The sequence below is a fragment of the Dermochelys coriacea genome, chromosome 6, assembly GCF_009764565.3.
Source record: "Dermochelys coriacea isolate rDerCor1 chromosome 6, rDerCor1.pri.v4, whole genome shotgun sequence".
Lineage (NCBI taxonomy): Eukaryota > Metazoa > Chordata > Testudines > Dermochelyidae > Dermochelys > Dermochelys coriacea.
In genome coordinates, this window is record NC_050073.1 from 123,180,064 (window position 1) to 123,301,959 (window position 121,896).

Sequence of the window (121,896 nt, forward strand, 5' to 3'; positions counted from 1 at the left end):
GATGCTGTCTCCTGTCGAAATAGCGGTAAATCTGCAATCCCTCAAGCTTCATTTATTCTGTACCCCAGCAGATTTCTTTTCCGGTCAGTTTGCCAGTTATCATTGCTGGTAGCGTCTGTGACAAAGCCAGTCCTCATAGAGATAAGGGCATGGTGGAGGGCAGACATATCAGCCCTAGGGTGAAGGCCCTGTTCCCTAGGAGCTGGTACCTCAGCTTAACTAGAGCCCCCGGAGGCCAGTTAAGGGCTGCCAGTGACCTTTAAAAACCCCTCTTCTAGTGGGCGTAAGGTGAGGAGAGGTGCGAGACAGGCGGTGGCAAACCCAGCCCAGACGGAGCTACAAAGTGCCAAGCCTAGAAGTGCAGAGGCTCAACCCTGGCACAAATTAAGCCCTGCCCCTCCCTATAGGGAAAGAAAGTAAGGTAACTGCTCCTTGGGAAGTACTGGTAACTAGGAGCCAGCATAGCAGGGTAATGCCCCGGGGGGGGGGGAATGTTTCTGTTTGCATTGAGAGTTGGTTTTTTATTATTTTTTTTGCTTAAGAGAACTTCTTGGGCTTCCACAGAGGCCCACCGTGCAAATAAGGAAGAATAAAACCAGAGTGAAGAGAGGAACCCTCCCGCGTCGGACTGATTTACTCCAGGCTCCCTAGCCCGAGAACTACTGAGGCAAAAGAGGTATCCGGCCACGCTTCGCGGATGCCATTTTCTGCGCTGGAGATCTGAGATGTCCTGTAGGCCCCGTTTCTTCAATGGCGTCCAGTCTTTGGCCAGTGGCGTAGCAAATCCATGGCCTTGGTTTGTGGCTCTGCGAAGTGCCTGGCCGTGGGGCTAGAACTCCGAGCTGTGTGGTCCGGGAGCACTGGCCCCTGCAAGCTCGTCGGTGGAGCAGTTCTGAGTCCAGCCAGCAGAAGCCCAGAGCAGGACAGTAACTGAGCTGCTTCACTGGATGATGCTGGTGAGTTTCTTGAATGTTTCTTGGCTTCGTGAACCATCAGGGTCTCGCCAGTCACAGAGCGAAGGGAGGGGGCAGGGAGAAAGCGCTTGGCACTAGAAGAAGTTGGGACAAAATAAAGCACCAGATGGTTTCAACTTCGACATAATACTTGGTGGGGAAAGTGTTTGAACTGGGGATGAAAGAGCAACTGTGAAAAAACAACAAGTGTCAGAGCGGAGGGGGGAAAAGCTTCAGAGGAAAAATGGCAAATCTTTACAAAAAGAAATCCGCCCCCGACACAAAGCTGTCTCCACTCACATCTGTCCGGCGCAGCTCCTCGCAAAGTCACCTACCCTGGCTGTCTTCCGGGGAAGGATATGGTTCACTTCATATTTAATGGTGAACTCAAAATCAAGTGAAAGCAAGTTCAGATCCCTGCTGGGGCTGGAAATACGCCCGAGTGCAATGGCATTTAGGGCAGCAGCATTCAGGGACTAGAAAATGAAGAGCAAGTCTAGCTGCTTGCAACAATCTAAATATTTTATGAAGGACGTTAGCTCTCACTCGAAGTCCCTTTGCAGTCAGTGGGACTGCCCAGTGTTAGAATTGGCCCTTTTCTTTGCTTGCTTTTATTTTTAAATCATTTCATGGCCACAAGCACAGCTTTGCAATAAGGACCCGTTCCTGCAGGGAGCTCGTGCAGACAGGCCCTATCCCCTGATCGACTTCACTGTAGGACTGGGAGTTGAGACCTAAATATTGATTTAGGCCTTGCCTGTATTCAAAGCTGCACCAGTTTAACTAAAGATATGAAATATTCTACTGCAACTTGGAATATAGAGGGGGAAGGCCCAGTACTGCAAACACTGACGTGCGTGAGACACTTTAGGCAGGTAAGTTGTCCTGCTGAGATCACCTGCATAGTTACATGTTTGCAGGACAGGACCCTTAACTAGTTTGCAGCTGGAAGGGGTGTTCCACAAACTAATGTGCACCGTTGAAATGGATATCCAGCTCCACAGCCTAACACACTTCAACTCTCCAATGCCATCCCAGCACAGCCAGCCTAGGATCTCACTATTAACCACTTCACTGCTGACTCTTGGGCCAGGGGCCAGTGCTGGCTACTTGCCACACTGGGCCCACTACAGCCAAGCAGCCCATCACTTTTCTGGATGTTCTCTTGAAACCTGTTTCCTGCAACACACACCCAGCGGCAGACTTGTTTTTGTGGCACGTGTCGGTTCCAACTCTCCACAGCTCACGTCTACTAATGCTTGTGTCTTCACCTCATGGAGCAGCCCCAGTCACAGCTGGGCAGCCAAGGCTTGGTGGGCTTGAGTCTTTCACCCTGTGGAGTCATTTATGCCTGTGTAAATTCTGTACGTCCTGTGCACGGAGGGTAAATGACTCCAATGAGGCGCAAGGAGGGGAGAAGCAGACTCAGAGAGGGTAAGTGGCCGAGCCAGGAACAGAACCCAGGTCTCCTGCATCCCAGTTCAATGCCTTGTTTGTTCTGCCATCACCCACAATGTGCTGGACAAGACTCTGAAAGGGTCTGGGTGTTTATCTGGACATCAAGATCATCCAGATTGTTATTGACAGCAGGTTTTGTGGAGGGGATATTGCACCTCATGCTTCAGAGTTTAAGCTGATCTCTGACTAATAGAACAGGACAAGGCTGAATATTCTTACACCTTCTTCTGAAACATGAGTGGTGTGGAGAAAGTGAATAAGGAAAAGTTATTTACTTGTTCCCATAATATAAGAACTAGGGGCCACCAAATGAAATTAATGGGCAGCAGGTTTAAAACAAATAAAAGGAAGTTCTTCTTCACTCAGTGCACTCTCAACCTGTGGAACTCCCTGCCTGAGGAGGTTGTGAAGGCTAGGACTATAACAGGCTTTAAAAGAGAACTGGATAAATTCATGGCGGTTAAGTCCATAAATGACTATTAGCCAGGATGGGTAAGGAATGGTGTCCCTAGCCTCTGTTTGTCAGAGGGTGGAGATGGATGGCAGGAGAGAGATCACTAGATCATTACCTGTTAGGTTCACTCCCTATGAAGCACCTGGCATTGGCCACTGTCGATAGACAGGATACTGGGCTGGATGGACCTTTGGTCTGACCCAGTATGGTCATTCTTATGTTTATCTGGTTCTGGCGGCTGTTGGAAACTGGACGTTAGGGCAGATCCAGTCTGGTGATGCCTATGTTCCTGCACGAGGCACTTCCCAAACATATAGAAGACAAGGGTCCATATCCTTAAAGAGATTTAGGCACCAGACTCCCTGAAATCAAAGGGAGTTAGGCTCCTAAGTATCTTTGAGAAGCTGGGCCATGGTCCCTGCCCTGAGGAGCTTAGGCTGTATCTACATGGGGACACTCAGGAAAGTTGAGATGAACCAGCTCAAGGTGTGAAGTAAATGTACATAATTCAAAGCATGCTAGACCCTATGTGGATGATCTCATTCAGGAGCAAAGTGGCCTTGATGAGGATTGCGCTCCAGTGGATTAAGGCCTGGTCTATACTTAAAACTTAGCTCGACATAGCTACGTCACTCTGAGGTGAAAAATCCACACACACACTTCCCCCCCCCCCCGTGCCACAGCTATCCTGACAAACCCCCAGTGTAGACCTATCTACACCATGGGGTTACAGCAGTACCCTAGCTATGCTGCTCCAGCGCCACAATGCAGCCATGGCCTAAGGTCACTTTGCTGCAGAATGAGAGCATCCAGCTGGGGATGTAACGCACCAGAAGGCCAGGCCATCCCACCGAACAGCTGATAGGGTGATGCTGCCATTTAAATTATAACTGTGATGCCGGGCAAAAGAAAAGCAGATACTCCTCCCTTCATGGGTCCTTAGGAGCCAGAAAGACTTAGCAAGTAACAGAGGCGTGTGGATGAGGGAGCTGACAAAAGGAAACAGCTCTGAGATTGCAAAGGCATGTTCTTTGACGGGTAAGTACTTTGAGAGTTAAACAAATGGCTCAAGTACCTGGTAAATCACGCTTGGGACATCCTGCTATTCTGCCTCTGGCAAAACTCTCAGCAAAGCCAATGGGAAATCTGCTTGAGTAAAGATTGCAGGATCTAGCCCTTAGTTTGAAGATTAGTGGCCCAGCAGACTGTGGGATGGTGCTGTCTATGCTCTGCACAGCCTCTTAGCTCGCTGGGCCCTCCCACTCCATAGGAGCATGAACCTTGGACCCCCCATGGTCTCTTGGATGGGACAGGTTTCAGAGTAGCAGCCGTGTTAGTCTGTATTCGCAAAAAGAAAAGAAATACCTGTGGCACCTTAGAGACTAACAAATTTATTTGAGCATAAGCTTTTGTGAGCTACAGCTCACTTCATCGAATGCATTCCACCGAATGCAGGAAGTAAAAAATGCTTATCTCCCTGTCTGGTTGTGTGTGTTGTGTATTGTCAGCCTATGTGCAGTCTGAGCCACGTGGGAACTGAGAGACTGCAAAATCTATACGGGGAAATCAGCAGGAAGAAACAGACAGCAGAGGAGTGTCCTGTTTATGAATGAAGACAAAGGATAGGTCTGGGACAGCTTGGAGTGCAAAGAAGCACACTGGGCCAGGTCTATGCTTCAAAGTTAGGTCGATGTAAGCTGCCTTGCGTCAACCTAGTTGTGCATCTGTCCACGCTTAAAGTTGTCTCCCACTGCTGTAAGCGCCCCGTTACGCTGACATAGCAACACCACCTCCCCAAGCGGCATTGAGCCATGATTCATGTACATAGGTCGATGCAGCACGAGTGTAGGCACTGCGTTACCTATGTTGACTCAAACAGTCCTCCAGCCACTGTCCCACAATGCCTGACACTGATTGCTCTGGTCACAATTGTGAACTCCATTGCTCAGGGGACATGGAGACTGGAAGCTCCCCCACCTTAAAGCCCCCATGAATTTTTGCAATGTCTTTTCCTGATGGTCCGTCTGAGCGAGCACACCCAGCACCTCTACACTGTTGTGTGCAATTCCACAGCTGACCAAGCCAGCTATATGCTCTGGCCTGGAGTAGACAGGAGATACTGGATCTCTGGGGCCTGTGGGGAGAAGACTCTGCACAGGCATAGCTACGGACCAGCCATAGAGATGTCTGAGCAGATTGCAGGAGAAAGGGTATGATGGGACCAGCAGCAGAGCCACGGGATAGCCGGGGAGCTGCGGCAGGCACGCCAGACGACCAGGGAGGCCAACACTCAATCAGGTTCTGAGCTGCACTCCTGCCACTTTTACAAAGAGCTGCATGCTCTGCTTGGCAGAGACCAGTCCACCACCCCACGCATGCCCGTGGATATCTCTGAGGACCCCGAGAAGGACGAGTATGGGGGACATGTGAATGTGGGGTCCAGTTGTGCTGTGAGCCAGGACCTGGTTTTGTCTTCATCACAGTCCAGCCAATCCCTGCAGTTGAGCACAGGAAAATCCAAAGCAGGGGAGGAACCTCAGGTAAGTGTGTAAATAAATTTCCTATGACCGTGATGGCACTCCCAACTTAGCAGGACACAGATATAGCCTTTTCATTCATTTACTTGTACTAGAAGAGGTCCTGGTGCAGCAAAGGGAGGTAGTGTGGTTACCTGCTTTTCATTCCCCTCTAGAGTCAGGCAGGGGCATGCGGAGCCATTTGTTTACATACACGGGGATGTCCGTTGCATCCTCATGAGAGCTCAATGACACCTCCCTGGAGGGACTCTGCAATCCTCTCCAGATGGTTTCGAGAGATGGCAGCCTTATCTCTTCAGTGGCAATAGGACGCTTTCTCACGCCAGGCAGTGATAACTGAGGCAGGCACCATTGCCTTAAACAGGCAGTATATGGGCCCAGGTGACTTGGAGACACCAGCAGCATCTGTGCTCTCTTTGCCTTTGTTACCCTCAGGAGTGAGAGGCCAGCTAAAACCACTACCACTGGCGTAGGCGGTGGGTATAATAGGCCAGGAGAGGCTAAGCCTCCCCTGATGCTGCCGCCAGACGCCCTGTTGTGGGTTTTGGCCATTTGCATGGAGGAAGTTTTTGCTTATTATTATGCCCCATGACAGTTCCAGAGCAGCTGAGGAAGTGGCGCCATATCTGCTACTCAGCTTCCTGGGTTCATCAGTCACCTCCCAGGTCCAGGGAGGGGAAGTTTTGAATCTTAACTGTCCGTAGAGTATGAATGGAAAGTGACAAAGGTGCCTCTGTGTTTTGGCTGTAGCTCTGGCCGTTGTGGCCTTAAGGGGTACAGTGTCAGAAGCCAGGGAAGTAGGCATGAATATTATGGTATAGCAGTACTGTTATGGAATGGAGAATATTGCATTATGGGAAGTTGACCCCTTGCTCCCAGTCACTCCGGTGTGACTTGTTTCTGCCTCACCATGCATTGTCAAAACTACCCAAAAGACGGTGCACTGAGCTGTGATAGATGGCACACTGGGATACCTACCCATGGTGCACTGCACTCTGCATTGACACAAGCACTTCTGGGATGTGCTGTGCTGGCACAAGGAGTCAAGTATGCACACATGAGCATAGGCACCAATTCTGTGGGTGCTCCGGGGCTGGAGCACCCACAGAGAAAAATTAGTGGGTGCTCTGCACCCACCGGCAGCCAAGCTCCCCCTGTCCCACCTCCTCCTCCGAGCGTGTTGTGTCCCCACTCCTCTGCCTACCTCCCAGCACTTCCCGACAGGCTGCCGCCAAACAGCTGTTTGGTAATGTTAGCATGCTCCAGAAAAGAGGGGGAAGAGCGGGAATGTGGCGAACTCGGGGGAGGAGGCTGGGCTGGGGCAGAGATTTGGGGAAGGAGTTGGAATGGGGGCAGGGAGGGGACAGAGTTGGGGCGGGGACTTTGGGGAAGGGGTTGGAATGGGGGCGGGCCAGAAAAGGGGGTCAAGCACCCATGGGAAAGAGGGGAAGTTGGCACCTATGCAGACAAGCGATATTCTAAGTGTGGCAGCTGCATGCCAACGTAACTTGCATTGGCACAACTTTGTGTGTAGACATACCCTAAATCCTTCACCGAGGAGGCAAACTGACAGCATGAATGTCTCATGAAAGAAGGATCACGGCCTGCCTGGCCATAAAGCACTGCTGGGATTTTGGGTGAGCAATGCTTCATTAGACATGGGAGTATCTTGTTAATTAAGTCACTTGATGGTTATCTGTTCCATTCATTCCCTCTGAAGCACCTGGCATTGGCCACTATTGGAAGACAGGATACTGGGCTAGATGGACCATTGGTCGGACCCAGTGTGGCCATTCTTATGTTGTTGTGTTGTGTTCTGTTCTTAAATCTGGGCTCTAGAATGCATATTATGATTTTACATGTAATCATTTGTTTCCAGCAGTTCTACTTACTACTACTTGAATCTCTGATCTTTGTTAAATAAACTTGTACTTAATTTCACTATAAACATACCTAAGTGCTGCATGTCAAGCGCAGTGATGGTCTGAGGTAGAACTGGTAAGCTGGGCTTTACTGCTTCTTTGGAAGCATCAGCCCGGTGAATACGGTGTGTGCCCTATGGAACAGAGGCTGGATGCTTCAGGGAGACGCTTGGAGGGCTCGAGGGTTGGAGGGTGCCAATTGCTAACCTGTAGAGTAACAGCAGGGTCTGTGAGGCCTACAGGGGAGGGCTTATGTTGCCTGGGGCTGGTGGAGCTGACCCCAGCAGGCACAGACGAGGCATCCTCATGCAAAGGACCGGTGGTAGCCAGGTGCCTCACAGTGCTGGGTACCTCCCAGCTGTATCTCAGGGGGACAACCTGCAATGGGCCCCAAGTGACTTGACCAATGTTATCTGGTACTGCTTTCCTCTAAGGTTTTGGTGGTTGGGGGGGGGAGAACAAGGAGGATTGCGACTAGCCCATCCACCCACAGCACACTTGTGGAGGGGCTTCCTGAGGCTAGTAGGAAGTGAGAACATGCTTTACTTTCCCCCTTCCATGTCCCCTCCAGTCCATGAGCCATGATTTTCCATTCACCCTCTCTCCCAGGGGGCTCCAGACAGAGAGGTATCTGGCTAGGATATGCCGGTTAACACACCCACGCTTAGGAATAGACCTGGAGGCCTTTAACCGCAGGAACGCTCGTAACTCTGCTTTCAGACCCTCTCCAGTGTAAATATAATGCAGATACAAATCAAAGCAACTAATGGACGCTAGCTTAACAGACTCTAGAGAGCTAAAATCGTCCCTGCTCTCTCTACTGGCTCTGCAGCAGCATTCAGTGATGCTGGCAGACAAAGAAGGAAATCTGGACCTGAAATGCTATTCAGTTCAGGTTCTGACACTTGGCCTCTGGCACAGTGGGCTCCATCCCATTCATATTCTACCTCCCCTTCCACCCTGCTGACTCTTCAAAGCTCTGCTGGCCTCTTGGGGTGTCTACCCATGCAGGTTGCTCACTATTTATATGCCAGTTTCGTGCTGCCATTTTCCCAGCACCAGAGTAATTGCCCGGCATCTACCTCAGCTGTGATACACGCAGGGCAGTGCAATTGGAAGTCATCTGAAATCCAGATGTGGGGGTGGATGATTGTCTGTCAGCTATGGAAGAAGTCCAGGCCAGATTAAGGCACAGGCACTATTGCCCCATATCTGTGGCCTCGGCTCCTGGAGTCACATAATTACATCAAAATCTCATTTTTTTTCTGGGGGAAAAAAAAGTAAGTTGCTAATTCTCATGGTTTTAAAGAAAAGCTTGAAAACATGAACCAAGTGTAATCAGTGCAATGATGTCTGTCTGAGTTTGCAGAGAGCCTGAAACAATGGCTCTGAGATGTGCGAACTGTCCCGTACGTTTCAGTGGAGTGGTACCTCCGAAACACACTTGTCTGGGCCTCCCAGCAGGGGCTTCTATGTGTGTGGATGGAGAAGAAGAGGGCAGTGGACCCAGCCCACTGCCCAACCAGATACACCCCTGTGCTGAAGTATGTATTGGGGGGGCCCACGTCTCTGGGAGGGTAGGCAAAGAAGGCACATTCAGTGATGCTCCTGAGGGGAACAGGAACCCCTTGCTGCTACCTCTGCCTCTCTGGATGGGGATGGGGACTCCCTGCCACCACTTCTCCAGGGGTAGGGAGTGGGGACAGAATGAGGGGGCAGAGCCACAGGGTGAGGTGAGGTGGCCCTGTAGTGTCATGTGCCTCGGCCCTGGATTGGTTTAATCTGGCTCTGGGAGAAGATGAAAGGAGTTATAACCCAAAGGCCTGGGGTTCTTCTCCATCTGACAGCACCGTTTCCAAGATCGGGGAGGCACAGCAAAACAGAGGTGGTGGGACCTGAAGACTTAGAAAGATGTAAATATTGACTGGAAGAGCCACTCTATCATAAAGCCTTGAGTCGACTCCTGCAGTAAGCTGACCAGGCCAGCATCCAGGAGAATTCCTTCAGGTGGGGGCATTTAAAGCCCAGTGATTCAAGAAGAGGATAGTTACAGGAGTTCTCCTGCTCCTTGGCACCTCTGTACCTGGCTGACGTGGGGCCCAATGAACCAGTGCAAAGGGAGTGTCACACGATACCCAGTCAGAAGGGTAACACTTCACACTTCCTTTGCACAAGACATAAAGCAACCATGATTTAAGCCTGTGGCATTTGTGTGGAGGCTCTTGTGGTAGGCTGCTCCTTCTTCGGAATGGATGGCCTCAGAATAGAAGGCCTGCCAAGGAGCTAGGATCCTACCTGTTGGGTTTACCAGAGGATGACTGGAATGGATGTAAACAGCTACAAAGCCCCCAGGCTGGTGGCTGACCTCTGGCCATGTGCATGGTATTTATGACCATAGCTGGGAAGCACAGCAAGGCCATGAGCCTGCAAGCTTCTCTACATGGATGGACCACCTGGGGGCAGGTGCAGGGGCCTCCCAAGCCTGGAGAAATTTGTAGGATTGGGGCCCACACTACTTGAAGTCTCTAAGGCAGCTGCCTATTCACATAGCCTGGGGAAGCTGTTATAAACTCTTCTCAGCTAGAAATCACTTGTATAAGTTACAGGAGCCTTCCAGAGCTTGCAGAGCTGGGAAGATCATGGATGTTTTCAATGGGAACAAGCCCAAGAAGCAAAGAGAAAATGCAGGATTATAAAATCACTTGACAGCATCCTGTATTCTCTGTTTAACGGAGACTATAAACGTACATTTGGACCAAAATGTGAATTTGGTAAACAAAAGCAATTGTAAACCCTAGAGCCAATAGGAATGTTTCCACAATTGAAACGTATCCAATGAAAACAGTTTTTAAACAAATAAACCATTCCCTTACCATGTTTGAAATCCAGCACTCACTGAAAGTAAAACTGACAATGAACGAAAGTGAAACCGGCTTCAATGGTCTGTCATGATCCAAGCTGAGTGAACTGCAACAGGCAAATAAAGGCCATAAACAGAGCCAGCTAAACTGGGCACTGGCCCCTGGAAGGCGGGCTATGTTGGCAGGCTCTGTGAAGGCACGGGGCTCACCTGCATTTACTGGACTGTGGCCTTCTATTGTAAAAATCCTTTCACTTGTATTAAGATGTTACTAGTAAGAGAGGTAAAGGCCCAGTTTCGAGCATAGATACATTTGAGGATCTGGAACAAAGACATTTGCTTCACTACATAGTTAGGTCAACATAAGCCACCTTGTGTCGACCTAGTTGTGCACGTGTCTACACTTCAATTTGTCTCCCACCAATGTAAGTGACTTGTTACATGATGCAGCAACACAACCTCCCCGAGTGGCATTGAGGTCGACACAGCGCATACTTATGTGGACCATAACAGTCCTCCAGCAACTATCCCACAATGCCTGACACTGAGCACTCTGGTCACAATTGTGAACTCCACTGCCCAGGGCTCACAGAGACCAGAAGCTCCCCCCGTCCCTTTAAAGTCCTGTGAATTTTTTAAATGCTTGTTCCTGATCGTCCAGCTTGGTGAGCACTTAGCAGCTCTTCATTGCTGTGTACAGCTGCCCACAAGTACATAAGAGCGGCCATACTGGGGTAGACCAAAGGTCCATCTAGCCCAGTATCCTGTCTTCCGACAGTGCCATGCCAGCTACACGCTGGAGACGTATTCCAGCTGGGAGCAGCCGGGAGGTATTGGATCTCCTGGGCCAGCGGGGAGAAGCAGCTGTGTGTCACAGCTACAGCCCAGCCACAGAAATGGGGACATGGACGAGCGGGTTGCACAGGGGATGCAGGAGAGGGGGCACAACAGCAGTGCCACCTGAAAGCACAGGAACTGCGGCAGAAGGCCGGGGAGGTCAACAGTCAATCTGAGCCTCAGACCTGCCGCTTTTACGAAGAGCTGCACGCCATCCTTGGCCGTGACCTCACCGCCGTCCCACGCACCGCCGTGGGTACCTCGGAGGAGCCCAAGACACAGACTCGCGCCGCGAAGAGCAAGGAGGAGGAGGAGGAGCCGCCGGGGTGCGGAGAGCCATTGAACCAAACTGGAAACCCTGAATAAGATGGAAACCACTTCAAGCCGGGGCGGGGGGAGGCCGCAGCACCCCCAGCACCCGCGGGAGGAGGATGGGGTACATGCTGGTGCAAGCGGCGTTATTTTGACCCGAGGGCTTCGCCCCTCAACTTAGCCACTGCCTCTGCGGGGGGGGCGGGGGTGGAGCACCGGAGAGCCTGCACCAGGCGGTGCCGGTGTGGTGTAGACAAGCCCTGCGACTGTCACCTTGGGGCAGGGGCGGCTGGTGCAGTGCCCCGCACAGCCAGGCTCCCGGGCGAGCGCTGGGCAGACGAGAGGACCGGCAGCGATCACCAGGGGGCAGGCAGGGCTTGGCCCGGCTCTCAGCCCCCAGGTGGCTTTCTGGGGGGCCCCAGGGCAAGGGGGGGCCTTTCTAGCGGAGCCGGGCCGCTGCTGGGGGTCAGACGCGGGGCGGGGGGGGGGGGTGAAGCAGCCGCAGCTTTCCCGCGGGGCGGGGACTCCGGCTGCGGCGGCGGCTCCGGCAGCTCCGCCCCGGCGGGCGGTGCCCGGCCCGTCCCCGCCCCGCTCGGCCTGGCGCCGGCTGCTTCCCCACTGCAGCGCTCGGGGAGCCGGAGCGAGCCGCCCGGCCGGGCGCGCAGGGCTCTGAAGCGGGTACGGGGCGCCGGGAGGAGGCCTCGGTGGGTGCACGCTGAGGGGGAGGGGTGCTCTGGGGTGCATGGGGGCGGGAGCTGGTTGGGGGCAGGGGTGCACTGAGGGGGAGGGGTGCTCTGGGGTGTATTGTGGGAGAGGGAGCTGGGTGGGGTGCACGGGGAGGGATGGAGTGCACTGGGGTGCATTGTGGGAGAGGGACCCGGCTGGGTGGGGTACCCCGGGGTGCATTGAGGGGGAGGGAGCTGGGTGGGGGTGCACGGGGAGGGGTGCCCTGGGGTGCATTGAGGGGGAGGGAACTGGCTGGGTGGGGTGCACAGGGAGGGATGGAGTGCAGTGAGGTGCATTGTGGGAGAGGGACCCGGCTGGGTGGGGTACCCCGGGGTGCATTGAGGGGGAGGGAGCTGGGTGGGGGTGCACAGGGGAGGGGTGCCCTGGGGTGCATTGAGGGAGAGGGAGCTGACTGGGTGAGGTGTGGGCTAGGGTACACTGGGGTGCATTGAGGGGGAGGAAGCTGGCTGGGTGGGGTGCACTGGGAAGGATGGAGTGCAGTGGGGTGCATTGTGGGAGAGGGACCCGGCTGGGTGGGGTACCCTGGGGTGCATTGAGGGAGAGGGAACTGTCTGGGTGGGGTGCACAGGGAGGGATGGAGTGCAGTGAGGTGCATTGTGGGAGAGGGACCCGGCTGGGTGGGGTACCCCGGGGTGCATTGAGGGGGAGGGAGCTGGGTGGGGGTGCACAGGGGAGGGGTGCCCTGGGGTGCATTGAGGGAGAGGGAGCTGACTGGGTGAGGTGTGGGCTAGGGTACACTGGGGTGCATTGAGGGGGAGGAAGCTGGCTGGGTGGGGTGCACTGGGAAGGATGGAGTGCAGTGGGGTGCATTGTGGGAGAGGGACCCGGCTGGGTGGGGTACCCTGGGGTGCATTGAGGGAGAGGGAACTGTCTGGGTGGGGTGCACAGGGAGGAATGGAGTGCAGTGAGGTGCATTGTGGGAGAGGGACCCGGCTGGGTGGGGTACCCTGGGGTGTATTGAGAGGGAGGGAGCTGGGTGGGGGTGCACGGGGAGGGGTGCCCTGGGGTGCATTGAGGGGGAGGGAGCTGACTGGATGAGGTGTGGGCTAGGGTGCACTGGGGTGCATTGAGGGGGAGGGAGCTGGCTGGGTGGGGTGAGGTACCCTGAGGTGCATTGAAGGGGAGGGAGCTGGCTGAGTGGGGTGCACTGCGGTGTATTGAGGGGGAGGGAGCTGGCTGGGTGGGGTACCCTGGGATGCATTGAGGGGGAAGGAACTGGCTGAGTGGGGTGGACGGGGAGGGATGGAGTGCACTGGGGTGCATTGAGGAAGAGGGAGCTGGCTGGGTGGGATGCACGGGGGGGATGGAGTGCACTGGGGTGCATTGAGGAAGAGGGAGCTGGCTGGGTGGGGTACCCTGGGGTGCATTGAGGGGGAGGGAACTGGCTGGGTGGGGTGAACAGGGAGGGATGGAGTGCACTGGGGTGCATTGTGGGAGACGGAGCTGGCTGGGTGGGGTACCCTGGGGTGCATTGAGGGAGAGGGAACTGGCTGGGTGGGGTACCCTGGGGTGCATAGAGGGGGAGGAAGCTGGGTGAGGGTGCACGGGGGAGGGGTGCCCTGGGGTGCATTGAAGGGGAGGGAGCTGACTGGGTGGGGTGAACAGGGTGAATCTAGGGATGGGAGCAGCATGGGGATGGATTGGGTAGAGCGAGGGGGAGCTTGTGCAGAGGGTGTGGCAGGGGGATGCATTGAAGATGGGAGAGGTGTGCACTGAGGAGAAGGGGAGCGGAGGAAGGGAGGGGGAGCTGGTGGGTGAGCGAGGGGAGGGGAGCATTGATGAGGGGGAAGCAGAGGAAGGGGGAGGGGAGGAGAAGGGAGCAGAGGGAGGGGAAGGGGCAGGGGAGCTGGTGGGGAGGGTTGCATTCAGCTGGCAGCAGCTTGCCGCTCCCTCCCTTTTGTAAAGCTGCCTCCTTAGAGATGTTAATGCTGTGTGCGCTGTCCCCGTGCAGGCTCCTGTGAAGGACGCTAGCCCAGAACAGCGGCAGGGGCTTGGGGTGCATTGTACCCTCCTGAGGCGCTAACAAAAGCCTCCCTCTTTGCTTTGCAGTGGCACGCGGGGTGCAGGTGGCTGCTGTGCGAGAGCTTCGTTCGCAGGAAGGTGAGTGAGGGCTTGCGGGGGGAGACATGGCTCAGGGGTCTGATCCTCGTTGCTGGCCAGCTTTACAGCAGTGTAACTCCATTAACTGCAGCCGGCTTGCTCCTGGCTCAGGCTCGCGTAGGTGAGAGCACAGCTGGGACATGCCCCTGTTTGGCTGGCCGCAGTAGCTGTGTGGGTTGAGGACATTGCCCGGGTTGCTAAGGATGGACAGTGATGCTTTTTGTACTGGAAAAGAGCAAAGCCCATGCACGCAAGATTCACATAGTCACTTTTCTTTGCCGTTCGAGACCCCTTCTTGTCCCTACATGGGATTAACTTGGGGTGAGGGGGGGAAATAAGCAGCCTCTCTGGGATATTTGGCTGGAATAGATCCCAAACCTTTCTCCTTAATGCTATTAATAACGCTGTCCATCCCGAAGGAACTGGCTGTCTTTTCACCATTAACGCTGGTGTCTCTTTGCATTTCACTGGGCTTGGACAATAGAAACCGGCTAGTCAGTTTCATTGTTGTTGCTTGCCCATTGCCTGCTCTGGCTGCCCTGCCCTTGCACAGTGCTGCTAGGTTTGAGTTTGGTTGGAATCCAGATGAGCTCTGTTTTTTATTGATAGACTCAAAACCCTGAGGCTATTTCCATGAAAAGATGTTTGTTTGTTTTTTAAAAAAATATAAATTTGGGGCCTAAATTACTTGACTCTACACTTAAAGAAACAGATGGTCACTGCCCTCTAGGTTATAATAATATTGGTTGTCTAGTGATTGATCTGTTACTGAAAGCAAAGCTACTTCTGTAAGTAAGTTTACAGACAGCATCTGCTGTCTGGTAGTAAAACATGAGCTCTTTAAGATTTTGGACAATCTAGAAAGGTGTTTCGCAGAAGACAGGGCATAGAGAGGCAGCTGCAAACAAGGAGAAAATCCTGACACATCCTTGTCCCTGATTCTGCAGTTTGATCTGCTGGGGCACACCCCTGCCATTGCACAGATTGAGCTGCAGGATTGGGGCCCAGAAATGGCATGTAAGCCTGGCACCTCAGCCTAGCAGAATTGTAAAGTGAGAGAGGGAAGGCATGGGGTTTTACCTGCTGGGTGAATTAATTCTTTTTTCTTTGTTTTTAATCCTTTGAATCTTCTTGGATTTTCATTTGTCCAACTTAGAGGAAAATGGTAATAAAAAGGTTATGGTGTTAAAAAGCCTAATGCCTGCTCTTCGGTAGATGCTCAGTGTTATGGCAGTGCGTCAGCATTGATAGGCTAGGGAGAGACAAAAGACTTATCAGAGCAAGTACAGGGTTGAGAACTCCTTGCAAATTACGTAATTGCTTATTTCCCAACAAATGGGATGTTGTGGGATATATCTGCTGCTTGCTTTGTTTACTTTGAAAATAATTAGCTCTGTGTATATACCTTGGGTTTTAGCACACAAAGGGTTTCTAAAGTTCTTGCAATGTGCAAATTGCTGTAGTTCTATAATCAAAACAGATGGACACATTGTTTTTTCTTATTGATGTGAAGGCTTATTATTGAGGCTATTACAATGCAAATACAGAAGTACCGTGAATATTCAAAACAGTGCACTTCTTTCTGAGCTATTAACGTACGTTTATAGCACTTTATACACAATTTATCCTTCGCTAGTCTGTCAGGGAGTTGGCAGAGAAAGGGAATTCTGCTAACTTTAAAAGGCTTTAATAGTTTTATTGGAAATACAGGCTGCGTTGAATAATTAGATGGGGGAACATGGTGATACATGAGGGTGAGGTTCACAGTGACTAGAATCGGGCTACAAAAATTATTAGTATACTCAATGGGAAAGTGCAGGTGCCAGCTGTAGATTTGACTTTGGTAGTGAACCTTGAAGAGAGTTCAGTGTGTTGTAAAGTGACTTATTGATACTAAGGTGCCATTTGCAAAATTGTCTTTTGGGGTTCCCCCCCTTTGGCTTCTCTGCCCCTTTTGCCTTTTTACATTGTCTGACACGTCAGGGAACTGTTGCTCTCATGAGATGAAATAAGGTACTGCAAGACTGAGAGGCATGGATTTATTTTAGAAATTACTCTGAAATGCATAAAAAACAAAGAGCCTGGGGTTGCAGACTAGATATCTTGGAAGTAGGGGGTGAATCATGCCAGTGTAGACACTGCTCCGATGGATGGGAGAGAGTTCGTTAACTGGGAGAGAGAAGAACTTTAGATAAGACAACCCAATTACAGACCTTTCAGTGAGCTCAAATATCAGTCATTTCAATTGATGGTTTTTTACCTTGTGAAAAGGCCCTTTTTTTTTTAAACATGGCCATTTTTTTCTCCTCCTAGCCATATGCATGTGTAATTCCTATTGTCAAATCAGTGGAAAGAGAAGACTAAGTTACAGTTTAACCTGTCAAACTATGATCTTGCTTTTCAATGTGAGAGGAGTGCTGCAAAAATAGCTTCTTGTTTTCTGAAATTAATGTTCTTGTTTTGATGGTGGTTTAGGATACAGCACTCTAATAAGACTGTCTAACTGGCAATCATTCAAATCTGCAAAGCAGTGAAGACTAATGGCAAAACCATAGGTACCCTATCATTGCTATTTCTTGAAAGGAATTACTTTTGTGATCCTTTGGAGGATACCTTATTGATAAATATAAAAAAAATAGGGTGTTAGAGAAACATTTTTGGAGCAACATAACTTAAATGGACAGGATTAAATGTGGCCATGAAAACGAAAAATTATGGTAAATGATATTCCTTTAAAGGAAAGTGGCCCATGCACTGATTGGTTTTCCACCTATAGCAACATTGCTTTGTTGTTGTTTACAGACTTACAAGCGCAGTATTCATTTGTGCTGTGCTAATTGTATTATTCTTACCTGATCATGTTACTGATTGATCAGGTAAATCTACCTCTTCATTGGTTTTATACGAAAGCTTGAAGTTTGGTATTGATTCGAGAGCTTACCATTCTAAGTAGCTGTCATCTCTGGAGCCTGTGTTATTAAATTTAGCTTGAAATTTAGTTGTATCAGGTCTCTGCAACATATATTGTGAAGGTTATCTGGTTGTCTTGAGAAGGTAGATTTAATCTAAGAGGTCTGGAATTTAGCAGGAAGGTTGAATTAGTCTCCTCCACAATTAAAATATTTTCCTTTCATCCTCCATACAAGTGATTCTTACTGTGATGCTTCACAAAATGTATGTGTAGGGAAGGGAGATACCTTCATTATAAATATTTATTATAATATCCAACATTTTTTCCTAAGCTTATTTGTGGTTAAGAATCGCCCATAAAACTTCCCTGATGCTAACTGGAAATTTGCTACACTGTCAATTTCTGTTGGTGGATTTGTTCCTTCTAAAAGTTTCACCGTTTTCTAACTTTAGTGCTTTGCGAATACTTTTAAGGGTTGAAGCCACCTTGAGGCTCTGATGAACGAAGAGCCATCATTACGTTAAAGCATATAAATCTTCTGGTTTTCCTTACTGAACCATCTGTTCAAACTTTTAATTTTGGGAGAGTAAATACAAGGACCTCAGTGCTGTAAAACAGATACAATGAAGGGTTGAAAGTGAGGCTGAGCAAAACTATGTTATCAAAATAACCCCCCTTGATATTTTTTATTTATTTATATATATATATATATATATATATATACATATATAAAATAAATACAAACTTGGAGACTGCATCTCGCAGCTAGAGAGTGATCCCTGCAGCTTTTATTATGCACTAGTATGGGGAGCGATTGAGTGGTGAAGACAAGCCAGACATTCCATCTAGTAGCTCAGCTGCTGGGCCATCTGGAGGGGAAATAAAAGGCCTGAGTTTAACTCTGGCTTTGTATTTTTGTTTTGTTCCCCCCCTTCTAGGCCCTCTTTCCCTTGCCAATCTGCCTTCTCTCACATCTCCCCCACCGCCCCCAATGTGACCCAAAGTCAATTTGTGCACTTGAAATTGCTGGAGATCAGAGGCTTACTTCAGTACAGGGTTCTGCTACTGCTGGCTTCGTTAACTTGGCTGCTTGGTGGTGGCTCGCACACTCCTTGGCTTTTCTGGTGCTAGTTGATGTTGCCAGCTCATGAGGTAAGAGCTCTTTAAGCACTGCTGAATAAGGCAGAGAGATGAGCAGGCATCTTGACTCACTTTACAGAGTCCTGTGTTCTGGAGCCTGGATTATAAACTGGAGGGTTTGTGGGGGAGGCTGTCCCAGCCTCTCTGTTTGGCTGCAGCTGAAGATAATTATTAGATGGTTTATAGAAAGGTGAACTGCCTTCCACTTTTATTTATATATACATATACATATACATATATATTTAAAGCTGTTGAGGTATTGCAGGAAAACATGCAATTCCTCTGCCATGCTTTCCTGGTGAGTGGGGGAATGGAATACATTCTTTCTGAAGCTGGAGAGACTGCTAAGATTTCTGAGTTTTGAACTTGAAGTATTCCCAGATCTTTCCCCTACCATGGTCCCGAAATAGGACTTGTGGTGTGTCTGAAAGATGACTAAACTCTCTCCTCACCGGCCAACAGAGGCAACGATTTAGGGTTTGCTGTGCCAACAATGCCAGCCTGCATTGCCCATCGGTCTAACTTTTTTCCCCTGACACCTTTGCACTTTGTCCCGTCCCTTATGCGTAAGTGGAGCTCCCTGTAAAAATCCACAATGCGTACACAACACTGGACAATAGGTGAGCAGCTGGTGTGCTGTGACTGCTAAGTATTGCAATAAACATATTGATCTCGCTGTTCCTTTCGCCTCCACAGGACCCTACACTTCCCCCTCTCCCCCACGTCTGTCCATACCCACCTGTTATCTCATCGTATACTTGCATTATAAACTTTTTGGTGGAGGGTCCATCCTTCTGATAGATGCAGGTGCAGCGCCTAGCACAATATGTTCCTGACTGGGACCCCTAGGTTGGACCACAGTACAAATAATAACAGCCCCATTATGGAAATTCTTTTGCCACTAGCCCCCTCCTTTTTTTAAATTTTGGGCCTTTCAATGCTGCATCTGACTGCAGCTGCCATGGTGCAACACATGGGCAAAGCCCAGTCTTTAAGGGCTGGTTAAAGCAATGAGGTTTTATTGTGTCTGAGCAGTTTATTCCTGGTGGAATTCTGTGCCAAAAAATTAAAAATTCTGTGCACAATATTTTAAAACTCTGTCTATTTTAGTTGTCAAAATAACGCTATATAATCAGGCCAGTTTCAATTATTTTTGGTAATACAGACAACAACAAAAATTACCCCAGGAGTAGACCGTTAAAGAAAAATGACAACCCAGTTCCTGTTTCTCTGCCACCTTCCCCTCAGAGCCCAGCTGCACTGCCCCTCCCGGCCTAGACACCCATACCTCCTACCTCCAGAGCCCAGCCGTGGGGCACCACCCAGCCCAGACACCTGCACCCTTATCCCCCCCAGAACCCAGCTGTGGGGTGCCTCCAGCCCAGACACCCTCACCCCCCAGAGCCCAGCTATGGGGCATCCTTCCAGCCTAGACACCCGGACCCCCTATCTTCTAGAGCCCACCTGCAGGGGCCCCCCCAGCTCAGACACCTCGGCCCCTCCCCTGATCCCAGGCATCCAGAGGGAGAAACAGTCTGATGCTGGGTCTCGGGTTTGTACAGGGTTTCCTGCATGTCGCCCCCTTCCTTCAGGACATACTGGCCACTTCAGCTGCTCCCAACTTTCCAGCTCCACCTCTCTTCTCCCCTGCCACGCTCCTGGCAATACCTTCTATTTGAGAGCTGAGCTCTGGTGGGTCCAGCAGCCCCTGTTGGTAGCCAGCAGCTCTGCAGCCCATTTCTGAGAGGGGGGAAAAAGGAAATTCTGCGCAGAACATTAATTGTGCACAAATTCTGCGTTGCGCAGTATTCCCCCAGGAGTAACAGATGTCAACAGTGGTGTTAGCTGCCAAACTTCTGAACATGATTCATCTCGGGCTGTGCTGACTTCTGAACAGAGGTCAGCATCATGTCAGCTAACACGAGGGTTCAAACACAGTGTAGGCCTGGCATAAGATGGGAAGAACCCAAACCATTTAGAGTCTTGTAGTTGAAACGCATGGCCTTGTATTGCACCAAACTTGTCTACCCTTGAAATGCTACAGCGGTACAGGAGCAGCATTGCAGCTGTGCCACTGTAGCGCTTCATGTAGACGCCATCTATGCTGGCAGGAGGGTCATAAGTAATCCACCTCCTTGAGACGTTAGCACTGTCAACAAAAGGGCCTTAGGTCAGCTTAACTGGGTCACTCAGAGAGGTGGATTTTTCACACCCCTGAGCCACATAGCTGGGTCAATCTAGTTTTCTTGTGTAGAACAGCCCTATAAGGCAATGCAGACTGGAGTTCAGGTATCACATGTTCCCTGTGGGAAGTGCTCCCAAGGACTGCATTCTGCAGCTTCAGAGCTGTCTGCAGGTGTGGGTCCGTGCTGAGTGCACTCTAGTAAGTAAGTCTGAAGCTGACAGTGGCATAGGTCTGCCTCTGAAGGTAAAAGTCACAATCTCTTTGTCCAGGGGGTTTGCTTCTTTGGGGCCTTGACCCCAAAGAGAGTTGTGAAAATCTGTTCTAAGGGATCACGATCTTCTGGAGAAGCTAGGATTTCATTCTACAAGCTCCCTAGCTGTTCTGATTGCAAAGAAAACCTTCTGACTCTGTTCTGGTACAGTGGTTTGGGTTTACTGAATGGTCCAGATACTATAGAGATGGGCATATATCACTGAGGAATGTAGCATTCACAGAAATCTCTCTCTTCTGCCTCTCTCCCCCCTCCCCCCTGCATTTCCCTTTAAATTGCAGGGAACATGGTTTTGTGGCTATAGGCTAGTAGGTTGATGTAAATTTTTCCCCAAGCTCTGAACTGTATGTAAATATCTACTCCCTCAAGTGCTTTTTGTCACACCACCAAACAGGTGTTGGTTGCAGCATTTGGGTTTTTTAGTTTTGTTTTGGATTGTTTTTTTGTTGTTGTTGCTGAAACCGTGTGAAGGATTCTGGGATATGGATTCACAAAAGGAAGAACAGGTGACCTGGGGTGCTCGATGGGAAAGGTTGAGAACCCCTGCTGTAGCCACGTGTGGGTGAGAGGAGCGTGGTTTGAGCCACTGCTGTTGCCTTAAACAGCCCGAGATCTGAGAGGAGACTGTCTCACCCACCCAATTCAGTGTACCTGAGCCAGGTTTTGCCAGACCGTGTCTGCTACCCAGACAAGTTCTGCTGGTCGGGACTTTAGTCTCTATGGTGCAGGCGCAGACACCCTTCCTTTTCCCCACTAGAGCCCCAGCATAGCACTCTGGGAAACACCTTATGCTGTCATGTTTGTTCTGACTCTCTTGCAGTTTCTGCCATTGGTGCTCACTTCACCAGCCTCTTGTCTGAATACCAAAGTGAGCTGCAAAGATGATGCGAAGGGCAGGGCATATAGGAGCCACAGTGTCTCTAGCAGAGAACAAAAGGGGCCTGATTCTTCCTTGTTCTACTCCGTGTGTAGTCATTTATGCTAGTGCACAGTGGGTGTAAGTGATTACACAAGGACCAAGGCAATTCAGAAGCCAGTCCAACTGTTGAGAGCATGGCCTGTCGGCTGTCCTGTCTTCTCCCCTGGGGATTTCTGAAAGCTAATTATCAAAGGTCATCCACTTGAGGCAGCTTTATCGCTGATTAGCCCTCTGCTGCTGAATGCTTGTTAGGTCTGATTTTGCAGCTTGCTGTGCTCTTGAAGAGCATTGAGTTTCTTCAAGCTTGCTTTTTTGGGCAGTGATGTCAGTAGTGGTCAGAGTAACTTAGCGGTCCTGAATCCCTGCAGGTGTCACTAATAAAAGCAAAAGTACTCTTTGACACAACTATTTCATGGTCCCTGGCTGCAGGAGACCCACAATGAGAAGGGGAGGAGAGATCCACGCTAGCACTTTGGTCAGGGGTTCTCCCATTGTGATGTGGGTGCCGTTGAGAGTCCCAACCTGAGTATGCAAAACAAAAACTGACACAAAACCTCCCAAACTTGAGCGGCCTTGGGCTGTGATATCGGGCTGCATGTTTGCGAAGTGTCTCTTCTGGCTCAGAATGTCTGCTTGTGCCTGTCCCTCCAGGCTGCCCTCCAGCAAAGCAATTCTCCTAGCGCCCAAGACCTGTGCAGAAGGTCGTGAGTTGCATCCTTCTAATGGCCATGATGTCTGTCGGCATATGTTTCCATGCTCTGTTACATGCGTGTGACAAAAATGCAAATAAATGGTCATGTACATGTATGCAGAAAGGGTGGTTGACCAGCTAATGCCATGTAAGACCTTGCGAGCTCATCAGCAGTCATGAATAATGGCTTGTTCCAGAGTTTGAGGAAGGGGAATAAATGTACAGTGGAAGGCGCGTATACAGAAGCTGCTTTGTAGCTGTGTCTGATACCATTGCTCAGTCATCATCATTAGCAAGGCTGGAAACACCAAAAACTGGTTTAATAAAATGACGTGTGTGTGTGCTAAGTTCTTGGCAGTGTTTTTTATTTTTTCATTTCTGGCAGGAAATTTTGCTTCTATCCCATGTATAGCTGGGATTGTGTCCTTTGATTATTCATTTGCATAACCCCAGGCTGAACGAATTTAATCCCTGATTTTGAGGCAGTTGGGGGGCAAAATTGCTCATGCAGCTGTGTGTAATCCAGTAACATTTCTGGGAGTGCAGGCTGGCATATTATGCAATGTCATAGCCTTCTGTGGCTAGGTTATTTTCAGAGAGGAGTTTTGTTTAGCTCTGCTGCTCTTTCACTTAATGGCTCACCTTGCACATGTCGTGGCTTGCAGCTTTTCAGTGCTCAGCATTAATGAGCTACAAGTCAATAAGAGCCCTGCCATGGTTATAAAAATCGGAGTGCTCTTTGCATGGACTGGAGGCACTGATAAGAACTTGACCCATATGTACTGATGCCAGGACATAGCAACGTATGAGGCTTTGCTTTGTGGAGCTCCTTTCAGGAGTGCTGACCGAGTCCTGGAGCCATGCTCAACCTGGCCAAGTCATCTTAGCGTATGTGCAATGTACCTTCGGTGGCACGTGATCAGGATTCATCACCAAATTTGGTCTGTTGGTTGGATCATTGGCTTCCCCAGGCCTGGCATTGATGGGGAGCATGACATGAACGCTGATCCATGCCCCCGACCTGGCCAAGTAACTGTCCTGAGATAGGCCTCGATATACTCTGCTCCCCAGAGCTGGAGGGTTTGTACAGGATAAAGGGCCACTATGTTGAACTGTAGAGAAAAACCTCAAGTGGTCTTGCGTGCTACTGTCATGCTGATCTCCTCCGTTGCTGTGGACATCAGCACTTGAGCTACTTGTAAAGAAAAGGGGGCAAACCAGACTTTATTGTGCATGTGGAGTGGGAAGTGTGGGGTAGAAATCAGTCTCTTTTCTTCCTAGAAAAGGGAGGACACAGATACACTCAGTCTTTCCGTTGGTGAAAGTGGTTTGATTTTTTTCCCACTGGTAAACAACCCAAGAGAGGGGGCAACATGTAGGATGGAAAAGATGAAGCAAGCTAGCATGGTCAGAGTAGAAATGTGTGTTCTTGGCTAAAGAGTATGTTGTGTAGCATTGTAGGAGGGCATGATGTGGCCCTACCTACAGCCTAATAACAGAGGCAAAGGTAAAAGGTGGAGGACAGCAAAGATGTAACACGAGCCATTTCAGACGAGGGGCTCTAGAAATCTGTCCCTTAGATTTGCTTCACACTGTTGACCTACAATTAGCTCTGTTTCCGCGTGTGTTGTTTTTCTTCTTACTATTGCAGACAAAGCATTACCTAAACCACCTAGAGAATAAATGTAGCTCCTGGGAACACTCTTCTTACACCACCTCATCTGCTGGCTCCTGTGATGCTAAACAAGCTGTGTTTTGATGAAGTGCTGCAAAGCAGCTAGTACTATCATGTAGAGAGGGAAGCTCTTTGCATCAGCCTGACTCATTCAGTCTTTTGTGTGGGGAGAGGGGTCCCCTCTGTGTAGTCCAGAAATAATTATATACTGGGTCTCTGCTGAATAAAGCAGAGCTAATGAGTATTGCTAACCAGGCCTTCTGTGCTACACCAAATGACACTCCTTGCAATTCATGTTCAAATTGAAGATAACGTTCATGGTAAGTTACATGGCTCTGGTACTGGAGCAGGATGAAGTCCTTCAATCTGCTAAAATTCGCAGGTCAGGTGCAATGTTCCCTCTAATTTTTGACAGGCCGTGTGCGCAAAAAACTTTTGTGCAAATTTTTGTGCTTCTGTGCAAATTTTGTGCGTGCGGCGTTTTGCCGTGTGCATGGGGTTTAGGATCTGTGTGTGGAGGGAACAGTGGTCAGGTGACCTAAGATAGAAATAGATTCCACCTCCCTAATGTAATTGGTTCTAATGGACCTGAAAACTTGAAAAAGGCTTGCATGAGAATCGCCTTCTGCTATCCTTTCAATCACTGGGCTTCAGAGCTTCCTGAGACTCTTAATAGTGGCCAAGTAGGATTTTTTTTTTTTTTTTTAGGGCTGTCAAGTGATTACAAAAATTAATCGTGAATAATCGCACTGTTAAACAATAATAGAATACCATTTATTTAAATGTTTGGATGTTTTCTACATTTTCAAATATATTGATTTCAATTACAACACAGAATACAAAGTGTACAGTGCTCGCTTTATATTTATTTTTGATTACAAGTGTTTGCACTATAAGAAGACAAAAGAAATAGTATTTTTCAATTCACCTAATACAAGTACTGTAATGCGATTGTACTTTGCAATGCTGACTACAAAAGGGTCATGCAAATGCCTGTTCTCACTTTCTGGTGGCATTGTAAATAAGAAGAAGGCAGCATTATCTCCTGTAAATGTAACCAAACTTGTTTGTCTTAGCAATTGGCTGAACAAGAAGTAGGACTGAGTGGACTTGTAGGCTCTGAAGTTTTACATTGTTTTGTTGTTGAGTGCAGTTATGGAACAAAAAAAAATCTGTATTTGTAAGTTGCACTTTCACGATAGAGATTGCACTACAGTATTTGTATGAGGTGAATTGAAAAATACTATTTCTCTGTTTACCATTTTTACAGTGCAGATATTTGTAATCAAAATATACACTTTGATTTCAATTACAACACAGAATACAAGATCTATATGAAAATGTAGACAAACATCCAAAATATTTAATAAATTTCAATTGGTAGTCTCTTATTTCGCAGTGCGATTAAAACTGCGATTAATTGCAATTAATTTTTTTAATTGTGATTAATTTTTTTTAGTTAATCGCATGAGTTAACTGCGATTAATCAACAGCCCTAATTTTTTTCTTAATTGAAATGGGGAAAAGAGCATCTCTGAGAGAGAACAAAAATCATCACCACCTTGATGGATTCAGAATCCCAGAAGAAATCATCCAAGCAAGAAATCTCAGGACCTGACTAGTTTTTCCTAAATCTTTGTTAGAATCAGGGAGCTATCTCTGTCTTCACCCAGTTCAAAACAATAGGGAGAGTGGGTGGTAACAGCTGACTTTTGATTGTCTAAAGGCTGTTGTATTTTTCTTTCAGCATCTGCCTCTATTGATGCAGATTGAGTGTTGCTGCAGGTAACATGCATGGGTGAGAGAAAGCTCTTCTCTGTTGCTGGGCTGTGCAATTCAGTAAAGCCAAGATGTATTAGAGCTTCTGAAAAATCCTCAGTGCAGAGGCACAGAGCCATCGAAGTAGCATGTTCTTTCGTCCAGTAGGGGCAGTTGATTTGTTTCTCCTCTCTGGCATTTTAGCCTGGTTTCACATCAGTGCTTGGGTTGCTACATTTCTCACCCGGCACTGCTGGTGAAATGGTTTCTGTGCAATTGCCTGCATCACTCACTATGCTAAAGTGTGTCTGATAAAGCCCTTCATCAGTGTAACCATCCAATGTCTCTTCCCCCTGGCAGGTGAGCGAGGTGGGTGATGGGATGGATGAAGCTGAGCAGGACCAGTATGAAGCCCGCCTCAAGGAGCTCTTTGACAGCTTTGACAGCACAGGCACTGGATCCCTTGGGCAGGAGGAGCTGACCGATCTGTGTCACGTGTTACATCTGGAGGAAGTGGCTCCTGGAGCGCTGCAACAGACACTTCTGCAAGGCAACCTTCTTGGCAGGGTAAGGCTGACTGACTATGGAGAGCGTAACTGGCAGAGGCCATGGGCCCCTGCGAAAGCTGACAAGCACATCCTACCTCCATGTAACTGTCTAACAAAGGGGAATAATGGAAAAAGTGTAGCGTGCCCTGATTGCTGCCTCTCCGTGGGAGCACACGGGAACTTTTGTTTATTTAATTCAGAATCCTGGTTATTACTGTAAATTAATGGCTTCTAGTCAATAAAGCTGCTTTTTCCTGCAAACTGTATTTTGCAGAGCTTCTGTCAGTGCTCCCGGTTATAGGCTAATGGCCTAACCTAGGTTGTTTCTAGGCTAAAGAAACCCACAATGGGGTAAAGAGTTACACTGGCACCAAACCCTAAAGTAGATATGGTGCACCAGGGCACAGCAGGGCTTGCGTTGGTGTGTTACCCAACTGAGCTGCACCGATGCAGTGTATGCACATGTGGGGTTTGTGCAGATGTAACTGTGCTGATGTTGCTAGGTGAAGGTAGGAGGCTGCTTATCTCCCCTGCTGTAAAAGGTAATGATGCTTATTCAGTGACTGCCTCTCCTGTCAGCTGCTTGTAAGCAGGAGCCAAACGTGAGTCAATGCTGGCGTAATCTTTACCGTAACAAAATAGCTTTCTTTTCCCCATGGCTTTCACTTGAACTGAAACAAGTGCACAGAGCAGCTGCTGAAAGAGGAATTAGTGACAATGAGGAAGAAAACAATTGCTAATGGGTGTATTTCTCAAGACTTTAAGGAAGTCAGTCACACTGAGTCTTTGGGCCAGAGTCACTTCCTTCCCAATGCAGAGTGGAGTGACTTCTGCTTCAACTATTGCATTCAGCTAATGGGGTTTGTTTACACACAAGCTGCCTTTAACTTGAGGTGGGATGTTGCCCTGATTTATTTAAACTGATGCAGCTTTGTTTGGTGCACTCTTACGCTCTTTTAAACCTGTTTTCATCCGATGTAAGATGGTACATCGATTTAGCTTGTGCCTGTTAAATAACCAATATAAACCAGATTTAAACTGATCTAAGTGTGTCCACAAGGCAACATCAACATGTCTAATAAAATGAGTGCAACTTTTAGACCGACCCTTACAACACTCTGTCCAAATGTACACCTGGCATCAGGCTTTGAAACAAGCCATCTTTGGTTCTACAGGTGTTTGTGAACTTTCCATGCAAGTGATCTGGCTTTGTTTCAGTTTGCGGGGAGGGGGTATTCGGTCTTTGGCTAATGGCCTCAATTATTTTAGAATTCTTAAAACTGAGGCTAGTTTCAGACATGACTTTGATCTTTTACATTTACAGTCCACTGTATCCTCCCACTCTACAGAGAGCATGGGATTTCCTCAAATGTAACCAGAATACACAGCTGTGACTCCTGAGTGGGTGGACCATGTTGAGGAGCAGCTGTGGTCTGTGAATTGTTCGCCACAGCCGAGCTTCCCTCTTGATAGCTCGCAGAATCTGTATACCGTGATACTGTGTACCAGATTTGGTATCCGCTTGTCTGGATAGCTGTGGTGCAAGTGAATTCTCCTCAGGTTTTAAAGCAGCATTAGGGTGTGATGGTTGCTTTATAGACTTCAAGATCAGCATGTTGCTCAGTTTTCAGAGTAGCAGCCATGCTGAGTGTGAATCAGGTGCACCATGTGACCTTCAATCTGGAAACAAATGCCACATCTTGCTGGGCTGTATCCTGTTGCACAAGATGCCTGCCCCTGAAAATGAAGAGCTTTGGCACTGAAAGCCTTTGTTTCATAAAACTCCTGTTAAATACAATAACTACTCATTAAAATCAGGAAAACCGGGCAAGCTAGGGCCAAGTTTCCTCTGCTTCAGACTAGGGCAAGCGCAATAATTTGACCTGAATTTCTCACCAAACCTAATCCCTCTAAGACCAAATAACTTTGTCAAAAAGAAGCTTCCTCCCCCTTGGGGTCAGATGCCCTTGCTGCTGATGGGACTTGCTGGCAGGGAAGCATTAATGGATACAAGAGGAGACTTCTGACCTTTCCAAATAGCAGCATGGCATTGTCTTGAATACTAGTTACTTACTTTCCACACTGGCTTGAACTTTTTCTGTTCAAACGCAATCATCCAGCTTCGCTGCCAGAACGTTAGAGCAGACGGGGGGCAGGGGAGGGAATAAGGGGTGCCTTGAAAGCCTGGTTGCTTGAGTTGTGCCAGGGAATTTGGCCAGCTATGCTAGCTCTAAAGCTCGAACGAAGTCGCTTGTCAGATTGCACTGCCCACTTGAAGAGTAACAGGGAGAAGGTACAAATGAAATGTCGGAAAGGCTCAGCCTAAGAAAAAGAGGCTGCTATTAAAGAATGTCATGAGGCCTGAATCACTCTTGCATAGTTATAACAACTTGCTTAATCTCCCAAAGCTTTCCTGAGGTGATGATAAAGCCCAAGAATAGGTTTTTGGGGGTTGTTGTTTTTTTTTTTTTGGCTTTGGGATGTTCGGTTCTAGTCTCGTGTCTTAGTGAGAGTTCTAATAATCTGTCTTCAGCCCCTCCTCACGCCTCCCTGCTTACACTGCTAGCATCAATGATCCATGCCTGAGTGTGAGCGTGATTTAATGGTTATCAGATCCTTTGGTTTTCCTAGGGAGGTTGTCAGGAGAATGGCAGGAACATGCTGCTCCCTAATGGAGGTCTATTACATCAGCACCAATCTAGTTCCTACAGATGGTTACTCTCCACACTACGAGTGGCTTTTGTTTTGTGTATTTAAAAAGAAACCTTGTTTTAAAGAACGCTTGTGGGGTGGGGGAGAAATGAACTGACGTGTCTAAGCAGTTGCAACTCGACAGGCCATGTGCAAGCTTTTGTATTTGACGTTTGCCTATGAATAATGAATACACAAAGTCGTAGCATGTAGTATGGTATTTACCCAGTGCCCCAGTGATGAAAGTTATATAGCAATGCATACAACAAATACTGCTTCTGATGTACTTGTTGGTTATTTGGATTCATGTCAGTTTGAATTAAGCTAAAATACCCTTTCTGTGCATAAAACTCTGAGGATTAACCAATCCACTCTACCTTCACGGTATGTCTTGGTTATATAAATCCAATAGTTTGTCTTACAGTAGGACTAATGCAATTCTCGCTATCCTTTCTTATCTCCATTGTGTACTAAGGCAGTGCTCAAAACACCCTTCAAATTCCTCTGTGGGGTGCATTTCATCGTGCCTTTTGAAATACAGTAGCCAGGGTGCTTGTAGATTTCCGTCTATTTTCTGGACTTTAACAGTTAACTGTAGTTCTTGCATCATAAATGCACAGTAGTGCCCAGTGGGGAATAAAAAAATTAGTGTTAGTGTGACTTTTGCATCAGATGTGCTTCTAGTTCAGCCACACTGAAAATGTGCTTGGTGCCTCCCAAAACAAGACGTGGTCCCTGCCTTAGAGTTGAACAGTGAGGCTAGACCATGTAGCCATTGGAATGTATTTTACCTAGTTTCTTTCAGATGGCAGAAGCTTTATGCTAAATTGTAGTAGCTGAGCATTTCCTGCTTGTGAAGGATCAGTTGAGCTTTACAGCTACATAGGTTCATAAAGATCTCAGTAGCCATTCCTTATGTTTAGTCAGCATTTAATGCTGTCAATAACTTTCCTCCAGGGCCTCAATGATAAAAATAGCTCTTTGAGGAAACTTGTCTTTGGAATGATTTTCAACAAAAGGAGACAAAACCAAAGTTTCCATCCCAAGAATCTTAATTTTAAAGAACCACAAAAGAGAGTCTGTTTCTGGTAGTGCTCTATGCTGTTCCTTCATGCTGTATAAAGACAGCCTTCTAACTCTTTCCTGCTGATCCTGACGTCTCTTTGATGGGAGGACTTTGGTATTGGGAGGAATGGGTTGGTTCCATCGCAGGAGGCTAAAACCTCTGGATCTCCCAACCCTTGCTTCTGGGGAGTATTGAGGCTCAAGCAGTCCAAGGGTCCGGCATATTGTAGAGACATGTATTAAACAGCATACAGCTTACGCTGTGCCTATACCTAGTGGAGGTGAGTGGGCAGTCTGACTTGGTCTAAACTGGGGTTCGTAGCCACTGAGGTAGATACACCCATGCAACGCTTAGTGCTGATGTGCTGTACCAGTGTAAACTGTACCTGGATTTAAATTAGATTGAATCCTGTAGTGATACCAATGGCTAAAACTCTGGTGTAGACAAGGCTGAAGACTCCCTTGTGGCCTTCTTCAGGAGGGGCTGGAAGAGGTCGGGTTTCAGACTGATACGTCTGATGTAAAAAGCAAACAGGCAAACATGCACAGAGAGTACCTGCTCCATTTGTTTTCCTTTTGCAGCTCACCTTTAAAGGGCTGCCTGCTGCTTCCCTGAAATCTCTGAGCAAAGTCTGCCACGGTAACATTCAGTATCTCTCTTCCATTCTGTTGTTGGTTTTTTTGTGCATATAAAATGATCTGTTTAAGAATTCATCTATCCCCAGTTTATTCTCCACCTGAAGTCGTTCTCTGTTTGTGACAGTGTGGTTGGTTGCTGCGGGAATGAATTCACAAACAGAGGATTATGACTTCAAGTAGAGAATCTTCTATGAAGAACAAGGAAAAGGAAATATAAGAAGCTGGTACCTCTCCCATGAGAGAATCTGGTAACTTGAAGAGTGTTGATTTGGTTTGTGTTGAGGCAAATAGTGAAAATAATGAATAGTTTGACACACACACCAGCGCAGGGTCCCTTCTAGGCCTATATTGCCACAATTCTGTTTTTTCTTTCTAGTGCTAATAAGGGTGCTAGTTTATAGGAAGCGTCCTTCTAAAAATGTGTCTCAGGATTTCTAAACACTGTCAGGAAAATGCTGCAACCTGCAGTTCAGTTAGCCTCTGATTACCGTGGGGAAACTGAGCCATCCTAGCTATGTACATATTGTCTTTTGATTTACTTGTACTTGGAAAATTCTTCTCACCTGGGACAAGATGCCTTGTTCAGTGGGTGACTACAGTATAATTTAGTCTTTGCCTTCCTCTTCCTTGTTAGGACATGGTGAGTAGATGGTGTGCATGGGATAAGAAATCTGCATGATAATTTTGCAAGGTTATCGTAAATAATGCACCAATCCCAACTTTTTTTTTCCCCTGCTGCAATTTTTTTTCCCAGTAGCCTAAATCTGCTAAATAGTGGCAATAACTATAAAGCCTAGGGACTGGGACCTTTCCTCCCTGCTTGTTTGTAACAGCATCTAGCACAATGGGGCCCTGATCCTCATTTGGCCCATTGGGTTGCTAATGCCAGACAGAAATAATGTAGTGTCGTTCTACTCCATTGTATTTCCTGTTTGTTATGCATTAGGAACTTTGTAGTAAATGCTATATCAACAGTATACAGGACCTACACACTTGAGAGCTCTGCCAATTGCTAGATTCTGAAATGTTATTTGGGCTCCCTTTAATCAGTCATCAAAAGCACTTTGAAAAGAGCATTAAACTTTACATTTACTGTAACTATTCCACCCCGGTGCGCTCTGCCTTCTGGTTTGAAGGGGCTTAGGAGTTTTTTTGATCTTGAGTTTCTAAGACTGTTTTTCAGAAGTTAAGGTAAATGGAGCTACAGTAGAACCTCAGAATTGCGAAAACCTCAGGAATGGAGGTTGTTCGTAACTCTGAAATGTTTGTAATTCTGAAGAAAACGTTCTGGCTGTTCTTTCAAAAGTTTACAACTGAACATTGACTTAATACAGCTTTGAAACTTTACAATGCAGGAGAAAAATGCTGCTTTCCCTTGATTATTTTAGTGTGCTGTATTTGGGGTTTTTTGTTTTTATCTCTGCTGCTGCCTGATTATGTACTTCCAGATCCAAAGAGCTATGTGGTGGACTGGTCAGTTTATAACTCTGAGGTTCTCCTGTCTATTCAGTAGCTGTGTTAGTGTATTCGTACAGGCTTTGCTGTATCGCAGATTGATAGAACAGTACCTCCACTTCCATATCTTGACAAGCTTTTTCAAATCTCTGTGTACTGTACCTCCACTGGCCTTTAAATATGGCTGGGAAATAAACGTGTCAGTAAAGCAATAGTATGATGGCAATAACTATTGCTTGAGGATCTATGGTGTAAAGGGACAACTAGATTTTAAAACCGTAACTTTGAGTTTGAGGTGCTGTCTGCCTGGGGGTCCCCTGGTCAGTTCTTTGAGTGTGTTCCTTTTTTACTTTTAGCAATTGCATTTTCTCCAGACTTGAATGATTTTTTGTGAAAGACTCATACAAGCATAAGGTCTGTTTCATCGTTTCCTTTGGACAGCCAAGATCAAAAGTGCAGTATAAACAAAAAGCAAATAATTCCTCTCCTTCCTCCCCCCACCCCTGGTCTTTGATTTTAATGATTTTTACTGTCCGACAGAAGCAGGTTTAAAAAACAAAGCAACACTCACATGTTCACTCTTTCTGTTGACCGTTTCCCTCTAGCAGCTAAATCTTAGCGCTCAGGGGAACACATGCCAAATTATATTCTTCATTAGAGGCCTCCAAGCCCTTTTCCAATGTGATGACTTGAGTCTCCAAGTCTCAGTTTTGGGCAGGGCAAGGTAGATGTTGGGTGGAGCATCTGTAAGTTTTCTCAAGTACCTGGGGTTCTTGTTTCACTGCTAAACACACTACCGTTGTAACTTGCAGTGATGTATTGTAGGACTAATTATTTGAATGTTTAATCCCATTGCATAGCTGATTGCAGTGTTAATTTTTTAAGACTACTATCAGCTCCTTCCCTGAAGACTAATCTCCTTTGGAGTCTGCTTGAAGCAGTCATGGCGAAATTGCTTCATGTGATAAAAATGAGAGCCATCTGTCCCATGTGCAGCTGTTTGGCTAGAGTTAAACACCCAGGGAAAGGCGCTGGTTCTGCTCCCCTTCCCTGCCCTCTCCTTCCTTTTCCTTAACACTGCTTGTAAAACTCATTCAATTGCATAGCAAACTCTGACTTGGCAGGAAATATCTCTTTAAGCCTTTAGCATTGATATATCGGGCAGCAGCTTCCTTCAAAATAATGAGCACTCTGTTAGGTGAGAACAATATACTAATACTTCCCCACCCATTCGCTAGCTATACAAACCTACTGTTGAATACTTAAGGGGTTATTCTTTGCCCCACTGCTAAAAGAGGTATCTGAATAATTCCCACGAGTTATAGGTTGTATCCCTTGAACACTGATGGGAGAACAGACCCCTCCCCTCTTTTTTTTTTTTTTTAACGTGTTGCTCATCGCACATAAATGTTCGCCAGCAATTTACAAGTAGCTGGAGTTTGTTCCATATAGAATCATAGAATATCAGGGTTGGAAGGGACCTCAGGAGGTCATCTAGTCCAACCCCCTGCTCCAAACAGGACCAATCCCCAATTTTTGCCCCGATCCCTAAATGGCCCCCTCAGGGATTGAACTCACAACCCTGGGTTTAGCAGGACAATGCTCAAACCACTGAGCATATAGTACAGTAGGAATAATCCACTACCTAAATTAAGCAGCAAGCCCATGCGAGTGATGCTTAGGAGTCATGTCTAATAGTATTTTAGCACCTTTCTCAACCACTCATTAACTAAAGTAGATTATATGTAATTTACACCCCTGAATTTGCCCAGTTGGCTTTAGTCAGCCTTTTGGTGCACTGATTGATTGGTAACTTTGGCAGTCAGCTGAGTAAATCTTTATGGGTGCTAAGCTTCATAAGCACTGGTACTTCGGGCAAAGCGAGCTGGTGGCTCTGACTACTAGGACTTGCCTTCTTCATCGCACAGCGCTCTCCACCATTCTCCGATTGGAGAGAAAATTACAAGGAGTGTGATGGGGGAAGTGAAACAAAAGCAAGTGACTCCTTCGACCCTGTCCCCGGACCCAGCTACGTTGGAACGCTGGTTTAGGGCTGCCAGCTGTCAGCAGTGGGTCTCCTGAACCGGTGCTGAAAATGGTTTACCTGCTAATATATTCAGCACAGGGTTAGGGTACCCTGTTGTTGTTATTACTGGGCCAGTTTCCTAGTGCTGAATCTGAAGCCCCTCCTCCCCCCGCTCCCCCTCCAAACACACCCCAGAGAAGATGATGCAGGGTGCAACTGTTAATCTAACTCCTTCATCTTTTATTCATGCTCATTTAGTTTTAAATGTCAAGTTGTTGTTGTTGTTTTTTTTTGTTTTTTTTTAATCAGGCAAATTCTCCCATCCCTGTAAACTGCCCTTTGAAGTACACCAGCATTTTGAAACGTACGGCAAATGAATGGCATCAATTAGTGTTCAGGTGACTTCGTCTCTAACAAGTTTCTTTACTGAACATGTATCTAACTCTGTTTAATTCCTTCTTATGCATATGTTTAAAAATCTAGTGGTGATTTGCATAGCTTGGACTGTTGCCTCCAGAATTCATTTACGCTAGCAGGTGAGCAGAGAGCTGATTCCTTTCCTTAGCAGTGGTGTGCCTGTGCGGGAATCTGCATGTTGTTACTCTTGTGTAGCTGTCTGGTTGCTCTGTGATCTGCCCTGGGATAAGGAGAAATCTCTCTCTGGCCTTGTCATTCACTGCTAAGAAAGGTGTGGGATTTTTTAACCTCAGTGTAACTAATGTGTCCGCTGTCCTGAGGTTAAGAATGCAGTGCGGACAAGGCTCTGTAGTTTTTACTTCAGTGGAGCTAGATGGGGGCGTAGTGTTGACTTCAGCTAGTTTACCTCATGGTTAAACTAAAGTGCCTCATCTTCACTATTTACCCAGGGTAGGTCACATGCTTAGGTTAACCCAAGGTGGAAAAATCGCAACCCCTTTGTCAGTGAAGATGGATTATCTGGTGATGCGGGCGTGTTAATGCTGTATGAGTGTGTAGAAACTAGCAAAACCTAGCTGTAATTCACTCCCCGGACAGCCCCACCAGTGGTAGTTATCAGCTTGGTCCCGTATACTAGAGCTTGCACCAGTAGTGTATTTATGGCCCCCAAGTCTGCTAGTGTAGACGAGGCCTCGGCAGTTAGTGCCACTAGCACAGGATATTTTTCAGGAAGTAAAAAAAAAAACCAACAACCCAAATCTTGTACAATGCTGAGAATTCTATTCAGATTCATCGGGCTGAAAGGGAAATCCCTGAGGCTAGCTGTGGCTTGCAACTGAGCCACGGTAAATAGCTTCACCCCTTGTCCTGTCATTTTCTTTTTCTGGCTTGCTGTGCAAACTGGAGGCAGCTCGGCAGCCCGGGTGTCTGGAATTGGTGGCATTCAGAAATCTGATTCTACAAATGAGGCTGTGTCCCTGCCACATTACTATTAATGGCGGTAAAGCAACAGGCCATGCAGAAAGGCCAGGGCGACAGAAAGGCATGAATTCAAATCACATGTGGGAATCTGTCCTCCCACCTTCTTGTTTTACCATATTTAAAACCAAGACTTCTCGTCCTGTGGATGACCTTGAAAGCATAAACTAAGGCATTGCTGTTTCAGTCTGTGAGGATGCTGGCTCAAAACACCAGTGCCAAAAGGGGTGAAATTCCCCTATGCGTTTGAGTGGGTGTTCTGAGGCTTAATTACGGCTATTTAAAAGCATTTCTATATCACTCGTCACCATATGGCTACTATTTCACTGTGGACCATCCAACCAGAAGTCTCCTGCTAACGAAATGTTCATTCACTCAAACGTTTCACAAAACAGCTTAGCGAGAAACTTAAAACTAGCCTGGCCAGAGTACTCAAACACACCTTGGTCTGCACTGTTTGGGGGTTGGACAGGTCTCTTCTAGCTAACTCTTCTTAAGTCAGGATTATGCATGTAGATCAGTGTTCGAATTCTTTCCTTCACTGGGTAACTGAGCTGCTTTCTAGCATTCTCAGGAATCGGTGTAAAAAGGGAGTCTGTCGTTGCCACCAGCTAACTGCCATGGTGAGGGTGGTGAGTTTTCTATGAATCTTGGGTGACGGGGAGCAGGTCTCCTCTTGGGGTGATGCAGGAGCAGTGATAGTACTTCAGGCTACGTTAAACTGTGTGCTCTGAAAAAGCTCAGAGCTGTTCCAAAATGCAGCAGCTGGTTTGCTTAGCAACACCGACCTCTGGGATCGCATCAGCTCAGTGTTCTGCTCCCTGCTCTAGCTCCTCGGTGATTACAGCATCCAATTTGACGTCCCAGCCCTGGTATCGGAGCCCTCCATGGGATTGGACCTAGCTACCTGAGGTCACCCCACCTTTCCCACTAGGACCTCTGTATTTCACTGGAACTGTGTCACTCAGCCGGCAAGGGGAGGCCTCAGTGCTGCAGACAGAACGTTCACAGGAGCCGGCCCTAGACCGACGAGCTCCCTCCTCCAAGAGGAGAGACCATAAGTCTTGCCACTTTTGGAGCTCAGAGGAAAATGTTCATCTAGTGCTTAGCGCTAGAGTTCAGTGACTAGCTGGTGCTTTTGGGGTTCAGTGGCTGACCCCAAAAATCCATGGGGAAAAAAAATCAGTTTTGAACCAAAACTGACTTCTTTTTCCCCCCCTCCCCTTGCCAAAATGGAATTTTTGTTTGGGTCAATTTGAAATGAAATGTTGATTTGAAACCATTTTTATGTTTCCAACCCCCCGCCTCACCCCCGCATGTGAACAGCGCATTGTTGAAAGGAGCGCTCTCCTGCCGACCATGCACACGCCACTCGTTGGCAGGAGTGCCGACAAACAGCGGCTACCCTGCACGACTTTTAGCGGCACGGCTGTAGCAGCACAGCCGTGTTGCTAAAAACTATATAGTGTAGATGTAGCCTAAGACACTACACTTCAAATACAAAGGGAAATAAAGCCGCTGTACCAGGTACTGAGAAGTGACTGGGTTGGGCAAGGTGCTGAGGTAGAGGTTATGTCTAAAGACTCTACGTGGGGTAATCTAGCAGGCAGTGCTGGTGCTTTGACACTGCCCTATGCCTTATGTTGTGGAAGCTGCTCTGGGGGTAACTGATCTGCGAGCGGTTTGGTAGGAAGCACCATTTTGATCACTGATCTACAGAAGAATCCCCCTGATGCATCAAAATGCTTTCCCTGTAACACACAGCTGTACTCTCTGCATTGTTTGCCGTTCACATAAGTAAGGGATGTCTCTTCATGTTCTCTGTCACTCCTTTTTTACCCCGGAGCCCAGTAAACAAAGTTGAGACTCATTTGAGACTTTTGCAATAGTTTTTTGGTTTTAGACAAATCAGTCCATTTAAAGAAGTGGCCTGGGTATGTTGAGTGAGTAATGCAGTATCACTTCAGACTTTGACCCAGGATTTCCTTGCCCATGTTAAAGGCTCTGTGCTGGTTGACTTATTTATTTGTCTTTCTCTCTTTCAAGGTTCACTTTGACCAGTTTAAAGAAGCACTGATCCTTATCTTATCCCGAACCTTATCCAACGAGGACGACTTCCAAGAACCAGGTAACATTTCTCTTAATGTGCCTGAAGAAACCTTTTCCGTGCTTGAGAAAAGAGGATCCCAGCAGCAGTGAAACAGGGACATGAAGGCCAGTGCTGGGGCTGACTGAAACAGGCTTTTCTCGTGTTCCTTCAGCAGAACTTCCCTTTTAAGAACCTCCTGGAAGTGAGGGAGGGGAGAATTCTGGTCGATGGTAGAAAATGTTTGGTTTTATGCTCATTTTATTGGGTGTTTTTTATCCCACATCTCACCATGATCTAGGTGCCTGGACAGGCATGAGGAATTCTGGAATCCCTGTTTCAGAACTCAGCAAGAAATGTCGGGCTGGAAGGGACCGTGAGGTCATCTAGCCCCGCCCACTATGCTGAGGTAGGACCAAGTCTACCTATAGCCCGCCGACAGGTGTTTGTCTAACCTCTTCTTAGAAACCTCCACTGATGGGGATCCCACAACCTCCCTTAGTAGCCTCTTGTGTTCTATATGCCTCAGTGTGTTAGGAGCCTCACACAAACAAGTACAGACAAACTGATGAATCCGTAGCTGTTAAATTAAGATGGGCCTTCCAAACTCCTGAACTTTGGAGAAATACTGCCATTGCTTTTGTGTGATGGTGTGATAACTAGCACTTACTGGGTGAAAAGAGATCTGCACAGCAGTGTACCGCTGTCCTCTCCTTTTAGTGAAGGTGGGGTAGATGGTAAAGTTACTCCATTTAATAAGTTAGGGAGAAAGGATGGTCGTATGGTTTAGGCGCTGGACTGGGACCTGGGAGATGTGGATCAAAGTCACTTCATGTATTTGTGGTTCTGTTTCCCATTTGTGGAATGGGGATGATGCTTCCTTTTCCCCTCTCATTTCTGTCTCTTCTATTTAGATCGTGAGCTCTTCAGGGCAGGGACTGTGTCTTATTGCCTAGCACAGTGGGAATCTGATCTTAGTTTCAGCCTCTAGAGCAGGGGTTCTCAAACTGGGGGTCAGGACCCCTCAGGGGGTTGTGAAGCTATTCCATGGGGGGTCACGAGCTGTCAACCTCCACCCCAAACCCCGCTTGGCCTCCAGCATTTATAATGGTGTTAAATAAATTAAAAAGTGTTTTTAATTGATAAGGGGGGGAGGCTTGCTATGTGAAAGGGGTCACAAGTACAAAAGTTTGAGAACCCCTGCTCTAGAGGTTACTGTAATATTGACACTGATAATTTGAGATTTTTATAACTGAATATAACAACCTAGCTTAGCTCACATTGCAAATAGAGGCATTTCAAATCTTTGCCCCCCCTCCCCCCTTCACACACACAAAAAGCAAGCCAGTTTCTTGCATCGTTTGAGTGATCGTAAAGATGGGTGCGGGAGGGATGGAGGGAGAGTATAGCCAGCACTAATGCTTGTTGGTGGAGAGCATGAAGATGGTGCAGTTACATGGGATGCCAGCATGTAAAGACTCTATATCCTGTCTACTTCCTGCTGACCTTCAACAAGAGTTGTGTAACTTCAGTGTGATAAATGCTAGGTTCATGGTTTAGTTCTTCTCAGGAGCCTGAAAGGAAGTGACCAGGTGTGCCCAGAAAAGCTGAGATGAATTTTTAAATGAACAATAGAGATTGTCGCTCTCTATAGTCTGAGTTGGTTCTGCTCCTGCCTTCTGCACTTCATGTAAGAAATTGTATCATGAGGATTAGGCCCTTGCCCTAGGCTTGATTGATGATTGTTCCACGTGGTCTGATTGCAGCAGGAAAAGTCAAGTGTGCAAACCCAGATTGCAGCTCCATAATGTGGTTTCGTAGCTGTGCACATCGCTGGTGCAGAGAAACTGATCTCTGCTCCACACAGGAGTGTTGCTAGTTGTAATGTCTGAGTAATTAATCTAGCGAACACAAGAAAGGAATCCCAACAGTGCAGACATGGCTTAATGCTTTCTGAAGAAAACCTGTTCTATGTAACAAGTTGTAATATGCCGTTTATTTCTTAAGGTCTCGGCCTTAAATGGCACGTTTTGAGTGACAGAAATATGACTAGCTTTCCGTTTGTGTTCTCTTAGTTTGGAGGAAGGCTTCTCTTATCGCTACAGAGGCACTAGCTCTGAGTATAACAATCAGCTTGCCGGGGCAGCGGTCATTACTAGCTACGTTCTGGTGGGAGCTGGGTATCTCCCATACGTTAATGCAGTAGCTTGAATCCCTTGCGTTTTACAGCAACTTGTGAAAGACGTAAAAAATGGGTGGGAAACCCTGTTAGTTTCCTAGCATTGCAGTGGCACAGTGACTTGTTCAATTGGACTTGCAAATCCACACCTCTGGGCAATTTCTTTCCCTGAGATTCGGCTGCTACAAGTTCATTGTGACACAGAAGACCTGGGTCCAACAGACAGCTCCTGGGTGACTTGCTTCCTAGGCTCTGATGCAGAAGGCCGTTTCAGTCCTGGAATGGAATATGCATTCTTAATTTTTCCTTAACTCCTAGTGGCTGGCTAAAGAGTAGCATCACAGGCCCGGAGAAGACTTATTCCTCCTTTACCGTAAAGTTAGTGCCCCAGTCTAGTGGCAGGTGGGAGGGAGATGAGGTGGAAAATGGTAACTGGCAATAGAAGATGAGAAAATCTGGGATCCCACTTGGTTAGCTGGGAAGTTTGGACCCTCTGGCGAAGAACCAGCAGACTGTGAGAGAAGACACATATCCCTGTGTAAGGGGGCATTAGTTCCCTAGTAAACTAAACATCTGCCCATTTCGAGGTTAAGCTTGTTTGCAGAGCTTTTGTAAGTGATAATGCACAAGCTCAACAATGAGACAGGCCAGGATAGCGCTTCTAAAGGCTGAAACGCAGCAGGAGAAATCCAGAGCAGCCATCTTTGGGAGCTGTGCACCTGGGAGAGTGCTGGGGCCCAGTGACTCTCAAGGGAATTCTGTCTGAAACAGAAGCAGACATGAGGTGTCCAGGCTGCTACTGCATCTCTAGTTACTAGGTTTGACAACTCAGGCCCCTAGATGACCAATTTATTGACATAGAGGCCAAGTTAGTGGGACAGAGTGCTGACAGAACATTTAAGAAGGGACTTGAGAGCTGAAGTCTCTCTGTAACCTTCATTAAAGCAAATAACATGCTAAGCAAACTGAAGATATTGGGGAAACAAATTGGACTTAAAGCCATCAAAATAATTGATCTTCCTGAGGGAAAACAACTGGACTGTTTTTCCAGGAGCTGTGAGTTCCAAAAATATTGCATTGAAACATAGCTGAAGGTCCAGTATGCCCTGAAATCTCACATAGAGCAAAAGAAATGCTGAGCATGCTACAGGAAGAAAAATCCTATTTAGTGCAGCAGCTGTCCAAGATACAAGTGTGACAACAGCAGGAAATGCAAAGAATATATTCCAGTTTTTTAAAAAAACATAGAATTCTGTTCTGCCCAGTTCTAAGGGTGACTTGGGAGAATTCCTTTCTGTGAGGGAAATGTTTGTTTGAACCATCTCTGTTTTTCTCACCCAAGCTCCAGGTCAGTCATTTGGCACAAAGATTTCTGGACAAGCTAAGTAAAAGCCCTCACTAATGAAGCTCATTGGGGCTGACAAGACAGAGGTGTAATGCTTCAGGCCTCTCACTGCCTTTGGATCTGTTAACCATTCCTCTCCTGTTTCTCCTTTCTTTGTTTCAACCTGTCATTTCAAACTCTTGGCTAAGTAGGAAATGGATTATGGAGCAGTGCTTGGTTTATGCGTTCTTCATCCTCCCCAGAAAATAACATCCTTCCCCAGAAAGTTGCGTGGCTCAGAAGAATTTACTATTGTCAATGCCCAGACCTTTCTAGGATTAGGTGTGCAATCTGTAGAATGCTAAACATAATCTGGGGAGCCCTCCCAGCTATCTATCATAGAGGAAGATCTAAATGGTGATTTTTTTTTTTTCAGAGGTTCTGATCACCTGCAGCTCCCCCTTGACTTCAGCTGGAATTCTGGTGCTGAACAACTGAAAATTGGGCCTTTAAAATCTGTGGTTAGCATCTCCCTTTGTCACATCTGTATGTAAATCATATAATCCTTTCCCTTCTGTGCTTCTGAGCAGGGGACAGCATGAAATCCAGGAAATAAGAGATGGCTTAACAAGGGGATAACTTTAAGTCCAGTAATAATGCTGGATTCTTCTCCTAGATCTTAAATTTCTGATTGCCGTCTCTTATCTAGAGGGATCGATAGTGAAGTGAAATTTTGTACACCTGTAGAGAATTGTGTGGTTTTGTCAAACAAACAACCCTCTCCACACATACCCCAAAAAACAAAACCTTCCAAAGAACTGAGTGGAAAACTGGTCTTGGCAGATATATTTGAACAGTGAATGTGGAGAATCCCATGCCTGATAGCAAGGCGCCACGCAACAAAAATTGTAACTTTTCCCTTGAAACATTGGTCTAGAAGCTGACGAGTTTTCTCATTCTCTAAGCTTTTGAAATTGTTTAAAGGGATGCTGCCAAAGGTGGCAGGTATTGAAATTGCACCAACAAGCTGTATGGTTCACATAATTTCATGATGCAAATCAACCAGTCCCCTGTGTGAGCTGGGGGGCGGGGAGGATAGCTTATCTCTTGTAAGGGGACGAGGTTATTTGTTTAATTCCCTTCCAGCTCGTCAGCATGGAGCTGGCATGCAGAGCACCGCAGGCCATGCCCTGTGCATGCCGATGAACCAAGACTAATTTGATGCTCTGTGTTCAGTAGTGAATCATCCAGCTAAGATGCTCAGGGACTTATTTTTTCAAAATAATGGTTATAGGAAAGGCTGAATTTTGGGTTATCCCAATGAAAACGGTAACCAAACTGAAGCAGTTGGAGTATGAATGCCCTGCCATGGAACTCCAATAGAAGAGGGTAACCGGGGCCTGGCAAGGCTACCCCACTTGTGAGCTCACCTGTGGGAAGGTGAAAGGAAGCTTATAAAACATTCCAGTCACCTCTAACAAATGTTGGTGGGGAAAGGTACCTAAAGGAGACAAACCACTCGGTAAGCCTAAACAAAAAGGCCTATTGATGCAACTCAAGGACTAGTGAGACCATGTCTGGTGAACAAGAAGAGTGGGACTTGAAATCTGTGGACTAAAATTGGAGTGTTGGAAAACAGGTCTGACTGGTGAGCAGGATAATGAGAGGATAGGCTATTCTGCCTATCACCCTTTTTGTGGCCGTTAAAAAGGGTAGGGGGTGGGGAACTGGCCAAGGAATTCCTGGAGGGGTGGGGAGGGCCAGCCAGTCTTCACTTCGCTCCAGGGACTCTGTTCTTTGTGACCCTCAGGGACCATCATATCATTGAGATAGCCAGACCTCCGGGCACCAGTGGCGATATCTGACCATCAATGCTGCTCCAGTGAGGACTCACCCTGATACATGCAAGAGCCTGCTGTTTACCACCCTCTTGTGTGTTGCTTTCCATTATCTTCCTCCTGTTGTACTTCTCTTGGCTTTTCACCTGATCCCAAAACCAGCTGTACCACATGGCCAACACAACAAGATGAGAGAGTCCGTCCTGCTCTGCCCAGCATGAGAGAGACCCATAAAAGAGAGGCATCAGCCAGGTCACGTCCCAGACTGGGGAAGAGAGCCAGAGTCCAGAGCAACAGCTGTCGCGGTCGACCTGCCAGTCCATAGCATCCATCTATGACTAACTAGCTGCCTTCTATGCTGAGAACATCAACAAAAGCTGTGTTCCCCCCTGCCCGCCTCACCCCACACTTTTACTATCCTGTCTCTTCTCCCTCTTGTGTTGGTCTTGTCAAAGGAGGGGAAACTAATTCCTTTATAATTCAGGTTAATTCTGCAGCTCAGTTCTTTCTTCCCCAGCAAAAAGCGGTGCTTGACAAAATGAGATGGACATCCTCCCTCTGAAAAAGGAATTCTGATTATGATTGTTATGTATAAACACTCACTTCCAATTCCAGAATATCTTTTTTCCTTGTGTAACTTGATCAATACACTCCCAAACTTCGGCATGAATTTTCTAGTGCATCTGCCATGGTAGTAAGCAGGCCGAGGTCTCGACTGGAAACCCTGAACCACACTTACTTGTTGTGCAGTGACAGAGTCACCTTAACTCTCTGGGCCTGTGTATTCCATTGAAATTGACACAACATAATTAGAGTAATTATTTGTCATCTAGATTTTGAATGTCATGAAATCAAAAGGCTTATGTGTCAGCTAGGGAGTCCTATAGGCCGGGAAGGAACGTATATTTAATGCATTTTGACAAGCTGGCAAAATGTAGAGGTGTTCACTTTTTCTTAAAATTTAGAGCAAAACTCCTCTCTCATCTAGTATATGCTGTTGGTTTCAAATTTTCATCAAGTGTCGTAATTTCAGCACCGTCAGCCCCAAGCTTTCAAAAATTGCCCATCAGGCCCTCAGAAATAATGAGATTAAAAAAAAATTCATAGGTTTTCAGGCCATGATTCTTCCATAGGTGTGTGTGCTGCACTTGTTCTTTTGTGAAAGCCTCTGTCCGTATGCTTGGTAAGCTAACACGGCTCTACATGAGGGCGTATTTCAAATTGGGGTGTGGGATTGGTTCAGAAATGGGCTTCAGGGAACTTCATTCTCGAACTTGAAGCTGGTCTCTGCTCAGGAGGGAATGATTCACTCCAGTTGATGCATAAAGCATAGCCTATCGCAAGAGCTGTTGCGTGCAGAGCTTGTGGGTGTGGGAACGCTTGTGTGCTCACACTGAGCTTTCAATTTGGCAGGCAGCAAAGGAGCCAGTCAGCCCATCTCGATATTTTCCTTGAGAAACCTGCATGATGCTGAAACAATGTTAGAAGTAGGGAGGTCAGAAGAATCCAGCCTGTTGCTGTGACCCATGTTGGCTTCCTGGCTATTGATTTCTGCTAGAAGATAACCAATGGCGTGAGAAAGAGATGTTTGGGGAGTGCTCCCAGCATTTGGGACAGGATTTTGTGCAGGTTTTGCTCTTGGAGAAAAGTGCTGGGTCAAGGAAGCTAAACGTATTGATCTTGAGTAACAGAGGGAGCACTTGGTCTGGACACTTGGGTTGAAGCCCGTGGGTGAGTTTTCTGATTTGGAGACTGCTGGCGGTAGTAGAGGGGGTTGAGTTTCCCCAGGAAAGGCAGGTAGTAAGACGGCCTGTGTGCTTGCTGGAATAATGGAATTAGTGATGCTGCAGGGCTGTGTGTGTTTCACTGGGAAGGGGCAGATGGCAGGAGTGGCAGCAGGGGGCTTCTGCCTTGAAGCGTGCCCTGCATGTGCACAGCCGAGGATGAGAAGGCTGTTCTCTAATGGGCTCCTGCCATGCCAGCGAGCTTCCTTTGATCCAGCAGGAATCTCACATAACGAAACTCCAAGGGCTTCGTTCTGATGTGCCTGAATGTCTCGTCAGTGGCTTTCATTCAGATGCAGTCATTCTCCCTTTGGTGGGTTCTGCCTTATAGGGCACGTCATGTCCCGGGTTTCTGCTGACTTCAGAGAAGCAACGGCGCTGGATCAGAGCTCTCTCCTGGGTAACGATGCATTCAAAGGGGATGTGCCAGACTGCAATGTCGGAAGAGAAAGGAACAAGAATGGCCACTTGCTGCATAAGCACTTCCTGCAGAGGGAGCTGGCTGGGGACTTGGCCAGTGGATGGCTTGGTGGGCGTGGGGGAGGTTGCAGCTCTTCTGCTTCACAGCAGCAGCCAGTCTGGTGAAATGTGCACTTTGGGGGTTTTTCCTCTCGGGCGTGGCGGCATTCCTGGAAAGGACGTTGGATTGTGAATCGGCTGGAAGCACATCTCTCAGGAAAGACCTATTCTGTTCCATTATTAAGCAGATGTAAAGGCTGGAGGTAGCCAGAGATCCAAGTAAGCAGCTCCTCCTGCTCTGTTGAAAGTAGAGGGCAGCTCCCCGTACTTCCTCTTCCTCCGAGGCTGATTCGGGGAGTGCTCCCTGTCCTGTTTGCAGTCTGTTTTTAACCCCTGGGGGTAGCAGCTGATGTAGCAAGGAAAGACCCAGCTGGCTTCTGAACTGGAGCATCAGCATCTCAGACTAAGTGCAACAGTTGCCATCCAGAATTCCCACCTGGCTTGGAAGTGACTGCTTGTCAAACCCTCTGGCCTGAAGAAGTGCTGCATTAACTCCTGCCTAGAAAGCAGGAGGAGGATGTTGGCTGTTGAAGAGAGAAAGAAAAAGGCAGAGAGTGAAGAGTTAAAGGATCCTTGGAGTCTGGCCTCCAGTGGCTACTCTCTCAGTCCACAGAGCAAGCGATTATTGTTGAGAGATTTCAGTCACCTCAAAAGTGTGTGGGGGGTGTGTGTGTGTGTGTGTGTGAGAAAATAAATCTCTGGCAGAAAAACGGTAGCTGTGCTTCGTATACATTTGGCCTCTTAAAACTGTCTTTGCCCTGGGTGTTCAGACTTGGGCTCCCATCCTGCAATGAGCCATTTGAGCACAGCTCCATAATAACTTCAGTGGTTGTCAGTTAACATGGAGTCACTCATTGTTTCATGTTTAACCAAGCAGAATGCACCTGTTTCTCAATATAGAATTGGAGGGAAAATGGTTCATGGATAATAAAGCAGATTTTTAAAAAAATATATCTAAAATCAGTCACGTGTGTGTAAAATTAATCAGGCTTTTTTCTGTAGCAGCAAATAAGAAGTAGGGATTTGTGTGTTAGAAGTCTGGTTAGGAGTGGATTATCAGGATGGAGTTAAAGATTAAAAGAATGCCCTAAAATTAAGAGCTGCTTACTGCAGTACTCACATGCAGTTGGCTGCTGCATTCGCTCATGACACACACATGTTGGAGAGAACAGAACTGATCACCTAATGCTGCCCCCCAAAAGGCGTATTGGGAATAACTTGCTAGCACTGTGAATGTTCCTAGCCATCGTGGAACTCTCTCTGCTGGACTTGTATGGTCTGTTCCTGTTCCCTGGCTTTGCTTGTGCCCCAGTTCTGCAAGCTGATTCACATGGGAAACTTTCCGCAGTGGGGCGCCATCCATGTGGGCCTGAGAGTGCCCATGCAATCCGCTTTTGCGACTGGGGCCATCAAACAGGTGATGATTCGTTTATAGGAGGGACCTCACGCCTCCTAGAAAAAGGGTCATGTTTCTTTAAAACTCCAGCAGCCTCTGCTCTGCCAGACAAACGGCTCCAGCTGGCCTCAGTAGTTTGCTGTTTTGTGGCTGCACATTGCTAAGACTGAAGTGTGAAATAGGGCCTAAGAGGAGTTTAGACTATGCCTGGTATCTCTGGGGATTAGGATTTACTAGATTCTATCTCTCTAATGTGATTTGCACAGTGGTAGGCTGTCTGACTTTGTTTGCAATGACTAGGAGTATTTGGTCTCTTTTTAAAGAATCTTAAGCAGCAAAGAAATTAATTCCCTCTTGAAATGACTGGCTTTCAGGGTAGTGGCATCCCTCATTTTAAACCCCTTTTGTGTGGTAGCTGGCTTTTGATGCTTGGGCTAGGAAAGCAAAGACTGAGCTTAATAATAGGGGAAAATTTGCCACAAGGGTTGGAAGGACTGATTCAATCTCATCTCTTCTCTGTACTCCAAGGGTCTGAGACTAGAGTGTAGTTTTGAAGTACTCTGTTTGGTTCCAGGAGGTAGAAAATAAAGATTGATGCTTGAACCATGGAGGCCTTTACTCACTGAAACAGATAACCCGGAGATGTGGTGGATTCTCCATCACTTGTAGTTCTTACGTCAACAGTGGATGTCTCACTTTAAACTATGTTATTTCAATCCCAAGCTGCTGGGCTAGATGCTAAAGATTCCACACAGTGCCTGCCTGCGTTATACTGCAGGGCTGACTAGATTATCATAATGGTCCCTTCTGGCCTTAATCTAGGCATGTGCTACCATAAAGATCAGTCTGCCTGTCGAGTTTTATCCGATAATTAATTGCAAGCAAGGGGTAGAAGGTTAGGCACTAGGTAAGATTTTTCTAAAGTGTGGTCGGCACCTAAGTCTCACTGAAAGTCAGTGCATCCCCTACCAACCTTCATTTGGTCTTCATTCAGCATCTTCTTGGCAAGATGATAGGCGGAGGCTCCGTGGAAAGCAATGACTTGACCTGTGTCGCTGTTCACACCCTGGAATACCATAGGTCAAGAAGAGCTTTTAATATGATTGGTCTTTCCAAAAACACAGAAGAATCCACATCGTGCTAACAAACTTCTTTTAATACCCAGCACCTAAATACCATCTAGTATTCCTTTACCTAACAGCTCCTTTACGTCTGCATCGAGCACAACCTCATGTGTACCTTCATGAGCATATCACGTTGATTTTAAAGTTTCTGTGCCATTTTCTTGTGTGCTGCACACAACATGGACCCAAGAAGTCTGTCCTGGCCGTAGTGGTGTTCATAACTTAAGCTGGAACTAAGGTACATACGTCAACTCAATTAAAAACCAGCACCAAAACAATGCTTTGCTCTGGATGTGATGGTCACTTTCTTCAGCATTTTGCCAGCAAATGTATATGGAAGTTTTCCTCACTTTGAATTACATAAATATTGCTATACTAAAAATAGCTCCTGCTCCAGCTGCTATAATTTGAATGCTCATAATTTTGAAATGATGAACAGTTGGCTGTGGAGTAGGGCAACTGCATAACTGTTTGTTTGTAGAACTGCTTTTTATGCCCTCCTCTGAGAAATAATGCTTTGGGGGATGGGGTGAAACTTGAGGACTTTCACAACGTTCCTTGAGGACTTTCACAGTAGCTGGGGATGCTTCCTGTTTGCAGGAGAACTCTCTTCTTGGCTAAATAACTGTACTCTGGAACCACAGTGACTTTTAGTACTTCCTAACTATGAAGCACCTTCATGTTGAGTCTGTTTTGGTTTTTTTAATATATATATTGAAGTGTTCTCTCACCTTCATGCTAAGATCAGACTGCCCATCTGTCTGTGGATAGCCACAACAAACATGGCCACCTCAGCTTCTGATCCCACCCAGTTTAACCTTGGTCTCCTCTAGCCCCTCCATTTCCCTTCCGCATGCTCCTCTTCCTCTCACTTTGAGGTAGACTGTGCCCACACCACCACTAAAGATACCTATATGGTGCTCAGAACAGCTGGGCAGATGTTGTGGCTCAGGCTGGAGTTTGAGCTCTGCGGCCTTGGGAGGTGGATGGCCTTCAGAGGCCAAGCTGCAGTGTCTACACGGCCTTTTTTAGTGCTGTAGCACAAGCCCTGGGGGGCTGAGTCTGTAGCCCTGGGCTCTGAGACCTGCTGCTGCAGGCTGCCACTTTGCCATGTAGATGTACCCTAAGAGGGACTCTTAATTGCATGCTATATGGGGTTAGGCGGAGGGGGGAAATGTAGTGGACCTGTCTGTAGGTACATAGATGTGGTGTTCAGAGGGTAGTAGCCAGCCTGAATTTAGGGATTTAGAGGAGCAGTGTACGGTGTAGAAATAATGGTGCACCAGTGATTATGCAAATCAGAAGCCTAAAACAATTGGAGTGCCGGGAATCCTATAAATGAGAAATGTACAGTTATGGGTCAGTACTTCTCCAGCATTCCCTGAGTTTTGATTGGCTGAGACAATTTCACTTCAGGATAATTAAATGCAGGGAAGGAAGGGGGGGGGTATTACGAAATGGCCTCACAACAATGAAGCTTTGTTCTAAGCAGTGTGTTGCCCAGCAGTGCAGCTAAGGTGCACAGATCATGGCATATCATCTCTCACTCATTCCTTACTGCTTAGGGATAAGGAATTGGGATAGAAAGAAGCATTGGTCTGTCCCTGCCCTTAAGTAAAGTTTGTGGAACATCATTTTCCCTTGCAGTCTGGAGATGGATATGTCCATTTCACTTAGACTCATTGGCCAGCTGGGTTTAGGCATAATCGATGTTAGAAAGTCAGGCCTTTCCATTCCAAGCACAATTTCACTGTCCTTTTCACAAATAGCACCAGTATCAAGTTCTGTTTTCAGAGGTGGTTCTCCTGTGTCTTCAAAAGCCTTTTGTTTGCTAACAGGGCTTGTGCAAGAGCATTTAGAAAAACCAAAAGAGATGCTAGTAACAAATTCTGTGTCATCTCCCCTATGGTCTGGTTCTTGGTGTGCCTGTCAAACTGCTTTCAGAATGCAAGCCCAGCTTAAAACATGCTTGCAACTCTACACAGAAGCTATTTTAAAATATTTTGTTACAATAGCTGTGAAGCGCACAACGCTGCTAGAGGTTTCCAGCCTTACGAAACTGGATTCTGCTGGGATTTAAGGAGTCGGGGAGTAGATCTAGCAATAGCTGCATTGTTACCAAGCTATTTCTCACCTTCCCTGAAACCTTTCTAGATACAGGCCTTTCCAAAGATGTGTTTCTGCCTTTGAGAAATAAGACTGCACCATGGTAAAAGCATTTTTGGTGGGGGCTGTGGAGTAGGGCAGGAGAAAATAAATGGGCTAGTAAGCAGCCAGAAATGTTAGTAATTCAGAGAGAGCATTTCCGAGAAAGCTGTGGGATAGAGATTGCTCGGTGTTAGTTCAGCTTTAATAGCAGTGATAAGGTTTGCTTTTGTTCTCTGGGCTCTTAATCAGTCTCTCTGCACCCTTCATCACACAACTTTCATGTGCGAGCTCCCAGCTGCAGCAAATCTTGTTCAAACGTGCGCACAGATTTTGTTCCCCAGAGCTGCAATATATATGGATGGCGTGTAAGTCTGGAAAAATCAAAGCGTTCCCCGTCCTGTGTATTTTATAATTCATTGCATAGCTAAGTTGCAGAATATTTTCCCTCTAACAAGCTTGAAGATGGCATCCATATCTAAAGGAATAATATCCAAGATGACACGGGGGAGAGGGGGGTTATAAAGCCTCTATAACTTTCTTAGAGCCTTATGTATTTTTTCAATGATTGAATGGCTTTTCCGGTCTTTATTGCTGTTGCAGTCTTGTATTTATTTTGTACCAGAGCTCTTTTCAAATACAATTTTAAAAAGCTACTGCCTTCACCACTGCCTTGGTGCATTACAAATGGCTAAAAAGCCTTGTGGGACTTTTAAATACAAAAGTTAACAAACAGAGCAAAACGAAGCATTCCCTTAATTGAATCCCTGGTTAATTTGATCCTCCATTTAATTTGATCAAATTCCGGACATTGAATGACTAATGCTAAAAAAGCACAACTTCCCCTCTTTTCGATTTTGATCACTTTAAGTAACCGGTGCTGGGAAATTCACTGCCAAGTATAGAAGGCTCCCATTAGGGAGGCTTGAAATTTTGGACGTGAGAAGAGCTAAGCGACTACTCTTCTCCCCCCCCCCCCCCCATTACAAACGACTAAAAGGGGTTGCAGTTGACATTAAGATGTGCTGTGCACCCTGCTTGTCACGTAGATAAGATTGGTTGCGTATTTCAATCAAAACATCAGTGCCTTTTGGGGAAAGCCCATTCCTCAAGTGCTCATTTTCTCCCACTTGCGGGGTTGCTTTCAGACTTTTCAATTAAAAGTACCGCATCCATTGAAAGCAAAGGGAGGGTTGCACAGGTCTCGGAGGGTAGGACTCTGAAGACCACGGAGTAGTGCATGCGTAACAGAGTACATAATTAGGCATGCAGTAATCTTCATTACTAATGATGGGCAAGAAGGAAACAGCTCGTCATGACTTTCACATCCCAGGCTGAGTTTGAAAGGCTGACGGTGAAACCTATCTTTACTTCCAAACTGAGCGAATTCGGTCTGGAAGTCGGTGAGGGACAGTAAACATAGACCTCAAGATGATGCCATTTTGTAGTATCACTTTCCAGAGTACGGCCAGTTCTGTCTGGTGGCGTATTAAGACTGTTACTGGTAACTAGCTGGTGATGTTTGATTTGGTGGAGGAATGGGAACTGCTCAGAGGAGGTGGCACAAAACCCAGCGTTACATTGTTATAGAGTACGGAGTCTTTTAGATCTCCTGGCAGTTTTGTTCTACAGGAGCAATTCTTGAGACTCAACTGGAGTATTAGTTGGTGGCTCCATCACAGAACCATGAGCATGGGCGCGTACCTGGAGCAGTGCTCCACCTCCCCTGACACCAGCTGTTTCTACAGCGAGAGGGAAACCCTGGAGCACATTTACATCGAGTGCACCCGGTTTCAGCCCCTTTTCTGGCTCCTCCAGAAACTCTTCCTTAAGTTCTGACTGCACTTTTCCTTGTATCTCCTTATTTACACACACCCCATCCATAACCCCACTAAGTCGCAAGATCTCCATGTCAACCTCCTCCTGGTGCTGACCAAAATGGCCATTAACCATACCAGGAGGAGGAAGCTGGAGGGGGCATGGGATGCTCTGTGACTGTGGGGCCTATTTCCAATCCCTCCTGAAATCACGTCTCCAGGCAGAGTTGCTCTAGGCCATGTCCACTGGCTCCCTGGACACCTTTGAGGAGAAGTGGGCACTGTCCGGGATATTCTGCTCAGTGTCCTTCTCTGGAGCCTAGATTTTGGACCTGTGATCCTCATGCCTGTCCCTGTTTGTTTCATTAGTTGTCCCCTGTAATCACTTAATGCCTGGGTCCAGTGGCTCCTCTCCTTAGGTGAAGGGAAGGGGCCTTTAGGTGTGGACAGGCCCATCCCCTTGATTCAGTAGATATAGCCTTGCAGCCTACTTTTCAGACTGCTCCCAGTCTGTGTGGGTTGATAAATGGACTGTAATGTGTGGCCTGGAACAAAAGCTGCAATCTTAAGTACCTACTGCATATCTGGCATATGTTGGCACCTCTAGGGCTCTTTGCTTTTTGCAATGCTTATTTGGGATCTTTTTCTAAATTACTGTTTTGCATTTCTCTCTCTAGGGAGTTTTTGGTTTGGTTTTAGTTGTCTCTGCTGTCCAGGTGAGAGAACCCCCTACAAAAACCGCAGTCTCAAAACCACTCTCCAAGATGCTGAGAAAATCTGCCTGCAGAATTAGGGCTGCAAAGCAAGACATGCTTTGGAGACCTTCTAGCGCATGTGCAAATATTCATGGGAATGGACACCACCTAGAGATGTCCCAGACTCAGTACTGTGGACAATATAATTACCAGAGGAGCTGGTCTTTGAATTGTCACAAGTGTGAAGGAATAGCTTGTTCTTTAGTCGTATGATGATGCATCTTGCTGGGACTAAAGGCTGACCTCTGCTTCAGGAATGATGCTGTCAATGCTCTGTCTTCATTTCTGTGTTTTGTTTTAACTCAGTAGATTCTTCACCAGAAGCCCAGCCCAAATACGTCAAGGGTGGGAAACGCTATGGTAGGCGGTCCCTGCCGGAGTTTCGGGAATCCGTGGAAGAGTTTGCCGAGGTGACCGTTATTGAGCCTCACAATGAAGCAGCCCGGAGTTCACACATCGCTTCCAATGACTGTGATGAGGTAAAGTGCCCCTTTTAAATCTATAGTCGGAAAGCGACTATCCATGGGACCTATGTCGCATTGATGGGATGGGGAAAAAAGGGAGGTTTTGGGCATGACCCTTGCCTCCTTGTGACTCCCTTCCTTGTAAGGGAACACAGTTCAGTTTCTTGATGTTGTATTGGTTTCACTGCTCTCGTGCCAGAACTAAACGTTTAAACTCCACCAGGGACAGAGAGTTCAAACCATGGGGTGCCATCTGAGCTTGTGTATGTGACCATCAGGTATAGATGAACGCTCACTGACTCAGTATTTGAATCCGGCTACTTGTCTTTCAATTTCTGTTCCTCCCATCCCTCTTACACTGGCCCAAATTTAAATCTGTGCAAAAATGTGCTGACCTAGACAATACAAGGCAGAGCACTGTGTGGCATTAGGGAAGAAAGGGAATGTCACACACTGTTAAATGCGCGTGTCATAGCATGCTTTTTAAGGTTTCCTTTGGGGGAAAAAGACCTCTTCGCAGCATCTTTATGAGCATTTGGTTCTTATTTTAATGCTGAGTTAATATGTTGATTCACTAGTGAGCAGGTGAACAGTCCAGTGACACTGGAGAAATCCAACTGGATTAGCATCAGTGCCAGCAATGCAAATGTTTGCTAATGATTTTAGCCCCATTGTGTACATCCATCCCTACAGTGCTGTGTACTCCCAAAGCAAGTTAGTGTTCTGCTACCAGGAGTGTGCTGTAATAAGGGTTCTCCTTAGGTGTTGCTTTTTCCACAGTGCCCAAATTGTATTCTCACCCTCTCTCTCCTGCCAAGGTTGTGGGAAGATGTAATGAATGCTCCTTACCGTCCACCCGCCTCTCTGCTCTAGACCATCTTTCCTCTTTATGAAGAACTTTTTAGTATAACTGACCACTTGCAGGCCGCACTGCAAGCTCTATAGGCGACTTGAGCTTGCTCAGTGTAATAGGAAGGATGACTTCCAGTCACACTCCATAGAGCTGTATGGCCCATTCTGCAGATTTGTGGAGGAGCCCAACTCTTGCACGAGCTCTGGAGCAGTCTGTCAGGATCTCAGCAAGGGCGATCAGGGCCATGGGTCAGAGCAGGGCCACACCTGAGGCTAGGATGATCAGAGGAGTTGGTAGTCGGGTTCCAGGGTCAATACCAAAGTTCCGTGTCCAAGTTAGGAGGCAAAGTCCAAATCAAGCTGAGCACAAAGCCAGGAATTCAGGAGCAAGGAGCGGAAACAGTCGTGGCAGCTAGAGAAGATGCATGCTGTTGCCTGGGTTTATATAAGGCAGGCAGCCAATCAAGAGCCATTAGGCTGCTGTCTGTCAAACTCCTAAGGTGGAACTTCCCATGGTCAGTGTCCACAGTGGGTCATGGGAAGTGGAGCATGAGCTGGTTACAGCTGCCACTGGGTGGCAGCCTGGAGATGTCAGGCCTGGGTTCTAGACCCGAGGGGTGTTGCACTATCACAAGATGCTAGGATAGGCCTGGGATTTCAGGAAATTATCTAGGCTCTTTGGTCCCGGGAGGTATGCTACATATAGCTGATGCTACCAGCTGCACCCAACTCTCCATGTGTATGCACAGACACTGCAATCCACTATCAAAGAAAAGTACTGGTCTGGAGCCTCAGCTGAATAATATGGTTGTGACCTACCTGCCCAGTTCAAGCATTGTTCCTTTAACCCCAACACCGCAGGATAAGGTTGCAAACTTTATGCTGTCCAAGCAGCTGAAATATAAGGTCCATTCAGAAATATAATAATCATAACTAGGTCTTATATAAGTGCTTTTCATCCCTCGATCTCTGTGCTTTACAAAGGAGTTCACAAACAGGTCCCTTTTTTATTTTTTGTGAAGAGAAATGGCTTCTCAAGTCTGGTCATTTGGGTTTCAGTTGAGTAAAGTCTGTGGGAAAACCAGAGTAGCTGGGATCAAAGCTTTGTTGAATCTATAGCTTCCCACAGCATAGTTCTTTCCGAACTTCTCTCCCTTGTTGTACCCTGCATGTCGGCCGGGGAGAATATGGTACAAGGCCAGATTATGCATAATAGTTGATCAAAGTGGGCAGCAGGGCAAAGCTAATTTGAGCTGAATGTAGCATCTCCAGAGTCCTTGTCATAATTATAGGTTGTTTAGAAATAGGCTATTGTCTGTGTAGCATAATTTAGGTTTTAAAGGATTAGGTTTTTACTGGTAAATGTCAGTGAATGTTGATTTCACTGTACACACAAAAACAGTCGAAAATATTTCCATAGATGATGATCAAAACTAACAGGCGAAGTAAGAAAAACGCAGCTTGAGAATTTATCATCAAAATTCATTGATTTAGACTGGAATTACGCTTGTTTCAAATGGACAAGAGAATGAATAGTAAATACAGGTCTGATTTGTCTATTTTGACATGTGATATTGACGGTTTGTGGTCGAACAGTTTTTTTTAAAGCTTTAATTTTTTTAATCTCTGCATCTACTGTCATTAAAGAATTGTCTGAAACCACTATAATTTCCTAGGTCTGTGAAAAGTTAAATCGATAATCTGTAAAAATTCTTAAAAATAAACATTGATATTATCAGTAAGAATTACATATATTTAAAAAAAAAAAATCTGCCAACCCTAAAGTGAATACAGAGCCTGGGATTGAGGCTTACAATGCAAAACTGTTACTTCGAACTGGGGCCAAGTGGAAAAACCACATCTGACTGCAGAATTATTGCCTCCTGGACGCCACTCTCTCTTAATACGGAGCAATATTTTCTCCCAGAGTAAAAAAACGTTCTTGGTAAATGAGATGCAGCTTCACTTAGTCTCATGTCAGTACTTAAACGTTTGGCCTGCAGATAATAGTGTAACTCCTGAAGTAAACTGAGGAGCTGTCCAGTCCTACCCAGAGATCTTGTCTGGTAGTGCTACCACTGGCCCAGCCTTGTCCTACTCAAAACCCAGAAGCACTGGGTAACTGGTTGATGTAGCATGTTAATAACTGTTCTACACATTAGATCATGCTGACTAAATACCAGAATACCTCCCTCTGGCTTCTTTGTGCTTCTGAATAAAATAAGGGCCAGTAATTAAGCTATGGCTATAACTCTGACTTTGTCTAACGAAGTGTGTAGTGAGCAGAAGAGACATGTCTTTTGCTGTCAGTTCAGTTCATCTGTAAAAACTCAGTAGCAACTACAGTACTAGCTAATACAGAAGATGAATAACTGGGCTAGCCATCTGATGCAAGAGTATTTATTAATCCATGTATTGTGGTACAAACCGAGATTAAGGAAATCTGGCCTTCTTACTCTGTTCCTTTGCAGTGGAGTTTTACAGAACTGCCATAACTGGAGGGTGGCAAGTCTTGGCTTGCAGAAAACTTTGTTCCTTCATTATTTGCCTTTGTTAGATAATACAATAGGGATTTTCCTGGCATTCCCATCCCCTTATCTTCTCCGTTTGTGCTTAGTGATTTCCATTGCACTGCCATAATCTGCCACACTAAAACGACACATGCTTTGAGAAGAAACCCTTCATAAATATTCCTGAGGTTCTGAAAGCTGCTTTCCCCACCCAGCCCCTGCATCTCCAGTTGCCAGCCTGGAAATGTTCAGTTCCTGAGATGCATGATTGTATCAAGCGTTATTTATAATAGATCTAGTCTTGTGCTCACCTAAAGATCTCAACTCCTGTTTTGCTTGTGTTCTGTAAAATCAGGGCATCTCAAACTCCACCATGGTACTGATGGATGAAACTTGTGTGTCTCTTGTGAGCAGTGAGACTCTTCCTCCTTCCACCACCACAAGCCATAGAATGTGCAAGGGAGGAGAAGTAGTGTAACTTTGGTAGGGTATATTAGCATATGGCCACAACAGTACCTCGCTGATGCTAGGTCCCTGCCACTCTGCTCTGTGTTTGCCAAATACTGTCAATCTGATATTGAATGTTCAGTAGCACTCAGTGGAAATTGTCCAGTTTCCTAGGTTTTTGTTTCCTTCCCCTGCCTCCTTGGAGGTCTGTGACTGCTGAAGGGCGCAAGCCACATGCCACTAAGTAGTGGATAAGATCCATGATCTTTGGTACTGCCCTGCAAGGAGCATGTCTGCTGTGGATTTGATAGCTGTCCAAGCGGAGTGGCTGCACCAACCTTTCCAAAGATGGGAAGCAGAATTCTTACCCCGTGTGTTCTAGTTGACACCCCACACCCCCACTTCCTGAACGTTGAAACAGGGAATTGCAGGTAGGAGCAGGCAGCTGTTCGTAAAGAGAGCGTACATGTTGCAATACTCCTGTGCAGTGAAAACCTGGTTATCTATAGGGGAGAAGGGAAACGTGTAACTTTAAAAATGTACTTGAAAAAAAACACCATCACTCAGACCAGAACTTTAAAAGACCAAGCTCCTGGCTAGTGTTGCTTGCCAACGATTCCACATGGCTCTACGTTCCTTTGCTTTCCAGTCTCGTCTCCCTTGCAATAATTAGACTGTGCGGATCAGGAGTCACTCTAATACACTTGGAAGAGAGCTGGCTTCTGTGGTGTGATACATGCACTAATGTGTTTGCTTACTACCATGGAGAAACTAATCCATCTCCTCTGGTGCAGGCCATGTGTACTGCACTGACCTCAACATCAGAGTTAATACACCTCCTCGGGAAGTGCACCAGCTAGGAAAACTCTGCTTAATTGTATTCCTTTCTGTTAGCTGTAAAGTGGGTGTAAAAGGTTGGTAAATTAACAAGGTCAGTCAGTTAACTAAGTTGCCATACTTGTTCTTTCTGCATGAAACATCCTAATGCAGGTGTGTTTGAGCTGCTTTCTTTCAGGAGGGATGCATAGTCCCTCATGAGGTTTGCTCAACACTTGGATAAGTTTCTTGGTGCCTTCCTTCTACCTTTCTGTAATGCTCTCAGTAGTGTGTCTGAAACCGAGAGGGGCCAGCTGATATGTACTGAAGCCCTAAAACTTGTGTGTATCTTCAGCCTCCCAGACTGCAGCGAGAACTTCTCGGCTCTGCAGGGGAGTAAAAGACACTACAGATTTGGTTAGGAATGACCCTCCCGAAGATGACATTCAGCGTTTTTTAAAGCCACTTCGCAGAAGCGTGGCTAGTGGGACTAAATCCTTGGAAGCCAGTCCTTGGCCAGTGTTTCTATTGTGTGTCTTTCAGCTTGTAGCTGTCTGAGTGAATAGCCCCAAGCACAATGTGTTCCACAAGGATCTGACGAAGTGGGGCAGTGGCTTAATTGGGATGTTTCTTTGAACCAGCCTCTAGGCCAATTAAAAGGGTTCATCTTGTATGTCTGAAGCTGACCACTTCCTCTTTTAGTCTGTCCTCTCTTCCTGCTTATACTATGGGGGCGGGGGAGGGGTGGTTAATCAATTTATTTGCTGAATCTCAGTCATTACTCTGCTTAACGTGCAGACTAATTGGGAGATGGGGAAGGAGCGGCGTGGCCTACCCTGTGGACGAGGTGCTAATCCACGCCGCAGCCATTCAAGCACTTAGATGTGGGCTTCAAAAAATTGTTGCAATCATAGCTATTAAACTGCTGCCCTGACTCTGCCTTGCTGCTCTGCAGCGCGTGTTGCAGGTATTTACCTCGTGCTAATGCAGTTTTTGAAACCCTGCAGCTGTCGATGCTGGGGGTCAGCCAATAGTCCCCACGTTCAAAAAGTGCCATGAGTTCTTTGTGGGTTTTTTGTGCTTTGAATTATAATTGATGATTTACCCAACAGCACGTTGGTTAGAACGGACTCCATTCAGCAGCGAGGGAACGAAGAGATGACGGGTACATCTGTACTTGCGGCATCATGTAGCGTACAGACACTTCACGCCCGGATAGCGCGGGGATAAAGAGCAGTGTAGACAGAGAGACCTGGCTTCAGCCGTTAGAATAGAGACGAGAGCCTCATCCATGGCTCACCCAAGCCATGCCTCCTGTGTCTGCACTGCAATGTAGCATCCCGCTGATGGAGCCTTTCACTGCGGCCTGTAGCTACATGTAGCTGATTTGGCCTCAGTGATTCAGGCATTTGTAACTTCCAGGCTGGCTTGCTGCAGTTCCCGGTAGCTAGCCCAGGGCCTTGAGGCTGCACTGCTTACCAGGGACACATCACCGTGGTACACTGCTTCCCCTTCCCCAGCAGAGTCCAGCTCAAGGTCGCTGCATTGACATCCAAAGCCTTGCATAGTGCTTGCCCTAGCTACCTGATCACCTTTCCTTCCATGATGGCTGCCTCCCAGGACTGTGTGGTTCCACTGGCAAAAGCTGTTGACAAGCAGGGGAAGACTTGTATCTTAAGGAGATGGAGCTTTCCAAGGAGCTGGACCAAGCCTATGGAACCTGCTGCCAAATAAACGACCCCCATGCTCACAGTGCTCAGAACCAAGGGCAAAACCCACTTCCTCTTCAATGGAGCTTCTCTGCAATTACCTCCCCAAACACGCCAGCAGCTGCACCCTTTATACCTGTCAGTAACTGTAAGCTTGACCCTGCCAACACGGCTTGAAGAGCGATTTTTGTGTTTACTACTGGTGGAAATTATTTAGATACCGTGGTGATGGACAACCCATATAACACTCTAGCTAGAAGTCTGGCAATCCTCTACTACTAAGATGGCCAAAACCCAAACTTTTTACCTCCTTCCTTATTGGGCTGTGGAGGGATGGTTATGTCCTAGCCATATGCCTTATTTCTGAATTCGCATGTTTATCAGATAAGGAACTGCTTAATCAGAGGAAAAGCTCGAGGACTATGAACATACATTTTCATTTGCTTTTGAATGAAAAGGCTGTAATTGAAACTGGAAAATCTTCTATCCCTGACTTCTGTCGCTTGCCAAGAGGCCCACAAAGTTGGGCAGAGAAATCATGTCGGTGATTTTTTTCAAAATCTGGTATCCTGAAGTCTTCAAAGTACAAATCTGATAATGCAAAGCATGTTTATCTTTTTAAAACAGGAGCTGTGAGTGGCTATTGTTTGGACTCCCTGTTGGCTCTTAGTGGTGGTGCTTTGTAATTGAAAGCAGCTGTAAATTGTGTTGCAGTTTAGAGGCTTGCTCAGTTTTGGGGATCTTTGTTCCGCTGTTTGCATCAATGAGTCGACCCCTCAGCAAACACATGCCATCCCCCCGCCCTCCCTCCCTCCACCCTAAAAAAAAAAAAATAAAAAAATCTTATGTTAACGTTGGTAGTAGGGATCGCTTGAACATGTGCAGGATAGAATAGGCACAGTGTGAGCCCCTGATCATCATTTTAATTAGCAATATATTTGGACTGAGAACAAAGGTCTGTCTCACTGAAGCAGATGGTAGGGTGGGAGAGGTTGCTAAGTTATTATGGAGAGAGGCCGCAGCGAGCAAATGTAACGGGCTGCAGATGCTTACATGGGTTCTGAGCTGGAAGCTAGTGATCATTGAAAACCTGAGCCATCTGCTCTTCAGCCCAGCAAAGCATGTGTCTGTCAAAATAATACATTCCTAAAATCTCTGCCTTCTGCACACGGGCTCAGTAATGTGTGTGACCCACATCCAGCTGTAGAACAATCCCGCCCACTACAACAATGGCTTGCGTGACATTGAACTGCACGGTCCACAGCACTGATGGCAGTCTCCCTTTGTCTTCCCGAAATAAGCTGGCTGCCTTCTGTGGCAGCCATTTTGGGTGTTGCTTGACCTCTGACCTCCCGTACCCCTGCCTCACAATGAAGCTGTTGTCAAGCATTCAGTCTGGTAACGAGTCCATGTGCGTAGAGGGTCCTGCCAGCTGATGCTGCAGTGGCTGAGTACAATAGAGCCCCGATGCTGGGCGGCAGAGGAGAGTGCCTGCAGCTGAAGCGAATTACTGCAGCAGTCAGGCTAACGGGGCCGTTCGGCCTTCAGCGTCTGCAACAATTGATTATCAGCATAGAGCAGGGATGGCAGGTGTTCAGCTCACCATTCAGCCTCTCTGCACTGTCTGGATTTATGAAATTACCTGGTGCTTCTCCAATGAGTGCTTGGAAGTTTCAGTGGCTTCAGTTCAGCTCTTATTTTATTTCTTATTTTTTAAATTATTATGCTACTTATATGGGGGGGAGAGAGAGCTCAGTGGTTTGAGCATTGGCTTGCTAAACCCAGGGTTGTAAATTCAGTCCTTGAGGGGGGCCATTTAGGGATCTGGGGCAAAAATTGGGGATTGGTCCTGCTTTGAGCAGGGGGTTGGACTAGATGACCTCCTGAGGTCCCTTCCAACGCTGGTATTCTATGATTCCATGTAAACCCTACTGAACCGGGCTCAGAGAGACTTCTCCTCCTCACCCCCTCCTGCTTTAAAATCCAGATTGCTTTAACCAATCACACTCCCACCAAAAGGGAATTCAGGGAGGATGCTGAGAAATACCCTTGAAGGGTGCGTCTATCTCTGGAGCCCTAGAGGCTATTCTTTGGCCGTATATTGTCAACTACAGGAGTATCGTCCGTTTTCCACTTCCACGGACACAAGTTGTGGCCATTTGCTTCCCCGACTCCTGTTTTCTGTATATTTTTCTTTCCTGAGAGGTCATTGGAGGTAAACTAGGAATCCAGCCAACCTAATTCTTTAATGCCATTGCTGAGTGGAGCTGGCGGAGTAGTATTCATTGAGGCTAAGCGGCACGCGTTCAGGCCATTCATTCCATGGTTGAATGCGTTCCTAGTCTCTGTTGGTATATTTGCCAGAACTGTACATTTCAGGCTATGGGCTGTTTGCAAACTTTTCAGTTTTTTGTGCTGGTGCAATTGTCACATGGTGGGCATGTGTGCGTGTCGGTGTGTGCGTTCGGCGGTGGGCAAGAGGTGCTGGGGAGACATGGGGAGCGGGCAGGAAGAGGCGAGGGGCAAGGGTCGGGCTTTGGGGGAAGCAGCAGTGTGGGGTAAGGCCTTGAGGCGGAGTGGGGGACGAGCACCCGCCCCTCAGAAGAAAGTTGGCACCTGTGCAAGCAGCTCTTGCTCACTTACGTCCATGACATCCCATTGAGGCTATAAGCTGCCTTGCTTCCGTTTGACTCCTCACGCACGTTGGAGGATATTCTGGCGGTTCATTCTCCATACCCGTTTTTATTTTTCATGGGGGTCCTTGCTAGGGAAGCATGAATTGCCCCACCCCAGACTGCTCTGCTGCTGGTTTTCAGTCCTGTACCATTAACGCAGAAAGGCAGTGGTGGACATGCAAATTGTGTGCTGTTCAGAGCTGCTATCATGTGGTTGACCAGATGATGAAACAGAAGCAAGAAGCCGTGCTAAAAAAGTACAGTGACCTAATCCAGTTTCCATGGTAACGTTGTAGATTAATGGCTTTTAGCTGTAATCTGAATGAGACGTATTAAACTTTTATATTGTGATTTAGAGCTTTTGTGTCCTTGGTGACTTTGAATCTAAATCCATCAGTCACATGCGTATGCTTTCATGTGCTTCTTTTTAATTGTAGAAAAGTAACCTCTGCTAATATTGCCATTAGAATGAAAGCTAATATTGCCGGACTTCATGTGTGCTGAGTACATGAGCGATGAAATGCCTCATCAGCTGATTAGGGGCAGCAATGTCTAGGGATGGCTGTGTAGTGCTTGGTAAATCATTTTAAATAATGTATGTGAAATATAGAACTGTGGAAGTAACTTGGCACAGATAGTTGGGTGCTGACTGCCACGTGCTAGGGAATCGTAACAGGATGGCTGCCTGGTGGAGAACAAGTAAACCGTCCAGTGCTCAGACTGCCTCACCAGCACTTGTTCCCTTTCTGACTGAGATCGCAATGACACGAGTTCCTAATTTCCCGCCCCCCCGCCACACATACGTTGCACTGTGCTAACCCAAGATCACCCTAGCTCTGGGAAGAGTGTTCTGTAGGGAGCTGGCTGCTGCCATAGGGATGGCAGAGAGTACATCGGTGACTTGCTTTGTCTTTCAGCATCTCCAGTAAATATACTAGTTTAGGTAAGGAGGAGCTTGTTGTTTTCATTTCCTCTCCTACAGCGGCCGTTTGATGGTTTCCTTTCCAAACGTGGGACAGGTTCGGTGAGTACAGGCTGACCTGTCCCACCCGTGTCACAGTGGACAAGGTAAAGAACAGTTTAAGCCTCTTTGTTCACCTTAAATTGCATGTTCTGTGAGCAGATGTCCTGATCATACGTGTATGAGGGGCTTTACTCTAGCTCAGCTACTCGCTGGCGATCCACAGCCCCAGGTGCATGGAATATTTGGCTAGGATTACAGCAACGTGCTGTACAAGAGGCTGTCCATTCGGACCGTTCGGAAGCTAAAGCTAGTGCGTTGTACCTATTTGCCACATGGACCTATGTACAGTCCATGGCCTGCAAATGCGTTTTTTCTAGATTTCACCTCACGTCAGTGCTCTGCTCTCTCCCCAAACTGTGTCTAACCTGTCACAGCTGGAAGCAATGCCTAGAGTAGGATTTAAAGGTGTGCTTACACTTCTGAAAGGCTGTTGTGAACAAACCCACGCTGCCTTAATTCAATCAATTTAGCGCATCTTCAAGCCTGGGGGAGCCAGGATTTTAACTTGTTTCAGATGGGATGGTATAAAAGGGTGCAGAGCAGCTTTTTTGCTGCTTATCTTGACACTGAAAATCTGCTGCTCGTGCTGTGTGGACTTGTTGCAGCGGGAAAGCGGGTTCCATACCTGGCACCTGACGGTGTGCAAGATGCAGCTATTCCAGGTACCTGCTGTTGATGAGATCATAGTGTGTAGTTTGCTAGAGCTAGTTATTCTTGTCCTCCCTGGGTTGTCATATAGCCAGAGCAGAAGAGAGATGGCTGGTGCTGTTCCAGAATTGGAAAGATGGTCCAAAACCTGGAAGTCTAGGCACATACCCTTCCTTAAATCTTCCCCTTCACATCCACATGCTCCCATCACAAAGACAGATGGACTGGTTTGCTTAATGGAGCCCCTCTAAAAATCTTTTTCTTTCCTCCTAACTAAACTGGTTTAACCAGACTCTTCTCTAGCCTGTTATCTTCAAATCTGATTTTTGCAATAACTACACTTATTGCAAGTGTGATTTTATTTTGAAATGCCCGTGGCAAACCCTCACCGAAATACCTTGGAATAGATACGCTACTATCAGTGCACTTCATCAGAAAGGCTGGGATTGACAGCTTGGCTCCTGGGGGCTGTGGAGATAAAAGTATCTCAGCATTGTTGGAATTCTGTAGCTCCTCTGATGATGATCATAGAGTTCCTTTTATACCAGTGCTGCCTTTGAATAATAATAACCTGTGGAACCTATTATTTTCTTAGCACTGGAAGACTCAGGACAGCGAGGAATATGAAGCAGAAGGTAAGAACAAGCAGAAGCACCTGCTTTTATTCTTGTAAAGTTAAGCGGGGGAAGGGAGGAAAAAAGGAAAATTAAACAATGGCCATTTCTTGGTAAGAATTTCTGATTCAGACCTAATCTAGTTGTAAGGCGAGCTCTCGGCATCTTGCCCTGGGGAATGTTCAGGGGCCTCTGAGATGGGGCAGTGCTCAGCGGGGCAGAGCCCAGGAACTGCTGCAAATGTCTGAGGCTAAAAACCACCAGGGAAGGTTCCTGGCTCACTCTCGCTGGCGATGCAAGATCCCTGTGTGCTGGAACCTGTTCCTCTGAAAGGTTGAAAATATTGGTTTTGCGCTTCCGGGAAGCCGGTGCTTGTTCCTAGGGCCTGTGCAGAAGTGCTCCATTCAGGTTGCTGGAGAGGAGGCTTTAGATGCTCTTGCAGTGGAGCATGGCTGATGAGTCTCTGCTTGTATAACGGTGACCAGCTCACACAAACGGCGGGTAGACTGCAGGGCTTCAGTTTTCTGTCATGGCATATTGAAACGGAAACCTGCCCCAAGACTGGGATGAGACAAAAAGCAGGGCCTGGGAGAGGTGGCTGCCTGAGCCCCACCCTGGAGGCCAGTGGCCCTAGATCACCTTCAATCCTGCTCCCTGTCCCGAAAGGTTCTCAGCTTCCTGCATCCCGGTCCCTGCGGAGAGGGGGGACACATTTCCTCTTACTTGCTACCTTCACCCATTCTCATTCTTCTGTCCCAAGCAGACCTCTCCCCAGTTCTCATTCATCTCCCTCTTCTCCTGCTTTGTCTTTCCTACTCCATTCCCTCATTTTTCCTCCTGCCCCCTTAGCAGGTCCCCGTGTCTTGTAATGGCCGGCTCCTTGGGGTTCCCATGCTGTGAGTTCTGGGGGAGAAGCTGCGTACCAGCACACATCAAGCCTCTTGCTGCGTAACGAGGTTCACTGGGCTACCGCAGTGCAGACCCACCGCCATAGATGCTGCTTGAACAGGCCCCTCTCCTGGCTTTTCCCCAGCAGTGAGAATGCTGAGATAGCGTTAGATGGAATTGCACTCGTTGGCCACTAGATGTCAGCATGAGCCACAGAATTAAATGATTTCCTTCTGCCTTGGCTAGAGTTTAAATTGTTTCCTTAAGGTTTTGTTGTGTGTGTCTTATCACTTGTACAGCAATGGCCCAAACGCTCCAACCAAAACATAGGGAGTGATCATCCCAGTCCAAAGAATAGGAGGAGACGCGGAAGTTCAATGCGCAGGGTCATGTAGGAGGTCAGTGGCAGACCCAGGGATGAAACTGGTCTCCTGACACCCAGTGCAGTACCCTGCCCACTAGAGCACACTGCCTTCATGGACCATGGCGCACCTTGCGAGAGCAGTGATCGCAGGAGGCTGGTCAGCCACAGAAAGACCCTGAAAACTCTGCTTTGATTTGAGAGATTTAAACGTTTCCCACTTACTTTGGAAATACCAGTTCCTTCCCCCACAGCCCCCAGAGCGTGTGTGTGTGTGTTGTGTGTCGTGTGTAAAAGGGAGAGTTCAGGCTGGTGTGGGGAGATGCAACAAAGTCTTCTAAACCTTTCAAGTAACCCTTTAAAAGTTAACATTTTCAGCTGTATAGTATTGCACTGAATTTATTTGCTTGGAGGAAGGGGTTCAAGTGGAGGTTGCTGGTGACAGAAAATTGTTTAAACGTATCTTGATCAAAACATTTGCTTAATGGCATATTCAGATGGTTTTGGGATGGGGAGGGTTCTGAACATCTAACGTAGGAGCATGGCCAGGGCAGTAGGACGCCCTAGCGATAACCAGGTCTGGCCCTAGTGGCCGACACACAACTATCGAGGGAAGAACTCTAACAGAGATTACACAATGCTGCAAAAGCTCCAGCTTGTGTGGAATGCAGCTGACCGCTTCCTCCTCCATTTAGGATGCAGTGAGCACATTCAGCCTACGCTCTTGTCCCTCCACTGGTCCCCAGTCTGCATTCACTGCCAGCTGAAGGCCTTGGTCCCAGTCTCCAAAGCTCCTCATGGTTCAGGTCCCAGTTGAGTTACAGACTACAGGGCATTTGAGCATCAAGGGAGTTGCCTTCCCGTTGCATCGTACAGATCCCAAAGCCCATGATGGAGCATGTGAGAGTTAGACACACTGCAAGATCTTCCCTTTGATGGAGTCCCTCCTTTAACTGACTGACACAGCAACCCAATCTCTCCCCCACACACACAGTGAAAATCCCTGCCCCAAGTGGAGCTTCTGCAGCCAGGGATGGAGCACAGCAGAAGATTCCATGAAGTTCGCTAAGAATCTGGCCAAGCAAGGAGGAGGTGCCCAGATGCTATGGTGATGGGCACCATTACAAGCCCCTAAGGTAGCGAACTTGCTAGTGCTGGCAAACAGCCAGTTGTAGGTGTTGGGTGACATAACTACACTGGCACCTAGTCCTAGAAAGTCCTCCAGGGTTTCTTGCAATGGTGTTTTGTATCTTTTTATCCCTCCTTTTAATAATGTAAAACTCACTGTCGTTGTTTCAGGCCAGTTGAGATTTTGGAATCCGGATGACTTGAATGCTTCACAGACTGCGTCGTCTCCTCCCCAGGACTGGATAGAAGAGAAGCTGCAGGAGGTTTGTGAGAATCTAGGAATCACCAGAGACGGCCACTTGAACAGGAAAAAGCTGATCTCAGTTTGTGAGCAGTATGGGCTGCAGACTGTGGATGGCGAGGTAACCATCTCTGCGGCTCTCCTTTCAGAGGAAAGTTGGGATGGCACAAAGTGCTGTCAAGGCTTTTCCGTAAGAAAGACTCGCTTTTCTCTGAGAAATGCCTAGGATACATATAATTGCACATTTTAAAGAGACAAGGGGTCATTTGGAAAACAGGATCTGAACCCAGTTGATAGCTACCTAATGAGCTTAACGGTTTTGAGTCAAAAAATGACTGATCCTGTCTTTTTATAAAAAGGTAGTAACAGCCTTAATTAATGATAGTTTTTCCAGTAAAATGGGGTCTAAACTGATTACAAACCAGAAAGTAAACTGCAGGTCTGTATCCAGGGTATCAGTAGTGTAGTCAAGGGTTAATGGAGTTTGTCCACTTCTCAGTTGGGGATTACGGAGTTAACTCACTTCTGATCACTTTGTGTATAGCAGAGAGCGCCAAAAATGGTTTTTAATGGAACTTTTGGTTTTCACCCCAATATCATCCGAGCCTAAACCCAATTCAAAATAAGGGAATCCCTGCACCCCCTTAGTGTCCACCATGTCACTGCCCAGTCTGGAGGACCAAAAAGGTTAGTTTGCCCACTTTTTTTTTTTAAACCACTACACCACTGCCTGGTATTAAACTTCCTCATCAGGAACTAGAGTGCTTGCCAAGAAGTCAACAGTCCCTCGCTTTGAGCTCTATTTGCAAATCCCTGGGGCAATATTTGTGACTCAACAGGATTTCAAAACTGACTCTCATGTCAGTTTAGGATTCACAGGCTTGTAAAAAGTAACTTTTCTACACCCCCAAATAACAACTTAAATGTTGGTTTTTTTTCAGGAAGTTTGTATTTTAACAGGATAATATGCATTTGCAGTGTTTGCAACACAAACATTGTAGCATCCTGCTACCATTGGGGAGCCAGGAATTGAAAGGGACAAGAAGCTGATGACATTCTTTCATAGTCAAAAGTGCAAAAAGTCAATGAACTGTACATTTTAAACACTTTCCATATTAAAAATTAAGGTGTTTTTAAAACCAGGTTGCCTTGTGGTAGTAAACTGTACTTATTTTAACCTTTTAACCTTGCACTATCCCTTCGTTCAGTTGCTACTCTGCAAGCTGGTGTTCTTTCAGCACATGATTTGCTCTGAAACCCTCATGCCAGAAGGCTTTGGGAGCATAGAATCATAGAATATCAGGGTTGGAAGAGACCTCAGGAGATCATCTAGTCCAATCCCCTGCTCAAAGCAGGACCGACCCCAAGTAATGGAGCAAATGTTTTCTAGAAGATATTTCTTTGAATATACTACCCCTCAAGACAGTGAAATTCTTTAAACTGTGTTTTGAGAGGGTAGAACAGCTCAAAATGTAGCAGGGGAAAAATGCACTGGTACACAGGCTTCAGTGTAGTTGTATTTGGTATTTCTGTGACTCACTGTACACAATACAGTAATTGCCATCTCATGTATTATTATTATTAATCTGGTATACTGAGTAATTCTTTTGGTTTTCTCCTTAAATGACATCTCCACAAAAGACTTAACCTGGTAGAATTTTGTTTGTTTTATGCAGAGCTGTAAAACTGTCTCATGTTGATACATCTGAGATGTGCTCCATGTGTACAAAAGATGTTGACTGTATTTTACCACTTTCAGGTGCTTGAAGATATGTTCCATAATCTTGAACAAGATGGCACAATGAGCATAGAGGACTTTTTCTATGGCTTATTTAAAAATGGAAAATCTCTTACGCCATCAGCTTCTACCCCATACAGACAACTCAAACGGCACCTCTCCATGCAGGTGAGAAGCACTGGGACAGTATTTCTCTGGAAAAATGGCTTCATTTGACTAGAATGCTCGACATTTTTTAATAGCAGCTAGTCCTGGATGGTTGGGAGTCTAGATAAAGTAATATTAAGAGAAGCTTTCAGGTAGATATTTCTGCCTGATTCTGCTGATAGGCCTTCTTGATCTCTAACCTGATTCCTTGACGCCACATTAGACTAGGAGCCTGATCCAGAGTCCTTTAAAGTCAGCCAGAGCCCTTCTGTAAAGTTCAGTGGCAATTGACTCATGCTCCATGTGCTTTTATTTCTCCATGGAGGCACCTGATTGCTGCTGAATTTATTTGCTTGGAGGAAAGTGGAGGTTGCTGGTGACAGAAAACTGTTTGAACCTATCTTGATCAAAACATTTGCCCCAGGCGTTACCAGAATAATATTGCATTGGTGTAAGAACTGTGGACCATAGCAGTCACTGTTTCAAGTGTTCTGTTACATGTTCCATGTTACCTCTGCAGAAAAGAGAGCACATTATTTTGGAAACAGGCTCTCCCTAGGCATTGGTTATCTGACTCCAGAAAGTCAGCAGTAATGTCACAGGCCAAGCTGGGGTGGGTTAAAATGACTGCTGCATCTGGGTTTGCTTGTGCCCATCATGAATACAAAGGCTATCTTTGTGTACGCTGTAAAGAGGAGTAAACTGTTTTGGTGTGGGGGAATCAGGATAAACCACCGCCAGGTTCCCTCTTATGGAAGCACCCCCATGCTTCTGATACCACAGTGTAAAGTGGAAAAGAAATTTGTCCTCCCACAGTGATCGAGTGAAAACCTGAACCGCCAGGTAAACTATTCCACCGAAACTTTATGTGATCGGAGTGGGGTTGGGGCGGGGACAGCAAAGGTAAACGTGTGAATGGATTCCTGAGGAACCCCTTCTGGGGGAAATAACAAACATTCAAAACCTGTTGCCCACAGTTGTGTAATTACAACAAGGTAAAAAACTCTTATCAGCCTGAGAACCTGTCTTGCTACAGTAGAAGTTTCCCTCCTTTGATTTACATTAGAAACTTAACAGCAAGGGCCTGGTTAGCCTGGAATTTCACTGAGTTAAATGGAATTACTCCTGAGCCACCTCAGTGCAGTTCAGAGAAGACTCAAGTCCTTACAGCAATTCAGTTTATAAGCCTTCCTCCTTTGGCAGCAGGAGGAAAATGTCCAGTATTGCCCTTAGCTGGCCTTTGCAGACCCCCATCTCTCCTCTCTTCTAGTCCTTTGATGAAAGTGGGAGACGCACCACTGCCCTGTCCGCAATGACTAGCACGATTGGGTTCAGAGTCTTCTCCAGCCTCGACGACGGAATGGGCTATGCCTCTGTGGAGCGAGTACTTGACACATGGCATGAAGAGGGAATTGAAAATGGCCATGAAATCCTCACGGTAATTGGGTAGATCCCCCAGCCACCTGATTTTGATTTTGGATGCTGCTGTTTCTGGATCTGTACTTTTTATGTAAAACGATGCAGTTCTGGGAACAGCAGGGATGATATCCACAATAACTTCCTAAGGCTTAGAGAAATGAGAAGTGACAACTCCCACGGAGCGAATACGTGTTTTAAGATAGCACAAAGGGCAACATTCCATCCTTCCTGAAGTAGACCACCTATATTTACAGGGGGCGGTGTAATTATTTAGATGTCTAAATACCAGACTGCACTAGCAAACCAAATACTCCTGCATCGGAATGCTCTAAATTGTTGCACATACAAAAATGGAGAGCAGAATTTGGCAGCCTGGCTCATGTTGGGTGTTTCATATTCAGAGGATAAAAATGTTCATATCCATTGCAAAACAGAGGTTCTCACCCTGCAGCAAACTGCTTCCAAGACTACCTTTTCAAAAGCTGTGGACAAGCTACAGGAGAATTTCCTGTATTTTGTCCTTGGCTCTTGATTCTATGACACTGAGGATACACTATAAGAACTTTCTCCTATCTGTCTGTCAATGTTACACTGAGTTTGAGCATTACTGGCTGCTATAAACACTTGCACCAAAACTGTGCTATCCGTCCTAGGTAAGAAAATGCAGTTTGGACTCAAGCAAGTCCTAGTCTAAAAATTCACAGCCGTTTTCTTTTTAGCCAGACTGGCATTTGAGAAATGTAGATCCTTAATTTCTCTTTCATTTGCTGCTTGATTACTTTATTTTTTAGCTTTTTACCTATCTGGTTTTATTAGCATTAATGTGATTTCTTTCAGAGTAGCAGCTGTGTTAGTCTGTATTCGCAAAAAGAAAAGGAGTACTTGTGGCACCTTAGAGACTAACAAATTGATTTGAGCATAAGTTTCGTGAGCTACAGCTCACTTCATCGGATGCATTCGGTGGAAAATACAGAGGGGAGATATATACACACACAGAGAACATGAAACAATGGGTTTTATCATACACACTGTCGTGGGTGCATTGCTGGCACATGATGGCATATATCACATTGGTAGATGCGCAGGTGAACGAGCCTCTGATAGTGTGGCTGATGTGATTAGGCCCTATGATGGTGTCCCCTGAATAGATACGTGGACAGAGTTGGCAATGGGCTTCGTTGCAAGGATAGGTTCCTGGGTTAGTGGTTCTGTTGTGTGGTGTGTGGTTGCTGGTGAGTATTTGCTTCAGATCGGGGGGCTGTCTGTAAGCAAGGACTGGCCTGTCTCCCACGATCTGTGAGAGTGATGGGTCGTCCTTCAGGATAGGTGTAGATCCTTGATGATGCATTGGAGAGGTTTTAGTTGGGGGCTGAAGGTGATGGCTAGTGGCGTTCTGTTATTTTCTTTGTTGGCCTGTCCTGTAGTAAGTGACTTATGGGTACGCCTCTGGCTCTGTCAATCTGTTTCTTCACTTCAGCAGGTGGGTATTGTAGTTGTAGGAATGCATGATAGAGATCTTGTAGGTGTTTGTCTCTGTCTGAGGGGTTGGAGCAAATGCGGTTATATCGTAGAGCTTGGCTGTAGACAATGGATCGTATGGTATGATCTGGATGAAAGCTAGAGGCATGTAGGTAGGGATAGCAGTCAGTAGGTTTCCGGTATAGGCTGGTGTTTATGTGACCATCGCTTATTAGCACCGTAGTGTCCAGGAAGTGGATCTCTTGTGTGGACTGGTCCAGGCTGAGGTTGATGGTGGGATGGAAATTGTTGAAATCCTGGTGGAATTCCTCAAGGACTTCTTTTCCATGGGTCCAGATGATGAAGATGTCATCAATGTAGCGCAAGTAGAGTAGGGGCATTAGGAGATGAGAGCTGAGGAAGCGTTGTTCTAAGTCAGCCATAAAAATGTTGGCATACTGTGGGGCCATGCGGGTACCCATCGCAGTGCCGCTGATTTGAAGGTATACATTGTCCCCAAATGTGAAATAGTTATGGGTGAGGACAAAGTCACAAAGTTCATCCACCAGGTTAGCCGTGACAGTATCGGGGATACTGTTCCTGACGGCTTGTAGTCCATCTTTGTGTGGAATGTTGGTGTAGAGGCTTCTACATCCATAGTGACTAGGATGGTGTTTTTAGGAAGATCACCGATGGACTGTAGTTTCCTCAGGAAGTCAGTGCTGTCTCAAAGATAGCTGGGAGTGCTGGTAACGTCGGGCCTGAGGAGGGAGTCTACATAGCCAGACAATCCACACTATCAGAGGCTCGTTCATCTGCGCATCTACCAATGTGATATATGCCATCATGTGCCAGCAATGCCCCTCTGCCATGTACATTGGTCAAACTGGACAGTCTCTACGTAAAAGAATAAATGGACACAAATCAGACGTCAAGAATTATAACATTCAAAAACCAGTCAGAGAACACTTCAGTCTCTCCGGTCACTCGATTACAGACCTGAGGGTGGCTATCCTTCAACAAAAAAGCTTCAAAAACAGACTCCAACGAGAGACTGCTGAATTGGAATTAATTTGCAAACTGGATACAATTAACTTAGGCTTGAATAGAGACTGGGAATGGATGAGTCATTACACAAAGTAAAACTATTTCCCCATGGTATTTCTCCCCCCCACCCCCCACTGTTTCTCAGATGTTCTTGTTAACTGCTGGAAATAGCCTACCTTGCTTGTCATCATGAAAGGTTTCCCCCCCCCCCCCGCTGCTGGTGATGGCTTATCTTAAGTGATCACCCTCCTTACAGTGTGTATGATAAAACCCATTGTTTCATGTTCTCTGTGTGTGTGTGTATAAATCTCCCCTCTGTATTTTCCACCGAATGCATCCGATGAAGTGAGCTGTAGCTCACGAAAGCTTATGCTCAAATCAATTTGTTAGTCTCTAAGGTGCCACAAGTACTCCTTTTCTTTTTGTGATTTCTTTACATACCGTGTATTTTATAATTTTAAGTATGGTAAAATACTTACATTAAAACAAAGTGTAACTAGAAGCCCATCAAATGATTGTTAGGTTAGGCTTCCACCATTGTCAGTACTAGCAATGGGCTTTGTGATCTAATTAAGGTGAGGTTTTTACTATAAAATACAGAAGTTAATTGACGCTAAGGGGTCATGCACAAATTACCTACCTCGCTAGTTGTCTTTATTGCAAGACTTTTTCTTCTATCTGGGAAGATTATTTTCAATCATCCATCTTGTCACGTTTAAATTAAAAACAAATGCAATTTTGCTGAGACCCACAGTAAACAAACAAATGCATCTGCCACTTCTGTCGTGGGTGCACTTGATTAACTGTGTCTAATAGGAACTTGTGCCTCTCTCCTTCCCCTTTGCCAGAGCATGGATTCAATTTTGGGAGGAAGTTGAGAGGCTACATTTCTGTATCCCTGCAGAGATGCCATTCAGAACGGATTCACCATCAAGCGCAGGCCACTTCTAGACCTCCTCAGCTTTCTATTGTCACCTTCATTTTAAGCTTCTACAGGAGAAGGAAAGGTTGCCCTGTTGTGCTGACTTATTGCTGTTTTACAGGCCTTGGATTTTAGCCTGGATGGAAAGGTCAACCTGACGGAGTTGACTCTTGCGTTAGAAAATGAGCTCCTGATAACCAAGAATGGAACCCATCAGGCTGCCTTGGCCAGCTTCAAAATGGAGATCAGACATTTACTGTAAGTTGGCAGGGTTTCAGTCTCCATCAGATCTCCCTTGTGTCCTAGTTACGTGGCCAGGCAGGAGTTTAGATACTGTTTGCTTACTCCACAATTCAGAGAATATCTCCCTAAAATGTGTGAAACCTTGTATTTCTTGTGAAGCACCTGAGAGTTTTTTGTCAGCACCTCAGAATTTCTCATTAAGCCTGAGTATTGCGAGTCTAAGAAGTGACATACCTCAGTGGAAGCAAAGCCTCACAGGAAAGTGCCCTCAGACTTTTGAAAAACCAAAACCACACAAAAGGATTTTCTTGAGCGTCTCTCTTGCTTGTTCCTAAAGGGTTGGAAACAGTAACAGCCAAGGTACGTCAATAGTTATGGCCCTTGGGCTGAGGAGGGCGAGATTTGATGCCTGCTGCCTTGAAAGCTGATGATGACTAGTAATGGTTCTCTAGTGTTATGTAGGGTTTGTCATGCAGTGCAAGCACACGGGATGTACAAAAGTGACACTTTCTCAGGGCTCTCAGAACCATGAGACACTTTGTTACCCTTCTGCCTCAGCGAAAGAGAGATTTGTTCATGTTGAACTGGGTGCAGCTCCCTTTCACTCCAGTCTGTTAGCTGCCCCCGACAAACATCTCCGGATTCTGCCAGCCTGTCCTTTGCCAGATGGATAACACTTGGTGTACTCAAAGTCCTGAGCCCCTGGAAGATTGTTTCCCTGGAGTCAGGGGGGCTGGAACAATATGTATAGTGGGGGTGCTGTGAGCTATTGAACCAAACTGTAAACCATGTTAATAATAGAAAGCCAGGGGGTGCTGCAGCACCCTTAGTTCCAGCACCTACACCTGGAGTATCCAGCCCTGTTACTGGACACTCAAAGAAACTTACCACGTTCATTATCTCCAGAGAGGCAGGGTACACCCCAGCTCGTTTGATTCAGCTAAGAATTCATACTTCGCTTAATATTACAGTGCTGAAGACTACTTATGATAAAAGAAAAACAAATTTATTAACAAACATGGATTTTTTTAAGTGATACTGAGTAAGGGTAGTGGAAACAGGAGTATAATAAGAGTCTAGACATAACTTAGCAGACTACAATCCTCTTGTTTGGTCTACACTGGTGGGGGGGAATCAACCAAGATACGCAACTTCAGCTATGAGAATAGCGTAGCTGAAGTTGACGTATCTTAGGTCGACTTACCTTGCGTCCTCCCGGTGCAGAGTCAACTGCCACCGCTCCCCCGTTGACTTCGCTTCCACCTCTTGCTGCAGTGGAGTATAGGAGTCGACGGCAGAGCGATCGGGGATCAATTTATCGTGTCTACACTAGACGCAATGAATCGATCCCCGATAGATCACGTAGACGTACCCTTTGTCTCAAACAGTTTCTTTTCTCAGAGTCCTTTGCAGAGCTTGCTGATTTTCAGTCAAATCAGGAGCCAGATTTTTCAAAAATCACTCCCTTCTGCCAGGAGTGTTCCTCGTGAAATGCATCAGAAAAATCTCTTTTTGCTTCTGCTTCTGTTTCCCCAAATGCAAGACAACCCCCTTTGTCTCTAGTCTCTGGTGCCTTCCCAGGCTGATTTCACATCCCCCAATCAATCTGGCTTTTCCTGTTGACTTGCATGTAAATGTATCTCCCCTTGTGTTGCGCTTAATTTACCTCAGCGGCCTGGGCAGATAGGTCACTCAACATTTCTTTGTCGGGGAAAAACTTGTTTATCATCCCTGCCTGGTTACCTAGTTTAAACATATTTTTAGCACATAGACACAACTCCTTGCATGACACCCATACTTGCATCTCTCAATGCTTATGATGACCAGCATTCTACGAGCTTTTATTTGATACTTTACCCAACATTCTTTATGGATAAATACCATGACAGCAATGTGATAGGTATAGTGAGTTTGTCAGGCCTGATGAGAGCTGCAGTTGCGTGATAGTCATCCCTTTGCCAGTGCTTGGAGGGTCCCATCTCCTTTCACTACATTGCCATTCAGGTTTGTGCTGGAAGAGATTTTGAATAAAAGACCCCGAGGACGGAACTGTCTCCAGCAAAGCGCAAAGGAGTAAGCTCTCATCTGTACACTTCAACCATTCTACTTTACCTCCACTCCAGGATGAGAATTACTAGTAGAGAGATGGAACAAATTGAAAATCGAGCTCCCTTAAGGGAGCTGTCCAATGTAGCCAATCCAACAGAGACCGAGTAATTAAAAACAAATCCAGTTGCCAGGTGGGTACAGCACAAGAGTGAGGTGCCAGAGGTAATCAAAACAGTGAAAACAAAAGAATGGGACAGAAGGTGGCCCGGCCCAGTGGCACAGCTCTACCAGTGCAGGAAATTAAACTACTCCAGAGCAGTTCCTAGGCTCGTAAGTCTTGGCCAGCAAGAGTTGAGGCAACAATGCACTTGTGCCTGAGCTGATGAAGAACTAGAACTGATGGGACAAGCCCATCTGATCTTTTACCAAGAGGAGGGTGGCTATGACCTGGAGGCAGGAGGGATGTAGAGTGGGGGAGAAAACGGGGTATTCCTCAGACCTAGAAATGTGTGAGTGACTTGTTTGGGTGCTGGGGAGTCAGGAAAGGGCGTATAATCCAGGATTCCTTCCTTTCGGTAGGGAGCAAGTTGACCAAGTGGTGAGAGAAAAAGAGAAGCTGCGCTCAGATTTGGAAAAAGCTGAAAAACTGAAATCTCTTATGGCCTCGGAAGTTGATGACCACCATGCTACCATAGAGCGCCGGAATGAATACAACCTCAGGTATGGCAGCCCTCCTGCATTTCCGCCTTCACTGCCTGAAGGGGGCTGGAGTGATCGGAGAGCACAGGTCTCTCCATTTTGTTCGGTCATTGCATGTGTATACAGTGTTGGTTGTACATAAACATTAGATAATTGTTTTGCTGCATGTGTGTGGCTCTAAAGAAAAACTTCAGGCTGGTGAGTGTGTGTGTGTGTGTGCGCACACACTCTGAAGGGCTCAGGATCAATTTGGCTAATCTTCCTGTCTTCCTCTTTCCTACCACCCATTTCTACAGTACCAAAGATCTCCAAATTCTGTGCAACCCAGTTCCATCTGTACAGTTCCCTCTTTTTTTGGCATCATGGTCCTCGCACCTGGTTTTCGTGCTCTCATTTTGCTTTCCTGATTAGCTGGCAGGAAGTGGGTTACATTTTGTTTTCCACAAATATAATTTTAGTTGAACTCTAACTTTAAGATTTGGATCGGTGAGATAGAAATCCAATTTAATCCTAAAAATGGAGCGGCCTATGCAGAACATAGCATGGGATGTGCCTGTCGCTCAGCATTGTACAGTACGGCTGGTGGCTGTGTATGCTACTGATCTGTGCATCACTGCTTTCTCTCTCATGAATCTTTTTTCTTGTGTAGGGCTTGTTAGTGTAAGACCCAGCTGCTTCTGTGTGACTCTTCCTACTCTACTTGCTTTTTAATGGTGTTTGCCCACTCTCTTCTTACCATCCTCTCTTTTGTTAATAGGAAGCTGGATGAGGAGTACAAAGAACGCACTGCAGCTTTAAAGAATGAACTCCGGAAGGAGCGAGAGCAGATCCTGCAGCAAGCTGGCAAACAGCGATTGGAGCTGGAGCGGGAGATTGAGAAGGTGAAAACGGAAGAGAACTACGTCCGCGACCGGCTCACCCTTTCCCTAAAGGTAACAAAGGGCTGGCTGAAGTTGCAGAACTTTCTCACTTAGCCCTTGTTAAGAGAATCAATGACTGTGTGTATTGTACTGGATGAAATTACCTTTAGCAGCATGATTTGTATAGGTGTATTTAAAAGGGTTCTTCTGACTTGCCTGGGTAGACTGTTGCCTAGATGTCATAAGGATCCCAGACTCTGTAGCTGTGATATGCAGCGTGTACATATCTGGTCAACCCAGACGCTAGATGGACAATTCTTACTCCTGAGGGAATTCTGCGCCAAAAAAAATAAAAATTGTGCACCCGAAAATAAAAATCCTGCACACAATATTTTAAAATTCTGCACATTTTATTTGTCAAATAAATGTGGAGGCTCCAGCATGGCATTGGGGAGCATAAGCCACTGGCTGCACAGAGGTGGGGGATCACTGTGCAGCTCCCTCACGGGACACAGGCTCAGTGGTGAGGCTGCACCCAACCCTGACACAGCGCAAGGACCGGGCCTGCCTCAGAAACACTCCAGGGCCCTGCCCCTCTGTGCCAGGTGTACCAGGCATGGGCAGACTAGATTCAGCAAGGCAGAATTCAAGTGTGGAGGGGCATAGTGTGGGGGAATCCAGATGTGGGTTGAGAGGGTTCTGTGTGGGGCAAGCTGGATGTGGGGGATCTGGGTGCGGGGGGGGGGGGTCTGGATGCACAGGAGCTTGTTGGGGGGCTTCTGGGTGCAACGGTAATGGGACTCTGCAGGGGGCCCAAGTGAATGTGGTTGGGGCTCAGCAGGGGGGGCCTAGGTGTGGGAGGGATAGAGCTTAGCGGGGGCTCTGGGTGTGGGGGGTCCAAATGCTGGGAGAGTGGGCTCAGTGGGGTGGGGATCCAGGTGCGGGTGGCTTGTCGGGGTGGTCCAGGTGCAGGGGGAGTGGGGCTCATGGGGGGGGAGTTCTGAGTGCAGGAATGTGAGGCTCAGTGGGAGGGTCTGGATATGAGGGCATCTGGATGCATGGGGGTTGGGCAGATGGGGGAGCAGCTCCCTGTACAGTGATTCCTCCCACTGCAGCTGAGAAACGATGGGTGCAGGAGCTTCCTGCAGCTGGGGAGAAATCTGGGGGTGGATCTGACCCAGCCCTGGATGCAGAGGAAATCCCGTCCTCCCCAGCACAGCCGGGACTAGCAGGTCACAGGGTAGAAGCCACCCGCCAGGTCTTCCCCAGTCCCACCCCCTCCCCCACAGTGATTTACCTCTCTGCCTGCTGCTCTGGGCACCCAAAACATACTGCTTGGGAGGGTCACATGACTGCACTTGTGGGTTCCCTTTGCTTCCCTGTCAGAAAATCAGTTTTCTGTGGAGAAGCAAAGAAAGCTGCGGGGAACATAAATTATGTGCATGCGCAGTGGTGCAGAATTCCCCCAGAAGTAAATTCTGCTTGATGGCTGTCTGTTTTATCATCTGGCCATCAGCTAGCAGAGGAAACATCTTACTGCTAAGGTCTTGACATATGAAAATACAGCTTTGAAACCCCCATAAACTAATTCTCCAATTGGATGCATAATCTCAAAACAGTCTGACTGCAGGGTTGTGTTTTTTTGAGCTGGGGCCCCAGATTCAGGTTCCTTTCCAAAATGTTTTTAGAAATAACAAACTCGTAAGTGATCTTGTTCTAGTCTGAATACAATCCAATCGGGCAACTTTTACTCTCAAACTTCATTGTTTGTTTTTTTAACTGGGCAGAAAAAAACTAAGGTGAGCAGGCTCTATGCAAACAAGCTCTGTGTGTGGGGAAGGAGGCCTTTAAAGATATTGCTGATGTCAATCCTCTCGTCTGCTTGGAAGGTTGTCATCTCCTCCTTAGGCAGCTGTTGGCCAGATGCATGCAGGAAAGCAGGGAATACTAGGGAGAAGAGCTTCAAGACAGGACATGGGGTTGCTCTTCGCTTTGTACACTGCTTGCATGTTCAGGCCTTCCCGTGCATGACTTTGGTGTGACAAGAGGGGTCTTCCATTTTTTACCTGCAGACAAATTCACACTTCTTGTTGGCAACTGACATTTGTATCAGTATCTGTGTTAGAATCCAGGCTTGGGCCTACTCTGGGCAAGACAAATGTACCTTCTGACCTGACTCACTGTGAACTTCCTTAGGTATCAGTGTTTGGAAAGTTTTTAAAACAAACAAAAATACGCCAGAACTTTAAGATCACTTCTCCTTTAGGAAAACAGCCGTTTAGAGAGCGAGCTGTTGGAGACTGGACAGAAGCTGTCAGAGTACGAGAGCCTGACGAGCAAACTGCAAAGGAACTTGGAAAATGTCTTGGCCGAGAAGGTGAGCCTCCCTTCCTTCCTTTGTGCCTTTCTAATAGAGAGCAAATTCCTAAAGAGTGGCTGTCTGATGCTGATTTAACTGCGAGCAGGAGACCCTCACTGTGAACATGACCACAGTGGACATTGGTTACTCTGAAAACTGTGGCCGAGTGTTACTGCAGGTTATATTTTCCTAAATTATCAGTAAATGACTTGCTATGTTGTATAGTACCCTAAAGTGGGTGAAGCATTTTTCCAAATCCCAGAGGAAACAGTCTCTTTCCTGCAGAGCTGGTTTTCTATGGTCCTAATCACAGAAAGGGAGTCACATAGACACACTAGAATGGATCCTTTTCTGGGATCCTGCCTTAAATAAAGACACGACATTAGGAGCCCTTGCACTCTTAAATCTGAGCTAAAAATTGGGGTGAACAAATTATACTGCCCTGTAATTTAGGATTGGATCCTCTAGGTTATAATTTCACAGTTGTCAATATTCTTAAAAGACATAACTGTAGAATTTTCTGAGACTCTAATCCAATAAACGATTCCTACATTTAATCAGCTTACCCTTTCAGGATAGGTACTTTTATAGTTGCATTATACATTTTTGGCTAAAAATCAAAATACCCACGGGAACTGAAGTTAGTTAAATGAGCATGCGAGACTGTGAAATAACAGCTGGCCTGTTGCCTAGGAAATTGTTTTGATCTCTTGCTGTCTGTCCCCTCTGACAGTATTTTCTATATAAATAAAACACAGCCTGACTGGAATGCCTGGGAATTGGGGCCTGGCCTTGAATTCAGCACCAGGATTATTCACAGTGGAGGATTAACTAGATTGTTTTCATGCTGTGTTGTAGTTCGGCGACCTTGATCCCAGCAGTGCTGAATTTTTCCTGCAGGAGGAGAGATTGGTACAAATGAAAAATGAGTATGAACAGCAGTGCAGGGTGAGTGAATCAAAGGGTGGGAGATACCAACTTCAGTACTGGAACTCAGTTCTGTATTTAACACAGCATCCTCCTAGGAATCGAGAGCCATGTATAATAAGATGCAGGTGAGTTTGCTATTCTATAAACTAAATAATGGCCCCCCTTTTTAGACCAATGCAAGCCTTTTGACCAAAAAGCCCCTCTTTTAGCTGATGCTTTTTAAGGAAAATAACCATACCAAAGGAGAGCACCTTGAGAGATCATTAAGATATGAAGCCTTTTTTGTTAGCCAGTCCTAATACAGCTCCAGGCAAAAGTTACCTTCTGGCTGTTTGTTAACCTTTGGAAGAAGCTGAGTCTCACACTGTGAAACTTGCTACCACCTTTGGCTGTCCAAGAGAAGGGCGAAAGAACAGTTGCATGTAAAAGGAGCTTTTTTTGCCTGAAATCTTGTGCATTTAAATCAGAGTGGATGAAAATTGACTTCTTAAATTTAAAAAAAATCAGATTTCTTAAAATTTAAATACATGATGATTACAGAAAAAGCGATCTGAAATTAAATTTGAACTTGAAAACTCATTCTAAGACCTAAACATATTAGAATTGATTGAAATCATTTAAATTAAACTGCACAAAAAACAATACTAAGCAGTACACGTTGGCTGCCAACCTGTAAAGAAAGTGAACTGATGGATGTCCCTGGCTAACACCTGGAACCAGAGTTTTTTGAAGTGCTAAGCTAGCTTTTGACAGCAGCAGCCTCTTCTGCAGGTGCAGAGAGAATATTTTCTTCATTTCAGTTTAGTCAGCTGGTTCACTTCATTGACTAGCTCGGTGGTTCTGAAACTGTGGGTTGGGACCCAAAAATGGGTCCCGACCCCGTTTTAATGGGGCTGCCAGGGCCAGCATAGACTTGCTGGGACCCAGGGTTGAAACCTGAGCTCCTCCCCACCTGGGGCAGTGGGGCTCAGGCTGCGGCCCTCTCTCCCCGCACCCAGGGTCATGTAATAACTTTTTTGTCAGAAGTGGGTTGCAGTTCAATGAAGTTTGAAAGCCCCTGAGCTAATTCCAAGTTAAGAAGCCTGTTGGGAGTTAAAAAAGCAGGAAAGCTTGTTTTTTGGTTGTGTACACCGTGTGGTTTTTTGCTTCAAATCTAAATAATAACTAGATGTGAGATGATGAGATCTATTAGTTCTAAAATCTTAAAAGACATGACCAGAAACAATCTGTTCAATTTGCTAACTACAGATAAAACTAGTTCTTTTGTTTAATAAATCAGTTTTAAATGCAAAACATGTTTTGATAAATTTGTCTTATGTATCCAGCGTATTTAATTTTAAAATACCATTTTTATGCATTTTTAGTTGATTTTGAATCTTCATCCAAATAGAGATGGACACAAATTGCAAGAAAACAGTCATCTAGTAAATAAGAGATGCATCATTTATAATTTTCTAACATAATAAAAAATATAAAAATTAAGAATCTGAATAAACGTAAGTTATGCTACACAGTTGCTTAAATAAAAGTTTATAAATATAATATATCCTCCTGGTTACCAGAAGGAAGTGCCAAATGTAGTGAAAAGGCTGTGTTTAGTTGTTTTACAGATTACCAACCAATCAGATTCAACCTTTCTTTAGGTAAATAATGATGTACAGATGCAAAACACAATTAAAATTAAATCAAGGTTTTCTGCTTGCTGATTTAAATCATGATTTCTTGTTGTAATTTGTGCCCCAAAATATCTACTCTAATTTGTCCACTTTCTAAGGACTGCTGTGGCTGCAAACACTCAAAGCAGAATGGATGAGCTTTCTTGTTCCACAAGGAATACCCTGGTTTTAGATGACATTTAATCCACAGCAGTACTGTCACAATGGTAGCATAGTGGGATTCCACCAATTTGGGAGCTAAAGCCAAAACCCCTGTAGAACTAGTTACATTCATACCTGCTTTCTTTCAGATGATTTCTGCAGGCCAAATATTTGCCTCTCCATGTTTGTATGTGAATATGCAGCCCGCTACTTTGAAGGACTGTCAATTCTGAAGGGTTGGGGAGGAGGTTGGGGGAGTGAAATTTCAGTGTTGATTTCATGGACATATTCCAAATCTACAGGAATTAGTGTACATGCATCTTAGCTCAGGTACTCATTTGTGCCAATAAACGCTAATGCAGTGTGCTCAGTGCGTCGTATGTGGCACAAAGAGTCAGGATATCCTGTTGGCCACTGGACAAAAGTAACAGATGGTAAATGAATTAATGTGTAGCGAGGGCACCACAGCCTGTAACTTTCATATCAAGGTCACAGCAGAAGGGTGGTTCCCCTGTCAGTGATTGCAGATATTTCACAATTACGTTCGAAAGGTTCCTACGTTGTATCCTGGGTAACAACACATGGGAAGCAGGCCAGAATGTAGGATATTAACGCTTCATATGTTTCATACACAAAGTGTACGTTGAGTATGAATGTGCTGATAGTTCAGTGAGTAAACACACATCTCAGAGTTACCTGTGCGTGGTGGAACTTGGAAAAGGACAGCCATAGGTCTTGTGGATGGGAGGATAATCAGTTCTGTTCTTGGGCTACTCCAAGATTTTTGGCAAGTTGATCTCGTAAAATAAACCACTCTGAATGTCCTGTCATTTAATCTGTGTGTTGCAATATATCTGTTCCCATGACTTGCTCTCTTTCATTCTGGTGTTTTTACTCAGGAGTTGCAAGACCAGATCGATGAACTCCAGTCTGAGCTGGAAGAGTATCGAACGCAAGGCAGAATATTTAGGCCTTCTCTGGAAAGCTCGCTGCATGAGGAGTTTGACATCAAAAATGGGGGAAGCAGTGGTGTGGAGCCTGACCAAGGTAAAGGATATTTCCTCTAGGTTTGTTTTGGAGTAGGCTCTTCTGCTGTATTCTAGTGGAAGGATTATAGAGATCTCTCAGCTCTGGAAGTTTTTTGTGACGAGGGATTAAATGGGAGTTGATATTCCAGAACTAGGCACAACTTGAAACTTTCTGACATCAGGAAATCCCAAATATTCAAACACTTGGAGCAGTCCCCCCGCTGGAATTATCAGCAGTTGTAGTAGGGCAGGATATTACCACAACACCAAGTCAATTGTTAATTCGTTTATTAAATCTACAAGCCAAATGGTGTTTATACACTTGCTCTAAGCACATCTAAAAGCCTAAATAATAAGCTATTACAACACCCATACAGCACCACACAGTCATGAGCATTTGATCAGAATACTCACGGAAGAACTAGATCCAGGGGTCCTCAAACCCATGTGGGCAGGTCCAACTTGGTCAGGCAGGTACTAGTAACAAACCCTTTAAGAGCTCAGCTTTTCATACAGACAAGTGATGTCATTGCCAATTGCTACCTTTAGTTAAGAACCAGTCTAGGGCAGTTTGGGGTTGAACCCTTCGCCAGCCTTGAGTAGACAAGATTTTGTGGCTGGGCTTCTTTCTTTGGGATGACATTGGTGTGTTCAGGGTCATTCCTGGTGCAACACAGAGCAACTTTTCTTTACTGTGCACACTAGAGGATGCCATTCCTGGTGATCAGAGGTATCTCTTTCTTATCAGTCACATTTTGAGCGCAGCATTTTTAGGACTGATCTTGCCAAGTACATTTTTCTTCCTATATTTTCAAAGCTTCTCATGGCTGCTAAAACCCCTTTATTTTCCTTAATCTACAAAACACGTTTATTTCCCTTCACTAAACTAAAGTAACTTAACTTTTTTTTTTGTACCTATCTAATCCTGCACCACCATGTCCACCACCCCAGCAAGGCAACACGAGACCAGGCAGATGATGGGCCATTTCTTTTAGTGTGGTGCAGCTGCTGTATGCCAAACTGCCAGCTGAGCCAGGCCCCAGAGCTGACCTATCTGGTCCAGGGAGAATTGCCCCATTACAAGGTGAAATCTCTGGTGGCATGAAGCTGGTGTAGAGGTTTCAGCTATACTGGTGGAGAGGGAATGGCTCCAGTGGCAATATGAAACAATGATTCCTGGCTATGGCTTCAGCTGGCAGAAGTCAAAGATGTCTGACGGCTGTTCAGATTGACACTGGGTGATGAGGTCTGTGCCCAATGATTCCAGGATAGGGAGAGTGTATAGGTGAGCTTAATGTAAGGTTTACAACACCTCTGTCCTCCCCTTCCCCCCAAAGCTGCACTGTGGGTAGTTCAGTAAGAGCTCAGGAGTGGGGCCCCCATTCTGATATTTAACTTCAGGGGAAGTATTGCCGCTGGAGAGCAGACAGTCACTGTGTTAAGAATTAAGACTAAAATGAAAGCTTGGCATTGCTTCGCCCCAGGTGCCTCTGGGATGGTTTGAGCCTGAGCTGCGCTTTTACAGAATCCTGCTGTAGTCACTGACATCCTTGAGTTTCAATAAATCCAGGAGAGTAGATGGTGAGGTGCTTTGCTTGAACATCTGGTCACTTGGGGCTTCAAGAAAACACAACTTTTTTTTTTTTTTTTTTTTTTTTTAGGGCTTGGTTCTGAAGATTGCAATCCACTAAATATGAGCATAGAAGCAGAAATGGTCATAGAACGAATGAAGGAGCAACACCACAAGGAGCTACAGCATCTGAAACAGGAGCTCAAAGACACAGTAAGCTATCTTCATTCACAACTAAAGTCTTGGAAATTCCCTCACCTTTTCATGGTTCCCTTGGGAGGGATGTGGCCTTGGATGTTCGTTTTCTTGCTGCCCTTTACCTGCAGTCCCAGCTTTGTGTCTCGGTTGGCCTCTAATCTTTCTCCTATTGGATTGAAAGTTGATAAAAGTGAAGTTTAAGCAGCTTGGCAATATTAAACTGTGGCCCATCCTGTGATAGTGTGGGGGTTTTCAGACTATCTCCTTATTCCACCTTCCCAGCTGAAAATATACCTAGTTTGCATCCATACATACAATACAACTGTGTAAAAGGAAGTCTCCGACACCGAGAGTTTGTAATCTAACAAAACTGATGACCCCAACAATTGGGGATAGGAAGCATGGAGGGGAGATAAACAATAGTTTGCTGCTTCTGAGAATCAGTATTTCTTTGAAGAGCAGATCTCTCTTCTTTTGCATGGCTTAGTATATTTACTTTCTTAGTGAATCAACAATGAAAAGCTTAACTGAAGGATTTTGACTAAAGTTAAAACAGGACCACAAACTCTGATCTAGACCTACCCTTCCTGACTCATGAAAATTAGTTGGGACCCTGCTTTCTTTTGTTGGTTTCACAAAAACGTGCAACATTAATTTCATTTGTATATGTGTAAATATTATCCTTGCCACTTTAAGAAATCAAGCTGACTGCTCTAACATTCCTATTCTGCTTCTGAGAGGAAAGGCAGTTTAAGACACTAATGTGCAAATGAGAATATTACTCCTCTGTAAGCTAGAAAATAAACCACCGCATTTTTCTTTTAACACAGATGAGTCTTTATGAAAAACTAGTTGAGACCAAGACCCATTGTGAAAAGGAGCAAGAAAACATGGTGAAGAAATATAATGAAGAGAGGCAAACCATGGAAAAGCAAATAAGTGCCCTTAGAAACCAAATTGAAGCACTCCAGGGAGAGACAGCAATGCTCAAAGAGGAACAAGAAAGGATTGACTGTAAACATAATGAGGAGACAAACGACTTACAGATGAGCTTTGATAAGGAAAAGGCTAATCTCCAAGAACTGCTGAAGCTAAGACATGAGGAAGAGCTCCAGGTTAGGCTGGAGCAGGTACAAGAGAGTTTTAACCAAGAGCGGGAAGTGCTGGTTCAGAATGGTATTTGGATGGAAGAAAAGATGAGAGCTCTGGTGCAGACCCTGCAAGAAGAAAAGGGGGAGGTAGAATGTGGTTTCCATGAGCAGCTGAAAAGCCTGACAGAAAAGCATGCTGTTGAGAGGGAAGAACTACAACACAAATTGCTGGAAAAACACCAACAGGAACTCCAAGAAGAAAGGTGAGACAGCACTGTTTGGGCTATCTGCTAGGCAGGTTCGCTGAAACTGAACTAGTTCAGAAGAAGTTATTCCCGATCTTTAATTTGTTTTGACTCTTCTTTAAAGTTCTAATAGTAAGAACTATACTAGAAGAACTGTTTTTATTGTTATACGTGAAACTGTTGGTACCCAAAAGCCTTTTCTTCTGTTTTTTAGACTGGATGCTTAATATTGGTTTCAGTTCAACTGCTGATAAATATAGATATAAAATCAAACTAGTTAATAGGACCTAAAGCACAGTTAATTGGTAAATCCAATTCAGTGTCCATGCCCTTTACATTCTTTGTGTATTTATTGAAAGACTTTTTAAAATTACTGCTTGGGTTCTCAAACCCAAAAGCTAAATCTCTGGCCCTGAACCTGAAAGTTGATCAGAGCAGAGACCCCTTGCTCTCATGTGAAGCATCATTGAGAGGGTTCCACTCACATGAATCAACTGGTGCCTGTTTTTGGTAAGACTACTGTAACGATGCTGGTTCTGATGGGACCCAACTGAGAGTGCCAATTCAGGACAAATTGCTTAAAAGAGGCTGGGGTTTCTATGCACACCAACGCAAGGCAAACCAAACCAGCCAAACAGAGAAAAGTTTAATTTTACCCCACTGGCTAACCACAAGTCACACAAGCAATTTTCTTAAATACTCCAGTTTCCCAGTATCACCACCAGTGCCACTCATTATGGTGACCCATGGTGATGAAAACCATTACCCCAGTAAAAGAAAAAAGGTTCTCCTGATTCCAAAGGACCAAGCCCCAGACCCAGGTCAATATACAAATCAGATCTTACCCACAAATCACGCTATTGCCAATCCTTTAGAATCTAAAATCTAAAGGTTTATTCATAAAAGGAAAAAGATACAGATGAGAGCTAGAATTGGCTAAATTGAATCAATTACATACAGTAATGACAAAGTTCTTGGTTCAGGCTTGTAGCAGTGATGGAATAAGCTGCAGGTTCAAGTCTCTGGAGTACATCCACAGCTGGGATGGGTCATCAGTCCTTTGTCCGTTTGTAGCAAAATCCCTCCAGAGGTAAGAAGCTGGACTGAAGACAAGATAGAGGAATTGCAGCAGCTTTTTATATTTTCTTGCCATGTGGTCTCTGCTTTTTGTCCCAAAGACAAGCTGTCCATCACATGGCATGGGAAAACCTCAGAATTCTGTCCATAGGCAGGTCCCTGCATGCCTTGCTGAGTCACAAGGTGTATCTGCCTTCTCTCAATGGGTCAGTTGTATAGCTGATGGCCCTTAATGGGCAGAGCTGACACCAACTTGTCTGGGATGTCACCCAGAAGCATAGCACAAGTTTGAAATACGGACAGTATAGAGCCAATATTTATATCTTTAAATGCAAAAATGATACATACATACAGATAGCGTAATCATAACCAGCAAACCATAACCTTGTCTTAGACACCTTATTTGACCCCTTTATACAAGATTTGGTGCCACTACAGGGCCTTGGTTGCAACAATGTTCTATACAGTGCCAGTTTAAGTCAATAACGTCACAACTACCTCTGAGAACACTGCATGAGTTATGTTCTTTGCCAGGCAAGTAGGTTTTTTTGAAATCCAACAGGTTGTCTCTCTTAAATGTAACTCTGGGTCTCAAAAGAAAAATCTAGCTATTGAATATATTGGTCTGAAACTTGATTAAATGTGTAAATTTCAGTTGTTTCTTTAAATAGTTTGAAAAGAGACTTATTTTCTGGAATTGGCAGAAGTTTTAGTAATGTGTTATGTTGACCATATTTAGGAAAAAAATGGAAACTGAGTATAACAGAAGAACATCTCAGACAGAAACTCAGTTTTCTGTCAACAGACAAACAATTGTGAACAAGTATGAAGAAGCACTACGAAATCTTGACGAACGCTACCAACGAGAGCTGCAAGAACTCGCCGAACAACAGCATGAGGAGAAATCTCAGTGGGAATTTGAAAAGGATGAAATCATCCAGGAATGTGCTGAAGCCCAAGAGCAACTGAAGGAAATGCTGGAGAGCAAAAAGGCCATTTCTTTTGTACTAACACAGGAGAAGGAACTCCTAGAGAAGAATTTCAAGGAACTTGTGAACAAGTTAATGTGTGAAAAGGAGCAGCTCCAGAAAGAGCTGCAGGATCTGAGAAATGTTGCTGAAAAACAACAGGACAAGTTGCATAATAAAATACTTCAGCAACAAAATGATTACGAAAGAGAGCTAAAAGACAGAGAAGAACAAATGTCTGTGGTAGAGGAAAAAAGGAAGCTGGTTAGCCAAAGGCTTGAAGTGCTTGAGACTGGATATGAGCAAGAGAAATACAAACTGAATTCCAAACTTCTTGCTTTAGAGGGTTTAAACAAAGAGACCCACGAGAGAGCAGAAAAAGAGAAGGCACAGATGAGTTTGGAAATCTTAAAGCTTCAAGAAAAAATAAAGAAATTGCAGCAGGAAACACTTGATTTTGCCAAACTGAGGAATGACTACAATGCCTTGGCAAATGAATATGCAGAAGTGAAGAGCAAGGTTTCAGCACTGTCTGGCTTGCAACAATTGGAAGAAGATGGAGAGGTTCTTACAAACCTACAGAAAGTGCATGAGCAGGTTGTGAAGGCAAATGTGAAAATGGCTTCTGAGATTGTCAGGTTACAGAAGAGGTTACAGCGACTGGAGCAAGAGTCAGGGAAACTTTCCAGTTTTGACCAATCAAATTCTGAGATGGAAGAATCTCAGGTGCAAGACAAGATAGAGCAAATTGAGGGTAATGTTCTCAAAAATCTGCAAGATGGCTGTAAAGATACAGATCACGGAGCAAACTTGCTTGTTCTTTCATTGTTGGAGGCTAAAACTAAGGAGCTTGAAGAAATGGTTGAGGCTTATTCCAGTCTAGAGAAGATGTATGAAGACACTAAGGTAGAGAACCATGCCCTGAAAATACAATTTGGTCAGCTTCTGGAAAGTATAGTGGTATTGGAAGAGGAATATAATGAAGCTAATGACAAGAAGCAAGATCAGGCTTCCAAAGTGTCTGTGCTGGAAATGAAACAGACAGAGCTTGAGAAAATCTTTGAGGTGGTTCCCAAGTTGAAGATGTTCTATGAAGACGTTAAAAGAGAGAAGGGATGTTTTCAGGAAGATAGCAAGGTGGCAAAAATAACATCTGATCATGCTACAGCCTGTAAAGAGCTTTGTTCTGAAGTTTCTAGGCTACAGACTGAACTAAAGAAGGCTGAGGAAATAACTGAAGCTTCTCTCCAAATTGAGAAGGTCTATGGAGCATCTAAAGAGAATGGAGAGCTGAACAATCTAGTACCTCAGCTTTGGGAAAAGATTGAAGAGCCAGAAGAAAGATCAAGGGCACAATCTACACTTCTGTCCTTACAGGAAGAAATCCAGCAAGAAAACAAGGGCCTGAAATCTGAAATAATAAAGTTGTTTGAACAAAATAAAAAACTAGAAGAGAATGTACCAAGACTTACAAGCCTGCAGCACAGGTTAGAAGAAAGTAGTCAAGAAAATGTCAAACTCGGGCAAGAAAAAACACATCTCCTGGAAAAAGTTAAGGAACTGGAAGATGTCCATGACCAATATGCACAGGAAAAGCTAGAGATGCACAGTGAGAACTTGGGACTGCAGCACAGACTTGGAAAACTGGAAGAACATACTTTAATGTTTAAAGTCCTGCAAGACAAACATGGCCAATGTGAGACCACAATAAAAGACCTGGCAACGGAGAAAAGAGAGCTACAAGAGCTGAACAGGAAGCTGAAAGAGAAAGTTATATCTCTGGTTAAGCAAAAAGACATGCATTCTCAAGACGAGAAAGAGGAGTTGTATTCAGCGATACATGACTTGCAAAGCACATGTAGTGAGCTGCAGCAAAATGTTGAACTCCTGAGGTAATGTACACTTTAAAAAAAATTGGGACATATTTGTGCTCCCCACAAAAATCTAACTTTGCTGCTTGCTGTGCTTAGAAAACTAACCTGCTAGCACTCATTGACTGGCATGTAACTGCTACTGATTTCCTTATGCTTGCATCACATTAACAAGTAGATTAACCTTGACTAGAAGACAGTGCCTTGGATTTTAATGACCAGTAAGCAAACTACTTTAACTTGGATTATGGAAGTTTGTAGGTTAATTTAATCTTCTGTGCAGTTATGTACGTGATGGTATTCTAAAAGCAGTGATGGTAACGCAAGAGCAATTTGTCAACTGTTCAGTGTGATTGTATGTATTTATTTTTGCGGAGTGTATTTTAGTTAATAAGTCACAATGAAACAAACATTTTACTGTGAAAGAACATTACTGTAACTTCTTTGAAGTGCTTTTAACTTTCATACTAATAATCTCTCCACTTCTCTTGCCTTAGTTCTTGGCCTGTAACTCAGGGTGCTAACGGAGCTGCAATTTTCTAAAATGTTAAAGTTAACACTAAACAATCTTAGTAATTTTCTCAATAGGAGTACTTAAATCCTTCAGAAGCCATTAAGTATGTGATATGGTAAATACCAGCATAACTAAGAACACATGTAGCTCATAATAAATTACCTGCTTTTTTGTTGAAATTTAGCAGTTAAAGAATTAATTCTCTTGAGATTACACAAAGTGGTTACAAATGGCTGTTAACTTTTTATTAAATTCTTATGGGAAGCCTGGAATGACCCTTTCAAGTGTTGCATCGTGACTAGAACCTGATTTTAAAAGCACCTACTCTAAAATCGCAAACAAAAGAAAAGGCAGGTCAAATTCTGCTACTTCTCATGCTGGTATTCCCATTATATTGAACTGCTATTCCTGAAACAGGTGGTCTAATACATTACAATATGCAAAGTGCGGCAAAACAATTGCTTTCAAACTGTCTGAACTATTACATTGTCTTCAAATCACGTTACAAACAAAAAATTCTGTAAAATTATACACTGAAATTTTTTACTGGATTACAGAGGTGTAATTTAAGTTTGAAGTCACATTTCAGTGTAACAGACTTCTTTTTATGCAATTAATACATGAAATTAAAACAGCACCTATTCAATGCTCTGGGAGGTGCTCTTGATAAAGCATTATATAAAAGCCATGTAAATTCATCCATATGATATTTATCAACGGGAAGTTCTGCTGTTTCAGTTGTCAGAAGTAATTTGCCTTTTGTAATGAGTGTTTTGTCTTCTACCAATGGAGTTGGACGAGGTACAAGAAGATTGGTGTGTTTCAACTATCTTGTCTCTATGCTGTAGATGTGAGGCCGAGAAGCTCAGAGAAGAAAATGCTATTCTGAAGAATGAAATAACCCTTTTAAATGAGGAAGGAAGTGTTTCTAAACTGAAACTACAGGAGCTAAATGGATCTCGAGAAGAAATGTGGTAAGAATACAAAGTGGCATATGGTACATGTGCTTCCTGGTTATAATCGTGAGCTGCAATGCGAACAAGAAAAACTGCACCCTTATTGCTGTTCTGGAATAGATAGAAAGGACTGGAAGGGACCTTGAGAGGTCATCTTGTCCAGTCCCCTGCACTCATGGCAGGACTAAGTATGATCTAGACCATCCCTGACAGGTGTTTGTCTAACCTGCTCTTAAAAATCCCCAATGACGGAGATTCCACAACCTCCCTAGGCAATTTATTCCCATGCTTAACCACTCTAACAAGGAAGTTTTTACTAATGTCCAACCTAAACCACCCTTGCTGCAATTTAAGCCCATTGCTTCTTGTCCTATCCTCAGAGGTTAAGAAGAACAATTTTTCTCCGGCCTCTTTGTAACAACTTTTTATGTATTTGAAAACTGTTATCATGTCCCCTCTTAGTCTTCTCTTCTCCAGACTAAACAAACCCATTTTTTTTCAATCTTCCCTCATAGGTCATGTTTTCTAGACCTTTAATCATTTTTGCTGCTCTTCTCGGGACTTTCTCCAATTTGTCCACATCTTTCCTGAAATGTGGCACCCAGAACTGGACTCAATACTCCAGTTGAGGCCTAATCAGCACGGAGCAGAGCGGAAGAATTACTTCTCATGTCTTGCTTACAATACTCCTGCTAATACATCCCAGAATGATGTTTTTTTTTTTTTTTTTTTTTTTGCAACAGCGTTACACTGTTGTAAAGAGTCCGTCTCAAAGTTCTCTAGCTTGTTAGAAATGCTACATGCCTTTAAAATGGCAGTGATTCTTTCCAGTGACTGCACTTATTCGCTGTAGAGTTTTGGCAGCATATGAGTTCATACCACCCTCTGCTCGCTCTGCACGTTGCCAGATGGGGAAAAGGTACTTCTCTCACCAGAGAAGCACATCACCTACTAAATGATCTACTGAGCGTGTGAACTAATGCTGTTCCTCCCCTTGCTTAGCAGCAGAAACAGCCACCCTGTGTGCACGTGGGAAGGCAGGCGGAGGAGCTATCTGCCGATGTGTTCCACAGGCCAAGCACTGTGCACCTGCTCACATTGCTTAGCAACCATGTCTACCTGCTTGCAGTGGCCTTGTTGCTTCTGATGTGCAAAAATGATGTGCCCAAAAACATCTACCATGAAAAAGTGGGGGAGGGGGAAGGAGCATTTGCATGCCTTGACTTCCATCTCTCTCCTGAAGGACTGTCAAACATGTGGTCCTTGGATTGCCAGAGCCTTCCAGAAAAGAAGGGGAAGTCTTTCTTGGACCAAGTACATCAGTCCCTGAGGGGAGAGAGGGAAGGTGAGCACTGACTGTGCCTATGTGAAAACAGCAGGTCCCTGCCTTAAGAACATGAGAACGCCCCTCCTGGGTCAGACCAAAAGTCCATCTAACCCAGTATCCTGTCTGCCAACAGTGGCCTGTGCCTGGTGCTTCAGAGGGAACGAACAGGCCAGGCAGTTGTTGAGTGATCCATCCCCTGCCTTTCTACTACTAACCATGAATTTTTCAGCCATGACTATTTAGGATGGAAGGATGGTGCGTTTTTAAACCAGTTCTCCAGTAGCACATCGTAAAAAAACAACTGTTAACCATACTTTTGTTCAATGTCCATTATTTAGGCAAAAAATAGAGGCTATAAGAAAGGAGAAGGTGGCCGTGCAGAAGATGGTTGACAACCTGAGAAAACAGGTATGTAGACTGAGGCCTCCTCCTAAGTCTCTTCTGTAAAGAGACATTCAGTGCATAAGGTAATTTCTGCCCCGTAGTTTAAATATCATGAAGGCAGGAGGGGATGCACCTTGCATACATTAAAAAATTCAAAGATATTCTAAAATGACTGCAGGTTCTCCTTCACTGTTCAGTATTGATGAAAGGTTTCCTTGACATATTGCATTAGAGGTAATTGCACTCTTTCATTACCTAGGTACTTAGAGTAGTTTACAGACTTTTTAAGGTGTTTTCTGTGTTGTTCAACCTGGAAAGACTTCCTAATGAAAACACATACTTATATCAGTGTAACTCCTTCGCTTAGGGGTGTCCCTAAGGGTATGTCTACATAGATTCATAGATACTAAGGTCAGAAGGGACCATTCTGATCATCTAGTCCGACCTCCTGCACAACGCAGGCCACAGAATCTCACCCACTCACTCCTATGAAAAACCTCACCTATGTCTGAGCTATTGAAGTCCTCAAATTGTGGTTTAAAGACTTCAAGGAGCAGAGAATCCTCCCTCAAGTGACCCGTGCCCCATGCTACAGAGGAAGGAGAAAAACCTCAAGGGTCTCTTCCAATCTGCCCTGGAGGAAAATTCCTTCCCGACCCCAGGGAAACTCTGCAGCCAACATGGCTTAGCCATGCTCAGGCTTTGCCATGCAGCTGATTGCCTTGGGTGGTTTCTGTTGTCTCCAGCTCTCCTGCTCTATGAAGGAACTTAATTGCTCCTTGCATTTTTCCCAAAAGAAGGGTGGTTCGCACGGCCAGTGGCTTTAACCAGGCTGCCACGATACCTGTCAGCATGAGTAGAATTGTCTGGGAGGAGGATCTGAAAGAAGCTGGGTTATGGGGCATAGCAGCAAGCCTTTACCTTACAGTGACTCATTCCAGAACTTTGCTGACTTCATCTGTGATGCAAGACCCCATTGACAAAGAAGGGTTCCAGATGGGCTGTTAAATGACGCAGAGGGAGGTAGAAGGAGCGGCCAAAGGGGCGAAATGATCGATCTATCAGGGATTGATTTATTGCGTCTAGTGTAGACGTGATAAATCGATCCCTGATGGCTCTGCTGTCACCTCCGGAACTCCACCACGGGGGAGCGGCGGCTGTCGATCCCGTGCCATGAGGATGTGAAGTAAATGATTATAAATCGATCTAAGATATGTCGACTTCAGCTACACTATTCTCATGGCTGAAGTTGCGTATCTTAGATCGATACCACCCCCAGTGTAGACCAGACATGTTTATACCCCACTAACTTTCGGTGAAGACAGCACTCTGTCGATGGGAGGGCTTCTCTGATTGACCTAACTACTGCCTCTCAGGGAGGTGGAGAAGCTCTCCCGTCAGCATAGGTAACATCTTCCCTAAGCACTTCTGCAGTGCAGCAAGAGTAGACAAGTCCTTAATTTTAAGGGATTGATGAGTAGAGATTTGTCAGTCACAGCAAACTATCAGGAAAGTGAACTGCGTTAGAATGTGGTGCTGTTTGGCTTGGCTTAAAATTTTTTCATAGAATGACTGAACAAGACAGATGACAATAAGAGCAAATAAACTTGTATGTTACTGGAATTCTGACTGGCTTAGGTAGAATACTGCTGTTGGGAAAGCATAGCAGCTTAAGTAGGTCATGCCACCATATTCTGAATTAGAATCTGGATAGGAACCATTCCCTTTGCATGAAAGAAATACTGTACTGTGTATGTAATGCCTAAACCTATTCTTCAGTGCAGGAGAGATTTATTTAGTCGTTTCTGATACTTCCTGTTTTAATCAGGTATCAGATTTGAAAGCTAGGAACCAGCAGCTAGACTTTGAAAATGCAGAACTTAGTCAAAAGAATTCAAAAAACCAAGCAGACATGCAGGATCTTAATCAACGGCTGGCAAGAATCCTCAGGCAAAAAGAAAAGGAAGTGGGGAAGTGTACACTGGAAGAATGGGAACGGGAGAGATCAAAGCTGAAAGAGGAACTGGAAAACTGTCAAGTTAAGGTACGGCGTAATGGCGTTTCATGGTTAACGGTGTGACACTACTGGATTTCAGGAATGAACGCTATTGCACAGACGCCCCCATGAAACTAGCAACCACTTTATCTCTTAGCAGTGCAAAGTCTTTCAAAACTGTTCTTTAAATCCCATCTGCAAACATGGATATTTGTAGAAGTGGAGACCGGGACGGAAACTGCGCCAGAGGGTCTGATCTTTGGTAGTGTTTAAAAGGGGGATTGAGAAGCGGGTAGAAGAGCGCAGTTCCATTTTAAAAACTAATCCTAGGGAAGGCTAAGAGACCGTGGGTCTTCTGTTTCCAAAAAATTCTAACATAGGTATTTTGTTGAAGCCACTATGGCCTAGACAGTTTACCCTGTGCTGTTGCGCAGATTGTCTCCTGAATTTTTCCATGAAGATGGAGATCCAGTTCACTTAGCGTTTGGTGTTTTTGTTTTTTTTACTTTCCCCAGTCATCAACTCTGGTGTCTTCCTTGGAGACCGAGCTGTCTAAAATCAAGGTTCAAACTCATTTACTGGAGCAGGAAAACCACCTCCTCAAACAGGAACTGGAGAAGACCAAACAGGTAAAGACGGTCCCTGTTCTAGGCCAGACTGTGCAGATAGTGAATTTATACAGCTGGCAGGATGGTTGCTCTTAGCATTTATATTCTGGTCTCCTAACTGTGTTTGAGGTAATTAGCTTGTTTGTACAGGAAGGCAATGACAAAAGAGGAATGCAAATATCCTTGCAACAATGTCCCAGTGTACACGCGGCTGTTCATAAATTTGCTCTGAAGGCAGTGAAGACTGTTGTTCCGCTGGGTCTTCCACCAACAGATGTTCCAAAGCAATGAGCTTTGGGAGCCCTGTCTTGGCAATGAATGGATAGAAAGTAATATTAAAAAATATGGCATTTTATCCAGTTGTGATTCCTGATTCTCTGTAGCAGCTGGTCATATCCACATAGTCTCCCAGTTAAGGATTAGTCAGTTCCAGGATGCCTCTACAGGAGACTTCTGATTGCTGCACCAATTGATGCCTCATACCTAGAAGGCTTCAGTACATGTAAATTTTACTGGAAGTGTTGATATGATGATTTCATTTAAATAAATAGTCATATTAGAGCCAATGGAATCATGCTTAACATATTGTGATCTCAAATCACGAATGAAAGTTGCCATCAGGGTCGGATTATTAACCCTTTTGATGTGGTCTCCATGAACTCAATTTCATCCTCTTGCATAACTGCAAAATGTATCCTCTTTAAGACTGAATGGCTCTTTACACACCCAGGCAGTGCCTCCCCTGTCTACACTGCTGTTTTTAGCGATGTCATGTCCTGCAGCGCTCCTGGAGTCTTACTCTGCCACAGGGAGCATTTTTAGCTTGTGTTTGTGGTTTTGTAAAGGCCATTGTGTTTGGGTTTTTCATTTTTTAGAAATATCAGGCGCGTAAGCCCCTGGTCTACCATGGTTTTTCTGGCAAACCTCTGGGAACTCTCCAGAATGTTTCAGCTCCAACCCATTAGTTGAAGATTGGAGGGTGCTGAATCTTTAACAAAGGCTTTCTTTATCCTAAGCATTAATCAAAGTTACATGAGCATTAACAAAAGCAAAACAGTATTTTAAACAACCTGACTAAAAATTCTGTCTCCTCTCAATTGCTATACTTTCACTCTGTGTGCTGTTGTGATGTCTTGCTTTTAGCACACAGGCGGAGCAGTTTTCAAAAAGACAAGGAAAAACAATTTGTTGAAATTAACTGTAGCTTTCACCTAAACCAAAGCAGAGACTGTATTTTTAAATATATTTGTACTGTGCCTAGTGTGACGAGGCCCTGATCCCTATAGAAATAGCTGTCTAAAATGTTTGTGAATAAAGTCATAAACAGCAGCAGAAATGCTACTTGATAAGATGACAAGATCTGGGGGATTTCTGTCTCCCACAGCTTCCCAGATGTCCTGATCTCTCTGACTTCCAAAATGAAATTTCTAGTGCAATAACTAAAAATGAAAAGCTGCTGAAAGAAAAAGAAGCCCTCAGTGAGGAACTAAACAGATGTGTTGATAAGGTAATAAGAACTGCAAACGCTTACCCATATCCCAAACCAATTGCTGTATCCAGCCCTAATTCCTATACAGTACATTACTCTGTGAAATAACTTTGCTATTTTTTTCCCCACACAAATGTTTGTTTGGTACTATTTCAGTATTTCTATCTGGGCCTCCATGAGCTCTGCCATGTTTGGAATTTGCTGTAAAATCAAATTGTAGCAAATTTGTGCTCCAGAATCTAAGCTTTCATTTTAAAAAATATGGTTTCTAGACCTTGGGGTTCATCTACCTGCAAGCTTTGCACTGGTTTAATTTAAGGTTTGATTTGAAATCTTTTTTAGTTAAATCAGTGTAAAAGGCTGTGTGGATGCTCTCATTTTGGGTTAAATTGGGCTTCTTATGATTTAGTTTAAGAGCTTTTTGATACACAAGCTGGAAAGGAAATAATTAATTCAATTATAATTCACACTTTGTTATTTTGGTGCAAATCTGAGTGAACGCTCTTACATTCTGGATTGAGTGTCCTATTTCAGTTTAATTTAAACATTTTTTTTCTACACCAAGAACCCAGAGACCTTGATGCAGAGCTTGGGTCCAGTTCAGCCTGGAGTATGCCCAACCTTGATTGTACCATGTACTTTAGTAGATGTAATAAAACCACCAGTCAAAAGGCAGCTGGCAACAAGATTGTATTTTCACTGTAATTTGTGTCTTTCTTTTCTAAACTGGTGGCTTAGAACTCAAGCAGTGTAACTAGCATGCAAATTGTATATATTCCTGTTAGTTCCTTGCTATACTACACTTTTTTTTTATCTGAAACCCCATGCAGCTCAACTCTCAGCCAAGTCAACATGAGCTGGAGAGAGAAATCCCTAGCAATATTTTGCTTACAGACTAGTGGTATATTGTCATTCGATTTCTTCCTTGCTCTCAATTCAGGTAGCTAAAGTGAACTACTTAGAGAATGTTCTTGCCAGCTTGAAGCAGGAGCAAAAGTCTTGGGAGCAACAAAGTCAGACACTGAAAACGCAGCTCATGGTCTCCCAAGAAAAGGTACAGTAATATGTTTTGTTTTGATCCTTCTGAAGCATAGACATTTTTGTTCACCCCTTGGACCAGGCAGGAGTTCGCACCAAATAGCCCTCTTGTCCGGTGTGTACAAAGGTGATATGCAATTAATACCTGGGACATTTTGAGGCACTCCTTTAGCGAATTTATCACAGGGGCGAGTGAACGTGTAACATGCGCTGGTTAAATTTCTTCCTGGGGGGATAGCTGTGGTTTCACTTCTACTGTTAGATTCCTGTTTGCTGACACCTGCTTCCCAGTTCCCTGGTATACCTGTAAAGAGAGATTCTGCACCAGCTAGTACTAAACACAACAACCTTTACTCTCCTGCTGCTGCCTCTCTTCTCCCTGCCAGGAGAGGAAAGGACGAGGCATTAGGGTGACCAGGTGTCCTGATTTCATAGGGACAGTCCCGATATTTGGGGCTTTTTCTTGTATATGCTCCTATTACCCCCCCACACCCCGGTCCCGATTTTTCACACTTGCTGTCTGGTCACCCTAGAAGGCGGCTTGCTTAGCTGACAGCAGTTGTGGTACCATAGTTGCCCTGGATTGCCAGGAGTGACCTCAACAGAAATCCTTCACATTTCCTCCTTGAGCAGGAAAATATTATGGGAGGGGAAGGCAGATGCATGAGTATTGCATGCAGTGTGTTATGTGGCTTATAACTTGTAATGGCAGCTCAAGTCATCCGGCATCTTTCTGAAATAGCTGACAGAATTATGATTCTTCTTCTTCACCTCTTCCTTGTGTCAGGCAGAGATTCTATTCATCCCCTCATTCATTAAGGATCCTCGATGATCCTTGCTATTCTCCTTTTATAGGCACCTCCACAGATAAATCGCTCTTGTACCAAATTTATATACTGATTATAAATTCACTGTTTGTTTTATTTTGCTTTGACCAGCAGGCAATCACTAAGAATTTCTGTTTCTTCATTGCAGCAAGTCTAAAGCTGTCCTTTCTTGTGCATTTCAGGTCCAGAGTCTAGATGAAGCTCTACAAAATATCAACCTTCAACTGTCATGGCTAAAATCAGACCTACGGGTGACCCAGCAGGAGAAGGAGGCTCTTAAACAGGAAGTGATGTCACTACACAAGCAGCTGCAAAATGCCAATGATAAGGTAATTCTTGAATAGCTACCTTTACCGTACTAGAATGGTCTCAAAATAACGCTTACAACTTTGTATACCCCAGCTTATTGATTACCCACAAATTTCAGTTAAAGGAATTGCAATTGCTGCTTTCTTTTGAAGCCAGTCAGAGTATCCTACATATCATCATAATCTAATAATGCATAAGCACGTAAGTATTTTTGTTGGCTAAGAACATAAATAGTGGTAGAATCTTGAGCAAGTAGCAATTACATATTTAATTGTGGACATCTTAGGAATAATGGAAATCTAGTTCCCTTCCCCACTTTTTCTTAAATACAAAATAAATACCCTGATAAAGGTGTAAAAAGATAGGGATCACAGAAGGCTTTTATCTGGGTACCCGGCAGCCTTGGATTTCCATTATAAAGGGCTATAAAGAACAGCGCCTTCCAGTCAGGTTTCTTTGAGGAAGTCCAAGTAGAAGAAGGTTTAGCTAACTCTTCCTTTACTTCATCAGTCTAGTGCTTGTATTCAAAGAATACAAGAAGCCAAAGAGAATAGTTAGTTATGGTCATTCCCTTTTTGTGAAGATATTTGTTCATCATAAGTTTAGCTGGTCCTCTATTACTGTACCCCATACTCAGATCTGTGATAACTTGCACTTAAAATCTAGTTATAGGGGTATTGGGGCAGGTTAAGATCAATCAGAACCTCCTGTTTAAATGATCTTTCTCGTTAAAAGGGATATTTTTACACTGCCTCAGAGTAAACTTTCAAAAAAAAAAATCTGTACAGTTATTTACGCCATTGACTAGGTATAACTACAGTCCTGTATCAGAGTGGGGCTTCAGAGACTTTTTAGACTGCAGTTGTCCTAACAAGTGGAACTAACGCTTGGGAAATAGATTCAATTTTCAGTTACACTGTGTCTTTTCCAAAAAGAGTTCATGATAGCAGCCTGTCACTTTACTTTGTTAATAGATAAGGAGCATTTATACTTGGGGAGGGGTATAGGGGCAATCTTTTAATCACTATCATGATTTGCTTGCATGGTTTATATAATAATTGTGACATACTTTGTGTCCACATGGAAATATATAACCAGGACCAAATTATATCTATAAAACTGCATGCTGTTACTTGCCTGATGATGCTTGGAAGTGGGGCAGCTTGCTTGATTTTTATAGTTGAGCTAAGTACACTCCTATTAACCATTCTGACATTTAACTGATCATTTGTCATCTGTAGTTTCAGCTAAGATGAAAACCTTCTGGGTTTTTTGCCCTGTGATTAGTACCTTGGTTATTTTGAAAGAAATTCGATGTGAGGAAGCAGGAAAACATAAATTCATTTGTAAATATCAGGGTTTATGGAGTTCCCGGTTAATGTAAAATCTTTCTGAAGATAGAAAGTATCTGCTTCTTTGTTTAAGGCCTAACCCTGCAATTGTCTGTCTGTCTTAAGAATCGGGTTCTAGAACTGGCTGCGCATTCCTCAGGGCTGCAGAACCAGCAGAAGAAGCTACACTGGGATGAACTGGAGCAACTGATTAAACAGGAGCAGCAGCTGCTGAGGCAAGAGAATGAGCGGCTCCAGAGAGAGGTCCAGAACACTAAAACAGATCTAACTCATTCCAGGGAAAAGGTAACTTGAGAGACTTCACAGACACTAATAGATAGTGAGTGCGTGCTAGGCAGAACTCCTGTGATGATGCTCATTTTGCAACTTGTAATACACACACAAAAAAAAAATAGTGCTCCCTGGTTTTTAATAGAAATATCGCAGTAGGATTGCATAACAGGGTTGCTACCATCTCCTCAAACAATTTTACCTATGCTAGCAGAAGCACTCTTCTATCACCATAGTTGTGTCTATGCTGGGGATTTGTTGGCATAGCTTTGTCAGTAGGGGATGTGTGGTTTTTCACACCCCTTACCAACATAGCTATTTTGGTATAAGTTTTAAGAGTAGACCAAGGCTTATGAACTTTTTTGTTTTAAAAACAGTGCCCTTTTTTAGGGAGACTTGATGGTTGAGAACTCATCGTGTTTAATCTAACCTTAATAGAAAACTGCTATAGGTTGGCTTGTAAATTAATTGAAAACCATTAAACTTTACTTTTTTTAAAAGACCTTTACTGCAGTGGCTCTCAACCTTTCCATACTACTGTACCCCTTTCAGGAGTCTGATTTATCTTAGAATCATAAAATATCAGAGTTGGAAGGGACCTCAGGAGGTCATCTAGTCCAACCCCCAGCTCAAAGCAGGACCAATCCCCAATTTTTTTTTGCCTCAGATCCCTAAATGGCCCCCTCAAGGACTGAACTCACAACCCAGGGTTTAGCAGGCCAATGCTCAAACCACTGAGCTACCCCACCTCCCCATTTACACCTCACTTAAACTGCTTGCTTATAAAATCAGACATAAAAATACAAAAGTATCACAGCACACTATTACTGAAAAATTGCTTACTTTCTCATTTTTACCATATAATTATAATATAAAATCAATTGGAATATAACTTGTACTTACATTTCAGTGTATAGTATATAGAACAGTATAAAGTCATTGTCTGTCTGAAATTTTAGTTTATACTGACTTCGCTAGTGCTTTTTATGTAGCCTGTTGTAAAACTAGGCAAATATCTAGATGAGTCGATGTATCCCCTGAAAGACCCCTGTGTACCCCGGGGTACATGTACCCCTGGTTGAGAACCACTGCTTTACTGGAATTCACAAATTTTTTGGTTCCCAGTAGTACGGGGAAGCGGTAATGTATAAAGATAAATAGTAAATTTTGCAGCTAGGAAATAGGTTGGTAGCTTACATTTTGGTTCAATTCATTGCAGTTTGAGTTGCATTAGATCAAGTCAGTTTATATATGCTAGCCTGTGGAATCTTGACTAGAAAACAGATTTTTAATGCTGTGTGATGCCTTTCTGTGTTCCTTGTTCAATATGTGATCATTAGATCCGGCAGTTGGAATCTGCCATCCTTTCCATGAAGCATCAAAAACATCAAAGCCAGTCTGGTATTGTGAAAGCCATAGAGCAAGAGAAATTAAGCTTGAAGAGGGAGTGTGAACAGCTTCAGAAGGAATTGTCTTCTGCTCACAGAAGGGTTAGTTTCAGACTGTAAAACAAATAACTGTTTATCTGGCTTCAGTGCACCACTTAGTTTTGCTGCTATGGCACTTGATCAGATGAAATGCTATAATTTTACTCAGCCACATAGAAATCTTCTTTGTGAGTTGTGTGCTGCTCTTGTGAAATTTGAGGGAAATTGGGCAGGCGCTCTTGGGTTTTCTGTGTGTAGATAAATAGGTGACATGAATGGTGTAGGTGTGCAATGTTTTACATATTTATGGTGTCTGTGTCCTGAGTGGGGTTCTGCAGCCTGTCCAGCATGATCAGGATAGGTCTCTCTCTCTAAGCACTTGCTCATCTGCATGCATGAAGTACTGTCAGGCACAGGTCCTTAATTTTGACTCTACGAATTTCATGTGGAAAGCCACATTTCTTGTTCATCTACTGAAGTTTCAGAACACCAGGTTGCACGCTGGGCCTTGTGTAAGTATTTATTTTGTATAGACTACAGAGAAATCTGAGAAAAACTGACCCTCAAAGCTCGCCTGGCTATTGCTTGCACTCTTTGTTACCTTCCCCTCGGTGGGCAAAGCTAGCCTGAAAATGGCAATTTTCCTATGAAGCAGAAGCATTATTTTCGGCTTTTGGCATGTCCCAAGCACCTGCCTATCCTACTTACAAGAAGGATGCATGTATAAAATACACAGGGTGTTGAAAGTAAAACAAAGCCAAACCAGAAATGAAGAACATTAGCTATTAAGTTTGGCTCTTATTGCTCAGGGAGGTTTGCAATTTACCAAAGCAAAACTGCAAGGCTGTTAAGTGGTCAACCTATCCTGTTCCTGACACTGAAAGCTAAACCTAAATCTGCTCAGAGTAAAATGTTGTATTGGAACACACACACTCTAAACAACATCTATCCTTGGGCCTTCTTTTGAAGAGTCCTTGGATACGTGGTTTTTGTATCCCAGCTTTAGTTCAGGAGATTCAGAACCTCTGTTATTTCATACATTCTTCAACCTGCAGTCTACGGGTTCTGCCTTTCTACACCAGGCTTAGAGATGGCTTCTATTTATGTCAAATGTGTTTAGTATTAGTCTGATACTGAATATTTGAGAGAGTCCTGGGACCAACATGTCTACAACATTGCAAACACTGAGTACTTGCTTACTTATTCTCTTTGTCTCCTTACTAGCAGTTTTTCTTGAAATACTAAGAGATATGGTTAATGTAGATGTTGTTGTTAAATAAAGTAGATAAAACCATAAGCCAAACTACATTTCTTTTTTCCTATTAACTTTTTACAAAATGTTGTGTGTACGAACGTACAACAAAAACAACATAACAAACTATACATAAACTTCTCATAATGTGTTAACCATTTGCTACCTAACCCTAACTATGCTTGTAGTATTTCATTATGTATAATATGAATGGTTAAAAGATAAATTATTTGTATTACATAGTTTACAAACAGTTTGTTTATAAAAGTTCAGTTAGTTTTAAATCTTATTATGCCTTATTCTTATTTTATGTACAGAAAAACTGAAGGGGGTGGGGAAAGGAAATCAATAGTATAAAATAAAAAAACAGAAGCAAACTTCAGAGGAGGGAAGGAAACGGGCAGAGAAGAGTGGAAGGCAGGGGACAGGCATTTAGTAGGATTATTCAGATACTTCCAGGAAAGCATCTCGTAGCTCTCAGAACATTTTGTGGGTAGTGCTGTTAGATATACAGTTCTTTCCAAGCGAAACAACATTCCTAAGGGAAGATCTTCTCTTTTTACAGATCAGTCAGATGAATTCACTTGAGCATGAATTGGAAACCATCAATTTGGAAAACGAAGGGCTAAGAAAAAAGCAAGTCAAACTGGATGAACAACTAATGGAGGTACCTTTTCAATAAATGTTAACGTTATTGAATAGAGAAGAAAAGGGAGCAGTATCTCACGGTATCTATAGATGATGTATTTAAAGATATTTTCCCGGTCTCAGTAGGTTAGGAATATGATACATTTAATGTGCAAACTTAAACTGATAAGGCTGGCCAGGTAGAAGTCTCTTGCAAATGTCCAGTCACATCCTCATTAATCAAGGAATTATGCTGCATGACAGATGTGCTCCGACAAAGGGAAATGTTTCTCAGAATTTTGTGAGAAGAAACTACAGCTACTTCAGGGTCATGATCAAATGGAAGACAAAGGGGCAGATTTTTTGTATCCAAAGATAAGAGTAAGACTCTCAATGTCTCTATCCAAACCTTATTTAGCAACATTAGTATGCAAATATCATTTTAAGGAGTTGTTTATTATAAGTGTATAAAACTGCTCACTTGTATCCTCTTACAGCTTAATGACCATGCATGTTAATTTTGAAAACTTGTTTTTTAAGAACCAAATATCAGACAAATTTACTTGTCCTGCTAGAAAACAGTAACTTTCCGGGAGTCTTATTCTAAATTTCTCCTGCTCCCTTCAAGAGCCAGTAACACAAGATGGCTCATGTGAACAAAGAAAAGAAAAAAAAAATGGCCTATCCTCCAACTTATTAGTCTGCCTAATTTATATATGTGCTTGAAACAAATTGATGTAAATAGAATTTAAAAGATTTCTCTTATTTATGATGGGACTATTTTGCAGCTGAATGTGAACTTTGAACTCATGAGCTTCTATCGGACCTTATCTCCTAAACTTGAAGGAGAGCACAGTGAAGCAAAATCAAGTCTTGTGCCAAAATAAGAATGAGAGCATCTCCCAGAGGGTGCTTGCGTAGCAAGATATATTATAAAAGACTTTAAAAAGTGCCTAGATAATGAGCTAGAAATAGGCCCCAAGTAGACCATCAGAAAACACTAATTCAATCGCGTAACTTAAAATATTACAATAACATCTCCATAAGAAGAGATTATTAGTGGCTGACAGTATGTCCAAAACACTGTTGTTTTATATATGCTCAAAAAAATTAAATTTTCCATTCCATGTAAGACAATTGAAATCATGGGAACCCAGATATACTGTTAGACTGGACTGTTAATGTTTTTAGCTGTTTCTTTACCATACATGGAAATGCATTCTCTTGTAAAACTTTATCTAGTAACATACAAGATTTTTCTGTCCTCTTTCCTAATCTTTTTCCAACAAGTGTGTATAAAACTCACTTAGCACTTTGCACATCCTAACTACTCTGACTTTCTCTTGTTTGTTCTCGTTTTGTTTGTGGCTAACCCGTGCCTAGAACTCCGTGGTTGGAACTAGCAGAGAAGGGTGCAGTGCTCTGTCTGAGATAGTGTGTGAAGGTAGAGCAATCATTTTCAATGTACTACCATAGCACGGAGAAATCTCATTTTGTTTCTTTATTAAGCTATTAATTGTATTGGGTTTGTAACACTCCATATCTCTAAAGGAGTCACTATTCATTGTAATATAGCTATGACTATATTTAGTTCAAATGCTGTATTGCTTGCACAAAAGGATGTGGATGTATCGGGAATGTTCCATCCTGTAGGTCCAGAAATGTGGCATACCTTTCAAAGTCTGTTTCCAATATTATTTGAAAAGTCATAGCTGATAAACTTTTGAGAAGACTAAACTAGACATCACAAAATGAAAAGTGGCTCTGAAATTTCATTTTTCTTTTTTTCATTTATTAAACGGCCATTTACTTTCTTGAGAGGGTTGGCGATGTCTCTTCATTAACTGTTAATGAAGTGTATGTTGCATGCCTTTCACTGAACTGCCGGGCACTCTTTTAAATGTGGTCAGACTACATGACATGCTTAATCTTTTAAGGAGTGCAGCTCTGGCTCCTCTTTCCCCAGCAGATTAGGATTGCAAAAGATTATACTTTGTTTTTTTCTATCTAGACAAACAACGTTTCATTGCCTTTATTCTCTTGAGGTACTCCTAACATCTGTGCCCGTGTTCTAGATTCCTCCATTAGTAATTACTGTTTTTCATTGTGTCCTATTAACTGAAATGCTTTTATGATAAATCCTGTCAGGTCCGCAGAGAATATACATAGAATGCTTTCTTAGCCTGTATTTTGGAGAAGGGAAGAGATTAGCCTTTGAACACTGTTTATTTGATTCAGGAGAAAGTTCTGATTCTCCCGTAGAAAATAAATACACAGGGCTTGTCTACACTGAGAACACTGTATAACTTTCTTTTTTCCTGCACCAGAGCAGCCCAAGGCAAAAGCCGTAGCATAGACAGGGCATAGGAGTTCATACCACTATGGTTCCCAATATAGACACGCCCAAGGAATAAAACCACAAATATTAGCTGACGTATTCTTCTTAATCACACCACTTGGGAGGGAAGAAGCAAAATCATGTCTGCAGAACTAAAAAACTACAAATACCTTATTCAAGAGACTAGTGCAGGTGTTTTGAGGTGTCAGGTTATTTATACATCCTTGTAAGAAGCTATTGTATATCTAATAGATTAACTGGAATAGAGCCATTCCAGTCTTCTTCAGATGCATGTCGGTCTTTTTAAAATCTTAGTATCTTGACTGTGGTTTTGTTTCTTTCAAATATCACAAATGATTCTAGATATAAACTAACTTTGCCTGGAATTTTGTTTTTAAATTCAATTGTTAATGTCTGGAAAAATGTTAACATAAATAAATAATCACTTGTTGAATTGTGTGGGTATTTAAAAACAAAATAAATGACTTCTAATCTGTAAACTCGTCAGACAACTCCCAGCGGAGATTTCCATGTTTGTAATGTGATCGGGACAGCAATCACATTGCAGTCTTGCCCTCATCTGAGCAGTGTCATCCCATTGCTTGAAAGCAGCACTTTGTCAGAATGAGAGAGAGAAGTTAGAACCTCTCAGGCCAAGTTCTCACTAGTTGTTCTGGTAGTATGCCATATTGGTTAAGGAAGTGATTCCTGTGGCCTCCCTTCTCCCCCCCCAACTCATCCCCCCCAACATATTTATATGCAAAAAGGCCTAGTTTAGGCACTGTTATACTGGCATAAAAGTGCTTTGGACAGTATAGCTTAGTTCGCTTGGGGAACTGGTATAAACTATAACTGGAAAAGCACTTTTTTGTAGATATAAGCTGTCTACACAAGGAGGGTTTGCTGATATAGCTATACTGGCAAACCTCTTTTAGGACAGACAAGGCATCAGGTTTTGATGGTAAAGAAACCTCTTCAGATTGTTAAACACACCCATATCTGAAGGAACCTCTCCAAGACTTCATTTCTGTACACGGAAGTAGAATTGTTGTTTGATTGTTGGCAATCTCTGCCTGTAGCCGGAGGCATCACTTGAGTAACTGAGAATATAAATGCTTCAGTTTTTCCAGCATTTAGGGGTAAATGTAAAGAATGAGGCTTTCGTCACACACATCTGAATGGGATATAATGAGTAGCATTATATGACTTAAATTCCACATGCACTGAGCTGAAAACATTCTACTCTGTGTTTTCCTTTTGGAAAATCGCTTTTGGCATATCAATGAAATTCCATTAAACTAGAGATGCATCCCCAACCAAACCCACGTATCTGAGCACTTCTGAACTTTGGGAAAGCTTTGAATCAGAATGGAGTGACCTGAACCCATTTTACCAAGCCAATAATTGCTCAACTTCCTTTCACTAAGCCCCTGCTTGGTTGTTTTTGCTGTGCCTTAATACTAAAGTTACAGCTAGTGCTGTTAAGATCAAGTTTAAACAAAATTAATACTGAAGTTAAAAATGACCAATGGTTCATTTAGGTTTGGCAGGCTATTACCAGTAACTAGCCTAAATTTTAAACTGGGCCCAGGAAAAGGTGGATCAACGTTCATATTTCTTTAGACTAAAACACAAATCCGCATGCATTTTTCCTTTTGGAAAATGCACAAAGCTTTGTTAACCTCATAACGTTTTATTGCGGGTAAAATATAAAGCTGTTGCTGAATCGTTAACACAGCGCATGTATTTGCCATCAGATCAAGTTTGTTTGTTTGACTCAGTTATACAGAAAAAGAGCTTGCTGAAGACTTGAAGTTGGTTTCCAGTAGGGTCCTCTAGCATATGCTAGTAAATAGCTACTTACTAAATAGCTCTTTTGGTTGGTTTGAAGTGTAAACAACATCGCTCGTAATGGCTGGTTTTATCTGATTACTCAGATGCTACACTCGAGCTCCAATGTGATGCTTAGCCAATCCCAGCATTCTCGAGAGCTGCAGCAGCTCCAGCAGCAAGGCTGTACTATGGTGCCCAAGGAGCAGTTCCTGCAACTCCAACATCAGCTACAGCAGGCAGAGAGGAAGAGTCAACGACTGCAGGAGGAACTTGAAAATAGACCCTCTGAAACCAACATGCCACAGGTACAACCCTCTTTACTGTGCAGCTTCAGAGTTAGAAAATGTATTTGATTAACCGTCCTGTTTTTTCCATTCTGATGTGATCCTTTCTCTGTTTATGCCAGTTCAAAAATAATGGTATCTTCCTAATACAAATATCTGTATAACATGCCCTCATTTTGCATGTCATTTGACTGAGACCATAGCTTAATTGTGCAGTCTTTCTAATTTTCCTGAGTATTAACCATTCCCATCTAGATATTACTAGCTTTTCTCCTTTTGATTTGATAGTGTACTGTTTTTATTTATATTTTTAATATGTGATCAAGTATGAAACTATACAGTTTTAAAGGTACAGTTCAACTATAAATTGCACAAGCATCTGTATCTAAAGCATGCAGAACTAGCAAAGAATATTACTGCCACATGGAATCCAGGTGTGTCAAATGTTGCCTGACACAATACAGACACTTAACAAACCCACTTCTGAACATGTCACTGCAGCTTCATTATCATCAGGTGATAGGAGGAGACATTCTGGAAGGTGGCATTATGATAAAATATATATAGCATTGCCATTTCTGAAGGAAAATTCAAAATGTATTTTCAAGACTAAATTGCAGCCACCATTCACATGGGGTGGGATTTTCAATGCAGTTGTCATCCAGTTTCTTTACTATTTGAACATTAAAGCATAACCCAAATGTGTAAGAAGTGTGTTATAGGAGATAATGCAGAAGCACTGGTATGAAAGCTGGCATTTCCAGTGTAAACTACAGTTTGGGGAGTTGATCTCTGCCACTTTAAATAGCTTCAGAAGCAAAAGAGGTACCCAAAGGACTGGTCTCTGCCTTGTATGTAAACCGGAATGTTTGCCTGACTTCCTTTTATGGAGGGAGGTAGAGCTTCAGATAACATTGATTAAAAAACACTACTGTAAATGCTTCCCCTATATCTCTTAGACACACAAGCTTCAATTTAAACACAATCATACACTCAAAGTAGACTAAGCCCTGTAGCATTTTTCTTTAAAACCTTGGGCTTTCAAAAATTGAAAAAAAAAATTAAGTTAGGAAGAGCCTTTGAACATGCTCAGTTTATTTGTGTTTTTATGTAGCAATAGTGTTTTAAGTTTCATGAGGTAAGAAACTTGTTATGCTATCTCTTCGGAATGATTTGAGAAGGTGAGGGGACCCTTCATCGTTGTTTACAAGAGTATAAAGTGCATCCTGGGGGAAGGAGTTACAACACAGTATACTTTTTCAGCATAAAAACAATGAAAATCAATTCATAACTGTATCTTTTGGGGACTCACTCATATGTAGGCTCTTTACGGACTGGGTTAGGGTGAAAGGGTAGCTCTATCGAAAAATTCATACTCCTGCCAAGTGCCATGTACTTGAATGGACTTTTTCAACAAAAATGACAAACCTCTTTGGTGGTGGTGTGTTTTTGTTTTTGTTTTTTTTTTTTAAAGGCATTAAATATTTAAGGATGAGACACATCATCCAAAAGCAGGGAACCTAAAGGCAAGCACAGCAGGATGAATTAAATACAAATGATATTGCATGTAAGATCTTCTGTCAGGCTCTCTGATGATGAAGAGAAGGCAATGTTACCATATGTTAAGGTCTTTGGTGACAAAGAAGAGTGTGAAAGGTAGAGTGTAAGCTTTAGTTTGAAATTTGCTATTTAAAAGCAAACAAAGTCAGGAAAAAAGCAATCTTATAGCAGCTTCTGCAAGTTAACATATTGTGAACTGTCTTAAGAGTATGTAAGGTTGTTTGTTTTTTTGAAAGCAAGAAAAAGTTTTTAATTATTTGAGAGCTCATCAAGCATAAACTAGCTACATGCTATTAATAGTAGTTCTGCAGGTGAATAATGTGTAAATCTTTCCTGTTTATCTCTGCAAGGCCTTGTTTATACTGGAAAACTGCATTGAATTAGATTTTAAAAATCAATCTAGTTAAACCTGTGCAAATCTCCATTATAGATGTACTTAAAACCTGTTTATCCCTTTTATAGTGATATAGCTTAAGCAAACTAAACTGATATACAAAAAGACTTACATCAGCTCTCCTGCATCTTCAGTAAGGGTTCACATGGGTTTAAATAGATTGATATTTTAAAATCAATTTTGTTAAAGCAGAGCGCTTTTTCCGTATGGTCAAGGCCTATATCTTTGTCAGCTGCTTCTAGTTCAGTACAAGATAGAAAATTCCTTTGTGAAAACACCTTGCTTTTTTTTCCTTAGTTGATTCCTAGGGTAAACGTTTAATTGAAAGCTTATTTACGTTTCAGTGTCCCCTTTAGCATCTTGAAAACTTGCGTCATAACCTCTCTCCACCGTCATTTCACCAGTGAGTACAACCCCAGATTTTCCATGCTATCTGTATACATTTAACCCACCCAGTCCTGGTGTTACTCCTGCTGCTGCACTCCTACAGAACTCTTCTAGCTCCAAGGCCTTTCTCTAATAAGGTGCCTAAAATTAGATACAGTAAATATGCATACAAGTAGAGCAATGGTGATAAACTTTGTGTTTGAGTTGTACTGTATGCTCCTTTTCTATCCCAGTTTTATTTGCTTTTTTGGTTACAGCCATGTTCTGTCCTGGTTCCGTCTGTAATTGCTCCCAACCTGGTGCACTTCAAGATTACTGGTTTTGTACTCATGACTTCAAGTTCTCTAAATTAAAATTCTTGACCTGTCTGTTACTCTCACTAACCTGTCTAGACCTTTCTGAACTCTAGATCCTTCATCTACATTATTTTATTTTTTGGTCTGTCTGGATGTTGAGGGCAAACTTTGATACTTTCCTCTGTCACTTATACTACAGACAGAATTGGAAATATTAGCCCCAATAGGAATCTCTGTACTTCTTTCACTTCCTCCTCATATACAATAACCCATCACCTAACCAGTTCTTTTTCCATATGTTTTAGAATCTGCGCTTGTTTAATGCCACGTTTTCTAACATGCACTGATCTGTATAAAATACTTTTAAAAAATTGATTGTCCCTCACTTTATCCCTGTGTGGACACAGTATAAACGCCAAAAAGCTTCCTCCAGATTGTTTTTTGAATTTGAAAAATTTAAACTGCAACTTATTGTAGTGAAACTCCTTTCAGAATACAGTTTTAGCCTAGAGCCAATTTGTGTGTCCCAGATATAGACTCTTTACAAACTAGGTTTATAATGGAAATGCCGAGAACTCTTTCTAATGTAGTTGAATTGGACTACACCCTTCAAGCCGATGCTGCTAGTCTCCCAAAAATATTGAGACTATATACATATTGTGGCAGCTGTATTTCTCTAACCAGAAGTTTACAGCTTCACTTTTTCTAGTTAGCAACTGCATAAAGTTAATTGACATTCCCCACCCCAAAAAAATTTCCTGACAAAATTGATGTCGGTGAGCCATCTGAAGAGTCCTTACACCTAGAAAACACTTTCTGAATGTCTTCACAATTGCATTTGTGTAGTGCTTGTACAAATATTTAGAAAAAATGTAATTTATGATTCTCTGCATGCTCTGTGATGACTGTTGCTTTTTTTTGTTTTGCTTTGCTTGTTTAGGTGGTGGTGGTTTACTTTAATAGCAGTGTATGTATTTAAAAAAAAAAAAATCTTGATATCAGGGTGAAGTGTCCCACTTGCCTTCTTTCTCTAGGCCTTGCTACCGGAGCAGCGAGCAGTGCATGCAGATTCCTACAGGAGGATTGGGCACCTCTGAAAGCTTGGCTGCTAATGATCTCATTCCTTACAGTGATAAACTTACTTACATTCAAACTGGCATAAGCTGAGAAATTTGAGGATCAAATTATTCTGTGCTTAAGAAAAAAAAAAAAAAGCCTCTACAGTATTATGTTTTTCCTATTTATTTGTGTAGAACCTATTCTGTGAAGAAAATTCACAAGCTGTCATTTTCAATTTGTTACAAATCCTTTTTATTTATGTTATTTAAATTGTTGACTTGTTCATTATGGAAAGAAATATACTATTTTTCTCAAATGGTTGTAACTATTTTTATCAAAAGGTACTAATTTTTATATATGAGATTCGAAGAAAATCTGGGTTATTTATACTGAGTTTTGTACAAGATGTATAAACTTTTTAACAGGGAAAGATGATGCTTTTTGATGTATCTGAGAAATAAAATGTTTTAAATATAATGGTGTGTCTCTGTCTTGCTAATGTATCATACTGACTACAGTATTTCAGCTTTTCTAAACAAAAACTTTTGGCCAATATCTTTATATCACTGTTCTCTGATATTGTGGATGGGAACTATTTCATAGTATGTAATAACATGGACCCACATTCTGTCCTCAACTTGAGTGGGAGTTGCACGTACATTTTTAGCAAGAGTTGCATGTGCACGTTTGATGAAGGAATTGGGCCTCAAGCATCTACTTCCTGTACAGTGTTGGATTTAAAAACTTGCACAAAAAAGCAGTATCTGTAAATGACTGAAGTCCATCTTCGAATCACAATTCTTAGTATTCCCATGTTTCCCAGCAGTTACTGTTTTTAAGCTAGACTTCAGCATTATTTTAACAGATGTGTATAAACATTTACAGCATTATAGCCTGGCTCTTGTCTACTTGGAATACAAATTGTGTGAAACTTTTTTTTTTTTTTTAAAACAAAACTCTGTCCTGACTCACTGTGGTTTACATCTTTTGAATGGACCTGACCTGCTTTGAGTCCATTTCCTCACTTCCTGTAACTTCAGGAGAAGGTTTTATGGATTCATATACTAATCAGATAAAACTTAGTTTTAATTGGTGTTCTCAAATTCATTTGAACACACAACTCGGAGATTATAAACCAGAGCAAACAAAAAAATAGCTGCGGAGACCTGTATGTTTTGAGAGACAAGCTGAGTGAGGTAATATCTTTTACTGGACCAAGTTCTGTTGGTGAAAGAGGTAAATTTTCAGGCCCCACAGAGCTTATTTTCAAAAGCTTGACTCTTTCACCAATAGAAGTTGGTCCAGTAAAATATATTACCTCACCGCCTTGTGTCTCACATCCTGAGACCACAGCAGCTACAACACAGCAGACAGTTATGCTTGTCTAATTATTCACTTCATGCACGAACAGCCAAACAAAAGTATTTACGAATTATGTTTCAGAGTATCTCACTAAACTTAAAAAAAAGATAGATGAAATATTTTGGCTGGAACTTGTTAGGGTAAGTTCCACTTACTGCTAGATTTTAAATCCCTCTGGAAAAGTCCCCAGTCCTACTACATTATATACTGCTTCCTACATGATATGTAATTCTGAAATAGTTTTTAACGATATATAAAATCCCTTCTATTGAGATCCTTTTGGAGCTTCTTCAGGTAAAATGTAATTCTATTTGCAATTCCCTCCGTAATGGAATCCATTCTATAGAATTTTAAATAAAGAAGCAACTATTCTCCTCCGGAAAAAAAAATACACCCTCCTCCAGCCTCCCATTAATGCCCCACCCCATGTAAGAAAGTGGCTTGCTTACATGCCCCTTCAAGGTTCAGTATTTTATCAAAGTGACTCTTGGCTAACACCCACTCAGATGTTTTTGTAGGTAGAAACTGGCATTTAAACTAACATTGCTTGTATTTCCTTTCCTATGACTGCTAATTACCAAAATGTCTCCAAATACCTTTCTTTGTGATCTGCTGCCTCCTCTTCCCAACTGCTCCAGGAAAATCGCAATGCACAGTCTGATTTTTGCAGGCATTCTCATTGCAGTAAATTATTGTGTTTCAACTGGCTTGCGAGTTACGTTGCTGAAGAAAACTGGCAAAAGGGGGCTGAATAACATTTCTGAATAACCAGAAGCCTGTAATCTACAGCTATAATAAAGAAAGCAAACTTTGAGGAAGTAGCAAATCCCACCATTTATTTTTAAAGATTGAAGATTATGGGGATTATTTGAAATTAAGGAGACACTGTCAAACTTTAATCCCTAAAGTTTCAATTTACTAGAAGTATTTTACAAAATAAAAATATGTTCATACGATTTTTGTTCCCCTGCAGTAGTGAACCCAAACGCAGCAGAACTTTGTCTAGAGCATGAGAACCAAAAGTGAAAACTGTCAGGTCTGATTTTCATTTCCCAGGCTGAGTGAAAAGCAAAAAGTAAATATGAATGTAAACTAGATTGGTTAAATTTTAATAATCTAAGGTATTGTTAATAAGAACTCTAAAAATTATTTTAATGTTGACAGGGTCCCTTTAGAGTAAGTGCATAAATATTTGCCTACAGTGAGCTGTAGCTCACGAAAGCTTATGCTCAAATAAATTTGTTAGTTTCTAAGGTGCCACAAGTACTCCTTTTCTTTTTGCATAACAGCTGTGAGCCCATCTTCTAAAGCAGACTCCTATTGGCTACCAAATCTGTCTCCCAGCCTGGTATCACTTGAGAGGAGACAAATAACAATTGATTTGTCTTTGTGACTTAACTCTCATGTAACTGTTCACCTTTTAGGGGGGCCATGCTCAGCTTCTAAAGATGATGGAAGAACGTATGATGGATGTTGAGCAGAAATTGAAGCTTGTGAAGAGGCTTCTCCAAGATAAAGTGAACCAACTGAAAGAACAAGTAAGCCTTACCATTCCTCTCCTGGGATCCCACATATCTTGTGTACACAACTTAAGTGAGCAAAGTATGCCAGATTCTACTTTTGTTCAAAGTAGATTGTAAAAGCCCTTTTATGGTTTTGATCTAAAACACCGCACACTTGACTAAAGATTCTGGGTTGAGCATCCACAATTTGTTGTTAATTGACTGGGAATTATGATTGTTCAGTACCTTGCAAGACCTAAAACTGGGAAACAAACCTCTCCAATTTGGGAGAAGGATCTTAATTGAAGAGCGGTTGTACATGGGGTAAGGGGAAGAACAAGGTACTTTCCCAAAGATTACACTTTGGAGATGTTCCTTCACAAGGATTTATAGCACATGGCAGGGGAAAAACTTACCCAGACAAACGGCATGTTCTTTGCTCCTGTTTTCCTTTATTAGGATACAAGCATTTTCTGAATTGCCTAAATGTTCATCTCTTCTTCCCTGTTGGAAAAAATAAAAATGCTCGTGAATTCCAGTGAGCTTTTTAGCAGTCTCACTAAATAAATTACACTAACATTCAAGTTTATTTCACAGTTCAGGGCTGAAAAATGTACAAGTAAGATCTCTTATTTGAGATATAATAGATGAGAACTAGCAAATGCAATGCATGTGGATTGGTATATTGAGCATGGATGTGTACTTAACTTTCCTCACCATGTCACAAATGTTGTTCCCTTTCAATGCACGTAGGAGTTCATGGTGAGTGAAAATCCATCCCCAAAATAAGATTTTAAGTCTTGTATATGATTTACTTAACTTGTATTAATTCTACATTCAGACAGACAATCTACATTTTGGGGATGTATTATTAAATCAGGTTACTTGAGGGAAACTGAAAATACTTTCTTAGTGAATAGTCAACACATTTATTAAAAAATGCAATTTTTTTGTTGGCATATTAGATTTAAATAGCTGAGACAATTTGTTCCTACCTCATATTTCTCTCATGACAGAATCTATCCACCCAAAGCTGGAGACAACTGATTTTTAATTAAATTTAGTCCCACAGAGGCAGCTTCACTATACAAGTGGATGAACTGCATCGTAAACCCAACAAAGCTTCCAAAGATTCAAAACACAAGTTGCTAGAGGAGTCAAAAAAACTAAGATCTCCCCTTCGTCAGGAGATAAGGTGATCTCTGGGTTCACTTATTTTAATTTTGTTTAATTTTTACTGATCTCTTTTGAGAGGAGCAGGGACTGGTAGACATCTCCAGGACTGGCAGAGAGGACTTTCTTGAGCAGTGAGTGAGTAGAAGGAAGATAAGAAGACAACTGGTCTCCAGAAAGATTTGAGATATCTGGTAGTGAATTTGCCAGGCAAATTAATATGGCCAAGCATATGGCTAACCATTAAATTCAAGTACATAGAGTCTTTGGCCAGGAGAGAATCCTGAGCAGACCAAGCTAGTTGTTCAGGTGAACAAGGATTTGGCACAACAGTGCTGTGGAAGGCCCAGGCAGGAGGAATTATCGTCATTGGTGGGCTCATCCCTGGAGTTCTGGAGTCACAGTTGCTGCTGGACTCTCCTGTAAAGTGGGAGGCCAACAGATTTTACTTACCCACCCATCAGGGAAGTGCAGTACTGACAGACAGGGTCCAGCTGTCCTTACCATAGCCCCAAATCATCCACAAAAGGGCTAGTCTCAAAGAAATAAAGACAGAGTACTAGTGCACTTCACCCACTTGTATAGGGGAAGCCTGTAGTCCAGAACTTTCCATCACAGCTGTATCTATGGGACCCAGTTGACATGCCTAATTGCAGTCATCTCCCACTCTGGGCTGATGGGTTCTTGTGTATGAGAATTTACCCAGCCTTAAAGAATTGGGGCATGATTCTACAAACACTTTTATGCACTAGCTTCATAAGCAAGGGTTTGCAGATCTTGATTTGTGGACCCATAATATCTCTCTCATATCTGATCTTCTGCACAAGCTCTTTCCACCTTCAAGATACTAGTAGCGCCCATAAACATCAGGAAATGTTTCATTTATAACCCGTGAAAATATCCAATTTCGTATATCCTTTTACTGTGGATGATTTCATATAATCATGAACTACATGAATGCATGGATGAGGGTACTCACAATAAACTGAACCAGCAGCTTGCCTAAACACAGCACTTTCACTTGTATCTCTTTGTACATAAAAAGCTGGGAGTAACTTTTATATATATATTTAGCTTTCCAAGAATACTAAAGCAGATGCAATGGTTAAGGATCTCTATGTTGAGAACGCACAATTGCTGAAAGCTCTGGAGATGACAGAACAGCGACAGAAAACTGCTGAGAAGAAAAACTACTTCTTAGAAGAAAAGATTGCCAACCTCAGTAAAATAGTTAAGAACCTGGCATCACCATGTTTGAATTCTACATCTCAACTAAGGTCATAGCAAAGCCATACATATATTCAAAAGTTCTCTTGCACTTTACTGAAATGTTAAGATTTCAACTTCTCACTGTGCTGCCTTTTTGTATTATAGATGTTAGTTAACAGAGGTCTCAAAGTAGATAGTTTAAAGTTAAAACCTAAACGGGTAGCTGCCAACAAACTTCTGGTTGCGTTCCTAAACCACCTTCCTACCCAGTTTTGTCAAAAACAACCCTATTCAGGATTGTAGAAAAGATTTGGATCTGTGATTCTATATAACTTATTGTAACTGCTTTATTTTTAAATATAAACTCTGAATTTATTGTAGTGAATTAATTTGGTAACCCATGTCTATATTGAAACCTAGGTCTAAGGTGAACCTTTGCAACTTAGGTCTCGGTTAAACTTTTAAAACATTCTAAGCCTATGTATAATATTTTAAAGTCCTAAACGCAACATATACCTGGGTTATCTCTAGATATCATTGTCAGAATAATCCATATTAGGAAACAGACTTCATCTGTTTCCTATATACTGCAAATAGATTCTGGAGTTTCCCTAAAGCAGTATGCTTCAACTGATGCAGTAGACGTCTAGCCCAGTTGATCAATGGCTGTTTCTTTCCAGGGTTCAACTTCCCTAGTGGTGGTTAAAACTTGGTAAATAGAATGCTGCCATCTAACTAAACATAGCAGTATCTAATCCTGAAAAATGTCCCATGTGGTGAGTGTGACAAAGACTTACACAGCTGCAATTAAACACTCCTTTACAAATATATTAGGGGCCTTAAATTAAAACAGAGGAACAATCTCCAAACAGAAGGTGATGTGGCTTCTACTTGAATATTTTTTAATTAGGCAAAGCACTGAAATGTATTTATGGAATAATCCTGTATTGGCAGGAGAATGGAGAAGACGACCTACGTAAACTTTAGCCTGTAATATCTATGGCAATAATCCTGCAATGGGGTCTACTAACATGGACCTCTGATGACCATACATACTTCTATTTGGTGTCAGTGGGACACCCTACCAACAGGTCTCTGCTAGTGGATCCTGCTACAGGATCTGAGTTTGTGATTGTAAGGAGTCAGCAACTTGGAATGATAGCATCAACTAGGTTCCTGCACAATTATAAATATGGAACTTAATGTCTGTGTATGAAGATGACCACTTATTCAAGCTTTAAGAAACCTTGTTTATGAAAAGAATGATAAACCAAACTGTATTATCTAATACGACCAGATAAAAATAGACTTAAGACAATAAGATTTTTAAAATGTTAATGTGAATTTAATACTGGTGAGAGGGGCCAGGATAAGACTGGAAAATGTGTTGTGATTGGCGCAATCTGTATAAGGGCTGAAGGATCAATTGATCAAGGTGAGAGGGGCCAGTTTGGCAGCAGTAGTGGGATTTGAAGGAAGGGTTAAAAATGTTCAAACTATGTATTCGAACCCTTGTCTCTGAGACTGCTAACAAGGTGCCAGTTACGGTAGTATTTGTGACATGCAACTGTCTACTAGGAACTGAAATGAGGCTGCCAATTCACTTGCCACAAGCCACTAGCCAGCCTGCAGAGAATGACTTTCAGTTTTATACTGATTTAGCCAAGTGAAGCACTGATTTAGGAAGCCAGTGAAGCACTGTCAAGACTGTTATACCTAAAAGTTTACCTATTAATTGGAGGGTGGAGGAATTGGATAATAGATACATGGTGTGACCCTTTCCTTGTACTGCTAGTCTGCTCAATTCCTTTATGCAGGCAATATTGTAAATGTTACAAGAAACTAGAGAGATCTGTTTTCTTCCTGTGTACAGGAATGGTGCATAAGAACACGGCAGAGAAAATTATCACCATGAACGCATGTCTGATGATAGAAAATTCTGCACTGTTTTCCTGTTGAAAGGGTGCAATGAATATACAGGGTTTTATTTAAAAACAAAAATCAGCTTGCAGTGTTTACGTTTTAACTTAAAACTTTACTAAGATTTGTTCAATATACCTTTAAAAGATAGACAAATGACAATGAGGTCACAAACATGTCTAGGAGCTACACAAAGCAAGAAAACCTTAGAAATTATTTCATGACTGTATTGTGCTGTCTCTTTCCACTCTCAATCTTCTACCTTGGTAAATGACAAGCTCTAAGTCTTGCATACACCATTTTTTCATTGATTGCAGAAGCAGTCTTTTATTATCGCAAATTACACTGAGTTAAATTAGAGTTCCCTTTTTAAATTCCAGAGTATGTATATTTTGCTTATGCTAATATTGACGAGTTAGCTTGGTAAGTCACACACATAATAAAGTTTTGATGCATGGACAATTGGACTAAAATGTGTGTTGACAATAAGGAAATTGAGCACACATCTCTAAGGCTATGTCTAGCTTAGGAAAATAGGCAGTATTTTTAAAATGGCAGAGTAGACAGAATTCAGCTGGTTGTGGTCATCCTAGAAAAAGGTGTTAGCTAGCACTTTTTAATGCAATATATTTTTCTAGACTACGCATGACCTAGGGCATGTCTACGCTTACCGGTAAATCGGCACTGCTGCAATTGATGCAGCAAGTGTAATTTACTGGGTCTGGTGAAGACACGCTAAATTGATGGGAGAGCACTCTCTCATCAATTTGTGTACTCCACCTCCCCAAGAAACGTAAGGGAAGTCAATGGGAGATGCTCTCCCGTTGACACAGTGCAGTATAGCCACCACGGTAAATGGATCTAACTGTCGACTTCAGTTACGTTATTCACGTAACTGAAGTTGTGTGAATTAGATCAATTTACCGTGGAAGTGTAGACCAGCCACTAATGTTAACATGTGTGGCAAATTGTCAGACATCATGGGGATATTGAAGTAGAGATTGTCCTTAAATTGCTGCATAATTTAAATAAAATCTCACATGGATGTTTTTTAAAAGAACAGACTCCAAATTTTGACTTTCTGGCACTTATTTTCTGTTGGATTAAAAAAAAGCACTAATCAGAATCGAATTCAAAAAGGTGAAGCTAGGATAGGTAACCTTTGTTGCAGGGATAGTGCACAGAGATTGATTTCTCCCCCTTCTCTCTCAATCTATCCTTCCTTTTCATATATTTAGCTTCAAATACTAATCCCACCACTGAGGACAGTTGGGAGGTGGGGGGCCATGAGGGAGTTCAACCTCCCTTGTTCAGGCAAAATTCAAGGTGACTTCACTGGGATATTTGTGTGAATAAAGAGTTCTCAAAAGTTCCCTTTGACATTGCACCTTCCAGAGTTATTCAATGCTGCTTAGAGCATCTGCCAGAAGGGGTTGCTTGAGAAGCAGTTTAGGGCACTTCCTCCCCAGCTGGTATGCAGTGGTGAAACTGAGGACCCAAACTCTGATGCCCTGTCAGTAAAATGTTTGCCTGACCACTGGGCTGGCACAGTTACTTGCATACACTTTTTAAAC

The 121,896-nt window shown here is 44.1% G+C and overlaps 1 protein-coding gene across 20 annotated transcripts; it reads left to right on the top strand.

Moving 5' to 3' along the window:
* Window positions 1-11,943: 11,943 nt before the first annotated feature.
* Window positions 11,944-120,406, top strand: NIN (ninein). 20 transcript variants are annotated; one of them, XM_038406037.2, is made up of 31 exons: window positions 11,951-12,011; window positions 14,130-14,180; window positions 26,091-26,297; window positions 37,596-37,677; window positions 52,823-52,995; window positions 64,257-64,296; window positions 66,824-67,014; window positions 68,653-68,799; window positions 70,049-70,216; window positions 73,746-73,882; window positions 76,496-76,636; window positions 77,373-77,547; window positions 79,742-79,852; window positions 80,693-80,782; window positions 83,481-83,628; window positions 85,271-85,392; window positions 86,208-86,731; window positions 88,530-90,650; window positions 91,992-92,117; window positions 93,765-93,834; window positions 95,639-95,854; window positions 96,322-96,435; window positions 97,799-97,921; window positions 98,844-98,957; window positions 99,951-100,097; window positions 101,535-101,714; window positions 103,040-103,189; window positions 104,944-105,045; window positions 109,281-109,481; window positions 115,943-116,056; window positions 118,268-120,406. In XM_038406037.2, exons 3-31 carry the CDS (start codon window positions 26,112-26,114, stop codon window positions 118,475-118,477), a joined length of 6,423 nt encoding a protein of 2,140 aa, XP_038261965.1. In that variant the 5' UTR covers window positions 11,951-12,011; window positions 14,130-14,180; window positions 26,091-26,111; the 3' UTR covers window positions 118,478-120,406. The 20 variants fall into 20 exon arrangements, with proteins under 20 accessions (XP_038261977.1, XP_038261980.1, XP_038261965.1 ...); XM_038406035.2 differs by having other exon boundaries at window positions 11,957-12,037; XM_038406038.2 differs by having other exon boundaries at window positions 11,957-12,037; window positions 52,826-52,995.
* Window positions 120,407-121,896: the final 1,490 nt, after the last annotated feature.

What these genes read in the sequence shown, in the direction of transcription:
- NIN (XM_043515912.1), top strand. An exon ending in GGCTCACCCTTTCCCTAAAG is followed by an intron (nt 77,548 to 79,741) that starts GTAACAAAGGGC and finishes CTTCTCCTTTAG; the next exon opens with GAAAACAGCCGTTTAGAGAG. An exon ending in GGATCTCGAGAAGAAATGTG is followed by an intron (nt 92,118 to 93,764) that starts GTAAGAATACAA and finishes TCCATTATTTAG; the next exon opens with GCAAAAAATAGAGGCTATAA.